General features: G+C 44.0%; 1 protein-coding gene across 1 annotated transcript; it reads right to left on the bottom strand.

Moving 5' to 3' along the window:
* Positions 1-11,515: 11,515 nt before the first annotated feature.
* On the bottom strand, positions 11,516-110,080 carry LOC144783905 (extracellular calcium-sensing receptor-like; the record flags this gene model as incomplete). Its single annotated transcript, XM_078662646.1, has 6 exons — positions 11,516-12,435; positions 39,917-40,040; positions 59,888-60,115; positions 60,289-61,125; positions 100,483-100,774; positions 109,839-110,080. Coding segments are annotated over 6 exons (2,643 nt in total), but the record flags the coding sequence as incomplete, so codon positions are not given.
* Positions 110,081-133,152: the final 23,072 nt, after the last annotated feature.

Genomic DNA, 133,152 nt, shown 5'->3' with positions numbered 1-133,152 from the left:
ATTGCATTGTATCATCGATATAGCCCCCTCACACGTGTTGTGTGCGCGAAGCGCTGTTTGACACTTCATTTGGTGTCTTTCGAAGGAATTGCTGACTGTGCATATATAGCATTTTTGGCGTTGTTTACACGTGGGTACCATTGGCCGCCTGTGTCATAGGAGCCAGGAAGGAAGGAAGGAGGAAGAGGTGTGGTGCCGCGGCCAGGGCGACTGACTCCGGAAGCTGGGGACCACGGCAGATTAGTCCAGCACCATGTGACTCTGGGTAATAGCTTGCTTAATCTTCCGGACGGCCCCCAGCGCCTAGAGACCCTAATGGGTTATTGCGCACTTTACAAATGTGTCAGGTTGGTCATGTGTGGGTGCCCTTGTGGATGCGCTGTGACCCCCAGCAGGGTGTCTGTGTGGTGATTGGACCCTGTGTCGGCCTGTGTGTTGTATTTGTGTAGTTGCGTACCTGCGGCGGCGTCCGCGGCGGCTCATCTGACGGTAGTGTTGTAGGAGGTATATCACCGGATGCATATGGAGGGCTGGGTCCATGGCGTTCATGACCGGGTCTCGGCTATCTTGCTCCACTGTTGAGTTTCCGCCTGCTCAGGAAATGACCTATGTTTTGCTATCCTAATGTGGCGGACGTGAGTACTGCTGCTCGGGGGCGGAAAAAACAGTTTTTCAGCCCCGCCACCACCGCAGTGGTGCCACCGCCTGACATCCTAATGGGCCCCTTAATGTAGAAGGATTTCGACAAACTATTATGCTTATCAGCACATCGCACTTTCCTGAATATGAACGCGAATGTGTGAACGCAGTCTCAGCAAATATGGAGAAATAAATCCTGAAATGCCCTCTTTTGCAGGGTCATCAACTTCACTATACTATAGATTTGCATCAATCTTTCATAATATGCATACAGTGACTCATCTGGATTAGGCATTACTCTCATGATTTATGACCAATTGACTTGTTTCTGGGGAATGTTTGTTTTCAAATGCTCAATAATCAAATTATATTTCTGCTTAAAAATTGAGGCAGACTTATTGAGAGGGGCTTTTCGCTGTGGTTCTTCTTCTGACCACTGTAATATAGTCTTGTCTTTAGCCCACAAATGTAGGGCGACAATTGAAAAACATCCAAATCCACCTCTGTGAACCACTTCTCAGGCCCCTCTCTGAGCTTTATAAAATTCTTTGTACATGGAAAAAGATAACTTCTCAACCAAGGTTCACGCACATATGCTCCTCCCTGAATTTGACTTGACATGATTTTGACAATGCTTTATGATTTTGTTCACCACACAGCAAACCCCTGAGCAGAATGCAGTGAACTGGGTGCCCTAAAGCCTAGTCTGGAACCAAGAAAACTGGAAAGTACAGCACAAGACGAAGCCCCCAGGCAAGTGGAATTGTGGCACTGTAACAAAAGCAATCCTGAATGGGGTCACAATGAAGGAAAAATGTACAATAGTCAGTATGAAGAGAACATGAACAGCGACAAAGGTCTGTATTCAGTCTAGAAAAGAATATACAGGCATTGGAAGCAATGTTCATATCATAAATGCTTCGAAGAAAATGTGCTCCACTGGAAATACTTGAACCAGACACCCTTTCCAGATCAGATCAAGTCTATCATGGTAACAGTCCAACCAAGCTGTACCATAGTGCCGCTGAAGTATTGACTCCGCAAGTTCACAATACAAAGCTGCCTTTTCTTAAGAATGCTGCTTTGTCCTTGGCCATGGCCGAGTCACCATCTGCCTCAACATATGGAATGGGGATGAAGGAGAACAAAATACTAAGTGAGGGAAGCAGGCTGCTTTGTGTGATACAGAGCAAACACACACCACCCAGTTCCAGGTCACCACAATGATTTAGCAATGGGTTTTGCTACTAATGTCAGTTCAGCTTGTTGTATGATCAGAAACAGCATTAATAAGCTCAATTGCCTTAATAAAAACATGAGCAATACACTTTTGGAATTCAAGAGTAGATACAATGTGAAATGCAAACAAGAACAAAGGTATTTCTCAGGCTGGTAGGCCAGTGTCCATTTTTACGGGTCGTATCTTTCACCCGGTGGTGAGGATATGCCCTGCTCCCACTGGGGACGATGTGAGTTTTAATATTTTGATATAGAGAAAATTTACCCAAAGGTATTGGAGTACTTTACATAAGCATTAGGTCACCTTCATGGTCTTTTGGGCACAGGTAGATTACGTAATTTGCCTAAAATTGAGGATGTTTAACTGACACTGCGTGGGTGTGTTTTACATGTCCTGATAGTTAAATACTGCCAATTTTGTTTTTCACAATTGAAAGGCTATCTCTCCCATAGGTTATCATTGGAGCTGCCTTGTAAATCTTTCAAGTGTAATTTTCAATTAGGAAGAGATTGAGATTTGGAGTTTGGGCTCCCTGAACCCAGACTTTAAAGATACATCTTGTAGTGAAGTTGGTTTATAAATTGTGTGTTTGAAAATGCCACTTTTAGAAAATGGGCATTTTCTTCTTTAGCCATCCTGTACCTACCGGTGGAATCAATGTTTGCTTTAGACTGACAGTGGGCCTGTTTGTGCATTCACAATAGACAGTCACACAAAGGGTGCCGAGGTGTAACCTGCATATACTCATGGCCCATCACCAGGCTGATGGGTTTTCCTGAGCTAGAGTGGTGGGAGGAGTTGTCACTGACACCCATATAGGGCTGTGCATGTCCTCTCACAATGCTGTCCCCACCCCCATGGAGTGTGCCTGGACCGAAGGCAGGGCAAGGCAGTATTGTGTAAACTACAAAGACTTCTCTTTGATGAATGCCTACTTCTAAGACCAAAGGGGTATAAGTATGGGACCTAAAACCACAGACTTTTAGAACACTTCTGGATAAAGAGGAACCTCTGTCAAGGAGAAGAGATGAAGAGCTGTGAGGAGGAGTATGCCCCCTGTGTGTTGTTTTTCTGGGTTGACCTGCAGTTGCTGCTTCTACTTTGGAGAGGGAAAGGACAGGACTTTGCTTTTTATCCTGCTTATAAAGTTCCTCCAATGGGTTGTGTGTGCTTGCATCCTGTTAAGAAATCTCAGGGCCATTAAATACTTCATCAGCAGCATCCCTAATCTCCACGGCTGTAAGTTTTGACCTGCCTTGTGGTGCCAATTCCAGTTCTGGTCCCTCTGAGGTTGATTTGCTGTTTCTACTGTTGAACATCCATGCACCACCCTTCCAGCACCTGTTTTTCTGATGCAGCACCATGGTGCAGGAGAGGTTTCCACACACAGTAGCCATACGGCCGAAGAAATCGGCGCAGCGCCTGCCCATGGCAAAAAAAACATTGCAGCCCGAGTTCAGCGCGCCTTGTCTCTGAAGTCCGAGATCACTCCCCTGACTCTGATGCAGGTTCTGCAGTGCATCTGAAGCAATCGGCCATGTGTCCGGAGAGTCGACGCATCACCTCTCCGTGCAGAATGAAACATGCATCACCTCCGCTACATAGCAGTAGGGAACCGATGTATCACCTCCCCTGGAGCAAGGAACTGGCACATTATCTTCTCTGCAAGTAAGGAAACTATACATTACCTTTCCTGCGTAAAAGGAACTGACAAATTGCTGGGTTTTCCGTCCCCTCACCTCCCATGCACCTGTTTCTGCTTTGTGATTTTGACGCATCCCAGGTACTGAGTTCAAAAAGTGACCCATCTATAGCTTTAGATGGACTGAACTGTTTTTACATTTTAAAAATGATATTTTTATATGTATGTTGGATTTTTGTCAATATGGTCTTCTTTGGTTTAGTAAAGATACTTTGTTCTTCTAAACTGTTTTGGTGTCCATTTGCAGTGTTTTCACTGTGTTATTCTGTGTGCTATGTACAAATACTTTACACATTGCATCTGAGATAAGCCTGACTGCTTGTGCCAAGCTACCAAGGGGGCGAGCAGGGGTTATCTTGGGTGCATAATCACCTTACCCTGACCAGAAGGAACGGTCCAAACTTGTACAGGGTGCAAGTCACTGCTAACTAGAGACCCCCATTTCTAACAGAAGGGCAAACCATTAGCTAGGTGGAATAGGATTTTCTATCATCATTTGCGACGGAGTACCTTTACCACCTAGATATAAATCCTCCCCTCAGTCCTTTAAGTAAAGCCACCTTAGGATTATACTTCTAAACCACCTAAGACCTCTGGGGAGGTAGTAAGAAACTAACTGAGTGTCAGGCAGAGGCCAGTAGCAGAGTCCATTCCAGGTCCACTTGACACTGGTAATGCATTGTTGCTGACGTCAGACGCTAAGCAGAATCAGAATTGCAGAATCGCGAAGGGACAAGCAGGGCACAATGCATCTCAGAGGACGCTGTGGTCGATGCTGGGCTCACGGCAGGACAGGAGTGCTGGCATGGGTTAAGGCATTGGGGATGCCGACAGCCTGGCACGCAGTTTGCGTGGCTACTGAGAAATAAGGGAGCAGAACTGTTTGTTCACCAGCTGCTGGCACACCATCTTCTTAAGAACTGCCTACTACAACGTCAGCCCCCCAGCCCGCTGCTGCTAACTCCTCTGGGAGCTGCACGCTTGATGCCACGAGTTAAAGAATAACAAAGCGGTCAGCTGCATAAGGGCGGAGCTGACCCGCTTCATCAAAGAGACATTGCAGGTGGTACTGAGGTTGGACCCAAATTGCAAGGGCAAACAAGTTTTCTTGGGGACAGGAATTATCCATGGTGCTTCTGAGGAGAGTGGCAAGGCGAGGCATGGCTGCAGTGCTAATGCTGCAGCCAGAGGGTTGAGCCAGAGAAGTGCAGAAATGGTAAGACTAGGTTTCGAAACAGTTTATTTCTCTCTGCGTGCTCAACCGCCTTCACTATCTGTTCTAAGAGCAAAGCCGTCACCACCGCTCTCCACTTTCACTACAGATGCAGGGGGGCCTAGTTCACTGCCCGATTGCCAGACCTCACTTCTCCTACTGTGCCTCCAATAACCCACAGAACCCGCAACTATCCATAGTAACAAGCTAACAGTCACCTTGAGGCCAGAACACGCTTGTGAGACAACATACACCCCCAGCACAACCAACAGGGGGCACACAAGCAGAAGAAGGTCTAGCAGAATGCCAAAAAGGAAACAATTGACTCAATTAATGTCGGCCATTGAGGGGAAAGTCTCTTCGCCTTCAGCAATCACCCAAAACACCGATGGACCCCAGAAACATTAGAAGGAGTTGGGCACTCACTCTGCAGATGTACCTCACTTCTAAAACACCCCCAACTTCATACCAACAGGTTTAATCACCCATTACTTTCAGGCCTCACACACCATCATACATGCCTCCTCAGGCAACTCAAGCTCCTCAAGTACATTAAGTAACACAGGCAGACAAAATACAGCAATGCTAAACATAATTTTGTGCAATCCCTTGGCACTGAGCAACCACAAAGCTCCAACAGGGAAATGTAAGTCCTGATCCTGCCTAAGGCCATGTGGGAACCGGAGCAGGGGCACATGGGGAAATCAATCACCCTCTCCAACAGTCCTTCAATATCTGAGGCAAACCCAATGATCCCGAACCCTCAGGCCAAGAGCAAACTCCAAGAGAGAAATAAGACAAATAACACCTGATAAGGCGTCCACTTGTGAAGTCCTTTGTTAGAGTTATTGCCACACATATCTACACGCCCAGCCCAGCTGCCTTCTGGCTACCTTACCCGACCCAACGAGTCCAGACATGAACTGCAAGATGGAACACAACTAGGATCTGGGCAACCTGTCAGCATATTTTTACTATAATCTTGAGTCAAAAATTGAAAAAATGCTGAAGCTGCTTAGAGCACTGGGAGCAGCACAATAAGTTTCTCCCAACATTCTGGCAAAGACGAACTTGCGAATGACCTCCATCTGTGCCTCTCAAGATGCAAGGACCAGAGCACTGCTCTGCCATTCTTATAAATGGAACTACAGGTCGATCATTTACAGTCCATATCTGTCTAGCAGAGCTGAGCACCAAGATTGACCTTATTGAAGTCAAAATCCAAAGCAGATCAGAAGGCGGGATGTGCTTGTGTACACACATCAACGAAAAATTGGCTACAGTTCTCGAGGTTTTAATGGAGCTTGTTGCCTCAGTTAGATGTATGGTTAACACCCCTGCAGACAAAAGGCACCCTGTACATGCCCACATAAGCAGGGAAGCCATGAAACAGATGGGATAAGCCATAGCACACTAGGAACACATATGATAACCCATAATGGCACTCTTGGGAGCACAACCCAAAGTCCCTGCTAAATCAATCATCCTCTAACACCAGTAGCAGTCCCTGCAATCTTGGTCAGTGGTCCAAAGTTGATACCAAGGAGACAGCAACTCCTTCAACCCAGCTAATCAAACCACTTTCGAGGAAGTGAATAAAAAGCTAAGGAAACAGCTTAAAAAGACTGCAAAAACCAAAATAGCTGCATTATCGACAACTACCTGTTAAACTCGCAATCCTCAAACTAAACGGGTCCCATTACAGTTGTACCTGATATTCACTTCAAGGGAAGGCACGGAGAATACGAAAGACCAGCTTACACGACAAATTGCCCCCTCCTAGACAAGCAAGGAATGGGTAGACGCAAGTACCCAAGTTGCACTAAACAGCAAACCATGCACAGAATCCATTGGACCTTCAGGTAATGTCTTTAATATCCCTTCTTCGCTTCTAAACGGTCAGTTCAATGACCCCTCCACTACTGGACTCATTCAAAATGAGCCCTCAACTTTGGTATTTGATGTGCTAAGCGCCTCACTCACATCCCACACCAGAAGACCATAAGCAAACTATTCCAAGGCAACAACATCCATCTATGAGATTGTGTTTACTCCCCACTGTCATATAAAAGCCTAAGACCTTGCAGAGGCTATGCTAAAAAAAAAATTAACAGTGACACTCACAGGAAGTCAACAATAGTAGGCATAAACCAACAATCATATGAGGTCGCTATGGTGAAGAAAGTGCATCTTCTTGCTAAAAGGGGAATAGACATCAAACAAAACCACCTAGAGAAAGATCCATATGTGCTCTAGGCCTAGCTGGACTCAGGGGAATGAACAGAATCAATTACACTCACACTAACCAATTGGAACTCAACAAGTGTATAACCCTCAAAATATCACACACAAATGAGCAAAGGGTAGCGCACTCTATGGCCGCCAGAACAGTTACGGCTGGCTTTGCCCACATCAACTTTCCCTTAACAGTACTCTTAACATGATTCAAAGCAATAAATTAGAGGAGAACACTCCCAGATCACCACTAATAATACTATCATGGAATGTGGCAGGCCCTCAAGAAAAACTTAGAGGATAACTCAGCCTGTCATTACAAGGAGACATTCTATGCCTGCAAGAGACCTGTGCTACAAGTACAACTACACTGCTTGGAAATTACGTTCTTCAATCCCCAGTGATAAAAATCAACATCTTCTACTGTAAATTTCGTCACAAGGAGCCAACAGTTATGAGGGGACTGATATGATCCTTATTACAAGATGACAATAACTAGCCACTACTTGCAACATTGCACATATTGGTTCCTAGATAACAGATTATAGCCTAATCCTTATACGCCAGGCATAAAGCAAATATCTCGTTATTACGAATACAAGCCATTTAGTTGTATCAGATTCGAACACACATAAGGCATCAGTTTAGAGGACAGAAGGTGACAAGCCAGAAATAACCACCATCTTCTGATGTGTGCATAGTAAAGATAGACAAACATAGGGTGTTTGATTGATTCTGTGCTTAAGCTACACACTGAACACGATGGCGAAACGGTTGTATTCTTCCATTTGCTTTTGGTGGCATTAAGTGGCAGAACCCAACACTAAACTTTATGTAAATTGTGCGTGCTTGAGGGTGTTCAATGTCATCCATAAAAACTTCAAAATGAAAACAGTTTATAAAATCTAAGAATCTCTGCCAACGCTTACAGACAATTACACTGCAGTGCACAACCACCACCGATGGGTCTCCAACTGCGCCGACACCCTGGCACCCTCAAGAACTGCACTGCGTCATTACGTTACGCTTGCATGATGGCAGGCGTAAGGGTGACGCAGTACCACAGGGATAGGCTGGCCCCTTGCATTGCTGGAATTGCGTCATGGTTATAACACGACTGCAGAAATGGGTGACTTTAGCGCAGACAGATACGTCAGGATTCCAGACGTATCTGTCATTACTTGCGTCATGGAGTTCTGTCCAGTATATACAGCGCATCCGTGGTGTCGCAAGAAGGGGGTACTAAAAAGTGTTTCAGCGCTGTCTTGTCGCAGCGATGCAACACTTTTCATGGCTGACTCCTAGGAATGCGCACTATCTTATTGATGGTGCGCAGTCCTGCCCTGTAGTTTTGTCGCAGGGCTGTTCAGCAACATTGCTTGCAGTGCAGTCCAGCAACAAAACTTGCTGAAATGTGGCCCCAAGGGTAATCTCCATTTTTAAGACCAACTATTTCCTGGTCTCAACAAACTGCCTCTAACTGAAGTTAGAGGCAGTTTTTTTGGTCCTCCAAACTTAAGGAATCCCCTTGTACATATTGTGAAGTGTGGTCAGCGGCCGTTTTTGCAGGGGAATGCCTCCCTTGCATGTCATTATCGCTAACAGAAGTGGCGATCTTTAGAATGGATGTTTTTGCCGGAAAACTGCAGCTAACAGAGGTTAGCAGCAGCTTGTACATATGGCAATTAAAATATTGCCGCAAGACCGTGGGAAAAGTGCCTCTTACGCAGCGTTAACTCCTTGTACATATGCCCCTGTATTGTTTTTGTCCCAGAGTGCGACCAATGCCCCTGCAATGGCAGGTATCAAAACTCCAATATGATTATTTGCGGATGATACCCTCCTAATTTCTAAGACACCATGAGGCCTACAGCATTTGCTACATCTTTTTGAGGAATTCTGCAAGTGGGGCCTCAAGATCAATACTTTAAAAATGAAACATAAGTCATTCCCTCTCGTTTCTTTTCTCTTGACTCCCTTAAAATTATTATTTCTGCTCTCATCACTTCCCGCCTCGATTATGGCAATAGCTTGTTCGCTGGCATTCCTGCCTATGAAACCCGCCGCCTACAAGCTATCCAGAATCAGGCTGCCCGTCTTATCTTTCACTTGCCCAAATCCCATCACATCACTCCCGTCCTCAAATCCCTTCACTGGTTGCCCATCTTGCAGAGATCCCTGTTCAAATTGGGGTGCCTTGTTTATCGGGCCCTTGATCACTCTGGACCGGCTTTCATCAATTCTCTGATTTCCCTTCACACCCCTGCCCGCACTCTCCGTTCATCATCTTCTGCCCTCCTCACTGTTCCCCGCTTCCGCAAATCCCGCACTGGTGGAACCCGCTTTTCTGTTCTTGCTCCCCGGTTCTGGAACTCCCTTCCTCTCTCTATGCGTTCGATTCCTATCTTTTCTCATTTTCGTAAAGCGCTCAAAACTTTCCTTTTTGTCCAGGCCTACCCCCGCTAATCCTCCTGGCCCTGTCTGTCCGGTTCTTTAGAGCTCCCAGCGCCAGGAAGCCGTTTGGCCATCGCGCGCTTTACAAATATTTTCATTCATTCATTCATTCATTCAATCAACCCAGAAGTTATAGGGGAATAGTAACGTTGGGAGGTATGTCACTTAAGCACACACATTTTCAATTATCTAGGCATCACTTTGTTGTCTGATATGGTCTGGATACCTCAAGTGGATGCCACGTCCATGAAGTTTAGGCATATTTGCGGGGTCATTTTTAAGGAACACAGCTGCTCTCACAGTTAACCAATAGGCCTGGCCATACAAATTTATGATACCAAGGCTTTGAGCTCTGTCCTGTATTGCGCTGAACTATAGGGGTTTTCTGGCATTGCAGCATTAACTATAGCTGAGAAAAAGTTTTTAAGAAGTCTAACTCGCCTCCCTACTAGTACTCTGTTGAAACCTTTAATGCTAGACCTGGGCAGAAAAGAAATTGCTCTTAAAGTTAGATTGTGCCCACTTTTATATTGGAGAAAGGTATTGTCCACCCCCAAATTCTAACACTATGTCATGGCTTTGAGAGATGTGTTAGTGGCATACCAGTTTCTTAAGGTAACATGGTTACAACAGTTTAAAGCACTGCTAATAGACATAGACCTGAGGGGTATTTAATGGAAGGGTTCATATAGTTCAAATGCTACAACCTCCTAGAACCATACTGCAATACAGTCATAGTACCATTAGACAGGATTATTTACTTTTAATTCAGGGTTGATACATTGCCCCTGAGAGCTTTTAGACGTTCTTGGGCTGCTGGTAGGGATGCATTGTGCCATGGTCATGACGCTTACTCAGACACAGTTGCCCATGTCCCTTTTGTTTGCCCCAGCTATGTTTCCTCAGCGGAAATGGCTCCATCCACTCTGCAAAAATCTGGAGACCAGAAGTAGTGCTAATATACTCAGAAATTTGAGAACTGATCCCAGTTTCACAATAGCTGTTGCAGTTGCCAAGTTCCTGAGCTCGCTGTGGATATCGAGGTTAAAGGTCCTCCCCAAAAACTGAAATCACGGTCCATTGAACACATTAAAGATCTTTTCAATTTTGTATAGTCAATACTGATATGCATTAGAGAGGTTCCACTTTTCATCAGGTTATTCCTGCTGCTAATACATAATATTCAGCTGAAATCTATACAGCTCAGCCAAGGGTAGACATGCTGTGATGCTCCTGCTACTTTCATGTCTTATCAACACAAAATATGAAAAGCATACCATATCAGACATAGCTATGTACATGTAAGTTGGCATGGACTTCTTTTTAATTGTGACATGTTTTAAGTATTTTATAGATTTTATTGTTTCGAACAACGATATGAATCTTATATGCATTTGGATTGTATAGTTGATATTTATGAGAAGTATAAGATGGCTGACTATAAGACATCTAGGCAATTATAATTCGTTTGATTATGCATATAATGTTTAATAGTGATTCTGGTTTGCAATACGCGTTACCTCCTTCCTGAAATGCTTTTATGTTTTTACCCGAAATAAAGCTAAATGAAATTTAATAATTTTAATAATTTTATTGCAAAAAATGTGATTGTACCTTTGTTCAACCTTAGATATCACAAGACTGAGAAGATAATAAACCAGCCCAAGATTGTAAATATTTCTCTATGCCTAAAGACAGAAAATTGATTTGAAGTGGAGTAGGGACCTCAAGCCTATATCAAAGGGTATATGTCTGAGCTGAAGGTAGATGGTTTAGATGATAAATGTATTCATTAATTGCATCTGCCTCGTGTTTTACTTTCATCACATTTGAAATTCTAACAATATATAGATAGAGGGCATTTTTATAATTTACACATTTAGATGCTTAACGCTTTATTTTCCAGAACAGCAGCAGAACAATGATACGAATGCACATACAGGGAATTTGAGGAATCACAGTTTAAGTTCAAGATCTATCAATCCAAATAATTTTAACTGCTAAATGCATTTAGTTAATTTCAACAATGTTTTTAATTTGTTTTGAAGTGCATTGCTGATGTTTTCATTAAAAATTCCCTTGAGTTCCTTTCTGGTCTTACAAGCATGATGTAAATCTTGGGTGCAAATATACAAAACAGAAGACCTGCACCAGAAGACAAAATTGCAAAAATCTCTACTGCAACCAGGTACTTTCCTTTTGTGCTGAGATAAGCTGGGATGAAAGAGAGCCAGACACTGACAAACACCAGCATGCTGAAGGTGATGAACTTGGCTTCATTGAAATTGTCTGGTAAATTTCGAGCCAGAAAAGCAATCCAAAAACTTATACATGCCAATAATCCCAAAAATACCAACATGCAATAGAACATCAAGATGGAACCCTCATTGCATGCAGCTTCGATCTTCACATTGACAGCACTGTTGTTTAGTTCTGGGAAAGGAGGTGATGTTGTCAGCCAGATAATTGCAAGGCTCAGTTCTATGGTGGTGCAGCTCAGTATGATTGTGTAAGAAGTTCTTGAGCTAAGCCATCTTCTGAAATTGCTGTTGGGTTTGGTAGCCCTAAAGGCGATGACCACCATGATTGTTTTAGCCATCACACAAGAAACAGCAAGTGAGAAGGATACAGCAAATATCACTTGACGGAGCATGCATGTCACTCTGTTGGGTCGGCCAATGAAAACCAAGGAACAAAGGAAGCATGGCATGAGGGCTACTAGAAGAATATAACTGAGATGAAGGTTGTTAGCTCGCACCACTGGTGTATGCCGATACCTTATAAAAATACACACAATTCCCAGAGTGTTGAGAAAGAAGAAGATGGAGATCAAAGCCAATATGTAACCAAGTGGTTCCATGTAGGACAAGAAATCTGTAATCTTTGCTATGCATTGGACCTTGTCACCGGATGACCATTGATCTTCTGGGCACTTCAAGCATTCCAAGGCATCTGAGGATGACAAAGGCAGTTTTTAGGAAGCAATGTGATGCTGAGGTATGAAATGCCACCCAACAACTGGTTTGCAAAGAATGCTTTTACCATATGCTATGAATATATAGGAAAAATACATTTACGCTTGTCTAAGACTATATGTATCACCATGGACTACTCTTATATCAGACAATACAAAAGTGAAATGTCTTTCCACCTCAATCCTGCACATCCACACCCCAATTTCCTAACACTCTGCGCTGGGTTTATGCTACTTTTGTAGTATACTATGCACTGATTTGAGTTACGTTGCACACCAAGGAGGTGTTCCATTCTTGGTACATGGGCAATCCTATGCAAATACCCATGGGTTTTGATGAAAATTTCTATCTTCAAACATTCAAAGTAAGGGAATTGCGCTAAAACGTTATGCCCCTTCGAGACAGGTGTAACAAATAAAAATGTTTTTCCATAATTTGCATTTATGCAGCATAGTACACCATACATACCACACAGGAATCGAATTGAAGGATAGTTTTGGTACTTGAGTGTTCACCTTCCAGTACCAAAAGTATTCCTTACAGGACACACATCCTTGCACTATAGCACATATCTTTGTCTTTTGGAACTTGGCAGATTAAAGGGCAGCAGCGTAAGGAGAGAGATAAACAGTGCCATATCTTTGTAGGAAGAGTGCTCTTCTCCTCTCTTCCTTTCTTCCTTTCTTCCAAAGCAGCACAGCAACTGTGAATGTGTCATAATGCTGGACCCAATGCATTTATAGGTGCAGTGGAGGTCTGAAATTTGGCAAAATTGTTACAGATTTCATGGTCCACCAGGCTCTTCTTTATGTCAGGAATGGACAGCACTACCCATGTTTTACATTGATGATGAAAGTGATATCCATTGTAAAGTGCACTTCTATCCTAGGTGGGCCCTTGGCAGACATTGGAGGTAAGATGGTGAGAATGGTAGTGGGCCTAGCCAGTTCAGTACTAGGTATAGCCAAGCTTTTTTACCTCTTTCTTGGACTCAGGGTTATACCGTGAAAGTCAGAAAATTAATAGAATCGAACAAAGGAGGGGCTTCCGTAGACTCAGAAAGGAGACAAAGGGCCCTGTGACGTAGAACCTAAGCACTCCCTTAGTTTGATCTACCCCGGCTGCACAGGCTGCTCCAGGAATGCATGCATTTTCTCTATGCCTAGGACATGGTAGCCAAACATTCTGCCTTATCAAAGGGGTCATTGAATGGAGTGAGAAACAGGGTATTAATTAAGCCTGGGAGTAGTATGCGGAGATCCGCGTAACTATGCTGCACTACACCGAGCTCCATGAGGGGCAAAGTTTCCTTAGATAAATGTAGTTTGCAGTGATTTTCAGTGCCAGGTGCTTGTCCGTACTCTGCAATCATCGAGAATGGCATCACGCACAGCGCAAGCGGGCGCTGCTTCCTTTCTGCTGCTCGAGTAGATTTTTACTCGAGTGGCAGCTTTCTCAATGCGAGCAGGTGGTTTCTCAACGCGAGCGGACGCAAGCATTATGCAACCACTCGCAATGAGAAATCTGACCGCCGCGTTGGGAAATCTCGCCGAGAGGTTGATTTTCCATACTCGCACTCACCAACTTGATGTTGATGAATGCGAGCGAGGGGAACAACTCGGAACTCCGCGAGCTCTGCGTAATGTGGAGTGCAGAAAACTCTGCATACTCCGCGAGCGGAGCAGACTTCACCACCCTGACTTAGTATTAATGTTTTTATTTCATTTCTCCACTCTTCCATGCATGCTGGAGCATGTTTGCAAATTCAGGAGAAATCCTAGAAATGTCTTAGGCCTGAAAGTGGCCTACCACAGAGACGTTTTGAGCATGGGCAAAGTGGGATATGGCCCAGGGACCCAGCCTTTCAGCGGGGTCCCTGATAGTGCCAGCTCTGTTCTGCAGAGTCTTGCCAAGATTTCCTTTGATAGTAAAATAATAGTAAATAGTAAATGCTGTGATCATATTTCAGGCAACATCCATTAAAAAAAGATACTTTTAGATCGAAACAGGACCTCATATATTAGAAATGGGCCGGTGTCACAGAGATTATTTGCAAATATTAGTGAGGTGCTGCTGTGTTACAATATTTGAAAACAAGTCACTAATCGTGAATATTAGATGGAAACACATTAAAAATGTTAATGAGTGTGCCTGGGCACTGTTGATGACTTGGTCAAAGAGGGCATAGAAGATCTGAAATTGAAGCTCATAAAATCAAGGCTGTTCTGAACAGGTGCCCCCGAAATTCGTTTGGTCCAGGGACCCAAAATCCTTAGGATGCCTCTGACTAGCTAGTCCTCTTGTGGTGTGCCATATTTCCATGTTCCAGTAGGTTGCTCTCTAGAGCCCTTCGACAGGTCATGACATCAGTATGCTGTGGCACCACATCCATGCTGGCTTTCACCCCCATACCATCAAGTCGGAGCAACATCTTGAATTAGAAGGCCTGGCCACAGCGGACAGCAACATTATAAAGGACAGGGCAATGGCTGGTAAGTACTTGGGGGCAGATTTACAAGCCCATGCGCCACTTTTGCGTCACTTTTCCCATGTTAAAAGTGACGCAAAAGTGGCTCAAGGGGCTTGTAAATCTGCCCCTTGATTGCAAGTTGTGCCTCCACTATAAAGCTAATTAACCAGAGGCTACATCTAGCGATGTGTGACTTTATGCCATGTTCACAGAGTCACGCCTAATAGGTTTATGTTTCTTAGGCCATACGTCTTCACAAATATGCCAGAGTTTAGAAGTGTAGAGAAGTTAGAACCTCCTAAACGACATGGAAATGAGGAAAAATGAGAAATTATTTCCTACAATCCCTGTAATACAATTCAAAGTCCCTGGCTGACAGCACCTATCTGAATATTCCATTGATATTGTTCTGAACCTCGTTTTAAGTGATTCATATTCACAAATCAATTTAGACATCAGGAAATCAATCTGATGGAAGAAATGACCTCGAACAGTGCCCTGGGCATTTTGAAATAGGCATTTATGCCCAGAATAAAACCAACAACTATTGCAAGGGACACTCTCATATTGTTCCCGATTGATGCAGATCTCTGATACTGAAGATGTATTTTTGCTCTAACAGGATAACACATGAGCATGGTTAGTAATAAGGACAATATCATGAACAGATAAATTGGACAAGCAGCCAAGAACGAGGTACATCTGTCCAAACATAATGGAATCAGGATGTGTGTACCTAAGTTTTGTGCATTTAAGATTTACCAATGAGATGGAGAGTATTCACATTAAATGATAAACCGCACTCCAAAAGATTAACCCACGGTACCAGCATACCTAGTATTTGTATAGCTGTGTTTACTGGATAACAGATAAGTGTTGTTACCCAACTGAACGATAGGAATTTTGTTATCCTGGGGATGATCAAAGACCTTCCTAAAGACCTCATAACAAGTGGCAAAGTGCCAGTGGAAAATCCAGGTGTAATTCCACCATTCTCGATTCTGAGTGAAATAATGTCTCTTGATATGGAATTCCAGGGTGATCACAATTTAGACCTGGTAATTCCTGGTTTGCAAACTCTGGAGTCAGGAAGTCTAGGTTCAGAGATTTCTGATCCAGTTTAACAGGGTACAGACATGCAACAGGTAAAACCACTGCAGTGGGCTGGGGCTGTGAGCGAGGACATGTCCACTACCACCGGACCCTTGCAGTGCTATGTGGAAGCGTACAATGCCTCCCCCACGGCTTGCATTATGGGCCCAATCCCCTTACCCCACCAGAATCAAGGCCTAGTGAAATGACATGTATGGCCATATATAGAGCCTCGGACAGCAGGCAGTTGCCACGGGTAGACAGGACTTCCACCTCCCCCCACCACACTTTCCACTTTGAACACAGAGCCCCAGGCCACTGGCCACCAGGGAGGAATGTCCCCTTCCCCTCTCCCTGGCTCTGAAAACAGAGCCCCAAACCACTGTCATTAGCTCTGGATATATGCTCTCTGCTTTTACACCCACTACAGCTGAGATAGTAATGGGCTAATGAGAAAGCCTAGGGATAACAGATACCTTCCTCATTACCCTTTCCCACAGATCAATATGGAAGGAGCATGCACTGATCTCCTAGTTAGGCCTTACACCACACTCACGGACCCCACTTCCAAAGCCCTCACAAAAAGACATGTCATCCTCAGGCACTTTCATAGCTCTGGGCTGTAAGTACATTTCTCCCCCGTTGCTGGGAATACATCATGGGGGGAGCAAAAGTCCTAGAAGTTGCCCTGGCTCTCTCCCCAACACTCCAACGCTCCCCCACACCTCAAATACCCCTCACACACCCCAAATCCCCCTCACACACCTGCTGATATTTTTCACGTTATTTACAACAAGGGGTGGTGATGGACAGAGTCTCTGAATTAAGCAGAGTACTCTCACCCAGTCAAGAGATCAGGGCTAGATCCAACACCGTTTTTTAGCTCATTGCACCATCCCAGTTTCAGAACCTGGCTGTATGCAAATTAGTCTGTCCCTGGCCCAGTGCATCATGGGAACAGGGCAGACCAGACTACAAAAGCCAATTCTTACACTGGGAAGGAAACAAGCTTCCGGGGACCGGTTTCTGGCATTACAGCCGTCTTCGGCCCGGCTTGCTTGAATCCTGATGGTGCAATGAGCAAGGGACTCACATCTGAGTATACCCTTCCACGCTTAGGGTGGACAAAATTATTTACAACAAGGGGTGGTGATGGACAGAGTCTCTGAATTAAGCAGAGTACTCTCACCCAGTCAAGAGATCAGGGCTAGATCCAACACCGTAAGCGAAAAACATAAAGTAAAGGATTTGGTATACTAAGGTCTATGCTGTCAGTCCCCATTCCAGTGACAATAGAATAGTCCTAATCTGGCACAGGGAAACAGGCCACAATAATAGATTTTGCTCTTCCCTCCATTTTGTTAATCCAAAACCAGCTTCTTGCTAACCATGTTGGTAGAGCCTAAAATAGTTTGATGGCCACTCACCAATTCCAAATTCATTGCCAAAGTTGTAAAGTGGCAACCACTGATGGGCGTGACACAGTGCAATGGGTGAAAGTGCTTAAAATCACGTAGGGATCATTAGTTTTGGTGGAGTTCTGAATCAGTGCTAATAATATGTTATACCAAAGGGGGATGATGGACGGAGTGTTTGGGCAAATCAAATACTCACCCCCAGTCAACTGATCTGGGTTTAATCCATCATCATTCTTTAGCTCACTCCACCACCCCAGTTCAGATATGGCCATGTGCAAATCAGTCTAACCCTGTGCCTCGTGTGAACAGTCCAGCCCGAACAGCCAACCCATGATTTCCCTGGACCTGAAACAAACATCCTGGGACCAGTATAGGATTCAAGTAACCAGTAACTCCATAGCTGCCACAATTCCTTGATTTTGAGCTAGCTCCATTTATTCATGTGGATTATTACTATTAATGTTACTAGTTCAAGAGTAGTCAGAAGCATCCTATGGATGTCAACCTTGTTGTGTTTCTCTACTGTCATCATCCTAGATCATAGTAAAGCTGTTAAACTATCTGTCCATTGAGTAGTAAAGTAAGCTTACGACTGATATGCCAATGTTTCATTTTGTTAGAGGGTTCATTTCTTAGCCAGCAAGATACTTTGGGGCTTCATTTGGACTATTTGTAAGTTCAGATGTGACATTTTCCATCCCTTTTACTCAGAGTATGTCCCAGCTATAACAATTGCTCATGCATAACCTTCTGGGGCCCACTGACACATGGACAGTATGGCTAGCAGAATTAGCATTTGCAGAAGTGGGTATACTATGGGGATGTTTCATCTGCACTAGGTTTGATGGCATCCTTCTGCACAACGGTTATGGGCTTGTTTCTGTCCATCTTTTCACCAAACTGAACTGAGAAAACCAAGTGCTCAGAACTGTGAGTTGCACTAAGCATTGAGCTGAGGCCTGCTTAAACATGAGAAAACAGGTTGCTCTGTATGTCCAGATTCTGGTATCCCCTTCAACGCATACATGATCCCTCTAGTCAGCATGCTCCCCTCTCACAACATCAATGTTCTCTCCTACAACATGCAACTCATTCTCTCCCTCGTGGACAAGATGCCAGATCAAGTTCAGTCCCTGCATGACTGAAATCTTCCGCTGAATGACCACATTTCTAAAGCTGAACACCCACATGACCAAAATTGTGATCTTCAGGAAGAGCACATCTCTGTGGGACTCCTACTGGTGGCAACCAGAGCTAGGACTGAAAATCTCCCCCACCACCCATACCAAGACCCAATCGTCATCAACAGCCAACTAAACATGATGGCCCAAGTCAACACCATCACTGCCTCATGCTTCCAAACCCTGAAGATGCTGAGGAAGCTTTTCAAATGGTTCCCAATCAGCAACCGGAAAACCATCATGCACATATTGGTCACAAGTAAGCAGGACTACAAGAACACTGTCTATGCTGGACTCAGCAAAAAAACGTCCGGAAAGCTGCAGACCATTCAGACCTACCCAGTAGCCACAATCAGTATTACCCTCCCAACCACACTTACATCACACCACATCTGAAGGAGATTCACTGGCTCCCCATATACAAACAAGCACAATTCTTATTCCTCACTCATACTTGCACAGCATTAGATAACATTGGCCCGGCATATCTCAACAATTGCATCTGCTTTCACAACCTTGCAGACACCTCCTCTTGTCTGGATTCTGCGGCAGATGAACTTCGTGCTCCCAGCGGAGTTGACAAAACTCTGCAAACTCCGCTGTCGGAGCAGAGATTGCTACCCACCCTTAATCAGGACAAGAAATATGCCAATCAGGTACACCAATGTATTCATTTTTATGGGAGAACCACTTGCACTTTGACATTGGTTAGTAGTGGTAAAGTGCTCAGAGTTCTTAGGTCAACACAAATATTCTATAAAACATAGAGGCAAAAGGCAAAGTGTCTGGGGCTAGACGACCCTAAGAATCCCAGGTTTAACACATTTCATTATGCACCCATGGGGAAGGCTGCGCAAGAGTGCAGATTTTCTTAGGTCTACAGAGACCAATGACATTAGTTTGTAAACTATTGTGTTTTTTATTGAGTAGTGTGTGTGTAATAAATGTACTTTTCCTTTTGTACAAGAAAAGCACAGACTGGACAATTATTTATTGTGTGATATTAATGCGTGTCAGAGAATGGTGATTACTAGCCCACACCACTTCCCTTGAGTAGGCCGTGGACTGGTCTGCTACCCTGAGCGAGTCAAGCGCTAGAATGGGGTGTTTGGGTCCCAGTGGTGGACGAATGTGGACCCATAATTTGTGTAGGCTACACAATGAATTGCCAGTTTCCTCACATTTACTATATAAAATGTTAAATGACAAAATGTATTATTGATGAATTCATGCTCTCAGATATTGTCACAAAATAACTGCATTTTCACGTTTGGAAACAACGAGAAGTTGAATTGCTGTTTTCAGCTGGTCTGATATTATGTGATTATTTTTTCCTGTGTGAGTTAAGGCTGATTCTTTTCGCACTCGACCAACCAGATGATGTGTGGCATCAGTGTGAAGTTAAAATCTGTGGTGAAAGAATTTTTAAATGTGAGAGACATGGAATGAAATGTCTTAACATTGAATAAGTTGCTAGTATAGGGTATGGTTTTTTAGTGGAGTAGATGTGACAGATCCACTAGGAAGAATTATTAGAACATGAGGAAGTTTCCTTACTTCCATTTTTATGTCTGTCAAGGTAAATGCAAAGAGTGGAATGTTCTCAGTTGTCTAAGTTTTTACATAGATTTGTATGTTGCCCCTGTTTTGATGTATGGAGAAACTGATATCCTCAAGGATCTGATTCAGTAGTTCCATGTCTAAACTTAATATGGACCAAGACCTGGATGAAACTGCAAGATATTTCTGTTCTTTCCTAGATATTTCCCAATCTTTTAGTGAAAAATTAAGAAAACCCACTCCGAAAGTGACTGTGAAAGCCAATGTAGTATTCATGAGTTTGGATTCTTCCACTAAATTTAGTGTTAAAAGTATGAGAAAACAGGTATTTTTAAGTTCTGCATGGTAATGCAAATCATATTGCATTTTCAATATGGATTGTTCTGCACTGAAACCAGGACAAATTCCAAATGTCCTTGGTCTGGTATGCAATTGACAGATCTTTCCATGGCTTTTCAGAACTAACATAGAGTGGATGCTGGTCATAGGCTTAGAAGAAGTTCTAGCTCAAGAGTGGATTTTGTCATCATGTGTTTATTTGTACATCCTTTAAATACTTAGGAAAATTCCTTTAGTGAGGACACCAGCTAGATTCCAAATATGAAAGCTTTTTTGCTGGTATTAGCGGACAACTGTTTTAGAAGTTACCTTTTTTTGAGCATTTTCAAATTGTGGCTAGATCTGTATTGTGGATGGAAGTAAAGAGTCAAAGGTATTTGTAGGTTTTGGTTGGAGAATGTCCATCATTCCACCAGGATCTCCCATCAATCCACCAGGATATAAATTAGTTTCTGATGGAAAATATCTTGTCAGGAAAACAGGAGAGGAATTTCCAACATTTACTGAGTAAGGAAAACGTCTGGATTCCATGGAAATGATGGCATTCAATTGAATGTGCCCAAAGAGGCATTTGAAAGGGGTAAATGGGGTGTTCTATTGTTCTTGGATGATATGTAAAAATAGCGCCAAAAAGTACAGGTCGCTAGAGGGGATATATGGTTGCACCAGACCAGGACAAAGTCACAAGTTCAGGCCGACCACAATAGAGCATGGGCCAGCTAGTTAGGCCCGCTGAACAGAGTACCTTAAATCCTAGTTGTGGAGCTTTGCATGGATCAGGGTCAAATATGCCCTATATAGCCGTAGCGATGGTAGGTCTTGGGATACAGCGATGCAGCTGTTCTGCTAGAGTGAGTGACACTCTGCTGAGGATGAGGTGCAGTTCAGGACTGGTTGGCACCACTTGGCATGGCAGACTCAAAGATCTCAGAGTCCTGGGGCATGGGCAGGATCGTTGGACGCCTGCTATGTCCCTGAGGCTTCAGATCATTAGACCAATGAACTACCCCTGGGAGTCAAAGTCAATCAATCAATCAATCAGGATTTCTGTAAATAGTGACTAGTTACCCGTTAGGGTCTCAACGTTCTGAGGGAGGGGGAATCCGTGTTTCAGTCAAAGAGCCAGGTCTTGAAGTTCTTCCTTAATTGTTGAAATGGTGATTGCCTGAGATGCAGAGGCAGGGAGTTTTACTCAGGGTTCTTGATTCAAGTGATGCAGGTCCAGTCCTTCTCACCCAGGCAAGAGGACAGCAGACAGGAGGTTAGTGCAGCAAAGCAGGAGTCCAGCAGAGTCCAGCAGAGTGGCAGTCTTTAAGCAGCACAGCAGAGTATCCACAGGTTCAGAAGTTTACTGAAGTGGTGGTGTCTGATGTCTTTCTTTTTTACAAATTTGTGTCTTTGAAGTGGGGAGAAACCTTTAGAAGCATGCCTTTAAAGTGCACAGATGGCCTGCCTTCCTTGCCCTGTCAGCAGACTAACTATAGAGGGAATACAGCCCTTTGTGTGGAGAGAGGACACAGAATATTCAGGTGCAAGTTTGACTGGCTCCAGCTCCTCTCTCCCATCCTGCCAGTAATGGTCCATTCAGTCACACCTAAGCTGTCATCAAGGGAAGCTGTCTAGCAGGAATACACAAAGCCCAACTGCAAATACACCCAGCCAGGTACAAAAATATTCTCATATACAAGAATGACAGAGGTTGAGAATCATTCAGGAAAGTATCTACATGTCACTCATATAGATTACCCATTTCTCATATCTATTTAAAAAAGATAAAGCACCTGTCCATCATTTCTATCAATTGTGACATTCTCAAGTGTCAGTTCGTCTTTCTCTTTTTGAAAATGGAGGGGTTTGGCCCATAGGGAAGGAGGGCAGGTAGGGCCTACTATACTGAAGAAAATGCAAATTTACCTGTCCCTCCGATTAATTAGGTCAATTAATTATACAGACAAATAAACTGAAGTTAATCTGTTTACCTGGGCAATCAATTTTGCCTGTTTCAATTTTAATTGTTACTCTTTTAAATTTCAGACAAAGAAGAACGCATCATCTACTAAACAGATAATCTCCTTTTTACAAAAACATCAAACATGATACATCAAAGACTACACATGAATGTGTCACAAATACAACCATACAAATACAAAAAAAGAAAATGTAACAATAAAAAGACAATTAGTCTGTCAAAAAACAGTTGATATATACAGGAAAAATACACATTTGGTTGTAAACAAATTCAACAACTCGAAGGTCTCCTAAACTTAGAGAACAATTTTGTTACTATCAGTGTCCCAGAGTTTTTTGAACTACCACTTATATCAAAAGTCTGTATCAAAGCCCTCGCTTTTCGAGTCCTGGTTTTTTGAATTGCCGGACTCTCATCAGGGCAGGATAAATCCTTTCTAAATGATCGACTGTTTGTGACAAAAACATAAAACAAAAATGAATTTTAGTGTGTTTCCCACAGTTTCTTAAAAGCTCTTTTTTCTCTATTAAGCTAAGGGTCTGCCCACATACCTGCAATGTGCCAAACTTGGTTTGTAGGCTTTGCTTCAAAACTTTATACTCGGTCAGTAGATGCCACTCTGCAACAGAATATCAAGTTCTAAGTACTAGTCTATATGAGATATAATTCTCCCATTGTATATAGATATTGCATGGAACAAGGGGTTACCTTTATTTCTGTTATTATATGGCACAGCTTTACAGTCCACTGGTGCTCGCTACTTGTCTGGTCAGGGTGCAAGGGTCTTTACAGTCTGAAAAACGGAATGAATTCGACGATTTTTAACCATACTGCTATATATTTCAGAAGGACTTATTTTGCATCCACCACATGCTCAAGCTACTTACGCGTGAATCAGTCACGAATCAGCTGCCGGTCATACGTATCGCCATTGCCAATCTGTTCTATTCTTAATCTGAAAAACAACCGGGGCGGAATATTACTTCATATGAGGGCGGATTAGTACTTGACGCGAACACGGCGAGACCTCGTGTGTCACGCACTGGAGGATTTGATTCAGCGCACGGCTCACCTTTTAGGAGATGTAATGAATTACAAATTTCACCACTACCGCGAAGGAAGACAAACCCTCAACGACGTCTTCCTCCTGGGGTACCGGATTGTATGAAAACGTGGCGCCACAAGGGGTGGAGCATGAAGGAACGACCTGGCTACTTGCAACCATGGTGCCTTATGGATGTTGTATTTTCAATCGGAAAGCGACCGAACGAAAAAAGAAATTAAATTTGCCTAAAATCAAGAAATTTATGAACATTTTGGAAAATCAGCATGAACAGTTTATTGTAAGGATGCAGATTAATTAATTAGACCAAGTCCTTAAGCAATTTCCACAACATTATACTCTATTCAGTTCACTCATACAGTTAAGTCCTTTGTTAATGCTGTCAAATTTCATGATCAGATACGCCTCTTTCAATACAGGGAGAGTGATGCCTAGGGTCAATCGCAGACAGGATGGTCCATTTGAAGTCATTCTCGCTATGATTTACAGACAGGAAGTGTTCAACCATAGGGGCGGACAGGACCTTTCTCCTGATCCTAGATCAGTGTTGCGTTATTCTCATATTTACTTGTTGGCATGTTTTGCCAATATATATTCTGTTGCATGGGCATAGAACTGCGTAAACAACATTTTTTGTTTTACAATTTGTAAAATTGTTGTGTCTCCACGTGACTCCATTATGGTTAAAAACATCCCCCTCCAACGTCGAAGGACAGGTAACACAATTGCCACATTTGTGGTGCCCTACAATGGGTTTTAAATTCCATTGTGTTATAAGGTCACTCTTAGGTTTTGGGATGTAGCTATCAGCTCTGATTAGCTGTTGGCCAAGACTTAAGTTCTTTTTCATTGCAAAAATCGGTTCGTCTTTCTCGGCATAAAGATTACTAAATTGACACACCCAGATGGCTGAGTCCACATGGTGCTCCGTGTAGGAGACAAGGTCTTTATTTTCATGAGCTAATATTTTCCAGAATAAGGCGGAGTCCCTCGATTTAACTGCTTGTAATAGGTCAGACTAATTTTAGTCCTCCCATGATTTTTGTGAATTCAGTAATACGTTTTTTGTAATTAGCCCTTGCTTCTCTTACCAATGAGGCCTTCCCACTCCATAAACTATAAAAGAGAAGTTTGTTGGCTTCTTTGCATTTATCCAAGTACCATGGATTAAGTGAGTCGACTCTCCTTCGTTCTCGATGCATTTTAATAGCTTTTGCTAAAAATGGTCTTAGTGCTATGGTGTGAGGTTATTGGGTGGTAATAGTCAAGGCTGTTATAGGACAACATTTAAGGTGTCCCTCAAGTACCTCAGAGAAGGTATTGTATATATTAGTCATAGTATCTCTGTCATTCATAACACAAGGCCATTGCAGTGGTCTACGGTTATCTATTATTGGTTGGTTGGTACCGATCGCGTGTACACCGCTCTTGTATCCTTTTAATTCCACACACAAGGGGTAGTGATCGTTGTCTACCCTTTGGCTATCTATTTGAAAACTAATGATTTTTTCCCATGTTATTATGCTGTGCAGGATAAAATCGATTCTTGAGCGGGCTGTTCCCCTTTTAAATGTGTATAATAGTATTATATTTGTGGTGTCATTCTTGATCCTGCCATTACATGCACATAGAGTAGCCCATGTTCTGTTGTAAAATGGGTCAATTCCATGGTTGCAGTTGTGCATAGTACATAGTTGTCTACCTCAAGTAGAGGGATTCCCCTCACTGGATCCTCTTCCTCAGTGATTACATCCAATCCCATAAGGGGTTCTTAGGTACAATTAAAATCTCCATCTACAACTGTTGTTGCACCGGGATTTATGCTTTTTAGAATATTGTCCAAGGATCTAACAGTCTCCGATCCAGTACTTGCTTTCTTTGGTATGTTGTAGATATTAAAAAGATGTAACCATTTCCTCTCGCGCTTAGATATTCTAATACCTAGTATATCCTGGGAGTCAATTTTATGAGAATATGTAGTTGTATCTGGGGTGATTTTTATCCATACGGCCAATTCTCCTGATGGTCTCCAAAGCCATGAGACATTTGCATAAAAAAAAAGGTTTTATATCATTGTTTATATGGTGGTTCTAATAACCATGTCTCTTGGAAATGCAGTAATCAAATTGTTCTATATAGTAATGCCAGTCTAGGTTCAATAACCTCTTTTTTAATCCTGCTACATTCCAGGAAATCAGTGCTACATTACCACTGTTTGCAATTCTATTAATGGTGGAAGTGATGGGGATATTTACTGTTCCCTCTCTTTCTTCCCATATATTTATAGGTTAAATAAGTAAGGCACAACACACAATGAAAATTTAATTCCAATTTATAAAAATATAATATATTTTTATGAATAATTAGACACCAAAACAACCAAAATCCAATGAAGGAAATCGAAGATATTAATTTTGAAAGAATAAACAATTTATAGTGATTAAAAACATGAAATGCCACTTTGGGACATCTGGTCATGCTTGACTGGGACAAAGTCAAAGTTTGAGGCCAACCATGATGGAGCCCTGGCTGTATACATTAAGTGGGAGGCCTGTAACCTAAAATCCAGGCCGGGTCACGTTTGAAGGTATCCAGCTTGATTCTCGACATCAAGTAGGTCACCTTATAGAGCTTTTTACAAAAGTTGCTGCAAACGTCTGGAACTTCTTCCCATCATTTATCTTGAGGGTTCAAAGTGTTGAAAACACAAATCCAGTGGTATGGAATCTCTGAGATAGTCCTTTGGATGTTGGGACTACAATTCCCACAATGCACCAGGCCAAATCCTTAAAAGTCCACTGGACGCACTCCCGGATGGGGACTCTTGGTGGAGATGATGCAGGTGGACTATTTTAACATGTAGCCTGCAGGGAGTTCACTCCTTAGACATACAGATCTGAAGAGCTATACAGCTCTCCCAATGTATTCACAGTTTCTGTGCGTCAAGCAAGGGCACATCCCTGACCAATAAGATGCAGGGTGCCAGGTGTGGTATATTTTTGGCCCAAAAAGCATCATTCTCTCAAAATCCAAAATGGACAAAGTATCTATAGAGGAGCTGGATCATCCTAACCCAACCTACTGATGCGGCTAATTTCCTAAACACTCCCCTTCCGACCCTCTCCCTAATCTAATTATAGGTGTGGCTGAGGGTGATAGGATATGGGGGTCAACCTGTGATGTCCTAAAGTGTCATTCTTCCTTTGAAGACCAGTTTGGCTACTCCTCACCCCATTTCCTGCCATCTGCTCTGCAGCTTGTACTTCTACACCCACAGGAAACCCACCGCCTCTCTAGCAGGGCTATTTGCACCTGATTAAAGTAGCTCTAGCTCAGCCGGGGAAAGGCTGGCCTATCAGGAGAGAGCAGTTAAAAGGCCGGATATTGGTTCATGGAAAAGAAAGTTTAATAACTTCCTTTCTGTCATAGTTATTATAAATCTAACTGTGGCAAGTAGTTGGATTTATCTTAACTACTTATTTGATACCTTGAAGTATATTTTATGTGTCTCCTATCAATATTGATACTTAAACAAAATCTTACACTATTAGCCTATGGAGCCATTCACTACAATGTGGAAAATGAAATTGTCAGCTTTTCCCTCACCAGGTCTTATAAAACATCCTTTATAATGTCCCTGCTTTTAGTTACAAGGCACGCTACCCCGGGGGCACCTAGGGGAGACATTAGAAGTGACTTATATGTAAAAATAAGGTAGATTAGAACTTTGGAAGTACCTTTAAATCCAAAGTATAATTTCTGTATACTTTCAATTTAAATTCAGGCAGGTCTGGCTTTTATAATGACAGAAGGCACTACAGTAGTGCACACTCCAGTGCAGGAAATCTACTGGGCCTCTAAGCCTCCCTGCCCTATTGTATACTAGGAACTTATAGGTAGTTGAATCCCCCTTGCCTTATTGTCTGCATCGGGATTTACAGGGAGCTGTAACTATACCAAATTACTGTGCACTATTAACATAGAGCACAGGTCCTGGGACTGGATAGCAGAGCCCAGGGCACAGTCAGAGTCAGAATAGCAGCATCTAGTGCACTGAAGTGGTAGTGTCTGAGGTTAAGTATATATAAACCCAGTTGTGCTTTGGAAGTTTGGAAAAGCTTATAGAGATAGGCGTTTTTTTAGGTGCATGAAGGTCCTGCCTGCCTGGCCCTTACCCCAGGCTAACTACAGAGGGTATGCAACCCTTTGTGTGGAGACAGGACAAGCATATTCCTTTGTCCCATCCTGCCAGTGATGGGCCATCCAGTCACACCTAAGATCACCAGTGTGTGTTTGTGTCTAGGAGTAATAAACAAAGCCCAAATTTCATCTACACCCAGTCATGTCATCAGAGACAGGCTGGCGGCACGAATGGCAAAAAATGCCAACTTTCTAAAAGTGGTATTTTCAAAATTGTACATTAAAATATCACTTCACCATACGTTAGAAGTTCATTACAATTCCAATAACACCAAAATGAACTTGCTACCTGTTCCTATTAGGAATTTGTACTTAAAAAATATAAAAGTGTAACTCTAATCTTATCCTAAGGGGGAGAGGGAGGCCTTGCGGTAGTGAAAAATGAATGTAAGAGTTTTTCAGTACCAGGACATGTACATTATAAACTTATATGTCCTTCGTTGAATACATTGAACCCTGCCCTCTGGGCTGTCCATAGCCTACATTGGGGGTGTCTTATATGTATTAAAAAGGAAGTTTTGGTCCTGGCAAAAAGTTAAGTTTGTGATGGCTGAAATGGCAGTTTAGAACTTCACACACATAGGCTGCAATGACAAACCTGAGACATGTTTGAAGTGCTACTTAAGTGGGTGGCACAATCAGAGCTGAAGGGGCATTAGTAGCATTTGATTTACAGCCCCTGGGCATGAGGGATGCTACTGTTTTCCTAAAGGTTTTCTACGAGCATTAATCAAGGAACATATTACAGAATTTATATTAAGGAGTTGTAAAAAGACCATCAGAATGCATTATTAGACATGTAGTAAAACATATACTCATTATAGTGAGAGTGAGAAATGTATTAAACCAATGATAGCAAAATATAATAAGTCATTTTCCCTCATACAAAAATTATTTGCAAGTACATTTTTTAAACAGATCACCCTGGGGAAACAAACCAATGATGGCACTAATATGGAGGGACATCATGACCCACACATGATGGATACTCTAGCAGTGCTTCATACTCCCCACAGGCCCCTTCAGTGGGGGAGGATGATGTCCAATAGCTTCACAGTCCAATTAAGTAGCCAGTTGTGAGGCCACAACACCAGCGTGTCCCAGTGTGTGCTCTTAGTCGTTGCCATGAGAAGTCTCATGGCAACCAATCATCATTTTCTGAAGTTACAGCAGGAAATGCCCAGTTGTTTGGTGGTCCTCCAAAGTCATCATCGGCAACTTAAGAAGATGAAAATAGTGTAAAAATAACTACAGAACCTGACGCAATACATTTCATTTGGGTTCAATAATGTGGCCAACCAATTGGACTAAAACCAAGCAATGATGGACAATAAAATAGAGAGCCTCACCAATGCCCTTGAAAAATTATGCCAACACATGGCTGAGGATAGCACCAATCAGAGGCATAGCGAGAGAAGCTCTGCAACCAGAATGAATGGTGTAACTCATTCAATTAGGAGATTGGCACATGTCACTTCACCCTTATACAGATGGACAATTACTCTGCAGGTAGAAATTGCCACTTTATTGGTGCCATCTCAATGGGCTTAGAGCAGATTAACTCTGTAGTCGAGCCACTATAATCATCCTAAATAGCTAGTAGAGTTGGTGATGAACCTCAAGATAGTGAAGAAATCTCCAGCGTCAGCAGCATTTCTGCCACAGGGACACCCTCCTTGAGATACACCATCAGTTGTACTCATGCTGCTAAAAAAAATGGACACAACCCATTTGAAGTGCAGCCACACGAAGAAGTAAAGGACACAGTACACAAAGTACCACTAGTACAGTATATCTGCATTTTTGGTAACCAACATTGTATGTACACATTATGTATCATTTGCATGTGACAGGCCTTTTTTACGTCGTCGCTAATTATGCAAATCCTGAGCATACAGTTTGCAAATTGCAATTATGGACTCTATAATTGCAAGTCACAAACTTGTGTCCAAAAAATGTACAATTTTATAAACAGATGCATCACCCCAAAAAATTAGGAATGCCTTTCATGCATTGCAAATATCCACTTGTTTTGTTGCAAAGACATTTGTGACTAATTTGCAAACCGTGAATGCTTCGTACATCAAGCCCTGTATTCCAAAAACCTGCATGAAAACTGACTTTGACTTAAAACTTCTGATTTTCACCTCTCCTTTTGCGTTCAATAACACTTTCCTACATTCCATCCCTGCACACATTCTTTCTCTTAAGACAGCCTACCCTGCCACATGTTTGTCTTATTTTCTATTGCAGAATTCCTGCAAATTGCCCACTCTTCCTTCTATTCTTCCTTCCAAAGATCATAACAAACCCCTTTATCAATGCTCCTGAACCTCCTCTTACTCATTTATCAATCCCAAAAACCATCTGCATACTTCAAACACAACCTATTAAAATCTCACTTGGAAACCCCTATATCTGACCCGTACTACTCAATGAACAATGGGCTCATTAAGAGCGACATCATATTCTATACTAAAAGAAGAGCTCAATGTAGAAAAGCCTTTCTCGCTCTCTTTAAGATCTCTAATATGAAGAAAACAGCCCACTGCTTCGCCTTATCTATCTTCCCCTCCCTATTCTTCAACGCAGCTGCCACAGTGAATATCTATCATAATGGTATCATCCTAATCCAATCCAACAACAAAAATCTCAACTTGATTGATCACATTTTCCCACTCATTAAAGAGAGAGTCACGCTTACACGCCCCCCTCTCCTTCCACACATGCTGATACCCGCAACTCCCATCCCGATTGAGTAGTCAATCTGTACTCCCAGACCCCTTCCCCCCCAACAACATGTCCAGACCTCAGTGGGAATCCTACCATCTACCCTCTCCACCTCTCAACCCTCTCACGCAGTCATACTACCAATCCACCCACTTTCCCTCCCTACCCGGCACACTCACCACCCTCATCCCCCATCTCCTCTTCTCTTAGATCCTCCCTCCTACCCATCAGCCCCGCGAATCCCATACTAGACCTCACCTCCCCTCCTCAACATACACTTTCACCCCCTCCTTCTCTCCTTACCTTTACCCTCCCTCCTCAACATACACTTTATCTATCTCCTTCTCTCCTTACCTCCCCCTTCTCCTCCATCTCCTCCCATCAGCTTCACTCCCCCTCTAACTCCTCTCTGGTTCCCAACATGGTCACCACCCGAACAATTCACCCCTCTCCTCATTTATCACCCTCCCGCATCCCCTCCACTCTCAGCTCCTCCCGCGGCACCCCCACTGCCCTAGACACTCCTGTATATACAGATACCTCTACTCAGTCTACTCCCCCTGTCCACCCTCCCAACATTGAAACTCTCACGCCTCTCTTCAAACTTGACCAGACCCCCAATCTGGACATTCAAGCATCCATAGAAGTCATTACTCAGTCTTCTCCTTCCGTCCACCCTGCTCATAATGAAACTATCACGTCCGACTCCAAACTTGACCTGATACTATCAGCCCTTCAACAAGTCAAATCAGACATCCAATCCCTTCACAACCTTATCTTACAACAAACCAAGGGGTATATTATCAACAACTAGCGATAATTTTTGTCTCTAACTTGTTTAGAGACAAAAATTATCGCCGCACATCGGCGATTTTTATCGCAGATAAACCTTGCTATTAGCAAGGTTTATCGCAAATGCGATAAAAAACGCCCGCAATGCATGAATATCGCTGAAAAGTCAGCGATATTCATGCATTATCGAGCAAATGCTCTTAGCCATGTTATCCACCTCCCATTGGATAACATGGCTAAGAACTGCTCAGGGCAGGTGTTAGCTTTTGGAGATATTCGCCCTTAGCGCAAATATCTCCAAAAGTTGGTAATAGGAGATAGCGATGTTAGCGACTGTTTCCAGTCGCTAACATCTTGGCACGCCCACTTTGCATATCATTAGTGATAAATATCACTGACATGCAAAGTGGGGCCCATGATGGTCGCTATCTCCTATTAGCTGTCGCTAACTGGTGTTAGCGACAGCTTGGTAATAGGGAGATAATTTTATCTCCGCTTTCTTGGCTTTTAAAGCCAAAAAAGCGGAGATAAAACCCCTTGATAATATACCCCCAAGTCCTCCTGCATTAAACATGAACTCAATCCGCTCCCTTCCCCCAAGATCTATAGACGCTTCTTTCGTCTTCCTACAATATACCAAGCCCACGGCTCTCCACGCTGGAGCACTATCCCTCTCCCGAATGCCACTTCCCGTCATATCAGGGGGTCTAACCCTTTATCTGAATTAGACCTAGGGGCCCTCCTCTGATCTTACGAGCAGCCTCAACCTCCTCAGAACACGGGACTGTTAGTCAGTCCAGATAGCCCACCGACAGACCACAGAATACCTACCATTTTGCTCAACACGCATAGAGCCTCCAGACTCATTCCCAGAGGCATTGTAGAGAATAACCTCACCAGAATCCCCATCACTGCCGAACCCACCACTATCATCTCCCATTCACAGATAAACTGTATCCTCCTAAACTGCAGTTCCGCCTCTAAACATGCAGCCGATATTGCTGACCTACTTATCTCAAACAAACCAGACATTATGATCCTTACTGAAACCTGGCTCAAGGAAACTTCTACTCCCATTATGGACATCTTGCTACCCCCCAACTACAACATGACCAGACTTGACAGAGCTGGCAGGATAGGTGGTGGGATAGCCTGCATACACCAGATTGGCTTAACTGCGACCAATTCCATGCCCCTGCTATTTCATCCTGCGAATACCTTTGCCTAAACATTGCCAACAACAACAAACAAATCTGCTCCCTTCACGCCTTCTACCATCCTCCGGGAGTTAACCTCACTTTCATAGAACACTTCATGGACATTCTAGCTTCAAATGACAACCAAAAATCGAAGCAAATTTTCTTAGGGGATTTCAACCTTAACTGTGACGACCACAACCACCCAGGGGTAAACAGCCTCAAAGCCTTCCTCTCAGACCTCAATCTTACCCAACTATGCAACAGCCCAACACATGACAAGGGTGCAACTCTCGACCTACTAATATCCAAAGTGGGTTCCTTGCTACTAGACTCGATACTCCCTTGCGACTGGACTGACCATCACATCATTACTTTCCAAATCTCGGAAACCATTACTCGACTTCCTACTGAACCCATGAGAACCAAAATCTGGAAGAGAAACCTCAAAAACTTAAGATCTGACCTCACAGCCCTAGATAACTCAAACCCTCTTAGTCCTCCGGAAGACCTAGCTGATGTTCAGGAGCTGACTAATCACTACTTTCACTCCATGAACAAACTTCTAAACAAAATTGCCCCACTACAACAGAAGAAAACCTCCTCTAAAAATTCCCAACCATGGTACGATGGGAGGCTAAATGATGTCAGACGCTCTCTTAGAATAATCGAACGATGCTGGAGAGCTACTCCCTCAACCGACCTCCTCAAACTTCTCAGAACCACCAGGAACTCTTACTTTAGAAAATTCAGAAAATCTAAAACCGATTTCTTCAGATCTCAACTAGACCTAGCCAAGAAGCGTCCCCAAAAACTTTTCGATCTTATCAAAGCTCAAACCAAGAGCCTACCTAAGGTCCTTAACATCAACCCTCTCGCTACTCCCTCATGTGACGAATTTGCCTCCTTCTTCGCCTCTAAGACAGAATCCATCAAATCAGACCTCCTCAAGGAGCTTATATCCATCTCGGACCTGAAAGAGAGCCCATTACTGTCCCTTGCTGATGCCCCAGCCAATGATCTCCCACTTGTTAAACTAAAAAACAATGCATCATGGTCCCACTTCAACACTTACAATGAAGATACCATTCTAAAAACGCTTAACGCGCTGAAACCATTGAATCACTTCACTGACCCGCTCCCGGATAACTACTTAAAAGACTTCACTCCTCTCTTACTTCCCCTCTGGACCAAGATCATTAATTCTTCCCTTCTGCAAGGTTCCATTCCAGACACTTTGAAAATGGGGCAGGTCTCGCCTATCCTAAAGAAACTCATAGCGGATCCCACCGACCCTAATAGCTATCGCCCGATCTCCAACATCCCCATGTTAGCTAAACTCCTGGAAAAATGAGTTAACGTACAACTGAACTGTCACATTGATCGTTTCAACCTGCTGAACCAATTTCAATCTGGTTTTAGAGCAGGACACAGCACAGAATCAGCCATGACTCATATAGTAGATACAAACAACCGGGGAGGAAAGGGCCCAAGGGTATGTTTAGAGACCTAACACTGCTACAGCCCCTAAATCAAACTATACACAAACACAGAGTAGCAGTTGGTCAGTGAATATCTATATCAAACAATATATATGTGTCTAGAACTAGTAGCGCTCACCTAGGGAGACTTAACCTCAAGATTACATATAGATACACTATCTAAGTGTAAGGTATCTTTCCTATGTGGAAAAATACCCATCAGTTGCCGATCCTTGATGCCCTGTTCATCATCTGGGTTCTTCCATATTGGGAAGATAAGGTTTTTCTTATGACCACCACTGAAGACAAAACGTTGTCATTACAGTGGAACCTAGGGAACATTAACTGGTGTCAGGGTGTAACTGGACAACTGTAGAGCAGTGCAAGTGAAAAGTGAAAGAGAGTGAACTGTGCAAGTGGACAGATAAAATTGGGTAGTAGTAAGGGTGAGAATTTTATTGAAACCTTAATACTCCCAAATCATTAAAATGCGTGCAATGATAGTGATTTCAACAAATAATCACTAGTACTAGAGTGTGGTCAGATGATGAACAGGGCGTCAAGGATCGGCAACTGATGGGTATTTTTCCACATAGGAAAGATACCTTACGCTTAGATAGTGTATCTATATGTAATCTTGAGGTTAAGTCTCCCTAGGTGAGCTCTACTAGTTCTAGACACATATATATTGTTTGAGATAGATATTCACTGACCAACTGCTACTCTGTGTTTGTGTGTCATATAGTAGATGACGCTTTGAAAACCCTCGACCAAAATGATGCCTGTCTGTTAATCCTACTCGACCTGTCATCAGCTTTTGACACCGTCAAACACAACAACCTGCTGAATCTCTTGAAACACAGAATGGGTTTATCTGGAAGTGTATTTAACTGGTTCGCCTCCTTCCTCCAAAACAGATCCCAAAGATTCAAGGTCAACCAATCCTTTTCCTTCCCATCGTCTGTCACTGTAAATGTAAATGTAAATGTACAGGAATTTATATAGCGCAAATCACCGAGCGGTTTCTAAGCTCTCGCTTAGGGAACCCGTCCTGGTATTCCCCTGTGAGATACCCCGACAGGGTATCCGCAAGGTGAAAGCCAGGCATCCCGCCGCGAGGGGCCGTTGTGGAGATTAAGCAAGCTATTGCCCAGAGTCGCAGAGTGTGAACCCGTGAATCGAGTAGGCACCGGAGCGAGAATTGTCGAGTCCATGGACATTTTAGGACTCAAGACCCCGCCGAGCCGGGAATTGAACCCTGGTCCCGGGCTGACCTCTGCTTCCAGGTCTGCCTCCTCTAACCAGTGAGCCACACTTCTCCACACTCTGGGCGTTCCTCAAGGCTCCTCCCTCTCCCCCACCATTTTCAACCTTTTCATGGAACCCCTCACTGATCTTCTCAGCCTCTCCAAAATCCAATTCCACATGTACGCTGACGATACCCAAATCTATATCAAAATTCTCTCTCTGGAAGACATCGAATCACTCAACTCCACATTACAAAAAACCCAAATCTGGCTGGCGGAAAACCACCTGAAACTTAACTCCTTCAAAACGGAATTCCTTATAATCGCCCCCCCCCAAACAAAGTTCAAACTATCACAGACTGGATGAAGCACCTAACAGCTCTAAATGGTCAACCACTCGTGGTCGACTCAGCAAAAACTCTGGGGGTAACGCTGGACAATAACCTCAACATGCAGAAACACATCAGCGCCTCAACAAAGGGAGCCAACTTCCACCTAAGGACCCTACGAAAATTGAAACCCTATCTACCCGCATACGATTTCAAACAAGCTGTTCAAGCCATAGTTATACCTCGCTTGGAATACGGAGCAATAACCCTTTGCGGACTCCCGAGGTCATCGACAGCCCTGCTAAGAGCCACGATCAACTCTGCTGCGAGACTCATCACAGGCTCTAAGAGAAATGCCCACATATCCCTAGACGTGAGAACCCTCAACTGGCTACCGTTTGAAGCCAGAATTCATTTAAAAATCGCTTGCATGACACACAAGGCTCTCTACCACAACACTCCACTTTATCTAGCTCAGAAACTGGTGCCCTCAGCGGGCAGCAGAGCTTCCAGGAGTGCCAAGACTCTTCTCCTACAAAGGCAACGATTTGCCAAGAAAAAAACGTATAACCGGTCCTTCTCCGGTATGCCTCCAAGGATATGGAATGCGCTGCCCAGTGAAACTAGAATGAACCCTACCTCGGCTTCCTTCAAAAGAGAAGTCAAAGCTATCCTCATGGCTCAATCCACGTGAACTCTATCTATCCTCTGTACTTTATTACTTGATTTTCACTTATATGCGTCCTTTGTTTATATTTGCCATTTTACACTAGCATCGCACTGCCTTTTTACTGTTCTTGAATTTTCTAGCACTTCCTTATTACGTGATTCACTATAGCGTGTTATATTCTGTATATATTTCTACTTGTCATGTAAAGCGCTCTGATACTCGCAAGAGTCTGGTTCGCGCTATATAAAACCTAAAAAAAAAAAACAACAAAAAAACCTCACAAGCCCCTGCACATGATCACACCTAAGTCCTATTAATTTCATCTACCACAAGAAAACTTAAGTAAATGCATGCAATGGTTTCCTTGAGAGCATAATATACATTCCAATAACCAACAATAATCAATAAACTGGACTAACACTAACACTTGATACCTAAAGGTGGTTGCTCCCCAGTGTAAAGCGCTTCAATGCCTTGTCAGGGATAATCAGTGCGATATAAATGCAATTATAATGAAACACGTGTGAACTAAAAAAAAACACGTTCAACCTTGTGTGAAGTTTAACTTTCGTACTTTGAGATCCACAAAGTTGGATAGCTCTGAGGAGGAGAAATTCCAACTTTCCTAAGCAAGGAACGTTCCTTTGTCAGGCAACAGGTTTGGCACCTTTGCAAGGTGAAGATTTCTATGTTTGCACGTCACTCTTTGGGAGCTAAGGTTCTTCCAACATGGAAAGGCTGCAGGATGTACCTGAAGAGGGATTCAGATTTGTTGAAGAGGGATTTGCATTTTCTGCTGTGGAAAACCTAAGAGTGGGGCAGACCTGTACCTTCAGCCCAGTGCAAACCACCTTTTGTGTATTGGCTTAGCAGGTTGGTCACGGTCATCTGGAGGCCTTTGGAGCCCAAATGTTCTAGGCCCCAGATTTCTCAGTATATTAGGACTACACTGTGATATAACCAAGTGTTAATGGACCTCAGGAACAGCTCTTTGTGGTTAATGATTACTCAGGCAGAGGACAATAGCAGGGTCCAGGACAGGCCCAGTGGACAGTTGCAGGAAAACCCTCTTGCAGTTTGGACACGAGGGAGAGCCGATCGGGGGCCATATTATCAAGAAAGGGCAATACATTATTGCTGCTTTTATCAGCAGGAAATGCTGCTAATGCGGCGCTAATGGGCTTGATAATATGGCCTTGTGAATTCCCATAGAAGCCCATGTTCTGGTGCTAACCTAGGCTTCTATGTGAATTCACAAGGCCATATTATCAAGCCCATTATCACTGCTTTAGCGGCAGTTTCCTGACGATAAAAGTGGCGATAATGTATCGCCCTTTCTTGATAATATGGCCCCTAGTCCTTCTGGGCTCTTCTCAGGTGTTAAAAATAAGGTTCAGTCCTCTTCTGATTTTCCTCAAGTTCAGTAGTATTCCGAGGAGTGCACTGTGGGTGCCACATTTATCCCTGGCATTAACTTCTGGTTGTTGGTGACTCCAGGGCCCTCCCTAACCAATAAGGAAAAGTTCCTTGTGTAAACCTACCCACGTTTGTTGTATTCTTTGTGTGCCCTTCTAAAGACAATCTCACAGCGCCCCTCTCTGCTTAAAATCAAGATGATGAAACCCTTCTCCCATTGTGCAGGGCATGTGTGCCAATCCCTAAGATGTGGAAGAGAAATGAGCAGCCCCTAATCTGTGGCCACCTAAACCAGTTCTGGGTGCAGGTCCTGCCCAGGTATGAATGGAGCTTGACCGACTGGGAAAAACAAGGAAGGGGCCAAGACAGGTGTCATCTGACATCTGCCTATGACCAGGGATTCACTTTTGAAGAAATGTATGTTCCTGAGCACTGTTCAAAGGTTCTTCCTGCCAGCGGAACAGAGGCACCTCCTGCAACCTAGTCCTTTATATTCTGCACAGACAGCAGTTTTCACATCTCATTTCAGATTGTGGGGCCTTTTCACTGCAAGAACATGTTTAGCATTACATATCTGCATGTCCTACTTTTAAACACCATATACAATACCTTATGGGCAGTATGGCCTAAATAACAGTGACTGATTAATTTTAAATGGAAGGTTGTGAGCGGCAAAAATTGTTTATTTCTACAGGTTGGATAGTGGTATTTAAACTGCCACATTTAAGCTTTAGTGATAGCCCTAAAGCCACGTTTTACACTGTCACTGTAGTGGATAGCACAATAGGTGCTACTGTTCTCTAGTGATATTTTCTATACAGGTCCTGGGTACATTTTGTACCATATACTAGGGGCATACAGGTAAGTTAACTAAACCAATTAACAGTATACCAATTCCAGCATCTTGAAAGGAGAAATACAGGCACTTTTCCATTGATTGTTAGGGTAACATACTTAAATGAAGACGGTTTCCTATGTGTGTCCATCCAACGATCCATTTGTGCAACAGTTGCCCATCCATGCACTCAACACTGATCCATTCACAGTCTCCATCCCATACATTGAACCTTCTTCCACACTGATCCCTTCTCTAGTATCATCCCAGTGTGTGATCTATACTACTATTATAAAGGAAGAACTTTGAGGCTTTGAGGCGGGTAAACTCGGGAACCACAGAGCCAATCCACACACCCGATACATAGTTGGAATCCTCAGGGTGTGCAGATGGACATAGGCTATATAAATTTTAAAAATAAATTATATTTAAAATATTTACATTTAAAAAAAGTAGTCCCCTCGAAGTATCGCCGGCCGCAACCTGCATGCTGACGTCGTCCAGGAGCGCAAGGAGGAGCGGCATCCAGGAACGCGAGGAGGAGCGGCGGACATGGCACGGGGGAAGAGCACTGACGAGCGGCACACAGGCGGTGAGCAGCAGCAGACCGGCGGAGCGGCGAGGAGCACTGAACTGAGGAGTGGCAGCTGAGCGGCGGACATGGCGCGGGGGAGGAGTACTGACGAGCAGCACACAGGCGGTGAGCAGCAGCGGAGCGGCGGAGCGGCGGAGCGGCGAGGAGCACTGAACTGAGGAGCGGCGGCTGAGGTAAGGCTCCGGGGGACAATATCGGGGCAGGAGGGGGACGGGGTACGCGGGGGACGGGGAGTTACGACAAAAAGGCTCTGGGGGACACTGTCGGGGCAGGCGGGGGTCGGGACAGGTGGGGGACCCTCTGGCATAATTGTGCTCAAGCTCCTGACTCCCGCCGGCCGCTCCATACTCTGTGAACTCCTACTCTTATCCCTGCAACCTCTGCTCATCCTCGCCTCCCTGCAAACAGAGCGCCAGAGCCCCACTTACCCAGAAAGCTCCCCAATGCCTCAGGCGCTGCTGCTGGCCACCACTGCAACACTGGACCTCTGGCATAATTGTGTGAGGTAAGCCTCCGGAGGACAATGTCAGGGCAGGCGGGGGTTGGGGCAGCCGGGGGACGGGGCGGACGGGGGCCCGGGCTGCTGGCCAATGTCTGGGCAGGCGGGGGTCGGGGAAGCCTGATTGCTCACGGACAAGGTCGGGACGGGCTGCTTGTAGATAATATAATGCTGCATTTTACTTATTGTCAGTGTCTTGTTGTTACATGTTGTTACATGTCTTACACCTGATGATGGGGAGATCCATTTTTTTCTGTGGAAAAAATTAACTGAATTCTGTGAAGCAAAGTAGTAAACATTTCAAATGTATCTTTCTATTCAGCTATGATTGAAAGCCTTTGTACAATCTGATATTTTTCTATAACACTGAACCCACCTGTTTGATTGATGATACTCCCATCTGGACAGGGCACACAGAAGAAGCAGCACACTGGATGCCCTGTCATTGCAGATTTTCTGTATCCTGGAGCACAGCTTTCACTGCAGACTGACAGAGGAACCTGGAGGGGCAACAGTAGGTAAAATGTGAAAGAATCTATAAAATGAATAATCATGTTGAACCATGTAATCAAATTAGATCACCGCTGCTGAAGTAGAAATAATTGGGACATACCAGAATATGCCACAACAGAAAAGCTATGTTATTAGGATAATGATATGAAAGGGATTTATATAGCGCACGGCCACTCCAAGGAGCATCATGGCACTTTGACTCCATATCTGAAAGGATGGTAGAATTTACTGTTCTCAGGCATTAAGAGGGAGGGATTAAACAAGTGTTTTGCAAACTGAATCCGTCAGGCTATAAAGCCAGGTTTGAGGGATTTTCTGAAATTCTGTTCGGAGGTGATTGCTCGAAGTTGGTAAGGCAATTTGTTCCATGCCTTGGCTCCTATGACTGCCAATGTTTTTCCTCCTTTTGTTGCCAGTCTAAATTTTGGGACCGTCATCAGATTGGCAATAATTAGAGTGGTACCCAAGAATACGAGACTGTGGGGCTCCTCTACTCCTGCCTCATACTTTAGTTAGAGACCCATCTTCCTATACTTAAATATTCCATACACTCATTTTCTCTCCTTCTCCAAGTATTGTTTTCTTACTTTCATGGCCATGTCTCAGTGTCCCACTCTACTTCTTCCTTTTCAAGTTGGACTTCCTGAATATCCCTTATTTTATCAGTTGTGCAACCAATCAAAACTTTGCCAACTCCTTCCTCCACCAATATTCACATTAAATACTTTGTCCCTTCAAGGAAGCCCTAGAGCCCCCTACAACACTACAGTAGCTCCATGTTCATCTTTAAATCAAATCATATGTTTTACCCTGTGACACGCCCACTACTGCTGTCCCCTTCCTATTGAACTTTTGACTTTTGACTTTTGACACATAGCCCAAAACAGTAGATTTTTCTTATCTTCTTCCACTGAGGCTATCTGCTGCTTTTCTCTAGTCTACACAAGTCATGGTTCATTAGAACCAAACATTCCAGTTGTGGACGTAAGCCCGTAAGCCCGAGGCTTCCAAAGATGTGGGGGAATTAACAGAGTGATGTCTTAGAAGGGATCGGACAGATGGTCGAGAGGCAAGAGATGATGCATTTGGGCGTCAATAAAAATACATATGAAACGAGAATAAAACAATAATGACATCTCAAGTAAAAACAGATAAAGTGACAAATCAGAGTAGGGAATGAAGAAGTAAAGTATGGAGAAAGAGAACCAGAAGAGGATACAAGAAGATACCACCAGGAATACTTATAACTCTTTCACAGCGTGAACCCTGACAGTCACTAAATGAACCTTGGAAGTACCCTCTGGTAGCTATGGTACAGAGTACACAGGCTCAAACTAGGGCAACATGTAAAGTATGTATGCAGTACCAAAACAGTAATAAAGTAAAAACACCAAAAACAAAATTAGACAAATAGTGCTAAACTTAATAAACAAAATGACATAAAAATAACAGAAATCCAATATGTAGAACCAGAATGAATTTTTTAAGTTTTATATAGAAATAGCAGCACAACCAAGGTGCAATTTCGGGCTGACCGTGATGGAGCAACAAGTGTATTGGTCCTGAGAAACATCTGGAAGTCAAAAAGATTGAAAATGTTTCTAAGTCCGACTAATCTGGAGGAAACCTTTTCAAAAGTTTCCAGACTTTTTCTGGTGCAGAATCAATCAAAAGAGTCAGTTTCTAAAGCCCGAGGACCTAAGGAGAGGCATTTAGAGTGCAAAGGGTTACAGGCAGAAGCCAACAGTAGAGTTCAGTCCAGGTCCTGTTGCCAGCGGTCAGTTGGATACTTTCAGGAGAAGACTTCTTGCAGCTTGTTGAGTCCCTGTAGCCACACAGGCGGTCAGCCAACTGACCGTTGAAGTTCAGGGTTTTGTCCTGGGTTCTGGGAGAGTGCGGCCCCTCACCTGAAAAGCAGGGAGTCTGCATGGGCGGCCCTAGGCATCTGGAAACGGTGCACCAGCACAGAGCCACCAAACCCCAGGGGCCACCACGCCAATATATATCCTTAATATAATAATCCTCTGAGGATGAATACATATTTGCGTGGCGGCCCCTGGCAGGGATTTGGCGGCCACTTCCAAACACCCTGACCCCCCCTCTTCACTGGACTCCGTGCTCCACCCCGCCCGCACCCTCTCTTCCGGGCCCCCTACCTACGCTCCCTGCCCAGGGCCGCCATGAGCCTAGAGCCGCCCCTGACGTCTGTAGGGGTGATGAGTGCTCAAAAATTGCCAACAGGTGGCAGAATGCTGAAAGAATAGGTAACAAAAAGGAACATAAAAGGAATGGCTCTCATGCATATCGTAGCTGTAAGCATTAACATGAACAAACCAGAGTCTGTCTATATTTGAAACGTGATGCCAAAGAGATTCAAATCAAGAGGACACGGATCAATTAGTTCAACATATCGACCATAAACACTCATTGTAGTCTGTTCAATAATTCATTTTTGAAGTGTTCATAATCACACAAAGTTTCTGTTTTCAATGTTACAGCGCGGTTTGCATTGTCCACATTATGCAATCTAAAAACACATGCAGAGTCTCTCCAAGAAGCGTGCTCCACTTAGCTAAATAATAGTACTGCTGTCGATGAATCCGAAGGGTGCTGGAGTCAAAAACAAGCCAGAGGGCTCCAAAGAAGCTGAAGTGAGGAGCTGAGAGACAACCAAGAACCCGCGTTGCAACAGGAAACAAAGCCAAGCACTGACAGGTGCGAAGCAATGGCTTTTATAGCCAATCAAGTTCAAGTTCAAAAATTTGTATAGCGCACTACTCACCCAGAGGGTCTCAAGGCGCTTGGGGAGGGGGGGGGTACATTACTTATCGAATATCCAGAATATCTGAAGGAGAGGTGGTTCTGTGTAAGGCGGAGGTGGGTGGGGAGAGAATTCCAGGTTTTGGCCGCTAAGTAGGAGAAGGATCTTCCCTCCATGGTGGATCTGTGGATGCGCGGAATTGCGGCGAGGGCTTGATTGGACGATCGTAGTTGGCGGGTGGGGGTGTAGAAGGACAGTCGTGCGTTGAGGCATTCTGGTCCTAGGTCGTAGAGGGCTTTGTGTGCGTGGGTGAGGAGACGGAACGTTATTCTCTTGTTGACGGGGAGCCAGTAGAGATCTTTCAGGTGGCCGGAAATGTGAGCTTGGCGGGGGATGTCTAGGATGAGTCTGGCTGATGCATTTTGGATGCGTTGGAGTTTTTTCTGTAGTTTGGCTGTGGTTCCGGCCTAAAGGGTGTTTCCGTAATCCAGTCGGCTTGTGACCAGTGCGTGGGTGATCGTTTTTCTTGTTTCAGTGGGGATCCAGCGAAAGATTTTTTTCAGTATGCGTAGGGTGTTGAAGCATGATGAAGAGACGGCCTTGACTTGTCTGGTCATCGAGAGGGAGGAGTCCAGGATGAAGCCCAGGTTACGTGCATGGTCCGTAGGTATGGGTGCGGTTCCCAGGGCCGGTGGCCACCATGAGTCGTCCCAGGCAGCGGGTGATGAACCTAAGATGAGGACTTCCGTTTTGTCCGAGTTCAGTTTTAAACAGCTATTCTTCATCCACTCGGCTACTTCTTTCATTCCTTTGTGTAAGTTGGTTTTGGCGGTGTTTGGGTCTTTGGTGAGGGAGAGGATCAGCTGGGTGTCGTCTGCGTAGGAGATGATGTTGAGGTTGTGTTGGTGGCGTGCGATGGATGCGAGGGGACTCATGTATACGTTGAAGAGGGTGGGACTGAGTGATGATCCTTGTGGTACACCGCAGATGACTTCGGTAGCCTCTGATCTGAAAGGGGGGAGGCGGACTCTCCGGGTTCTTCCGGCGAGTAATGCTTTTCCTTGTATTCCGACGTTGCTGAGGCGTTGTATGAGGGTGCTATGACAGATTGTGTCGAATGCTGCACAGAGGTCCAGTAGGATGAGGGCCGCTGTTTCTCCGTTGTCCAGTAGAGTTCGGATGTCGTCTGTTGCTGCGATGAGGGCGGTTTCGGTGCTGTGTTTGGCTCGGAAGCCAGACTGTGAGGGGTCGAGGGATTTGTTGGATTCGAGGAAGGCAGCAAGCTGACGGTTGACGGCTTTTTCAATGACTTTGGCAGGGAATGGGAGGAGCGAGATGGGGCGGTAGTTCTTAAGTTCAGTGGGGTCTGCTGTGGGTTTCTTCAGAAGGGCGCTGAGTTCGGCATGTTTCCAGCCTTCCGGGAAGGTAGCGGAGTTGAGGGAGCAGTTGATGACGTCACGGAGATGGGGTGCGATAATGGAATCTGCTTTGTTGAAAATGTGATGGGGACATGGGTCGGTTGGCGATCCCGAGTGAATGGAGTTCATCAAGCGGACGGTGTCTTCAGTGGTGATTGGGTTCCAGGCGCAAAGGTTGTTAGAGGGCGGTTTTGGTTTGGAGGTGGGTGGAGAGGATTGGTCTTCGGACTGGATTCCAAAGCTGTTATGTATGTCGGCGATTTTGTTGTGGAAGAATGAGGCCAGGGAGTCGCAAAGGTCTTGGGAGGGAGTGATGTCGTTGGAGCCGGCGGTGGGGTTGGTAAATTCTTTGACGATGTTGAATAGTTCCTTGCTGTTTTGGGCGTTGTTGTCAAGGCGATCCTTGATTGCTGATTTCTTGGTGGATCGGATCAGTTGGTGGTGTTTGCGGATGGCGTTCTTGAAGGTGGTCAGGTTGTCAGTGGTTGGGTTTTTTCTCCAGGTTTTCTCGAGGGTGCGACAGAGCTTCTTGGATTTCTTAAGGTCATCGTTGAACCAGGGGGCTTTTTTGCTGCCTTGCTTGATTTGATGGTTTTTCAAGGGTGCTAGTTTGTCAGCGCTGTGGGTGATCCATTGTGTGAGGTTGGTGGCTGCTTGGTTTGGGTCCGATGATTTGGCGGGAGGGTTTTGGAGAAGCGATGTGAAGAGCTGGTCGGTAGTAATTTTGTTCCAGTTTCTTCGGGGAATAGGTTGTGGGGGGTTGTGGGTCGTGATCTTTTTGTAGTTGAAGTGAACGCAGCTGTGGTCCGTCCAGTGGAGAGCTGTGGTGTGATTGAAGGAGACGTGCTTGCTGGAGGTGAAGATTGGGTCGAGCGTGTGTCCGGCATTGTGGGTGGGGGTATTGACAAGTTGTTCGAGTCCGAGGTTGGCCAGGTTGTCCAGAACAGTGGTGGAGTTGCTATCGTTTTTCTTTTCCAGGTGGAAGTTGAGGTCTCCCAGTAGAATGTAGTCCTCGGAGGGGAGGGCGTGTGGGCTGATGAAGTCAGTGATGTCTTCGCTGAATTGTGTGCGTGGTCCTGGTGGTCTGTAGATGAGGGTGCCTCTGAGTGTGGTCTTGGGGTCGGTGTGGATCTGGAAGTGAAGGTGTTCGGCGGTAGCAAGGTAATCGTCGGAACTGGTCGTGATGCGGATGGTGTTCTAATGGATGATGGCGATGCCTCCGCCTGTTTGGTTGGTGCGGTCCTTTCGGATGATCTTGTAGCCGTCCGGGATGGCAATGGCGATGTCGGGAGCTGATGAGGCGTTCATACAGGTTTCTGTAAGGAAGGCGACGTCCGGCGATGTAGTGTTGAGTAGGTTCCAGAGTTCAATGGCGTGTCTGTGGACCGAGCGGGTCTTGAGCAGGATGCACTTTAGGTGGTTAGTGTCTGACCTCTGTTTGGAGTTTGTGGATTTGGTGTGGGTCCTGATGCAGTCAAATTTGCAGGAGTGGCAGGTGAAGGGTCCATGTGTGTGTCCTGGGGTGGCTTGGTAGCAGTTAGGGAGTCGGCCGGGGTTAAGTGCTGAGAGGGTAGCTGCGTCGTATGTTAGGCGGGCAGAATGGGTCTTGCGGGGGCCAGGGGGTCTGGCTCTGGGCGCGGTCCAGGCGCGGACGGGCGTCAATTTTCTCACTTTCTACATACGACAGCTAGGTCTGACACATTAAATTTGGCTTTCTAGAGCCTTGTCACTGTAGGGACGTGGTAATATTAGTTTTTCATCAGTGCTGTTTTAAAATAGCAAGTATTCTGACTTGTGGACCCCATTTAACTTCCAGACCCTGGGTTCACTTCAACACCATATACTAGGGACGTGCATGCATGTCAAATGTGGGAATCAGGTATAAGCCAATATAACCATGTTTAAAGGCGTAGCACAGGCAGTTTGCTCCTGGTTAACAGGGGTAAAGTATACACAGTTTCAAAACTAGCAAAAACAGGGTTCAGAAAAAGGTGAAAAATCTGAGGTAACCACACAGAAAAAGAGGATTGCCTACACAGAGACTACATTCTGAGACTTTCGATAAATACAGGATACAGAGAGGATAAAATGTAGCAAGGGACACAGACAAAAATGAAAGGGGAGACAGAAATGATAGCATTATATGTAATGGTGTTGAAATTGAGGGTGGGCGTAGTTCGTGTAGTCGTGCTACGCGAAGCTACGCGAAGTGCACTTTGCACTACGCGAACTTCACGTAGCACTACGCGAGCTGCGTAGTAGCATGTTCGCACTGTGCAAGATGCGTTTTCAATGATTGCACAGTGCGGACAAGCATCTGGCACTGCAATCATTGAAAACGGCATTTTGCACAGTGCAAGCTGTAGTTTTCTGCCGCTCGAGTAGATTTTTACTCGAGCTGCAGCTTTCTCAATGCGGCCTGGTAGTTTCTCATCACGAGCGGTCGTGAGCATGCGCGACCACTCGCAATGAGAAACCTGACCTCCCCGCGTTGATAATCTCGCCGGGATGACATTTTGCTTGCTCGCGGTCGCGAACATGACGTTGAGGACCGCGAACAAGCAAAAAATTACCGCTGCACTACGCTATGCTGTGCTACACGTGTTTGAACTGTGCTACGTGCAGATCGCGTAGTTCAAAGTTGCGCAAACTTCGCAAACTAGGCGAGCGCAGCTTAGTGCTTTGCCCAGGGTTAGTTGAAACGGTAAAAACATCCTCTCAGAGCACCACAAGATGAAAAAGAGGAAGATGCTGAGCAACAAATCTATACTACTATTATAAAGGAAGAACTTTACACCTTTGAGGCGGGTAAACTCGGGAACCACAGCGCCATTCCACACACCCGATACATCATTGTAATCGTCAGGGTGTGCAGATGGACATAGGCTATATAAAGTATAAAAATATTTGTTATTTAAAAAGTTAACATTTAAAAAAAAAGTAGTCCCTTGGAAGTAGAGCCGGCTGTGACCTGCGTGTTGACGTTAGGAGCGTGGGAAGGAGCGGCGTCCTGGAAGGTGAGTGACCTGCAGTTGGGGTTCCAGAAGCGGCAGGTATGTGCCCCTGCCAGCATGTCTAAATTTCCGCCAGCTGCTGCCTAAAAGCCACCTCATGCTTTCACTGAGTCTGCCCACCAGACTCGAGTCTCTCTCTCATGGCGCAAAACACTAAGTGCAGTCTGCTCAGTCAAGCTGGCCAGAGGGAGCAGGGCCGGACCGCCGGGACGAGAGTGCCAACAGAGCCTGGATGAAGAACAGGCTGCAGAGTGCACCATCGATGTAGCAGCAGTCACGGACAGGCATAGTCTCCGACAGTCACAAGTAAGTGATTTAGTCGGTGACGGGGCACTAAGGTTAGCACGTGCATACATGCAAAATTGGTAGCGGGAGTGGCAACTAAGGGCCAGATGTAGGTCGGTCGGTAATGGTCGAAAATCGGTATTTTCGGCCGTTACCGACCGGTATCGAGGTTTCGGGATGTAGGAGTCCCAAAAAAGGCCGAATCGGTAAAAATTCCAAATCGGAAAAGTTACCGTGTCGGAACTATACCGAATCGGAAATTAAACCGAATCAGAAAATATACCGATTCGGTAACCAAACAGATTCGGTAAAAATTACGGAATCGGAAAAATCACCGATTCGGTACAATACCGAATCGGAAAAAACAGAATCGGGAAATTTTCCGAATCGGTATCGTTATCGAATCGGTAACATTACCGATTCGGTAGAATACCGATTCAACTCAACATTGAGATGTAGGAAAGCTCTGAAATACCGATTTATCGTCAAAATCGGTATTTAAGATTCGGTATTTAACATAGATTTGAATCAGGTGGTAACCAGGTGCAACCTATAAAAAAGGACCCAAAATGCATTTCTGCTTGCACCATGGCAGCTTTCTATGTCATAGCAAGACGGCTACGGTTACAGCAGGATGGAGAGAGGGAATGGCAGAGAGAGGAGCAGGTGTATAGAGAGCGCCTCACCCTGTCCATGCAGACAGATGCAGAGATCCTACAGAGGTACAGGCTGGACCCAGAGACCATCTTAGAGCTCATTAGGGACCTCCAACCCCTGTTGCAGCACCCCACCCCAAGGGCACACGCAATCCCAGTGCACATGCAGGTGCTATGCAGCCTACACCTGCTTGCGTCTGGCAGCTTTCAAAGTGCAGTAGCTGCGGTCGGAGGGGTGAGCCAGAGCTGCCTGTCCCGGTTCTTCCACAAGTTCCTAGACACCATGATTGAAAGGATGTACCAATACATTTCCTTCCCTGCAACCCATGCAGAACTGGTACAGACAAAAGCAGACTTCTACCAGATGGCAGGATTACCCCACATCATTGGCTGCATAGATGGCACACACATTCCGATTTGTCCCCCTGCTGACACTAATGTTGGCACAAAGTTACTGCACTGATGTGCAACACATTTAACAAAAACAGAATATGTGGGGATTGTAAATAGTCTGTTTGCATCACCCACCCTGGCAGTCTTACTTCTTGCTGCGCTTAGCTGACCCACTTGGATGTGGCTCACCCCCTTCTGTGTGTCCTGCTGCCTCAGCGGAGCGCCTGCTGCTCCGGCGCGGCTCAGATACAGCGCTGGCCGGGCTGCTGCGGCTGCTGCTGTCCCTAGCCTCACCCACATCCAGGGCAGGGTTCACCACCGTATTTGAAATTATTAGTGCCTCCATGGCAGTGGTGATGCAGGACATGCCCCTGGTCACCTCAGCAGTGTTCTTGGTGAGGCAGTCCTCCATGTTAGCCCCTCGACGGCATAGCTTGGCGGTAGCTACAGCAAGGCGGTTGAGTGACCTGTTTTGCAGCCGGGCATCCCTGCGCCTACAGTGCTCGTGCTCCTCCATCTTACTGCATAGCTGGGTAATGGCAGTAGTCATGCGCCCCAGTCCATTAGCAATTTCCTTGTTGCTGTCAACTAAACTATTGAACCCTTTTCTCATCTCCCCCATGTGCAGGTTGTGCTCCCGCAATTGGCGATGGCAAGCCAGGATCAACTTGGCCTGCATCCTTCGGATCCGGACCATACTCCCCTCCAGCCCTTGAAATAAACTGCCCTCACGTGCTGGTAAAGCAGGGCTGGATGTGCGTGGCCTGCGCCGATTGCTGCTGTCCTGCTGTGTGGGCTGGTGTGCCACGGGTGTTGCAGGGGTGGGTGCTGGAGCCTGAGCCGCTGCTCCCTCCATGATGTTCAATGGTGCAACGGTGATCCTCCTGGCAGGAGATGTGGCAGGTGGTGGGTCGGTCTGTGTTGGTGATTTTTCAGGTGAGAACTGCAATGGGGGCGTAAGTGACAGTAGGGGGGAGTGTGGAAATGAGAGGGTATGTCCTGTGTCTTCCTCATAGCCCACGGCACTGCTGTTCTCCTCCTCCTCCTCCTGTGATGGTACAATGCTGCTTTGCCCTGCCACCGCACTGTCTGATGCTGCTGGAGCTGGAGCTTGTGTAGCTGCTGCTCCACTTCCTGATGGTGCCCCTAGGTGTAAAGAAGCATATGTGAACTGAGTGCAAATGTCTAACAGTCACTACAATAAAAACATTGCACATATCATTTTCAATACTCTGATTCATTTTCTAGGTGCATTTCATTTGAATGTGCACTGGCATTTGTTACTACATACAGCTGACTACATTTTCCATGATGCATTGCTCATGTATGTTGCAAGCAGTACTGGGCTGGGGTTTGGCTGTGCATTGGGGCTAAAGGGGAGGTGTCTGGTAGGGTGTTTCATGCTGCGCATGCTTCTTACCTTTTGCTGTGGCTCTGGATGAGCTGTCGAGGTCCCCGACTCCCACCACACTCTCTCTCTCAATTGTCGTGGACACAAGTTCCTCAAGGTCAGTGAGGGGTGGCGCCGGGTTCCTGCCTCCACCTGTTAGTCCTGCCTGCTTGTGCAGCTCGGCCAGTTTCCTCTTTGTGAGGCTGCGAATGTCGTAAAACCTCTTCTTGAGGTCGTCCAGGCTCCTGTGGGTGACACCAACTGCATTCACCCTCCCAGCAATTGCAATCCACAGGTTTCTCTTGGTGCTCTCTGGGACTGTGAGGGACTGCCTCCCAAACAGCTGCCTGTGTACCCTCAACACCTCCTCCACCAACATTTGCAGCTCCTTGGTGCTGAACTTGGCCTTGCGCTTGCGCTCAGCCTTCTGGCTCTCAGAGCTGCTTGCCATTTCCACACAGTTCAGGATACTGCTACCACTGCTGCTCACTCAAAATGCTCAGCTCAGACTGCCTCTCCAGAAAGTTCTGATGAGTTGCACCTGCCTGGGTAGCCACTCCCTGCTAGGGTGGGAGAGGGTGCTTCCACCTCATTGGCTGTTGTCATTAGTTTCACTTTTACTCTCTCGCCGATTCCGTGTTTGCCGATTCGGTATTTACCGATTCGGTAATTGCCGAATCGGCTAATTCCGAATCGGTAAATACCGAATCGGTATTTACAATGCATTCCTATGGGCCTTTTGGCCCATGGGGGTGTATAGCATTTACCGAATCGATAGTTGCCGAGTCGGTATTCGCCGATTCGGTACTTACCGATTCGGCAACTATCGAATCGGTAATTATCGAACCCCGATACCGATTGTTACCGATTCGGTAATTTACCGATTTTTTTTACCTACATTTCATTTACCGATTTCAAAATACCGATTCGGTATGATTCAGTATTTTAAAATCGGTATATGCATTTTACCTACATCGGGCCCTAAATGTGGAAAGTTAGTAACCCTGAGTGCTGAGCAAGGCTGTGTACACGGTACAAAATAATACATCTCTCTGAAACATTTTTAAAACTATCCCGCCCGTCGGATCAGCTGAACTCCCCACGGACTGTTTCCCACAAGCATACACCAGCGGGGGCCCCCTCCTATGCAACTACTGCTGAGCTACACAATTTAATCATGCCCGGGCCAGTTCTTTCTGCGGTGGAAGTCGTTGCGGCGAGGTGCTGCCAGTGCCTGCACAATTGACATTACTCAAATCTACTCATTAAATATGTTGTGCTTCAGTGAGGTATCTCTTTTCAGTGCACTCTACATTTTATTAATAGCACTAGCGCGCCAACAGTGCTGCCCCCTACTTAATGTGGTCAGCGCCTGCCAGTGTGTGCCGGTGTAGTTGCTCTGTGACAGCCCATAACTGGAAACAAATATATGAAGGAGCCCCTCTGTTCATCTGGGAAGTGTCCTGCTCTGTATTCGCATTTCATTACGCCAATGCAACTTAGTCTTGTTGTAGAGGGCGGCCTGCTTTGAAATTGTTTAGGACACTAGCAAATTTAAATTGATTCGAACCCCCTTTGTTATGCACATGCACTGACTGCATCTGATCTCCATGACCGCGTTTTTGTACAAACGTTTACATTTTATTTCCAACAGGTTGTTTTCTTTAGTGCGTTATGGCATCTAGAGGTCACCTAAAAGCGCTGGGAATTCTGGAGTCAGTTTTCATCTTTCAGAGTGTTGTCATCCTAACGTGGTGTCCTGCTCTCCACAAGCGGCCTTAGCAGCATATTGTTTGTAAGACCTGAACGCTTCTCTTTAGACAAAACATTTTTTTGAAAAGCAATATGAAAACGGAAAAGGCAGAAATAGTCCAATCTTAGAAAGTGGCTTAAAAGTCTTTCCAGCGCTTATTTTTGTTTTAAAGGGCATTATTTCTGATATTTAGCTTTTTCCATGGACATAAGTGCTTGGTTTTATTGTGCCTGTACGAGTGCAGGGTGAGTGGTGTTCCAGTGGGAGTGCAGGGTGAGTGGTGTTCCTGTAGGAGTGTAGGTTGTGCAGTGTTCCTGTATGAGTGCAGGGTAAGCAAATGTGCCTGTATGAGTGCAGGGTGAGCAGTGTTCCTGTATGACTGCAGGATGAGCAGTGTTCCTGTATGAGTGCAGGGTGAGCTGTGTGCCTGTATGACTGCAGGGTGAGCTGTGTGCCTGTATGAGTGCAGGGTGAGCGGTGTGCCTGTATGAGTGCAGGGTGAGCGGTGTGCCTGTATGAGTGCAGGTTGAGTGGTGTTCCGGTGTTAGTGCAGGGTGAGTGGTGTTCCTGTATGAGTGCAGGTTGCGCAGTGTTCCTGTATGAGTGCAGGGTGAGCAAGTGTGCCTGTATGAGTGCAGGGTGAGCAGTGTTCCTGTATGAGTGCAGGGTGAGCAGTGTTCCTGTATGAGTGCAGGGTGAGCAGTGTTCCTGTATGAGTGTAGGGTGAGTGGTGTTCCTGTGTGAGTGCAGAGTGAGTGGTGTTCCTGTGTGAGTGCAGAGTGAGTGGTGTTCCTGTGTGAGTGCAGAGTGGTGTTCCTGTATGAGTGCAGGGTGAGTGGTGTTCCAGTGTGAGTTGTGTTCCTGTATGAGTGTAGGTTGCGCAGTGTTCCTGTATGAGTGTAGGGTGAGTGGTGTTCCTATATGAGTGCAGTGTGAGCAGTGTTCCTGTATGAGTGTAGGGTGAGTGGTGTTCCTGTCTGAGTGCAGAGTGAGTGGTGTTCCTGTATGGGTGCAGGGTGAGTGGTGTTCCAGTGTGAGTAGTGTTCCTGTATGAGTGTAGGTTGCGCAGTGTTCCTGTATGAGTGTAGGGTGAGTGGTGTTCCTATATGAGTGCAGGGTGAGCAGTGTTCCTGTATGAGTGTAGGGTCAGTGGTGTTCCTGTGTGAGTGCTGGGTGAGTGGTGTTCCTGTATGAGTGCAGGATGAGTGGTGTTCCAGTGTGAGTAGTGTTCCTGTATGAGTGTAGGTGGTGCAGTGTTCCTGTATGAGTGCAGGGGGAGCGGTGTGCCTGTATGAGTGCAGGGTGAGTGGTGTTCCAGTGTGAGTGCAGGGTGAGTGGTGTTCCTGTATGAGTGCAGGGTGAGTGGTGTTCCTGTGTGAGTGCAGGGTGAGTGGTGTTCCTGTGTGATGCAGGGGGAGTGGTGTTCCTGTATGAGTGCAGGGTGAGCAATGTGCCTGTATGCGTGCAGGGTGAGTGGTGTTCCTGTGTGAGTGCAGAGTGAGTGGTGTTCCTGTATGAGTGCAGGGTGAGTGGTGTTCCTGTATGAGTGTAGGGTGAGTGGTGTTCCTGTGCCAGTGCAGAGTGAGAGGTGTTCCTGTATGAGTGTAGGGTGAGCAGTGTTTCTGTTTGAGTGCAGGGTGAGCCGTGTGCCTGTATGAGTGCAGGGTCAGCGGTGTTCCTGTATGAGTGCAGGGTGAGCAGTGTTCCTGTATGAGTGCAGGGTGGAGCCAATAGAGTAAGTGAGTGGTGCCAGTGAGGAAGTGGGTGGAGCTGGGGGCAGTGGGTGTGGCCTCCTACAAAATGTGAGCACCTGCACTTAATATTTTACAAATTAAGCACTGGGTGGCAGAAAGATAACCCCTCCGTGGCTCTGCTGGGATGTACAGGGAGGGTCAAGGACATGCCAGCTGGATACCGCTGTGAATTGCTTTTTACCGGTAAAAGGGATGCGTCACTGGAAGCATGCAATTGTTTTCTCTCACAAACAGACAACATTCATCTCCAGGCACCCAGAGTAGTGTGCGCACATTTATCAGAAGCATGCTACAGTGCAGGTAGTTGCAATCTGCAAAGCAGTGTGGAGATTCAAGGTGGCCTCGCTCTCTGGGAATCTTGGTCACTGAGCAGTCCCCTTCTTACACCCCTTTGCCTTTCATGAATTATAGGAAGGCCCACTGGAGTTATGTGACTGTGGGGCTGCAGGGCTTTTCGCATAATTGTACATTTGCCGCATTTGCCACATAATCCATCCATCATCTGCCTCATTTTCTGCAGAGTTTAACAAAAAAAGTTTCTAGCCCAGTTGAAAAGTTAGAAAAAACACAGCGACATGTTGCCGTGCTGTGGAAAGACCTTCACAAAGATTAACTGGTCACCTTTCTATAACTTATTGCTATATTTGGGTGTTAAACTGGTAGTAATGAGGTACAACTAATGAACAGACACTGCTATCAAGTTAAAAATTTCAAAATCTATACTACTATTATAAAAGAAGAACTTTGCACCTTTGAGGCGGGTAGACTCAGAAACCACAAGGCCAATCCACACACCCGATGCATCATTGTAATCGTCAGGGTGTGCAGATGGACATAGGCTATATAAAGTATAACAAATATGCATTATTTAAAAAATTAACATAAAAAAAATAGTCCCTTCGAAGTAGCGCCGGCCGCGACCTGCGTGCTGAGGTCAGGAGCACGGGGAGGAGCGGCGTCCAGGAACGCGAGGAGGAGCGGCGGACATGGCGCGGGGGAGGAGCGGTGACTAACGGCAGAATGGCGGTGAGGACCGGCGGACAGGTGGGAGGAGCAGTAAGCGGCGAGGAGCGGCGGAGCGGTGAAATGAGGAGCGCGGGGGAGGAGAGGCAGCTGAGGTAAGGTTCTGGGCAGGCGGGGGTCGGGGCAGGCGGGGGACGGGGTGGGCGGGGGCACAGGCTGCTTGACAATGTCGGGGCGGGCGGGGGGCCGGGCTGCTGCACAATGTGCAGTGAAATGAGGAGCACGGGGGAGGAGCGGGGGCTGAGGTAAGGCTTCGGGCAGGCGGGAGTCGGGGCAGGCGAGGGACGGGGCGGGTGGGGGCCCGGTCTGCTTGACAATGTCGGGCGTGTGGGGGGGTCGGGCTGCTGCACAATGTCGGGGCGGGCGGGGGTCGGGGGTCGGGGAAGCCTGATTGCTCCCGGACAAGGTCGGGACGGGCTGCTAGTAACTAAATAAGCTAATAAAAGAGACTCAAATGATGCTTGGCAAAAAAGATATATGAGGGTGTAGACAGACATTACCTTAGAAGCAACATAAACAAAATGGTTTCACATGATTGGAGCAAAACAAATACATTTGTTGGAGGGTTTATGGATTCATTTAAGATGTTGCATTGAAAAATAAGGCGAAAAGAAGGTTCATAGGAAGTAACGAGGGAATTGGTAGGGAGGCTGTGAGTTCCGGCTAAGATGGAGAATAAAAGTTTGGCATTTTACAAAAGCGTTATTTGTAAGAAATATAAAAAAAAATTAAACAAATTGTCTATCAATATCTAAATACATGTAAGTAATTAGACACACACATTTTGGTGGAACAACCTGAATATGATATCATGAGGAGTATAGGGTGCAAGGGCGAGGACAAATAAATGCAGTGGGTGGATCTGGACATGGATATTTTACTACAAATAATTTCGCTGACTGCCTACTGTCATTCCTAAGCAAGGTAATGTTCAAAAGTGTGTGGATTTCACGAAAGGTAATTTGTTGGAGTCTTATAAATAGAAGTTTCATGGGAGGTAGCAATATTCTGTGGGAAAAGGATATTATGGATGTGGGAAATGGAGATGTGTCTTATTTAGGTTTTTACATATGGTGGGTGTTGTACTTGGTCCTTTCTACAGGGTCATCTCTAAACTTTTTTGCCCTCAACTCCTGTTTTCTGAACCCGTGCTAATTCTCTATCCTCAAAACATGGTAAGACCGGCTTATACCCTATGGTAAGTTCAGGTGTGACTGGAAGAGCCATCACTGGCAGGATAGGAGGGAGGAGATGGGACCAGGCCCACTTACACTTGAATAGGCTGTGCCCCCTTCATACAAAGGGCTACATACCCCCTGTAGTTAGTCTGAAGCCAGGGTCAGGAAGGCATGGCATCTGTGCACTTCAAATGCCTGCCTCTAGAAGCTTCTCCGCACTTTAAAGGTACAGCTGGGTATAAATACTGGACCTCAGACACCAACTCCTCAGTACACTTCTGGACCCGTGGATACTCTGCCTGGGAATAAGGACTACTGGGCTGCAGAAAAAACTGCCACTCTGCTGGATGGCTGCTCTGAAGGACTGCTGCCCTGTTGTGCTGACTTACTGCATCCTGACCTCTTGCCTGGGTGAGAAGGACTTGACATGCATCTCTTGAACTGAGAGCCCAGACTGACTCCAAGGATAGTTGGCTGACCTTGTGATCTGAAGCCTCAGGGACGCAACAAGCTTCCAACAACCTGGCACCTGCCCTGGACTCTGCCATATGTTAGTCTACCCTGCCAAGATGTGCCACCACAGTCCTGGATCCTGGCCAGCCTCTGTGAATCCAGTAGAACCGGTGCATCTCTCTGCTGCATGGTGCCAACCTGAGCTGAACTAATGCATCACAGCTGCTGCATGGATGGAACCCAAAGCAAAGACCTGCATTGCCCTCACATCCCCATCAGCACTGTTGCTGTGTGATGCAACTTAAGCATAGGCCCTCACATCCTCATCAATGGCAGTCTCAACAACGAAGTTGGACTCTGCTCTACAGTCTTTCACCTCCTTGGAACTGACACATCACCCTGACTGCACGCTGCAGCCTTGACGCCAGCCCTGTTGACGCAATTCCCTATGATGAGGCAGGTCCTCGAATCGCAGCCTCACTGCATCTTGGAACCGATGCATCGCTTCAACTGCACACCACATTTTTTATAGGAATCTTCTCAATATTCTGCAAACCAGGATTTAAGGTACTTTGGTCAGCAGGTGTAATTGGGTCTCAGTAGCTATTCCGTGCTCAATTGCTGTTGGCCTGAACTTGTGACTTTGTCCTGGTCTGGTGCAACCAAATATCTACTGTTGGCGCTTTGCACTTTTTGGTGCTATTTTCACAAAAATTGCATATATCTGATTCTATTGATTCACTTTATGTCATATTAGTCTTGTTTTATTTATGAAATAAAGTTATTTTTTTCTTACTTGGTGTGGGGTCATTTTTGTGTGGTGTTTTCACATTTGTGTGGTATTTTCATTGTATTACTATTTGAAGTGTTGTACAAATACTTTACTCATTGCCTCTAAGTTATGCCTGACTGCTCTGTGCCAAGCTACCAGATGGTTGAGGACAGGTTCATGCATGGTTGGCTTGGGCCTCACCCTGACAAAAACTGTGGTTGATGCTTGCCTATAGTTCACACCCCAGTCAAACCACAACCCACATGTTTTACAATGGGCTGTTTGGGAGAGAGAAGTGAGACATGGATGTTGAACACTCTGTGGTGTATATCACCTTTTTGTAAATTCAAAGGGTTTAAAGAGATCTGAGGAACAAATCTGGGAATCAGAATTTGGGTCACTTTGTTGTTGTCATGTCCCACACCAATAGCAATAGTAGGGAAAAGAGTGGAGGTTGTTAATGTGAAGATATTAACAACCTTATGTTGGTAAAAGGAGATTCAAGGTTGCCACAGTTATTGCTGATGTTCCTGAATTTGTGAAGCTGAAAGAAAAGATTTAAATGCTAATAATTCATTCAGGCGTGCATAACTTTATGCCAGACTACAGTTGTAGACCTGAGAAAGATGATTTAAAATCATTTCGTGATTTCAAGTTGTTAATGGCTCACATTGCAAATGATAACACAATTGCTACCAACCAGGGCATGTAAGGGTTCCAGGAAACTGGCAGATGTAGGCAAGGACAGAAGGGAAGGGAATATTTTGTTAGCTGGCTGCTGAAAGAAGAAGAGTATTAGATGGTTTAAACATCAAGACTTGATAGGGAAGTAAATGTATATAATTATATATTACAATACTATTTAACATAATTTTTTTTGTTCAAGTTACATATTATTTTTTTACTTATACTTAACCACGGAGTGACTCCTTAGTCGGGAAAGGGGGGTAGATTTTCCTATAGTAAAATATAGGGAAAATTACAGACATTTATTAAATGTCTCAATAGTTTCTTTTTAGTAACTATTACTGTAAAATACAAAAGAAAAAATGCCTCAGATTCATTACCTTATATTTTAATTCATTCATTAAATACTGAAAATGAAATTAAAGTAAATGTTCCTGGAGCTGAAATTAAAAAGTAAATTCACATGCATATTATTATGCATTAGTGAGTATGGAATTAATTAAAGTAGTTTAAATATATTTTGATACAAACTAATTGTTATACATTTTTTAGAAATAGTTAAATATTTTTTAATTTAATAGTAATTGTGTTTTCATTTCATGTATTTTTTTAGCAATAGATTATATATATTTTTTATTTAAACTATTTACATCATTTATTTTAATTTAACATTATTTCAAGTTCCTGCATCCATTATTTTCTATTTTCTATGGCAGGGTGTTACTCGTATACATGGCCCTCCGCAACATTGGACCATCGGACCTAAAAACTGCCTCTACTTCCACGGACCCAAGAGACACCTCTGATCAGCTGACCTCTCCCTAGCTACCGTCTGACACATCTACAAGACCAGAACGGCAATGAAAGTCTTTCTCCTACCTAGCAGCCAAGGCCTGGAACAACTTCCTCCTCCACCCCGACAAACACCTACACTGCTCAAGTTCAGGAAGGACCTCAAGACCTGGATTTTTGTATCCCCGGCACTCAACGTAGCCCCCCCCCCTCCCCCCAACCCTAGTGCCTTGAGACCCTTGCGGGTGTGTAGCTGCACTTCACCAACCACTGATTGATTGATTGATTGATTGATCTCAGTGTCAGTGGTTGGCCATGCGTGGTGTTGGATTTAGTACTGTCTCTTTTTGGAAACAGTAGCTTACATTCTAAATTTGGCTTTCACAAGTAGAGATGTGTACACTGCTGGGCACCTTTACATACAGATTTTGTGTATAGACCAAAGGTTTCCAAATTTATCAAAAGTGTAAGAGTAAATGAAATGTGTAAATTACTGCAAATTACTGCGACACAGAGTCAACTTTGCGAATATCCCTGTGAGTGTATATCTCTGACTATATTAGAGGTTTAAGGGCTGATATGTTGATAGCCTAGACAGCAAAATGACCAAGGATGCATCTTGTATTCTGTAAAGTCTTGTTCTTCTTTGAATAAAATAACCTTTCAAAGATGAACAAGTGTTGTTAGGTCCTTTATGCCTTGTATGAATCATCTACAACGATCACTTAGCAGTACCAGGAGAAAAAGAAGCGGCATCTAGAGGTTCAAAGTAATGTTGCTTTATTTTTATGATTTGATAATATCAATATTATGCGATCATGTGTTAGTTTTACCCAGCTTAAGCTTCTTCTTAGAAAAAAATTGACTGCTGACAGGACTGACCAAGATTTGAACATCGAATCTTCAGATTAAGCCAGATAGCAGTAAATGTGTAAATGCACAGATTTTGCTGACAAAATATTTCCTTATACTAATAATTGGCTGACGATAAATAATCAGAGAAAAGTTTCAGTTCTTTACCTTATTTCTTAAAGTGCCGATGACTCAATGGGCCTGATTCACAAGGCAAGTTACACTTTTAAAGAAGTTTACACTTTACTGCATTTGATACATACTCCGAGTGTAAATTTACTACAACAATGCAGTTACATGTCTTGACCCCCATAGTAATGCAACTGGCTTACTTTTGTGTGAATGGATGATGTCTCTCTCTAACCCCCTCCCTAACTCTTCCTAAATCCCTCTTTTTTTCCCTTATACCATTCCTTTTAGTAGTAATCCCGCTCCTTTTCCCGCGCACAGCAGTGTGCTCCGCACACATTGACTATTAAAATCTATACTTACATGCATGGAGACTGCAGTTTTGATAGAGAACTCGGCACATATAAGTTTAGGCAAAACGTACATTTTATAGTACATTTTGTAATACAAATGTCACCATTCATCAAATTGTTTATCTTCTCAGGTACAGTTTTGGATGTGAAGAACATCTAAATCATACTCACTCCAGTATGTTTTCCACCCCATAAAATGCTGCTTTCATTAATGACCAACTTTGAGCCTTTTGATGCTCTGCCATTGTAGATTCCCACTTTTATAAAACTGCTGGTGTCACTGGATGTCATGTGCCAATAAAACACCTCCATTAGTGATGGCGGATCTCCACTTGAATCAAAAAGGAATTCACTTCCAGCAGAGCTGCTCATGCGAACATGTTTGACATAGTGGAGCATCTGTATATAAACCAGAAAATATGACTTGAAAAGGGATGAAGAAGAATTTTGTAAGACCATGTCCTAGATGCAGTGTTTCTGTAAGGAACATTCTGAGAATGTGATATGGCATAGAAGAAATCTCCACTTTTAATTAAGAAACCAGTAGAGCATCAATACAAAGGTGCACTCACCTGCCATGGTTGAAAATCCTTAGGATCAGCACAAGACCTGTTGGGGAATGGACCTTGCTGATGACTGCAATGAAGTAGATCATGCAATGCCATTGCCAAGGCATACGTGGCTTTGTATGCATAGTAGGGTGTAGTGATATCTTTCACCCCAAACACTGAAGCATCAAGTGATTCCAACTTCTCTGTCCCAGTGCAGAATCCATTCACAAATGTCATGTTATTGAAATTTGTTTCATTGAATACATCCTTCCATTTGCAATAAAAAACCTGTTCCCAGAATTTCTTCATGAAGATGTCATTAGTATCTTTTAGTGGGTCAATGCTGTAAAGGAATTCTTTAAACCCAAGGAGTTCTCCCTTCAACACTGTCATTCCTAGCGTGCCATTCAATGTTTTCCAGAGATCCCTCTGTGAAAAAACTGGTGAAGGAATCCAACTAGATGTTCCAAGCCATATTTTTCTGGTGATCCCTTGCAGAGATATCTCGTTTAGAACTAATGAAATATCCACTGGAAATGCAAAACACACAATTACATTTGAAGAGGATTTTTGAATAATGTTTGTGACATGGGCTAAGTTCGACCTTTTAGTTTGTGTAGGGAGAATCTCAAGGAATTCAGTGCAAATCCCATTCTTTGCTGCCTCTTCCTTAAACATACGGCTGCCCTGGAGACTGAGGTCATTATCTGAGGTCAGAATTCCAATCCATGTCCATCTATAGTGAAGAAGTAACTCTACAAAAGGCTCTGTTTGTAAAGAAGCACTTCCCACAGTCCGAAAGAAAGAAGGGAACTGAATTTTGTCACTTAAGATAGGGAGTCCTGCAGCATAACTGATCTATAATGTATAAAACATGTTTGTTGTATTGCTTTATAATGCATAGAACAGTCTCTATGTAAATTCACTCTATTACGTTTGCGTTGGTAAAGTAAAAATTTTTACATGCTGCTAACGAATGGGTATTCCATCATAAATGAAAACAATTGTTTTTTGCTTTTCTTATTAGTCCTAATCACTAGCTCATGCGATTCTCATTCCACTCCAACTATTGTGAATCCTCAAGGGTCAACCCACATACGGCAATAGCAACGCTGAATAAGTCTTTTCCAGACCACAGGACAAGAGTGCCTCACAAAATAAGGGACCTTTCACCCATACAATCCCCCAGTTCTTAGACAGAAAATTGGACAATCATGGGAATACGTTTGCTGATCTTAACCTTTCTATGATAGTTTGCAAGAACAGGGTTCTCTTTTCACCAAAGCACAAACAGTCTGGTGTGCTAATTCTTATGATCATATAAACCCAGTCTTCCAAAGTAGAGGGTTTGGGTCTACCCATTTCTTATAAATCAAGTGTCTCGCCAGCAGGGCAATGTAAAGTATTTATTTGCTTCCATTCTGAACCAACCATTCGCGCGAGTACGAGTAGAGACCTCACATAAACTGATGGAGGGACTTAGCTTGACATGTGGACATTGTCTGCCTTAGGCATACCACATTTCAAACAAATTGCCAGTTTGATCCATCAATTTTACCCTCTTTTAAGGGGTCTGATATGCCCTGTATAAGATGAAAAGGTAAGTTCTATTCAGAGTGGCCGGTACAACAACATATTATAGCATAGTAAAAGATACTTGCCATTAATTAGACATGTATTCTTCCTGAAAACACCCATTCCATGTTTGGTATGGTGGTGTCCTTGTCTTGTTGTCAACCTCACATAAGTAGTCATACCATTTGGCAATCTCCTTCATTTTTTCCTGTTGCGAGTTTACCTCCCCATCAAATTTGCACATGTTACTTTTTTCACATTTGTTCACCCCATACTATGACGTGAACTGATGGCCTTAAAGTTCAGGTTGACCAATTACTCCAGGCCCTCTCACTTGTGAAGGTCTCCTATTTGCATTCCTTAACAGCTGACTCATCACATCTTTCAGATACTCAGAAGGGCCAGGTGAGTCCCAAATTGGAACAATAACATTATAATGTGGGATCCAGAACACCGAACAGCTTATGCCTGATTTAAGAAAAACAACTAAGATGATACAAATTTATGAAGAAAACCTTCCTTGCACTGTAGTGTATTCATCATGTTTCTTTAACAAAATACCCCTATCTGATGAGTCTGGTGCAACCAAGAACATCCTAAATGTTATAACCTGGAAAGCCTAACAATGGAGTTGTACATCAGGTAGTTGTAGGCCTCCCTTTTTTTAGCGTATTGCACTACCGCTTCCAAGTAATCCTGTCCCCCTAGAGGCCCATATTAAAACTAATTAAATCACTCTGAACCCCCTGAATGGTGACTGCATCGAACCTAAGGGAATATTTTAAATCAGAATGTGCTTTTTAGAAGAACCCACATATTTACTTGGCTGACCCTTCCATATATTGTAACAGTAAAATTGCATTTCTTTAATAGCTTTCTAATTTCAGATGCTACTCTAGTCAAAATATTCCCTGAGATCTGGTCAAAATGATGAAATATGTCTATCTCAAGATAACTTATATGTTCATACTCACCTTCAGGCCTAATCTCAATGGTCCCCCTCATTATCTTGCTTTTCTATTATCATGATTGACAGTTTACCATGGTAATTCACCAAATTCTTTAGCCAGTTTTTTTTTAACCTTTTTTAACCTTGTCAGAGAGATATCAGGGCAACTTGTATATACAATTAAATCATCATCATACAATGACATTTTTGTCTTGTACCCTTCCACCTGGAAAGCAGCTCATTCTCTGTGGTTCTCAATTGTTGTGCAAAGGGCTCAATAAATAAATCAAATAAAATGGGTGAAAGGAGACAGCTGTGGTACGTACCTCTTGCTATGGTAACTTTATATGTTAGCTGAATTTTTTCTAAAATTCTAGCAGAGGGATTTAGATACCATGAAATTAGGTGAAAGCAAAGCCCTTGAGACATGTCCATAGCATTGAAAGCTTTGGAGGCATCCACAGCTAGCATTCCAAGAGGGACACAGGTAAAAGTAGCAAGGTCAATTATGCCAAACAGTTGATGAACCCATTCCACAATTTGTCTCCCAGGCAAAAAGCAATTCTTATCCCTGCTATGAGAAATTGAGTTGCTGGTTGACTGGAATGTGAGCCCAGGTCAAGTAACAACTATAATCCCTGTCAGGGTGAACCACAAAAAGTTACTAAATTTGTCTCTGCTTAACCCTGGATAGCTTTGCACAAAAAAGCATTCAGGTTTAACTTAGAGGCAATATGTAAGTATTTATGCAACAAGCAAGCAATAATAAAGTCATAACACTAGAAAGATCCAACACCAATTTGAGAAATAGAGCAACGTTTATTAAATTATTTGATACCAAAGCAACAAAAATGCAATCAGTAGAAACGGAGTTATGAATTTTAAACCTTTTTAGTACTAGTACCTAAAAGGTCAAAACACCAACAGTGGACATCTAGTCACGCGAGACTAAGTCAAAGTCGAAAAATATGGCCAACTGCTATGGACCACAGGTTGGATATAAAAAGTAGATTAGGCCCAGTTGACACTTCTCTTCAGACATAGACAACTTTTAGGAAAAAAGGTTCTGAGAAGGTAAAGTTCAGCAAGGCCTGGCTGCAGGCGATGGCCGAGGTGGGAGCATCATTGTCGGGGAGCTGCTGTATGAAGTTGCGTGAAGATTTCTGCTTGCGGACTTAGTCACTCTTACGGAAGTCGAAAATCTCCAGCTGGATGGGGTAGAAGGCTGTAGACGAAAACAGTTTCAGGTGGGCAAATTCCCATTTCTCAAAGGACCACTAAACAGGAGTTGCTGTTGTGAAGAAAAATTTAGCGGGAGCAGTGAGGCTGAATGGTGATGTACCTTTGACACATTGGTGAGTAGGTTGGTCGAAGTCTTCCCTCAGTTCTCAGAGCAGTTCTTAGCTCAAAAAATGTTAAGTTCAAAATTTTGGATTTTGACTAGCTGGGCCAAGATTCTAGGACTGATTGGACACCACTTGGGGATTGGTTCCTCACTCAGGCTGGGTCTAGTTGTGGTTCAGGATGGTGAGAGCCTTTCTATGTCCCTGTGGCTATGGACAGGAGGCCAGCAAATGTATAGCCCTGGATGTATGTGAAGATGCAGGGCTCCAACAGCAGGGCTAGCCTCTGAGGCTTAAAGTCTGGCTTTAGGCAACAGAGCAGTCCATCTTGGTGCAGCACAGTAGTCTTGTGGTGTACAAAGCAAGCCACAGCAGCAGGCAGTCCTCTAGGAGACCTTCTGCAGGTCCAGAAAGTGAAGAGTGGGATTGAAGGCCCTATTTTTATTCCTGGTGCCTCCTTTGAAGTTGGAAGACATTTCTAGAGTCTTCATTTTGAACAGCTTGGAATGTCCTGACTCCCCTGACTTCAAGATGGCTGCAGCGACAATGTGGAGGTGACAAGCCCTTTGTGTGAACATGGTGCACAGCACATTCAGATGCAATTGGGGCTGTACCCAGCACTGCCACCGATCCTGTCAGCAAAGAGCTCACTGAGTCACACGTAATCCCTCTATTGTATGACTGTCTGTAAGGAATTCACAAAGTTTTACTGACAGTTACACTTAGTCATGTGACCCAGGGGACGTTGCAGGAACCAAATGACTAAGGACAGAAAAATGCTAACTTTTCCAAAAATGCCATTTTCTAAATTGTAATTTAAAATCTGACTTTACGATTGAAGAGGATTTTTAATTGCAATTTCATAGATCTTTTCCTGGTCCCCATCAAATGTTAGCACTTATTCAAAGTAATAAGGCAGCCCAAAGTTATCCTATGGGACAGGTAGGCCTCACAGGAGTGATAAACTAATGTAGGAGTTGTTCACTACCAGAACATGTAAAAAGTAAATGTACATGCCCAACCATTTAATTACAATGCAACCTGACCTATGGGCTACCTAGGGCCTATGTTTGGTGTGATTTATATGCAACAGCCGAGGAGTTGAAGGCTTGGCAATGGGATTTATATTGCAAAGTTGAATTGGCAGCTTAAATCTGACCTTTCCAACTGTAATGACAAACCTGGGACATGTTTTTAGTGGCTACTTAAGTGGGTGGCACAACATGTGTTGCAGGCCCACGAGAAGCATTTACTTTACAGGCCTTGGGTCTGTGGTATACTACTCTACATGGGACGTATAAGTTAATAAATGTTCCCAATCCGGTGTAAACCAATTTAACCATGTTTGGAGAGGGCGCACAAGCAAATATCAGCAGTGGTAAAGTGCACAGAATACAAAAGTCAACATTATTATTATTATTATTATTATTATATTTGGGTTTGTAAAGCGCACAGATACCCTGGGGTTTCCCGGCGCTGGCAGCGAGAAAGAAGCAGAGAAGACAAAAGAGGGGGGGAAGGATTAGGCGGAGAACAACCAAGTTTTCACACCTTTCCTGAATTTGAGATAACATGTTTCAAAACGCAAAGGGATGGGAAGGGTGTTCCAGAGTGACGGCGCCAGATAAGAGAAAGAACGGCCACCGACTCTAGTGCGTTTGAACCGGGGAACTGAAAAGGTACCTAGGGAGGAAGATCTAAGAGTGCGTGATGGGCAGTATGGCTGAACCAAGGTGGAAAGGTAGGGGGGCGAATTGCCAATTTTAATCTTATGCATATAACATAAGGCTTTGAATTTAGCCCTAGATTCTATACGCAACCAATGTAGGCTGCGCAGAGAGGCGGTGGCCGAGGCAGTTCTGGGCAAGTTGCATAGTAAACGCGCAGCCATATTTTGCACCACTTGCAGTTTACGTGTCACCTCCTTACAGGCACCTAGGAGGAGTACGTTGCCGTAATCCAGTCTGGATGTCACTAGGGCCTGCACCACTGTTCTTTGAGTGTCAAGAGGAAGCATCCATGTGATTTTCCTCAGCCACCTGATGATGTTTGTACAGGTGGCTGAGACTTTCACCACATGTTGCCTCATGGACAGTTGGTCATCGAAGGTGACCCCAAGATTGCGGGCTGTGGTAGATGGAATAGGCACGGAACCCATTTGCTGCGGCCAGTGCTGTGGACCCCAGAGAGTGGTACCAGGGCCAAACAGAAGGAGCTCGGTCTTATCGCCGTTGAGCTTCAGTCTGTTGGTCTGCATCCAGTTGGCGATGTTAGTGAGCCCAGTACGAAGGGATGAGGTGGGGGAATGTTTATTAGAGGAAAGAGAAAAAATAATTTGGGTATCGTCAGCATACGAAAAAATGGATAGACCAGATTGCTCTGCAAGAGAGGCAAGGGGGCTGACGTAAAGATTAAAGAAAAGGGGACTAAGAATGGAACCTTGGGGCACACCGTGGGGGGAGGAGTGGGCCAGGGAGGAAGAAGTGGGGGAAAAGACCTGAAATGTGCGTGCTGAAAGAAAACTGGCGATCCAGGCAAGGGCTGAGCCGCGAATGCCCGCCAACTTTAGGGTGGAGAGAAGGATGTCATGGGAGACGGTGTCGAATGCGGCGCTCAAATCCAGTAGGATGAGCGCCACCGTCTCCCCTCTGTCCACCTGCTGTCTAATAGTCTCCGTGACTCCTAAGAGGGTGGATTCAGTGGAGAATCCTGCCCTGAAGCCAGACTGGGAAGGGTGAAGGAAATTAGTGGCTTCAATATGAGAGGTGAGGCAGAGGTTGATGTGTTTTTCTAACACTTTGGCAAAGCAGGGGAGCAGGGATATGGGTCTAAAGTTGGCGGGGTTGTTAATATCCGCATTGACCTTTTTCAGGAGGGGAACCACCATAGCGTGCTTCCAAGCTGTTGGTACAGTTGATTCAGAAAGAGAGGCATTCAAAAGGGCTAAAATAGGAAGAAATGAGGGAATGGCTAAGGTACTGAGGATTTGAGGAGGCATCGCATCCAGTGGGGAGCCGGACTTGATCCCGGCCAGAAGTTTCAGAAAGTGTGAAGAGGAAATAGGATCCCATTTATCAATTAAGGGATAAGGGGACAAGGTAGTAACCTGGGAGAGAGATATATCAGAATCTTCTTGCTGGAGAGGGCTGTATTGGACCTGTGGAGAGGCATTAAAGCCAGCATAGATATGGTCTATTTTCTCCGTGAAAAAATTGGCAAGTGCGTTGCATTGAGTATTATCCAGACAGGGGGCTTTAGGCGCGCATGACTGTCCAGAGAGCTCTTGAACTGCTCTGAATAGAGCCTTTGGGCGGTTTTGGGCTAATAATATGGAAGTGTTAACATAGTTAGCCCTGGCTGATTTGCATAGGGAGTGGTATTTGCGAAGTTCCGTCTTGTACTTTTCCTTATCAGAGAGGGAGTAATTGGATCTCCAGATGCGCTCCAATTTTTTGCACATGGACTTAGCACATTTTAACTGCTCATTAAACCAGGGGGCGGGGGGGTGGGTAAAGTTATGTTTACCTTTACGGACTGGAAGACAGGTATCAATGGCAGAAGACAGCCAGGTATGGATTAGACTTTCATCTTTAGAAGTGATGATATTGGGGAGGGAAGGTAATGTCTTAGCAAGCTGGCCGTTAAGTTGTGAAAGATTGAGTTTTTTCCAGTTCCTACTGGGTCTAGAAGTCTGAGCATTAGAAGATTGGTGAGGGATAGCGCTAGTCTTAATGTGGAATTCTACTATGTGGTGATCTGACCAAGTGATGGGTCTGGAAGGGAGGCAGGTAATTGTGTCAAGATTGGAGAAGACGGGGTCAAGTAAATTACCTGCCTTGTGAGTGGGACCAGAATTATGTAAATGTAAGTTGAGGGCAGCTAGATCTTGAAGAAGGTGAGTGCTAGTGGGGCACAGCATATTGTTAAAATGTATGTTCAGGTCACCAAGTAAAATGAAATTCGGAGATTCCATCAGCAGAGGAGCTATGTTGTCCGAAAGAGTAGTTGCCCATCCACCAGCTGCACCCGGCGGACGGTAGAGTAGGGCACCTGACAGGGCGTAGTTAGGGTTCAGTAAAAGTTTAAAACAGCATGCCTCGCAATGTGGGATGTCTAAATCCTCCCATTTACATGCGTAGATCCTTTTGTAAATGATGGCAATGCCACCTCCCTCCTTGCCAGGTCTGTTGCGACCCACGTAGGTGTAATTATCAGGGAGGGCTGTCGCAATATCAGGTCCGGAACAGTTGTTCAGCCAGGTCTCCGTAAGAAACAGGGCAGAAGGACTGTCGGAAACAAGGAGGTCAAATATGTCCCTCTTGTGCTTAGGCAAGGACCTGCAGTTCAGGCTCAGGAAGTTAAGATCAAGGGAAGGATAGACTGAAGGACGTATCACCTGTCGAAAGGACGAGCTCCAAAAGGTAGAATTAGAAATACAGGTAATTGATGGTTCAGAGATCAGGGCCAGTGTGCATGCTTGACAGGATGTAGGAGCATCCATCCCCCGTAAGCGAGGACATATATTATTGGGAGGGGGGCGGAGGTTCCATAGTGTGGAGCTGGAATAGGTGAGCCTGGAAGTTGTCAACTCAGGAGCAGGGGGGGTGGCCCCTGGTCCCGGTCGGCCGCGGACGGGCGCAGACGGGCTTAACTTAGTCGTAACTTCGGCGCGAAGTCGGCGCCCCCGCTGCGCCCGTCCGCTGCGCCTCCGCCACTCCCCCATGTTAAATAGTCCCACCGTAGAGGGCGGTTAGTCCAATCACCTGCACCGTAGCACTAAGGGCGCAAGTGCATAAACAAATTTCAGCAGAAAAACTTAGGTAAGCAGGCAAAAGGTTTGGGGGAAGACCACCCTATAGCTGACAGTACCTGCCTAATAACTTTCCTATAACCACTGAACGCCTTCGAGTTAATATATAAAAAAAAAAACTTTTTAATCACCATTTAGCAGAGAGATTGGTCAATACGATTCACACATGGTTGGATTTTTTTATTAGGTTTTAGTATAGCTGGTATTGCCTCCACAATTGTGGCAACTTTTGCCCTTTAAGCAATATATCATTAAACTTGTAGTCCAAGACATCAACGGGTATCCAAGGCATCTTGGATGGCTTCACCGATTTTGCGCATTAAGAGGCCTGGAGATAAATTTATCAAAAACTAAATTTATGTTTTTCAACCCTCCAAGGCAGACCCGCCTAAACCCAGTACTGAATGGTGTACCTCTGGAGAGAGTACAGACCTTTGAATATCTGGGCATTACCCTCGAATAACATCTGGTATGGAACGCCTAAGAAGCTAAGGCAGATTTAAAGCTGACTCAGATGGTGGGCGGGATATCGAAAATGCTCAGAGTATCGGTGTATAAGCCTGCTGCTCCGGGTATATAAAAATATAAAGTACAGGCTAGAGCGGCTTCCATGTACGGGGTGGAGCTATGGGGGCACTATAGGCCCTGGAGTCTTTCAAGGGTAGAGCACTCATTTATGAGGAACTTGCTGGGATTGCCAGCTAGCACCTTGCTAGTACCTCTTCGGTTGGACCTAGGGCTACTCCCCATTGAGGAGGAAGTGGCCTTAAGGCCACTTACTTACTGGAGAAGACTATGGTCAGTACCTGAACTGGCTCCATATCGAAATGCGCTCAGGGATGTGTGGGATGAAAACAGAAATAAGAAAATCCCGTAGTTAAATCACATCAAAGAACTTTGTAGTAGGATTGGTGTACCCGAGCTTTGGGGAACACCAGAAGTATTGTGCCCGATATTATCTAGGGCCGATCTGGTACAACGCTATAGGGACCACAATCTACTAACTCTGCTGGTGAGTTCTAGCCCGTAGCCTGTAGACTGACAGCCCAGTTCCTCCTAATAAAAGAGGATTACAAAAAGGAGGACTTCCTTGACCTGATCTATCCAGCATCGGCAAGGAAGTTGTATATGCAATTTAGGATGGGCAGTCTGCTGCTTATGTCATTTACCAGTAAATGGGACTTAAGTAAAAACACTGAGTGCCCAGCGTGCAAATACCATCTTGAAAATGAGATCCATGTTCTCTTCTTTTGTCCCCATTATCAGGCTGCATGTAAATGCTGGGTGAAACCTATCTGTAGGAACCTTGGCTTCAGAGAATGTTATAAGGCCTTTAGAGCATTAAAATATGATACGCACCCACCTATCGTTTTTGCCGTCTCTCGCTTTTTAAACAGGATGTGGCAAAAACGCAGACATTTTTTAATGAATTAAGTTTCAAATTGATGTACTTATATGAAATCCAAAGTATACTTCTGATAACTATTTTCCATGGTTTAATTCGATTTTAACATGTGATGGTTTTACTTGTGTAATGTAGGTGTATATATATGATTGTGTTTGTCCTTGATATGTTTTTATGTTATTTATCTCTTGTAATATAGTGTTGTATGTATTTTATCCTGTACTTTTATCGTTGGTTGTGACCGAAATAAAGTTATCAAAAGTAAAGTATTAAACAAGTGCCTCCAAACCTGGATTATTTTGAGCACCTATGACCCAATAGACCAAATAGACTTCCCAGGAACCCTGCCTGGGCCTGATGCCTTTCCTTTTTTTTTGCTCGTAATAGCTATATAGAGAGTTAATGACACAACGCAACAAAATGCGACACAGCTGTAAGAGGCAATCATATGACACAGGAGACAAGTTGTTGCAGATTAGATAAACATGGCATGGATCCAACAATGAGCTAAAGAGCCAAGACAAGCATTAGAGATACATGTAAAAGGATTTCCTACAGCATAACATGTTGCAAACCAAGGAATGAGAAACATATTGGTACAACAAATTCAGTTCAACAAGAATTCCACAGTATGGGCAGTGTCGTGCCATAGAGCATGTATGGGTATCGCTTATGGCGGTATGGAGAAAAAGTGCTTGCTAAGTGCAGTGCAGTGCAGTGCTGAAAAAAAGTTCAGAAAGCTGCAATGCTGTAAGCTTCAGTGGGTTGGAGCAGGTGAACTACTAGTGAGTCAAATAGTGGATCAGAGGGTGCCAAACATTGAAATATAGCCTCTGTCCGAGCTAAGTTGTGGGAAAGTTCGTCCAGTGCCATCGCGTGCCACAAGCATGTGAACCATTGAGTAACGGAGGGAGCAGTAATATTTTTCCCACTCCAATGCCACAAGCCACTGTGCAGCTTTCAGCATGTGGCTAATAAGATTTCAATCAGTAAAGGTCATCGCTTCCAAGGCAATGGGTCGAACACCAAGTATAACTGTGAGGTAAGAGATGGGGAGTGCCTTTATGTGCACCAGGATCCCTATCCAATATGTGGTAATGAGGGTGCAGGACCATCAGTTGTGACCAGAGTCCCCCACTATCACATTCCCTTTTTTTTAATAAGCAACAGCTAGTCTTGTTTCTTCTTCAGATACAATTCCTGTAAAGTCGCTCTAATCCTGTTACTATCAGATGTCATAGAAGCATGATCAGACAGTTATGACATATTATATCCAGGCTACACTACGTGCTCCTTAACCCACTGTTCTGTGAGTGAATAGACTATCTGGGGACTATTTCTATGCCATAAAATAAATAAGCCCTTTGATGACCCTCACTTATTCTCGATATGTCAACTAACCCTAAATCCTCCATAGTACTCTTTGAACATGCCCCCATCTTGGGAGATTTACAATGTGGCCCAATAGTTGAGCAGTTCAATCTACTATTTAATAGTGTGTTGATATATTGAAATATCTCTGCACCCCCAGAAAGTAGGATCATTATGTTTAGGGAGCTTACTAATATGCTGATGCAATATAGATGGGTCATCATGGTTAGGCCCATCATTGATTGGACACTGTTCTTGGTTTTACAAAACCTCTTGTTGCACATGATAGGGATACCCACTATTCCCATTATTATTTCCCATTTATTTGGAGCCTTACCTTCAGCCTCCTAACCACAGTCCAGAATAGCTCCTGTATTTTTTAATGGAACTGAGATTAAGATCAGTGCTTACTCCGATGATGTTACCGCATATTCTTCTGAACTAGCCTTGACTATGCAATCTATCACTGAGGAGACTGAGAGATTTGGGGAACTCTCAGGGTACAGCTTGAATATTCAAAAAATCAAATTTATTAATATTTGTCATCTTCCTTTATCTGTTGCCACGAATTCAGGTGTCAAGAATATTTCGACTGTCAAATTTATGAGCAATTACTATCTCAGTCTATCTATATATAGTTGTATCATTGGTTGTCATAATTAAAATGATTATACCTTTTTTGTGCCATTCAGCTCTGAGTGCCAAGTTCATTTTTAGAAGGTATTAAAGAGAAATAAGCATCTTTGTATGGGGTTTTAAAAGGCTAGACAGTTAGTCCGGTTCTTGAAACTACTACACCCCCACCCCCCATTGAGGTCGGAGGGTCTCTTCCAGATTTTAATATCTACTTTTGGCCCACCATTGTCTTTCTTATAAGGTGTCTTTTTATTGATTGCCAACAAGATTGTAATTCATTTGTATAACAAATGGGTGGGTCTTGGGCCTGTGCTGGTATGCAGACCCTTAATATTTCAAATGAGTATGATTTAAGGTGATTATAGATCAATACAAGTAAATGGGGTGATATTTGTTCTCCTTTCCAAATTCCTTCACTACACTGTTATGAACCTCTCTGGGGGAATCAATCCATGCTGTCTATTTTTTTAAATGCAATCGCCAGGTCATGGCACACCTGTGGGATTAAAGCTGCTGGCGAGCTGTTTAACCAGAAGGGCCTTTCTTTATTCCCTGCCCTTCAGTGGGAATTTGGTCTTGCTAATAATGATTTTGTCAAAGATCTTCAAGTCAGGACTATTTTATATGTAAAGATGTTAGTGAGATTATTACTAATGACTTTGAGTTAGTATTATATATACATTAAGGTGACAATACATGTACTATTAGGACGCTGCATCACTTGATGACTGTCAGTGAGGAGGATGACCTAGAAATTCTAGAGGTGTAAAAAGGGACGTGGCCTCAGATCACCACTCTGCAACAGAGCCCTCTGGTGCTTACTGGAGGTTCCTGGTGGGCTCAATTTCAACGCCCCTGAAACCTGTGTTTTTTCCAGTGAATTTCTAAGGTTTTTTAAATGCTAATTTCTAACTATAACGTGCCTGAAGCCTATGGTTTTTAGTGAATTTCAAAGGTTTTTTAAATGCTAATTTCTAACTATAACGTGCAGAAACCTATGGTTTTTTAAGTGAATTTCTGAGGTTTTTTAAATGCTAATTTCTAACTATGCCTACAGAGGTAAGTCATGTGAAGAAAGAAGAAGAAACGCACAGAAAGAAGCAAAAGAAATGCAGAAACAAGCAACAGAAGCCCACAATGACGAATAAAAGTGCAGGAAGAAGCAAGACATGTGCAGAAAGAACCAACAGAGCAGCAGAAAGAGGCGTTGTTGCAGAATCATCCGGTGCCCAAAACTTTTTCAGACGGGTACTGGTGGTAACAGACTCTGACTAACCAGGCCTAGAGCCTGTTCTATGCTAAAATACACTTAGAATACAGTGAAAACACCTACATACACTAGGGAACACTATGCATTGGGGTACCCCTGTGATTAGCATGATCTCCTCTGTAAGGCCCTAGTACATAATAGGGCAGGGGGATTAAAACTACCTCTAAGTCAGAGCTGCAGACATATGCTACTTTAACTATTAGTAGCGTTTGCAGAGTGTTGGAGAAAGGGTGCTGGGCGTCCAACCAATGCTCAGGAATTCTGCTGCGTAGGACTTACAGGAGGTGGCAGGAGGGATTCTTGGCCCACAAAACTCCCTCAGGACTAAATTGGACTTCATCCCCCATCCCGTAGTCTGCCACGAGGCACGTTTGCAGAGTGGTAGAGAAAGGGGGCCATGGCCTCTGAAGACGGCTTAGCAATCCCACTGTGTGGGACTTACTGGAGGTAACAAGAGGGGTAGTTGCCCCCAAGGATATCCTTGGGGGCCAACTTCGCAAACTATTACCTCCAGTCAGTCCCACACAGCAGCATTGGTAAGTACTCGTACCAGGCCACGCCCACTTTGCCCACCACTCTACAAATGCGCTCCCTGACACGCTCTTGGATGGGGATTGAAGTCCCCTTCACTGCTGGGGGTCCTTTAGAAGCCAACTAGCATACCTTTTACCTCAAGTAAGCCCCACGCAGTGGGATTGGTGAGAGGTAGACAAAGGCCATGCCCCCTTTCTCCACCACTCTGCAAACGCATCCCCTGGTGCGTTATGAGCTGGAGGGTTACGTCCCCTTGAATCCTGAGGGTCCCTGGGGTCGAACTAGCCCGCCAGGTACCTCCAGTAAGGGCCACAGAGCTGTGTTGCAGAGAGGTGTAAACAGGGGCGTGGCCTGGACCACCTCTCTGCAATGCAGACCTTTGGCGCTTACTGGAGGTACCTGGTGGGCTTGTTGGCCCCCAGGGGCCCTCAGGATTGAAGGGGAATTAATTCCCCAACTTACAATGCGCCACAGGGCTTGTTCGCACACATGTCACCTCAGGCCCTGCCCCCTTCCTTCACCACTGTGCAAACACCCCCGTGGCACGTTTTAAGTTGGGGGATTAAGTCTCCTTGAATCCTGAGGGTCCCTGGCGCCAAACTAGCCCACCCGGTGCCTCTGGTAAGCGCCACAGAGCTGGGTTGCAGAGAGGTGTAAAAAGGGGCGTGGCCTGGACCACCTCTCTGCAACGCAGCGCAGTGACGCTTACTGGAGGTTCCTGGTGGGCTAGTTGGCCCACAGGGACCCTCAGGATTGAGTTGGGATCAATTCCCCAACTTAAAACACACCACAGGGCATGTTTGCACACACACATGTCACCTCAGGCCCACCCCCTCCCTTCACCACTGTGCAAACATGCCCTGTGGCGTGCTTTAAGTTGGGGGATTAAGTCTGCTTGAATCCTTAGGGTCCCTGGTGTCCAACTAACCCACCAGGTACCTCCAGTAAGCGCCACAGAGCTGCGTTGCAAAGAGGTGTAAAGAGGGGCGTGGCCTGGACCACCTCTCTGCAACGCAGCCCTGTGGCGCTTACTGGAGGTACCTGGTGCGCTAGTTGCCCCCCCAGGGACCCCCAGTATTGAAGGGGAATTAATACCCCAATTTAAAACGTGCCACAGGGCGCGTTAGCAGAGTGCTGCTGGGAGGGGGCGGGGCCTCCAGCACCATCGCAGTGTCTTTTTTACATTATTTTTTTAGAAGGGGGGCTGTGTGGCCTCCCTTCTTTTTACTTTTTTGGGCCCTGGGAACCTCATCCCCCAGGTCCTCACCTACATTTGAAAATATATATATATGAATAGGAAGGGAGCAGTGTGGGCACCCCTCCTGTGGGCAATTCCGACCCAGGGATCCCATCCCCCATGGCATGGCCACATATATTCTTTTTTATGGAGGGGGCTGTGTGGCCCACGCCCACACTAGTGGCACCAGGGATCCCATCCCCCGAGCCGGTCTTTATTTATTTATTTTTTATTTTTGGGCAGGCCCTATCTGTTGGGGACCGTGGGGGGGGGGGGCGCCCCAATGCCTCCAAGGCCCTGCTGGTTCCCTGCGTCATGCAGGAGCTGGTATTGCCTTTCCGCATGGGGAGCAGCTGACTGGAAGCACTGCTTTGCTTCATTGAAGCAAGAGCAGGTTTCCCTGCTCTCGCTTCAATCAGCCAACACTTCCTGGTTTGGAGTGTTGACAGCCAATTAGAATAAAGCTTGTGGTCGGGAGGGTCCGAGGATCCACCGCGCCTCTAGATATCAAAACTTTTATTGTTTTATTTTCTCAGCAACTAATGAACGGATTTACACGATTTAAAAAAGGGCGCTTTCTGAACCAAGCACTACATTTTTGCCAAATTTGGTGTAATTCCGTTCAGCAGTTCGGGCTGTAGCCATGCTAAGGCTTCCTATGGAAAATAACATGTAGAAAACACGTTTTGTGACCCCCTTTTACTCGGCCCCCACTTACTGAATCACTTTCAGAAAGACTTTCAGGATAGGAGCTAACCGGAACGCCCCACGAGTTCTGAAAATTTCGCGAAGATTCATCAACCGGCTGCAAATTGTGTAAATCCGTTCAGTAGTTCCTGAGAAAATCAAAAGTAAAATCATAGCGATATCTAGGCACAGATTTCAGAAGTCTGTACAGTAAGCGTACCTTCCCGAGCACGAGCTGCATGCTGATTGGCTGTCAACTGTCTGTCAACACTCCAAACCAGGAAGTGTTGGCAGCCATCTTGGGCCTCGGTAGAACCGAGGCAAAGAGAAAACAGAAAAAGAAAAGCAAAAAGGGGGCAGGGTAGAAACACCCTGACCCCCTAGGCCTGCTTAGGGGGTCTCACAAACAACGCAGGGTACGCGTACCTTGCCGATCCCCCCCAAAAAATTAAGGCACCACTCTGCAAACGCGCCCCCTGGCGCATTTGCAGAGGGGGAAATGATTCCCCTTGAATACTGGGGGTCCGTGTGTTCCAAGAAGCCCACCAGGAACCTCCAGTATGTGCCAGGGGGCTGCCTTGCAGAGACGTGTAAAGAGGCCATGCCCCTTTTTACACCTCTCTGCAATGCAGACCCGTGGTGCGTTTCCAGAGGGGGAACTAATTCCCCTTGCATACTGGTGGTCCCTGGGGGACAACTAGCCCACCATGAACCTCCAGTACGCGCCAGGGGGCTGCGTTGCAGAGAGGTGTAATGAGGTCACGCCCCTTTTTTATTCAAATAGTGAATCATAAAGGATGCACAATATAACAATATAAAAATGTTAAAATCAATAAAAAACAAAAAGAAGAATAAAATGCAGACTAAGAACAACCGTGAATAAAAACCTGCGTCCTCCTCATAATTAATAACGTTTATACAGCTTAGTGGTGGTATAATTAGCTACAGTTATTCCATACTGAAACCAAAGCAGATTCTGTGCTGGGCAATGAACAGTCTAAAACATAACTGCATGTGACAGAGTAGGAATCATGCTACAACCCATTTTGCAAGCTCCATAGATATGTACTGCTCTAAATGTGTTGCAGGATCGGAGCTAGATATGGACGTGAGAGAGTCTGGAGATGGCTTTGAGTGGTGGCTTCACCTATGTTCTACTGAACTTGTACAGTGATCGTTTGATGTGCACAGATGAACAGAGTTCGGAACTGGTCTATCTTACAATGTATAATGTAATGTATAATGTAATTACAATGTAATTTAAAAAATAAAATATCTAGAAATAAATAGTTTAAAGAATACAGTAAATCAGTATAAAAAAATATAACAATTAATACATTTAAAAATTTTCATTTACAAAACCTTCGAAATTCACTGAAAAAACCCAAATTTTTCAGGCCTGATATAGTTAGGAATTAGCATTTAAAAAATGTTTGAAATTTACTGAAAAAAACATAGGTTTCAGGCCTGACATTGTTAGGAATTAGCATTTAAAAAACGTTTGAAATTCTCTGAAAAAAACGTAGGTTTCAGGCCTGATATAGTTAGGAATTAGCATTTAAAAAACCTTAGAAATTCACTGAAAAAACTGTAGGTTTTAGGGGTGTTATAGTTAGCTGGACATTTCACTTGTCCAAAACCATTGAAATTCCTCCGATATAGTTCTCATGCGCCCGCAATCTACTGCTGATGATGTCACATATTACATAATTCTCTCAGTTAATAAATACAGGTGTTCTCTACTCATGTTTGCTGTTCTTTCTTGCTGGGTGGCTTGTGAACAAGGATGCAAATCTGAAACGCGTAAAGCCTGCAGCCTGATATGTGTGAGGAAGTGGTATGCGGATGTCTCTGCTGTCTTCACCGCAAGAGGTATTTCTCCGTGTGCGCGTCCTCACTCAGGGCAACCTTTCAGTTTGATATATATATATATATATATATATATATATATTCACTGAAAAAACCATAGGTTATAGACCATATATAGTTAGGAATTAGCATTTACAAAACCTTATTTTACTCACACAAAACCATTGAAATTCTATATATAGTTAGTTGCACTAACTATATATCGCGCACCCGCAATCCACTGCTGATGATGTCACATATTACATCATTCATGACATGGTCAGTGACATCACTGATGACATCACTGATGACATCTCAAATGACATCACTCATGACATCACTGATGACATCATCCAGTGACTGTGTGTTTCTGTAAAGTTTAAATATGTTTTACATATTGAAGAATGAGTAGATGTATAAGTGTCTGGATGAAGGATTTAGTAGGTGCGTGACTGACTGTATGAGTGAGTGATTAAATGTGTCTCGCTGAGTGCATGGGTTAGTGACTAAACTGTCTTAATTTGTGCATCATTATGCCTGTTGTTCTGTAAAGTGCTGCATGTGTTGATCAGTAGCTATATGAGTAACTATATGGGTTATTGATTGATTGTCCAAGTATTTGTATGGGAGACTGAGTGTGTGTGTGGCTGGCTGGGAGATGTGTGACTCTGTGCATATCAATGTGTACTTGTATCAATAATTGTATAAGAGAGTAAGTATGTGTTAGTATATGTTTGAAAATGTAAGGTACTCTATGTTTAAGTGTATAGATTAGAAAATGGAAGTGTGATTGATTCTTTACAGGACTGACTAGGTGTGTGAGTAACTCCATGGATGAGTGGCAGAGTGTGAGTGTCTGTATAGGTGTATGAGTGCATATGATAGTGTTGTAAAGATGAGTGATTGTATGTATGAATGATTGTATGGGTGAATGAGTGAATGTGTGTGTAGACATAGGAATCAGTGAGTGCGTATGTAGTAACTAGTATTGGTGTGTCAATGGATTAAAAAATTATATTCTGTATTTAACACTGGGTGTAACAGAGGTTATATTAAAGTGTGAGGAGATGCATTGTATTGTCACATGAATGATATCATCAGTGATGTTACCATTGATGTCAAATGAGATGTCATCAGTGATGTCATCAGTGATGTCACTTGAGATGTCATCAGTGATGGCATCAGTGATGTCACTGACCATTGTTAACAATCAAGAGGGACAAATAAGGACAATGTTTACCGGGGTCCAATGTACGTGTCCTACAACTAGGTATCAAGAGCGTGTACAGAATGATGTAATATGTGACATCATCAGCAGTGGATTGCGGGTGCGCGATATATAGTTAGTGTAACTAACTATATATGGAATTTCAATGGTTTTTTGTGAGTAAAATAAGGTTTTGTAAATGCTAATTCCTAACTATATATGGTCTATAACCTATGGTTTGTTCAGTGAATTTTCAAGGTTTTGTAAATGCTAATTCCTAACTATATATGGTCTATAACCTATGGTTTTTTCAGTGAATTTGAATGGTTTTTTAATAGCAAATATCAAAAGCTTTTTTGTGGAAAATGACTAAAATTAGGTATACATAAGCGGCGTTCATTTATGTTCACCACATCCACTGTTGAAAGTAAAGTGAAAGTCGCGAAACAGTGGCCACGCCATCTTGTCCCTTTTAGGCCCCATCATGCACGTAAGTGACAGCCATTTTGTGTGTCATGGCCTCTCTGCCCACTGCCAATAGCCTGCACGTCTCTCTCCCCCTCACTCCCCGGCCTCGCAAGCATTCCCCCGCGCCCCGACAGCCCCCGGTCTCTCCTGCTTGGGCCATGAATGCACCTCTAACGCGACCCTGTCTCCGAGCCACATCCCGTGCTGAACCCCCTCGCTCTTTCATCTCATTCATAGAACAGGCCCTTTTTGATAACCTCATCCTCCCTGCCCGATTGTCCGGCCTGATCCCAGGCCATCACCTAGCCCAACAGATGCAGTTTATTGCCCCCTATAGTAGCAAACTATAACATAAAAATCGTTAGAAAAAACAAAAGGAATCGAGCAAAATCATTAAGCCACTGATGGGATCTCTTTTTGACCTCGCTAAAATAGAAACATTAGGAACAACCCCTCATGAGAAATATGAAACTAGTGAGAGGAACTGAGCTCGACGCCATGATGGCTGCAAGACAGCTCGTCTCCGCCGCCCACCCCGCCCAAAATAACGACAAACCCTATGCAAATATTATAAATATATACAACACACCAGCAAAGTAACAGGGTAAAACGTTTTATTAAATAACTATTTACATGGCAGCCTGCTGCAACATCGATCCAAATGCATGACGCTGTTCCTGTCCCTCCTTCCTTAAAGTAGCAATGTTGGGCTACTTTGGGCTACTTCTTAGTAGGATTTGGGCTTTAGAAAGTCTACAAAGGCCATCAGCCGGCGAGGTATCATAGGTGGCGGCCTAGTGGTGGAGGACCGTTGTGCAAATAGCCCGGGGGCGACACCACGCGCCAAGGCCCGTCCCCAGGACATCCCGAGGTGATGTCCGGCAAGTTGTGTGGGGGGATGCCTTGCTGATGCCGCCACCCCCCCCACCTTCTTGATCCGGCCAGCTCAATCGATCGAGCATGAGACTCTTAAACCCAGGGTCGTAGGCCCGGCCATCTTAGTGATGTGTAATGCATGCCGCCGTTCCCGGGATTTCACCCCGACTACTCTGCGGCCTACGAGATGGAGAGGCCGGGGCATTGACTAGGCGGGGCCTCCGGCCGCAACCACTGCGCCAACAATCGCCGCTGACGGAGGGGAGCCTTGCCGGTGAGAGCCACTGATCTGAAGAACCGCTGCCTGCGGTGCCTCCCTGAGCTGCTTGACGGAGGCCCCCGAGGGGGGGTGTGGTGGTGCGGACTCGGAGGGGGCGCTTGGCTCCTGCCCCCTCCCCAAGTCTTGTTGCCCTGGTGTGGCCTGAGATCGCCCCCGACATAGGCGGCCGGCTCCCGGGGTCCGGCGGGACTTTTAGCCTTTTGGTGACTCTTCCATTCAGGACCTTGTCCCACAATCCGTTTGACCTGAAGACACGTCCTGCGGTGCCCTCGCAATGCGGCCTGGCCCCCGAATGTGTGCGGGGGGACGGTATTGATTGGATCAAGATGGCGGCTGGTGCCCTTCTTCATGGCTCACGTCCGGACCCTTAGCGTTTCACCTGCCGGACAACTGCACCAGGACTGCCATTGGCGTTCCACTCAGTTGGATGGCCGGGGACCCGCTCCGGTGGCCGGGGTGAAGAGCGGCTGTTGCTGCGGAATGCTCAAAATGGCGGCCGACTCCCCGGATTTGGGCCTGGTCCACTAGAACAGCTCTGGACTACCCTGGAACTCGAATGATTGCCTGCTCGGGCATGAGCCCCACTCTTCAAGACGTCCTCTTAGTTTTAAAGGTTCTACGAGAGTCGTTGGCCCTCGACTCCCGCGGGCTTCCGATGGGGGCAGCCGCCACTGTTGCTCGACTATCCTCCATGGATATACCGCTGCCACGGGTGTCCGCCGCCTTATCCACATCTGGTGCCGTGAGGGAGGCTGATTCAGTGCATCGGCGGAGGGATACGCCTGCTGTCCCGCTCTCCGGAAGTGTCCACAACATTGTCACAGGATGGTAGTGCTCTCATGCTGACGCCAGTTTTTGTCGGAATTACTAAGAGACAATGTAGACTGCCAACTTGATCAGCTCCGGTGGGACCTCAGCGTGACCCGGTAGGGAAGATTTTGCCTCCCTCGCCTTTGAGTCATGGTTCATGCTGCCTGTTCTTTCTGTTGGCGCTAACAAACTTTTTGAACTGCCGAAAGGGATTCTGGTCCTGTCGTTAGACATTGGAGACATTGAACTATACTCTGGACTGTAGAAGTTACAAGAAATTAAGAATATAAATAGGGAAATTGCTATAGTTTGAAGACATTTCTGAGGATTTTGTGATTATCAAACAATTTCAGGAATTAATGTAATTTATTGCTTTCCAGGATTAGTGGTATGCATCACATTTCGGAAAGCAGAATTTCAATCTGGCGGGAATTTCTACATTCCCACTGTGACACAAATGTGCTTTTCACATGTAACTATTGTCAATGAAACACATCTGGGCTCAGGCTCACCCAGGTAAAAGGAACGGATACGCCCAAGCGTGAGATCGTCTTGACACAAAGCTGACTCAAGTGTTGCTGCTGATGCTATGCAGACAAAAACTGGTTTTCAGTTTGTACATTCTTCAGGATTTTTCCATCCAAGGCTGGTTGAGAGTTTGTAGAACGATGGCTTCAGATTTTCAACATACTACTCTTCAACATTCTTCATAAATGTAAGAATGTGAGACTCACTAGGAGAACGGCCGTTTATCTTTCCTTTCAAAATGCTGCCAACAATATTTTCTGAATGGAAGACACCATCTTGTAGCAAAAAGGGCTGCGTCAAGGGTGGTATTGCCCAGAATGTCTTGTTTTCAAGTGCTCGTAATGACGAAGCCAGGACTGTGGCAGAGCGTCCAAAATCTACAAAAAACACCACTGCCAACTCTTCAATAACTTCCATCACCCAGCACCGCATTTCCAAAGAAACAGCATAGCAAGCTTTCGTGGCCTTTAGAGTTTTCGGAAGCAGTTTCCCAAGACCATCACTGCAGCCATTACAATCCAACAGAGGAACTTTTTCCAAGATGGGCATATTAACAGGGCTGCTGGTGTAATCGGGGCTCTTGCAGCCATTCAACTTAATTGAGGCTTTCACAATGACAGACCGCCCACTGAACTTCGTGCCATGACATTTACTTATAACATTCTGCTGGGTCTTTGCCGAACTGAAGTCTACAAATGCAAAGCATTTCATTCCGCTTTGACATTTCTTGACATGTAGTGGGTTGAAGTCTTTAAAGAGGTCCACAATTTGCTCCTCAGTCACATCACTTGAAAGATTCCCCAAGCCAGGCAGGTCCCACACCACTTGAAAGGACCTGCCTGGCCTCGACCAAAATGGCGCCAGTATGGGAGCGACTTGCAACTCCTTATGACGTTCTAGTTACTTAGCCTTGACGTTATGGGGGATGTATGCGGTCTTTGTGCACATGGCGGGGGGGGAAGGGTACTGACTGGGCATACGGACAACCCTATTGATGTCGGTTTTTCATTATTGATTATTGTATTATTAAAGCTTCGAAGTAATGTTACCCATGATACTCGCCCATGGTGTGCGTATGGACGATTTTATTGTAACTGATCCTGTTATACTTTCAATTATAAAATCAACCTTCACTGATCCTGCAACCGTTTGTCACGTTTATTTTCTTCAATTAAATGGCTCGCTTGTTACATACTCCTATACCCCTGGCTTTTGACCCTTTCCTACACGCGGTCTGTACTACCGCCCTCGGGCGATCTATGTAATGAACAGACTACCATTGCCGAGACACAAGGGACTGCATCTCAGAGAGATAAGTCAAGTACATGGTAGATAAAAACATTTTCGTGTTTATGCACGCTGATGTGCTTTGAACGCTGCCCCCCCCCCCCTCTTTTCTTTTTCTGCAGGTTACATTGGAATTTCAGCTGAAGTATGGAGAAGACCTAAACCGCACCGTGTTCTACGCGAGGAAAAATAGGCTAGCTCTGTGAGACGGTACATTATATGTAGGAGCTATCTCTGGGAGCGTGAAAGATTGTATGGTATGAATGTGCGCATGGGCCCTGATTTGTACGGTAATGAATGCGTATGTGTGGCGCACGACTGGGTCAATAAAAGAATGCATTTTTGTATGACTGAGGAGTTGATCGAACGGTTAATGGAATGAGAAAAATAAGCCCGAACATGGTATCCGCATGTGAAGGACAAAAAAGAATATAGCACTTTCCTTACTTAGGAACGACTCTCTCTGGAGCTAGTGAATGGGAGAGTAGCCTACACCAGAAACTTGAAGGGTTATTTCAGTACGACGAACCCGACCCCAACCGATATCCCAAATGTACACCCAAAATAATGCGCACCAGTAAATCAATTTATGTGCTGACTAAATAAGAGAAGTTAGCTCGGCTCCGCCGCCCACCCCGCACAAAATAATGACAAACCCTATGCAAATATTATAAATATATACAACACACCAGCAAAGTAACAGGGTAAAACATTTTATTAAATAACTATTTACATGGCAGCCTGCTGCAACATCGATCCAAATGCATGACGCTGTTCCTGTCGAGGTAGCATAGGTGGCGGCCTAGGGGTGGAGGACCGTTGTGCAAATAGCCCGGGGGCGACACCACGCGCCAAGGCCCGTCCCCGCGGTCAGCTGCAGCAGGGCGACGCTTAGCGTTTCACCTGCCGGACGGCTGCACCAGGACTGTCATTGGCGTTCCACTCAGTTGGATGGCCGGGGACCCGCTCCGGTGGCCGGGGTGAAGAGCGGCTGTTGCTGCGGAACGCTCAAAATGGCGGCCGACTCCCCGGATTTGGGCCTGGTCCACTAGAACTGCTCTGGACTACCCTGGAACTCGAATGCTTGCCTGCTCCGGCATGAGCCCCACTCTTGAAGACGTCCTCTCAGTTTTAAAGGTTCTACGAGAGTCAATGGCCCTCGACTCCCGCGAGCTTCCAATGGGGGCAACCGCCACTGTTGCTCGACTATCCCCCATGGATATACCGCTGCCACGGGTGTCCGCCGCCTTATCCACATCTGGTGCCGTGAGGGAGGCTGATTCATTGCATTGGCGGAGGGATACGCCTGCTGTCCCGCTCTCCGGAAGTGGCCACAACATTGTCACAGGATGGTAGTGCTCTCATGCTGACGCCAGTTTTTGTCCGAATTACTAAGAGACACTGTAGACTGCCAACTTGATCAGCTCCGGTGGGACCTCAGCATGACCCGGTAGGGAAGATTTTGCCTCCCTCGCCTTTGAGTCATGGTTCATGCTGCCTGTTCTTTCTGTTGGCGCTAACAAACTTTTTGAACTGCCGAAAGGGATTCTGGTCCTGCCGCTAGTTATTGGAGACATTGAACTATACTCTGGACCTGCCTTGCCTCGACCAAAATGGCGCCAGTATGGGAGCGACTTGCAACTCCTTATGACGTTCTAGTTACTTAGCCTTGACGTTATGGGGGATGTATGCGGTCTTTGTGCACATGGCGGGCGGGGAAGGGTACTGACTGGGCATACGGACAACCCTATTGATGTCGGTTTTTCATTATTGATTATTGTATTATTAAAGCTTCAAAGTAATGTTACCCATGATACTCGCCCATGGTGTGCGTATGGATGATTTTATTGTAACTGATCCTGTTATACTTTCAATTATAAAATCAACCTTCACTGATCCTGCAACCGTTTGTCACCTTTATTTTTTTCAATTAAATGGCTTGCTTGTTACATACTCCTATACCCCTGGCTTTTGACCCTTTCCTACGCGCGGTCTGTACTACCGCCCTCGGGCGATCTATGTAATGAACAGACTACCATTGCCGAGACACAAGGGACTGCATCTCAGAGAGATAAGTCAAGTACGTGGTAGGTAAAAACATTTTCGTGTTTATGCACGCTGATGTGCTTTGAACGCTGCCCCCCCCCTCTTTTCTTTTTCTGCAGGTTACATTGGAATTTCAGCTGAAGTATGGAGAAGACCTAAACCGCACCGTGTTCCACGCGAGGAAAAATAGGCTAGCTCTGTGAGACGGTACATTATATGTAGGAGCTATCTCTGGGAGCGTGAAAGATTGTATGGTATGAATGTGCGCATGGGCCCTGATTTGTACGGTATGAATGCGTATGTGTGGCGCACGACTGGGTCAATAAAAGAATGCTTTTTGTATGACTGAGGCGTTGATCGAACGGTTAATGGAATGAGAAAAATAAGCCCGAACATGGTATCCGCATGTGAAGGACGAAAAAGAATATAGCACTTTCCTTACTTAGGAACGACTCTCTCTGGAGCTAGTGAATGGGAGAGTAGCCTACACCAGAAACTTGAAGGGTTATTTCAGTACGACGAACCCGACCCCAACCGATATCCCAAATGTACACCCAAAATAATGCGCACCAGTAAGTCAATTTATGTGCTGACTAAATAAGAGAAGTTAGCTCGGCTCCGCCGCCCACCCCGCCCAAAATAACGACAAACCCTATGCAAATAAAAGAATGCTTTTTGTATGACTGAGGCGTTAATCGAACGGTTAATGGAATGAGAAAAATAAGCCCGAACATGGTATCCGCATGTGAAGGACGAAAAAGAATATAGCACTTTCCTTACTTAGGAACGACTCTCTCTGGTACAGGTATAATTGTCTTTAGACACGACAGTGTTTGAACAAATTGATAGAAACAAAACGTTCATATTTTGCCATATTACTACCGCTCCTTTCTGTAAAATGTTGGAACTTAATTGGCTGAGAAAGAAAGGACAGGTAAAACGACTGATGTCCCCTAATCTGACCCTTAAAAGGGAACATATGTCAGTGGTTTTTTGTTTTAATGCCTTAGTAACACCACCCTCATCCTTTAGATTACCACCGCCCATTGCACAAAAGTAGAATGTCCGAAACGTCCCCGTTTAAATATAAAAATAAATAAATAAAAAAAACAAAAAAAAACAACAAAACGAACAATCAATAAACATACAATATTTGAAAAGTCTATCATTCTTTTTCCCTCATAGTACGCTTCCCACACCGCTTCCCGGTGCGCGTACCGGGCACTCCCCACGCAAAGGGGCCAGGGAGGATCTACTATGCCCCCTTATGCTCATTTCCCCCTTTGTTTTGGCCTCCTCTTGTCTCTCGATCCTCCCGAGAGACAAGATGGCGGCCGCTCCGGACTGTTTAGAATGTTGACAGACACCAGTGGTCTGACAACTGCCGTGATTAAGAACGTTTGTTCGAAACGCGTAGGCGACCACAGTTTGAAATAAAACTTTGAAAAGTTACTGAGTGGAGTGCCATCATCATTTTTTGAAATATTGCGGCTAATATTTAATGGGACACTGCCCTGGTCCCGACGGTGGCACGAGCTAATAAGAGTTCCCCCTGCGACAGGACAAGTTGTGGAGAAATATATATATATATATATATATATATATATATATATATATATATATATATATATATCTATATATCCAGGTAACAGCGTTTTACTCCACACGCCCAGGAATCCTCCAAGTCAGGGATCACGCAGACACGGACCAGTTAAAGTGCTAAACTGCTAAACTTCTTTATTTAGTGCAAGTTAGCCACATGACGTTTCGGCTCCAAGGAGCCTTGTTCACATGACAGTGATCACAATTATGACAAGTTATTTTAAAGCGCCAGTAATTGGTTCTTGCCTAGTCACATGTGAGGGCTAAGTGTAGAAATGGTAGATATACTAGGGTCTCTATAACATGAAAATAGTGTCTTTCTTTCTTCCAGTAAAATTCAATCAAGATTGCATTCACTGTTTAGATGACATTACAACCCATATATCAGTGTTTGGGCTAATTATCATTTGTACAAATCACGGTAAAATACCTATGAATTATGTATATACATATATGTGTTTTCGGTTCATACAGTATGACATAGAAAATGAATATAGTTAATAATAGTTTGCCTATTTATACTTCATATTAAATAGAACTAAAGTGCTAGTGCCTAATTTACATGTGCATAATACGCATTAGTGCAAATTTCAAACTTTCAGGAATTATTATTCCTGCAATATTGTTTGTGCAAACAACGCCTATGTGCAAAGATAGCAATATGAAGTGTCAAACCTTTGATTACCGATTCTCTAATATTCTTAAAAATGAGATTAGTTTGTTCATGTCCATTTTGTACATACATCATCAATCATCTCAGGTTAAATTAGCCCTTAATCATGAAATTACTGGAAATGTATACTGTGCAATTTTAATGACCACTAATTGGCAGACCATGTAGTGTTTGAATAAATAAAATAAAGTGTACTTAAATTTGCATCATACAATCTGAGTGTCAACTATTAGGGATTAAGGACCCTCCTAGTTTAAACAGATGTAATGTGCCCTTGCAATGTGCATAAGTTATCAAATCAGATAGCAGCAGCTATAGCACAGATACGCACTATTCATGTAATAATCTTGTTAGCATTCCCAATCGTTATGTATCCCAGCCGGTTACAATTTCACGATCGGGAGCTATACCCATTCGGTGTAATCCAAATTCATAATTAAGTGTTACATAATTGCTGACTGGCTTATGGGAGACAAGTGTACATGTCTTCAGTAACGTTCAATCCACCTGGTGCCTTAGTGTCAAGTAAGAGGATGTAGCGGGTTTCCAATTTTCTTAGCCTTGCCTCCCTGTCACCACCCCGTCTACTGGCATTTTTTCAATAGTTTGAATAGAATAGCCTCTTTCAAGGAAACGCTCTCTACTTTCCAATTGGGCTTTTTCCAGGTCTGTAGGATTGCTGCACACTCGTCTCATACTAAGCATCTCCCCATAGGGGTTGCTTGATATGAGATGCATAGGATGTGCACTAGCTGCATTTAAACTGCTGTTTCCCGCTGTAGCTTTGCGGAAAATTCTGGATTCCAGTCGATTATTATCAATATGAAACAACACACCGGGGTACTAGTGGTCTATAAGGGTTTATGAGATTAATGCTTACTCAAAAAATGTTGTGTGCGTGTATGAGGACTACTAGGTGAAGAAAACCCATCAGCCCACCCATTGGCGGAGCTTCATCATTTGGGATTTTTTGTATAGACTGGTATTCACCAGGTACCTTGCTTTCAGAAATTGCAAGGGAACTACTGGTCACGGATCCACCAGTGATGAGCAGCCAGAGAGATGTTGTGGTAGGGGGCTGTGGGGAGACAAAGTGTTGCAGTGCTCAAAAAAGGTGTATGGTGATAATGTGATGTTAAAATTGACTATCAAGGTGCCGAACAAGAAACTTTATTAAGAGGGCCAACAAGATGGCAAAATTAAAAGCAGAGTGTGGATAGCATTACAAACAAATATTACTATCCGATGGTCAATGTACTGGACCAGTATATTGACCATCGGATAGTAATATTTGTTTGTCCAGTGTAGATGTTATCAAATATTTGTCTAAGGAGTTGACATACAAAGTAAAAAGGAGAGGGGCCAGAAGGCACCCTTGTCTGACCCCTCTACCTGATTTAAAAGGCTGTGAGCAAGCTCCTTCCTGGGTCAGCCTTACACTTGCCATTAAATCCACATGTAGGTCGACCAAAAAATATACCAGCCCAAAAACCCAGGTCCAGTAACATCCTCCACAGCTTTGATCTGTTAACTAGATCAAACGCTGTGGAGAGGTCCATAAAACCAAGGTAAATCGACCCTTTGGCAGCTCTTGTGTACTTCTGTGACAACAAATAAAGATTCAGGCACTGATCCTCAGTGCTTCGGCCTGCTCTGAAGCCATACTGGCAATCCGACAAGATGTTATTATCAGTGGACCATTTTGTTAATTTATTCAGTATGACTCTACCCATCATTTTCACTGATGAATCAATCAACGAAATGGGTTGATAGCAGCGCGGGTCCCCCCTTTGTCCCTTCTGAAACACCGGTATTATAATAGACTTAGCCCATGTATCAGGAAAACCTGCTTTAACAGTTGGGTTAAAAACATTTGTCAGGATGTTTGCCCACTCATTAGGGTTACTCTTAAATAGATCGGCAGGCACTCCGTCTGGGCCAGGCACCTTGTTACTTTTGGTATCATTTATGGCCCGCTCCACCTCCCTCCTACTAAAAACGACATCCCTCTTTTCATCAACTCCCGTGTCTGACAGAAATGGGGGAAAATGTATCTTACTAGCATAAATCATTTCAAAATGGGAGATCCAGTCCTGCTCTGGAATGTTAATGTACAGCGACCCGTTCTCATCCCCTGTAAAAAGAGGACTGTTAACTATATCCCAACATTTAGCACTGTCCTTCAATACTGCAGAGTCCATTAGACTTTCCCAGGCCCTTTGTTTAATATCCTTTTTTCGGGTTAACTGAGCATTTTTATAATCTTTCCTAAGACCCGTAATTAAAACATTATCTCTGGGTTTGTTTTTCAGTGCTTTCATCAAGGATTGATGCGCCCTAGAGCAGTGAGAATCAAACCATCGTTTCAGTTTACCCGGTTTTTGTTTAACTGGGCGTGTAAGTTCCAGGGCCACCTGTTTACAAACTTTTTCAAAGGCAATACTTTTTTCCATCCACTGTGGTAACTGATTATTACATATTTCCAGTTCTTCCTTAGCTCTAATATGTAAACTATTTAACAGGTCTTCAGGTATAATTTTAGACCATTTTAGCCTCCTCCCTAGCTCTTTTGTTTTAACATGTGTTGTCCCTCTAACCCCCGACCCTATTTCAAGGTGTTCAAATCCACAATCTAGTTTAATAATCACTGGATTATGATCACTAAATTGGGACAAAATTGCATTGTACACAATTACATGTTTTAACATGGCCGGTGAGATAAAAATGTAGTCAATAATCGAATGATTCTCCCGACCCTTAAATGTAAAAACCCTCTCTTGGTTGTCATGAAAACTCAGTTCATATAGATCACAGGATGCCAGAAAGTATTCCAGAGCCTCCCCCTTCGTTGAATGTTCAAAATGGGGGACTGATGCAAACGCAGGTCCATGGTCCTCCCTTATCCGACAATTATGTTTACACAAATGAATATTAAAATCCCCCAAAATAATAATATACACAAAAGTGGTTTGTTGACTTTTATAATCTTCTACAAAATGGGTCAAAAAAAGAAGGTGTTCGTTGCGTTGCCCCCCCTCCTCTGCATTATAAAAGTTTATCACAAGTGTTTTGCCGTAACTTGAGTCCATAAGTTCTATGGCAAGTACATTTGGGGATTGGACATCCAACATTCTTACTGTCCATTTTAATTTAATGGAGACTAAAAGCATTAGCCCCCCCTTTGATGTCCCTGTTAAAGAAGGCCGCGCCAGCACTGAATAAGTCTTATAGCCATCCACCCAGAAATCTCCCTTCCTATCCCATGTTTCTTGGAATGCTACAATGTCTGTGGAAGTCAGAGATGACAACCAATGAGAATCATCCCTTTTGGACCGTAGTCCCGTAATATTCCACGACATAATGTTATATGTATCTGACTCTGTGGTTAGAATGCCAATATCTGTTTCTGTTTCAGGTATACCACTATCAGTCATATGTTTACACGGCGATGTAATGGATGAGGCTAGTCAATCAATTTCTATATTGTCGAACAAATTTGAGAACCTATAAGTTAATACAATAGGATCATGTCTCATTTCTATCTGGGTCACCTGATCTGTAGAGTGGCTTGAGTGTCTTCTACCCGCTACAGCTAAGGTCCATTCCGTCCCCACATTTTCAGGAGGCCGTACTGCTACTAGGTTTTGCACAACCGCCACCCTTTGTACTGTTGCCTGCGATGCCCTCTCACTAATCATTGGGGGACAAAAGTATCCTAAAGGGACCGCCCTCACCCTCCCTTCCTCAAACTTCAGTTCAGAGGCATCCCAAAGCAGTTGCGGTGGGTGGCTTGCGCTGTTAAAATTAACTACAACGCAGTCACCTTTAGTCTCCTTTCTAGTGTTCCCTAACCATCCAACCCTTCTCGCCATAGAGATATTTGAAGAGATTCCAGTGCTTCCCGTGCAGTTTTGGTCACACCATCTCTTTGTCAGATAAAGTAACCCTTCTGTAGACTCCCTTTCCCCCTCTTTCAAAGGTGGAACTCCCACTAAGATGGCCACAAATGGCGCTGCAGCCGGAGGGAGATTTATCCGTGGCTGTACAACCATTGGCCTCTTGCACTGGAACTCGGCCTTTTCCCCTTGTTTCCTTAATAGGCGCACTTTATTTAAATCAGTGTTGTTCCCTGTTTCACTGGGGGGTGTCATCATCTCTTTTGCTGCAACCTCAGTACCCACGTTCTTTTTTACGCATGTTTGTGCATTATCTATTACCAACAAGCCAGAGTCCCTCCTCCTGTAAACATTTGCTCCTGACTTCTCTGACCCTATCTTGTCTCTACTGTTTGTTGACCCCTTATTATGTGTCGTTACTGAGGAGCTACTATGCCCATTAACAGCTGCCGCTATTTTCTCGCATTTCTTACTTAAATCAGAAACACAGCTATTCAAAGAGTCGACAATGTCTTTAGCTATAGTGGTCAAGACAAGCTCCAACCGCTCAGCAAAAAAGTTCTCCAGGATGTCCTGAATCCTAGTTTTCAGATTGATTATATCTTTATCATCGTCCAGCACATCAATTTTATTGTTCCCCGCCTTGCGCTTCCTGCTCCCCCTTTGAACTTGTTTCGGAGAGAGACTGGAACCTTTAGGGGGGTCTTTGCGTCCAGCCATCATTGCCAAAGGGGATTCAGGGGTATTTCTTATTGGGGTATCGTCTACTACCAAAGCTGGGGTAATAGGGCCAGTAATCGCCTTGGTATTATCTATTATTACAGTGGGCTCCAATGGGACGTGGTTTACCCGATTGGTTACATCGGAGGGAGAACCTGACGGGTCGGTATCATTATTCACTAACCCAAGTTCCTTCTCTGCTGTAGCAATTTCAGAGGTCAATACTCCCACTGCTGAGGTAAGGTAGGAAATAATAGTGGATGTTTTCCTGGGTATTTTGGGTTTAGTTCCTCCCTGGTCCAAAGAGATGTGTAACTTTCTCTTACCCATGGTAGAAAAATCACCCCGGATCAGCCAAGAGACAGAGCCCGGCCCGGCCTCTTCTGGCCCCGGCCTCTTCTGGCCCCGGATGGCCACAGATGGCCCGCCCTCTGGCCGGGCTCCGCCCGGTGCCGCCCGCGCGCGTCCCGCGGCGCGGGAGGTGCTGCTGTTGTTTAAGCGCCTCCGGGCGGAAGCGGCAGGCGTGAGGAGGCGGCGTCCCGGTCAGACAGGGGACGCTGGAAGTGTAGTCCCGCAAGGCTCGTCCTCACTCGGCGGCCGGAAAAATCAACGGCGGCGGGGGAGAGCGATGGCAACTGTGAGCCCCCTGTGCTGCGTGCTGTGGTGAGTGATTCTCCATCCAACAATGCCCCCAAAACAAGCAGGAGCCCCCCCTGTTGTTTCATTAGCTAGACTAGGGGATAGGGTGCTTGCAGGTCTTTAAACTTTGTTCCCCTGGGACCCTTTTGCAAATTTTGTGTTTCTGCGATTATTATCAATATACAGCTCAGTATCTAAAAATGTGACTGTACTTTGGCTAAGTTTGGCAGTGAATTTAAGATTTAAATCATTCTGATTGATGTAATCTATAAAGTTTAACGCTGCTTCCTCACTGCCTCTCCATATGACCAATAAATCGTCAATAAAACGATAACAAGCGATCACATTATTTTTGAGAGTGTGTTGGTGTGTAGTCCTGAGTACCAGCTCCTCCCAAGCTCCCATGTGCAAACATGCGAAGCTCGGGGAGAAGCTGGCATCCATCGCCACCCCTTGTAGCTGCCGGTACATTAGGTTGTTGAACATAAAAATGTTACTTGTTAAACAAAATTCCAACATTTCTAACAGCATTTTGTTATGCTCTTCAAATACAGAGGTTCGTCTTGATAGATAATATTGTACCGCTGACAGTCCATGTGTGCGTGCTATACTGGTATATAGCGAGGTAACATCCAACGCTATTAACCAATCGCCAGGTACCCAATCAATGTGTTTTGCTTTCATTAAAAAATCACCCGTGTCTTGCACATAAGAGTCAAGTTTTTGTACATAGCCCTGTAAAAAATAGTCTATGTAAAAAATTGTCTTCGACACGGTGGACCACAACATCCTCTTCCACCGTGTCGAGCAAGCTGGCATCCAGGGCCTGGCGCTGGCATGGGTCAAATCCTTCCTGACAGGGAGGTCTCAGACCCTCAGCCTGGGCACTCTTAGAGCTCCTAGGGAACACTTGCCCTGTGGGGTCCCTCAGGGCTCCTCCCTATCCCCTCTTCTCTTCAAACTCTATCTTCGACCCCTCCTTTTCTCTCTGAGGCAGTGGGACGTCACCGTTTTTAACTACGCGGACGACCTACAACTCATCTTTCCCCTCGATTCCCCCTCTGCTATCCCTAACTTCCAGGCAGCCATGTCCCACATCCTACAGTGGATGTGTCAAAACCAGCTCAAACTGAATCCTGGAAAGACGGAGCTCCTTCTTCCTGGCAGGAGCTCTACCTACTGGGGCCCGCACTTTTGGCCGAAAGAACTTGGCCCCCCCCACCCCTGTGGCCTCGGTAAAAAGTCTTGGGGTCACTATTGACTCCGGTCTCTCCCTCAGGCCCCAAGTGGGGTTAGTAGTCTCCTCCTGCATGTTCCAGCTGCGCAGGATCAGGAAGGTGGCCTATCTCCTCACTCCTGAAGCCCTTCTGCAAGTGTTCATGGCCCTTGTCCTCTCCCGCTTAGATTTTTCGAACGCTATTTACCACGGTCTGCCCAAAACATCTCTTTCCAGACTACAATCTGTTCAAAACCAAGCGGCGAGATTGGCCCTTGGGATCCCGAAATGGCAATCCGCCAAACCCCTTCTTTCTAAACTGCACTGGCTCCCTGTCATCTCGAGGGCAGCCTTCAAGATCTGCTGCCTCACTTTTAAATCTTTATCTGGCTCCTGTCCCGCCTTTCTGAAATCCCTTATCAGGACCTATTGTCCTTCACGGAACCTGAGATCTTCCCACCTCCACCTTTTACTCATCCCCCCTGTCAAACTTTGCAGATCTGGAGGCCGGAGATTCGCATTCCTGGCCCCTAAACTTTGGAACTCCTTTCCCCTCTCTCTCAAAATTTCTAATTCTCTCACCCTCTTCCGTAAATCCCTAAAAACATGGCTCTTTCCTCAATCCGGCTAAATCTCTCTGGTCCCTCAGTACTCAACCAGCGCCTGGAAACCCACGGTGTCAGCGCGCTCTACAAGCTCCCCTTACAATACAATACAATACAATATGTATATTGATGTTCGCTCAAGTAGGCTACCTCTTGCAGAGATGATCGGTCTGCCAGGCGGATATCATGGATCTTTGTGCACTTTGGGGATAAAATACATGATGGGTGTCACTGGATTATCGACTTTGAGGTATTTGTATTCAGCATCACTGATTAGATTTGTTGATTTCCAACTCGTTAATTTTTGATGGTATTCCATTTTCATGGCTGTCAAAGTCTAAGCCTTGATACGTTCATAACAATCTCTGTTGTTTAGTTGAGAAAAAGCCTCCTTGTCATAGTTTACTTTAGTCATTAAAACTATGTTGCCGCCTTTATCACTTGCTCTTATAATGATTTCTTTTTCCTTAGATAGGCGGGTTGTGAGTGCTTTGTATCCTTGCGATATTCTGTCATATTTCCTTTTGGTTTTAGAAATTTTACTTTGTAGTTCTTTCAACTGTCCAACCACATTCTCGTGAAAGATGTCAATAGCATCTCTTGGAAGAACCGGGGTGAATGTTGAGGGGGGTCTAAATGGAGTTGTAACTGATACCCTGTTACCAAATTCATCCAATTCACAAGTTCCTCCTGTAGTTTGTGGAATTCCTTCATAACCTGCCCCCTCCGTTTCCCATAATTCCGTGATAGTTCGGGTACCTTGGGATACATTATTCATGCTATCAACATTTCCACTGAGGGGCAGCACATCTTTAGGTTTGGCTTTCAAAGCATATAGTTTACGCAGCTTGAGTTTTCTCACTGCCTTATAAATGTCACATCTAGTAGCGGGATAATTGAAGTTGCACTGTGGAGCAAAAGATAACCCCAGATTAAGTATTTCTTCTTCCTTTGATGTCAAACTAAAAGGGGTTAGATTAATAATCGTTTGATTCTTACCTCCAATTAGTTTTGCTGGGCTGCAGATCCCTGCCCCCGCCTCTCTTCCTTTTCTGATATCCTCCTCTTGTTCGCCCAGTGATGTCATTTGCGATGTCATCAGTGATGTCACTGACCATGTCATGAATGATCTAATATGTGACAGCATCAGCAGTGGATTGCGGGTGCGCGAAATATAGTTAGTACAACTAACTATATAGGAGCACTTTCATTGGTTTTGTATGAGTAAAATGTCCAGCTAACTATAACACCACTAAAACTTATCGTTTTTTGAGTGAATTTCAAAGGTTTTTTAAAAACTAATTCCTAACTATATAACTCCTGAAACCTATGGTTTTTTCAGTGAATTTCAAAGGTTTTTTAAATGCTGATTCCTAACTATATAAGGCCTGAAACCTATGGTTTTTTCAGTGAATTTCAAAGGTTTTTTAAATGCGAATTCCTAACTATATAAGGCCTGAAACCTATGTTTTTTCAGTGAATTTCAAAGGTTTTTTAAATGCTAATTCCTAACTATATAAGGCCTGAAACCTATGGTTTTTTCAGTGTTTTTAAAAAAAAAATTGATTGGTTAACTGGCTTATTAGGTGTATCTTGGTGAATACATATATTAGCGAGTAATGTTTAAATATTTAAATATATGCATGAGTGATGTAATATGTGATGTCATCAGCAGTGCATTGCAGACGTGCAAGTTATAGTGAGTCCAACTAACTATAATGTGGGAATTTCAATGGTTTTATGCGAGTAAAATTTCCAGCTAACTATAACTGGTGTGAAACCTATGGCTTTTTCAGTGAATTTCAAAGGTTTTTTAAATGCTAATTCCTAACTATAACTGGTGTGTAACCTATGGTTTTTTCAGTGAATACATATATATATATATAACATTTCTATGGCAAAATGAAACCCCTCATTTTGTTCCTTTTCAAATTAAATGTATTAAGTGTTACCACTTTATTCCAATCAAGATGACTTCAGGTGTGCCATACTTTTGTCATAAGTAAGACTGTTAGCGTTCTAGTTGTTCTTTAGAACACTCTGGGACATTCTGTTATTGGGCTATAGTTGGGCTACATCTGGCTGATATTTGGGCTACATTTAGGCTCTTTTGTCTCTGGTGGCCATCTTGGGAGACTGCATATCAGAATTTTTTTAATGAAATATAAGAGGATTTGAGAAGTCACTCAAAATGTGCCCTAATTTTTCTTTCTTCAGCACTAATCATAATTTCTATGGCAAAATGAACCCCCCTCATTTTGTTTCTTTGCAAATTAAATGTTTTAAGTGCTAACACTTTATTCCAATCAAGATGACTTCAGGTGTGCCATACTTTTGTCATAAGTAAGACTGTTAGCGCTCTAGTTGTTCTTTAGAACACTCTGGGACATTCTGTCATTGGGCTATAGTTGGGCTACATCTGGCTGATATTTGGGCTACATTTGTTTTTTTTGGTCTCTGGTGGCCATCTTTGGGCTACATTGGGCTACATTGGGCTACATTTGGACGCTAACATATATATAGCCCAATGTAGCCCAATATATATTTTTTCAAAGTTAATTTTCGTAAAAACCACTGGAGCACATATCTTGAGACATAGCAAAGGCACACCGGGCTACCAGTCCCTACAATTTTGCCAAGTTTGGTGGAAAACCATTCAGCCGTTCGGGCTAAAAGTGAGTCCAAACGCCCTATGGAGATTAACATGGGGAAACATGTTTTGGGACCCCCCTTTTATCTCGGCCCCCGCTTGACAAATATCCCCCAGACTTTCAGGGAAGGAGCGGAGCGCCGCAAGGCAAAGTTAAGGAAAATTTCAGGAAGATTCCTCAACCGGCGCCAAAGTTATTCTCAATAGAATGTTGCGATTTCCCTATGGAAAACAATCCTAACTATATATACCTACTGGCTATCGCCAGTAGGTAATATATACATATATACATATACACACACGTTTATACTCACCAGTAAAATAGAAACAATAATGGGGTAAAGGCAAGCAAGGTAAAGGCATAGTAGTTGTAAAAGATAGTTGTTGTTAAAACTGTAGTGGTTTAGACTAAGTAGTGGTTAAGAAGTAGTTGTTTAGACTGTAATTGTTCAAGTGGTAGTTGTTCCATCATACAACCCCTGCCAACATAAGCCTTTGGAGGGGGCAGTGCTGGCCTCCTAACCATTAATAAAAATGGGCTGAAGGCCTGTCCCGGGGATTGGGTCCCCAGGACCAAAATAGGCCTAAGTAGTGGGGCCACATGGCCCCCTCCTAATTAATATTTTTTAAATGTAAAATTGAGCATGCCCCGGGGATCGGGGTCCCCAGGGCCTAAAATTGCCCAGAAGGAGGGCTCCTTGGTCTTTATAAGAAATAAAAATAAAGGCCGGGCCCTGGGAGATGGGGTACCCAGGGCAAAATCAGTTAGAGGGGGCATGCGGCCCCCCTCTCATTTTTGACATAAAAAATGTCCAAAAGTTTCAGGCCCCTGGAGATAGGATCCCTGGGCTCAAAATGGTCCATGGATGGGGGAGGGCACATGGCCCCATTTCCTAATAAAAAATAAATGTGCAACTTGCGGGCCCCACCCTCTTTCTCCTCTGCATATTGCACCTCCTGGCATGCTCCTGGTTGGGGCTTGAATTCCCCTAGGCTGCTGAGGGTACTTAGGGGCAAGAAGACCTCCTGTTACCTCGTGTAAGACCCACACAGTGGGATTGCTGAGAGGTAGTCAGAGGCCATTCCCTTTCTCCACTACTCTGCAAACGTGCCTCTTGGTGCAATGCTGGTGGGGGGATGAAGTCCCTCAGTACTAAAGTGGCCTCATCCACCAAATAGTAGTGCACCTGGAGACGCGTTTTCAGAGTGGAGGAGAAAGAAGGCAGGGCCACCGAAAACCTCTCAGAAAACCCACTGGGTGGGACTTGCTGAAGGCAACTTGGGGATAGCTGGCCCCTTGGACTCTTAATGTCAAGTGGACTTCATTCCTCTACTAGCAGTGCACCAGGATGCGCGTTGGCAGACTGGTGGAGAAAGGGGGTGTGGCCTGCTATCAGATCTCAGCAATCCTGCTCTTTGGGACTTACTGGAGGTAAGGGGAGGGGTAGTTGGCCCAGAAGGACATATTTGGCGTCCAACTACCACTCTTGTTACCTCCAGTAAGTCCCACACAACAGCATTGCTGAGAGCTGGTCGGATGCCCATACACCTTTATCCACCACTCTGCAAACATGACTACTACTTTAAAAACCATTCCCCCACATGCATCAATCTAGGGTTTTGCATTTCTTAAATAGCGAAAATTAAGGAATCGCTATTTAGGAAATGCAAAATCCTATGCATCAAGAAATCCTAAAAGTTTTTAGGATTTCTTAATTTTCTGAAAATGCGATTCCTTAATTGCGAACCGCAATTAAGGAATGGCATTACATTGATTCCTATGGGCCTAGAGGCCCATAGGAATCAATGCCGTTTTGCATTTCTTTTTTTTTGCACTCGCAATTTGTTGATGCATTCCATGGGTGCAGGGGGGGGGTCCAAAGGACCCCCCCCTGCACCCCTGAAATGTATTTTCAAGTGCATGTTTCACAAACACATGTCCTAAGGACATGTGTGTGTGTAACATGCAAGTTTAAAAAATTCATTTTTTTGCTTTTTTTAACCCTTTAGGTGCTGCCGTCGGCCAACGGTCGTCACGGGCACTACCTCCCCAGTGCTGCGTGCGACCGCTGGACGTCCAGTTCAGCACTGGATAATGGACAGCGCAGCACTGGGGAGGTTTGTTTACGAGCTCCTAAGGTGTTAAAATTTTCGCAAATTACCATGAGGGTCAACCTCGTGGTAATTTGCACTTCCAATTTCAAAATTCGCTATTTTTTACAAATTGATGCATTGCATTTAAGGAATCGCACAAATGCGATTCCTTAATTGCATGTGCATTTTTAAGAAATGCAAAAAATAGCGAATTGTTTCATGCATCCCAAAAACGTATTTAGGAAGTGCAAACGGCCGAATTTACCGATTCGCACCGTTTGCACTTCCTAATTAGGTTGATGCATGTGGGGGATTGAACTTAACTGAAAAAAAACAAAGGTTACAGGGGCGTTATAGTTAGGAAATGGAATATAAAAAACTTAGAAATTCACTGAAAAAACAAAGGTTACAGAGATGTTATATTTAGGCTCAGGTTTCACTTGTACACAACCAGAAAAATTCAATAGTCATAGTTAGTTGAGGTAACTATAACTCACGCCCCTGCAAGGTACTGCTTATGACCTCACATATTACATCACTCATAACATGGGATGTAACTTTCAAGTATATATCAATTTGTCTTTGACTGTTAAAAATTGGTAGAAGAATGAGTGAAAACCCCATCTTTTCTTTTATACATAGATAGCAGTGTATGCTGATTGAATACCTATTGCTATGGTGAAACTGACTGTTTAATTAGAGTATGAAAACAAAAGTAATTGTTATAATGGCTAATGTTCCTGTATATTTCTATGGAATGTTTTGCATCAATATAATGTAATCTTTGTAAGGTTTATTGTTAACCAGAGAAGCAAAACCAATGTCTGTAGAAGAATAGACGAGGCAGTGGATTTTAGAGGAAGCAGACCAAACAGATCATATTAAATGTGCCCACTCCCTGGAATGTGTTATGCAATGAATAGTATTTTATATGTAAGAGGCTCATATCATACCTGAGGGAACCTGCTGAGCCCAAGAATTCTGGCCATGGGAAGAGCTTCTGCTGATGGGCCATCTCCAATAAAGCCAGCCAGTTTTGGACTGATATGACAGCAATAGTTAGGGATTGTCTTCTTCCCTCCTGAAAGTTGCTGCAAGGTGCCTCCGATAGCACCAACCTCAGATGAACATGAGTCATAAATCTCAAATCCCAAGGTGGTGTTAGGTAGGAGGTAAGGGCTTTTATTGATTTCATTGATGGCAAACACCATACCAAGGACACTCTGATAGTATTTTGGATTGATCCTGGAATTAGAAAGGAAATACTTAACTGCAAAATCTGGTCTACAACTCTGGCAAGTTTCAAACTTTTAGACAGACAATTTTGAAAACGTGTACACATCTGAGTGAAACACATCTAAGTTGCATATTTAATGATAGTTTTCAAACAGTGTCTTTCTAAGGTTGAGACGAAATCCAAGTAATTCATTTCCTCTGAGCAAATGTATAATGAACATTCACGATCACTCAACTATGAACACAACAGCATACAGCAGAAGGCACGCCAAAATAAAGGGGAAAGCGGGTGTAATTTGCAAGGTAGTGGAAGTGTGGGACTTTTGATATATGTAGAAGAACAGGGGGTGTTGTAGGTAGGTGGTATCCAGGCTGTTTTATCTCTCAGATGTGATGGTCATGGTGTGCATGCTTCCTTGTTTGATATTGTCTGAGTCACAAGTGCTTCAGGCCAACTTCTTACCATTTCATCCTGTACCTAGCTTTTATATACAGAACACTTATGCCGCACATTTGTTCTGAGGTAGGAAATGAAAATCAACAATATTCCACAATCTCAGATTCCACTGGTCCTCAGAATACTACTGATAAGGTTCGTGTGAAAGCAGCATGACACTGCTGCCAATAATCTAATGATGCCATGTGAATGGAATAGCAAGGGCAGCCCAGACACACTGATCCACATGGATTGGACTCTGTGAGCTAATGTCCCATCTTGTAATTTGTTTATTTACATATTTTCTCCAGACTCTGGAATGCATGTCTGACAATTGGGAAACCAAATAATTCAAGAGATTGGAAGGGGGGTCCAGTTGCTGTGGCTTATTTTAGTTACCGTTTCTGAGGGTTTATTATGTGGCATATGTCTGTACCTGTCTTATTGTTTGTAATTTAATTATAAAGATATTGCTGATGGACAGATCTTTGTGAATCTATCCTCCCAAAAACATTAAATGAATCACAAAATAATTAAAAAAAATTGTAACACAATGCTTACAAAGAGCAAAGAAGAATTCCTATGGACAGAAAAGGATCTGATGAAGCAAGAATAGAATCTCATAAATTCCATGAACACTAGTGCCTTTTATCACTCCTACCCAATGCAGAGTATGCTGTGGAAGGACTAGGAACATATGCTACCAATTAATATTTTCTATTTTTTTAAATAATGAGCAGCAACATTTTTGGCCTCATTTACGAGGTTTTGGCACAGGGCAGCACAGCAAGGAATCGTGCTGCCAAGCGTCACAACAAAAGGGTAGGAATACACCGTATTTATGTAATATGGCATATTCCTGTACTTTTTCCTGCGGCTGGTGAACAATGACCTGCCATGTGCCAACGCAGGCACACTTGCGCCATGATGCAAGGGTGTCTGCTCAATTGTGTTTTTTGTTTGACACCTTTCTGCACAAAATTAATCAATTGAGTCAATTTCCTCTTCGAGAAATGAAAACATTTTCCTGGTTGCATCTCCCAAATGCCACCTTTCGGGTTGCGTTAGAATCTGATGCATTCCCAGATTTTGATTCCTCGTAAATCTGGGAATGCTTCGGATTCACCCATAGCAACACCATAGCAACACCCATCGAACTGCAATTTCACTCAGTGTTCCGCGTGAAAGGGGCACATATTTACAAGGCCATGAAAAGCCACATAAAATGGCTATTAGTGGCCTTCTAAATATGCTGCGGCACATTGCGCCACCGGAGCTTCAGAAACACGTAAAAGTACCACAAGTGGCCTCGTAAATTAAGCCCTTTGTGTTGAACTTCTTTTTTTATTTTTTTATTAGACAGTTTCTAATAAAAACAAATAATCAACAGTCCAAGCTAGAACTACAATCCACATTGAATTATAATCAGTACAAGCCATTTTGTAAATGAAACATAGTACATCAGTTCAATGTGGAACAGTCTCCTGCATATAAAATCTGAAACAGGAGTGCAATAATAACATTATAGAATCCTAACTCCCTTTCCCTATTCCGACCCCACCCAAATGAATCAGTCCCACCCCACCCACCTCAACTACGTGGACTGCAGTACATTGTACATTGATGACACGGTGGTAAGGAGATATGAATGTGATTAGGTGGCTGGTAAACTCTTACGACATGGTCTACATCATGAGAAGTAACCTCCTAGTAAATGTTATGAGTACAGGGAAAATTATTAACATTAAGTTTGACTGAGTGCATAGATAGGCCGTAAGGGGCACCCAGAAATCTTTGGAACGTGAGGTTTCAGGTAGCCCCTCAGCATATACCTCTAATTTGTCCCTGCAAAAAATCAAGTCTCGAATCCAGTTTTTTACAGTGGGTACCGGTATTGCCCCACAGCAAAGTGCAACAGACGTCTTCGCAAAAAGAGTAGAAACAGCAATTATCCACCTATTACAAACTGTTTCACAAATCCCAGCAGGCAGAGTTCCGGTGTACAATTTATAGGTTCCAACACAACCTCTGTGAGGATATGTACAATCCTAGACCAGAAAGCAGATATTCCAGGACAGGTCCAGGACATATGTAAAAAATCAGCATCAGCATGTTCACATCTCACACAATTAGCATGTTCACGCAAACCATATTTGTGAAGTTGCAATGGGGTATAATAAAATTGGTGAAAGTATTTAAAATGGATCAACCGCAGATTGCAGTTCGCCGTGAGGCGACTTATTAGTGTACAGCAGTCTTGCCACATATCCAGTGTAAGTACCAATCCCAGTACATGTATTTGTATTTGTATTTGTAATTGAATTTATAGGGCGTGAAGCTACCCACAGGGGGTCTCCCGGCGCCAGTTGAAATAGTGCTTACCAATAGCAGTTGTTATTGAGGAAAGAGCCAGGTTTTAAGGTCTCTGCAAAATTTCATCAAAGATGGTTCAAGTTTCAATGTTGCCACCTACAAAAAGAAGGGTGCTCTTCGATATCCCGTTCACTCAATGAGGCATTGTATAACCTGGTGATAAGGACTTTTCGTTCCTTCCCCCCTAGCATAATCTGCAATCCCTGCAGAGCAACCGGTACTGCCGGATAGTCTGGATAAACGGTTTTGATAGCTTTCCTCATCCTAACATATGTGAAGATTAGCATGAACCCCCGCTCGCTGGAACCCTGTATTTCCTCGAAGGACTTATATCGTCCATGTATGTATAGATCTCCGATATGGGTTATACAAACTGATCCCAATTTCTTCAGGGCCGATGGTTCCATTGCCGCAGAAATGTCTGGGTGAGAAACCAGAGGTAACCGCTGGGCATAAATATATGGAAGTCCTGCCCATTTAGCGAGCATTTTCCAGGCCCAAGCAGTGCATAACACTGGGTTGATATCAGTTCTGGGACCCCCCACCCCCTTGAACTTCTGAATGTATAAACTAGCACAGTAATTTTTTCTTGTTTCACTAATTTAAAATAATAGTAGCTCTTGATAAAGAGATTAAGGTATGAGGAAACCCTAAAACACGTAGATACAATGTTGAAATGTATATTTTAGAATCATTTATATACATAGTAACAGAAAAGATTGCGTTGAACCCATTGAGGGCCTGAGTTAGCATTTGGTGTCCCGGTATTGCGTCACAAACGTGACAGATGTCTCATCAACCTTATTGTAAGTGCAATAAAGAGTCAATTAATGAAAAATGTATAAAGTGTTCCGCTGTCAAACAGACATCCCAGGACTAAATTAGGGCTGAAATAGGAGGATTAAGAATAGCCAGATGTTCAATTGTTTCAATATTATAATGTACTTGTAATAAGGCACATGGAATATCCATCCGCCATTGCTTTTATTAATGTGTGATTTGTTTACTTGAAGCTTGAGTAAATGCAATCGAGGTTGTTGTTCCTATTGTAATCTGTGACACAGTGTATGAAGCCATGTGCAGTGGTCTGATAGCTACAGGCACTGTTGCATAATTCACCATTGTTCCCCCAGGATGTAATCTTTCAATAGTTTTTAGGTTTTACAATGAGACCAACATTTTTTTTTAAATGTAGTCTTATATCTCAATTTTTTGTGTTCTTTCGTTTACTTGATTGGTACATAGACATAACATTAGTTTTTTTAACAAATTAACCGTGACTGTGGGTTTGTAAATATATAGTTGTATTCAAAACTGTCGGCCTTGCATGACCTCTGAGGTAAAAATATATTGGGACTTTTAAAATGGGAAAAAGTGACGCACCGGTGGCGCAAGGCCTTCATAAATAAGGGCCATGGTTTTCAGACATGTGTTGTGGGCTCTGGCTCTTCATGCGCCAGGAGCCTACATTGTAAAGCCCATCATAGACGAGCTTTGGTTGAAGCTGTAGGCCATATATATTCAAAGCTTTATCCAGAATTCCAGAAGTAGACTATTAATATCCAGCAAAGGGAGTAGCTGCGGGGGCGTCATACTAATTGGTCAACAAGAGCTGTCATACACCTAAACATTTCCAGTCTTTAGGTTCCTATAGACTGCTGGGACTTTTTACAACAATATCCAGAAGACCCTCAGTTCAGTGGGAAGCCATCATCAACACTGTATACCTGGCAACCGTGCACCAGAGTCCTCAGCACACTGGTGCTTGACATGTACATTCAGAACTGGCTGCAGAATGTGGGCTCTCTCCTGTACACGGACTGTATTCACTGCAAATCTTACTGAACAGAGCATTAGTCCATGCCCATCATTGCCTGGCACAAAGAGAGGCCTTTGGACACTCTGTGCTTTGTTTGCCTTCCCAATGAGCTTGCATTTCTTTGCAGTTGGTGGGATCCAGCAAAATCTGTGTGTAGGGTTGCTTAAATCCTATGCTGCGTATCCCTGACTCCAGTTATGTTTAAAAGACTCTCTACAAAGGGCCTTAATTGCAGCCATTACAAGAATCAAGTGACCAAGTCATCCAACTGCAGATGTCTTCTTGTCTCAAAATGTGGCCTTGCACTGCCATTTCATGATGCAGTGGCTGGTATTTGCTTACTGAATAGATGCAGCGCCATGCTCCCAGAATGCACTGGGAATTACTATTGGCCTTGGTCCCTGTGCCACAAGACTCACGCTGCACCCCAGTGACGAGTACCAAACAGACCAAAACTGGTTGCATTGCTTGTGTCTCTGCTCAGAGGGGACCAGGCCTGGCAGTTAGGGATTGATTGTTCCTTTTGGAGAAGGAGTAAGACTTGTTTGCATATGGCTAGTACTTGTCTGAGGAGACATGGTGGGCAAAAAAAATAATGGACTGCATGGTGACCCTGAGTAATTTACAATGAATGAGAATAATTCAACCAATTTGCCCATCACGTTTTTGTTTTCATCACTGTAGGATCCGGAAGCAGGTTCTGAACACTAAGCCCAAGGTACAGTCCATCTTTACAGCATAGCAGAAATTTTCCTCTCTCGTGGCTCACCAACATTACGTTGGCGAGGGCAAGCAAGAAAAATCCAATGCTAGACCACCTCCCAGTGAGATTTCTCAATGTGGGCAGTTGCGGCAGGTCACTACCTCTCACTTTCAGAAATCTGCTGCTCACGTTCAGGAAGCCGCTGTTTGAGTAGAACATCTACTCAAGCGGCACAATGAAGCTGCACTCTCTTGCACTGTGCATGGTGCTGTTTGTGCTGATTTTAGAGCACAGGACAAATGCCTGGCGATAAAAATCCGCTGTTTATTTTTGTACGCGGAAGTATTTCTAGCTTGTATCTTCTACCCGTATTGTGCGGCGTGTTCACCGGCAAGAGGAGTAGATGGCGGTTTTCTATTGTTATTCAAGGTACAGGAATAAAGAATTGTGTGAGCAATTGTCGATTATTGAGTCTTTAGTCTACAGAACTCAAGGACGCTGGTTTGTCCACAGGACAGTGTGTCAGCGGATAGCGGCTAGCATAATTGTGAAGACCTTATGAACGGCATCCTCACTCCAGGTATTGGACTTAGGCTGCTTTGATTAGCACATAACATGCTACTAAATACTATTTCTGGGTTCGGAAAACATAAGTTTTTTCAGATTGCATCGTAGAATATTTGATTGGCCACAGAATAGCTTACCTTAACGGAGGGCATCCAGTTTTTGAAGGTAACATAGATATCATAGCAGATTTTTGCTATTGTGCGACTACTGCATATTATAGGTTTTTTGCATAATTTCCTAGGTATTGTCAGCCATTCTCGTTGGATTATAATCGCATTGCAGCAGGATAGTTACTGATTGCAGGTAATGAAGTTCATTCTCAACACCACCAACCTACTTTACTCATGCCTTGAGTATCAGCACACAAGAACTTACATTGACTCATGTTTGTGTTCATAGGTTGTGTATATCGTGTTTTTAACAGCGTTACTTAAATATTCTTAGTCACTTGACAGGATTAGATTGTTGGTAAGCCTTTTTTTATGTTTTAGGTGTCTTATTTCCTATACGTTCACGTTCACAACTCATATTGGTGGAGGTTTCTTCTTCTTTCAACTTTACAATATTGAAGATTACGCCATCATGGTTGTAATAAAACGTGTCAGTGCTAGTTGCTTGAACCACTTTGTATATTTTGAGAAACATTGACAAAAAATCTGGCATTTATTCTTTTCAGTTCCCCTGAAGAAGGGATCCTTTGATCCCATAAATGCATTGGGAGTCTCAACAAACTGAATGTATAAAATATTTGTATTTTATGTTTTGTATACATATGCTTTTGAATTGATAATTGATGTATTTATGTTCTCATGATAAATCAAATGAGCACAAAAAAAGACATTATAATTAGTATAACTAATTTCAAAAAATATAAACTTCATTGATTAAGAACAATTTGAATATCGTTTATTTTTTGTTTAAATTCAGTAACAATTGTTGCAAAATAAACTGAGCAAACCAAGAGTTGCAATTGCTGTGCAGGAAGGGTCAGGTGACCAACTTGGCACTTGTTCTAACCACTGGCGATACAAATCAGCACGAACAGAGCAAATTACCTCACTCCGCCACTTGCGGAACTCCGACAAGTGCAGTAGTTTGTTTGTCACTTCACAGAACTCCATGAACTAGGCCCAGGCTTAATTTAGACATGTTTGGTGTTTGTAAAGTGGAAAAAATGGCACTTGTGCCATTAAAAATTCACAGAAATTGTGTTTTATATAGTTTTATTTTCATTTAAACAAGCTTTTAGCTGGTTTAACCACAAGCACAAAATAGGCGAAACGTGGCAATAGTACATGAAAAGGTCTCCGTAACATATATCAGTATATAGTATAAATGCACTACCTCTCTGACTACAGTGATGGCATCAGTAGGTGTAACACTACTTGGTAAGGAATTAAAAGGAGTATGCAATCATCTTTCAGGTATTTTAAACTATACTCACCTGAAGGATGTAATAAGTGCATATCATCCATAAAAAGTACGTACACCTATTTGGTTGCACGGGAATGTATGTATTCATGCATGTATGTATGTATGAATGTATGTATGTATGCATGTATGTATGTATATGGTACTTTTAGAGCACAACCTCATAGTTATGTTATCTGAAACAGTCTTGTAGAGCGCAGCAGCTACCCAACAATGGGCTTCCTGGCACTGACATAAAGAGTTAAACTGAAAAACAGGGTTATCTAAAAGAAGGTAATCCAAAAAGTATCAAAAGAGTTGGGTTTTTAGTTGCTTACTAAAATGTAACAAATTATTGTTTGACCTAAGCTGAAGAGGAAAAGTGTTCCATAATTTGGAGGTAAGATAGGCAAATAAGCGACCTCCTTCTCTTGCTCTCTTGATTCTGGTGAAGTCAGAAAGGGAAAGGTCATTTGACCATACTGCTCTTGTGGCTGTGTGTGGAGTAATGAGGCACAGACAAATGTGTGTGCCTGGTGAGTATTTAAGCCTATGAGCAATGCATAGGGATTGAATTATTTTCTATTTTTGATCTTCAACCAGTGAAGTTGCACGAGCGCCGGGTGTGCATAGTTAATTTTTGGTACACCTAGTGAGGCTTGTGCTGCTGCACTTTGAGTAACCTGCTAATTTTTAAGACATATGCTGGGCGAGCGAGATACAAGGAGTTGCCGTAGTCCAGGCATAAAATAATTTGGCCTTGGATCACAGTCCTCCGACACTCCAGAAGAAGCCATTTAAGCATTTTGCTGAGGGATCTTAGCAGCCCAAAGCACATGCCTGCCACCTTCTTCACTTGGGAAACCATGGTCAGATCTTTCTCCAAAGTGATGCGAAGGCTCTTAACTTCAGGCTTAGGAATAAGGGTCTATCCCAAACAAGAGGGCCTTAGGAGTTGGTCCCAGAGCGAAGGGTTGTTTCCAACCACCAACACCTCAGTTTTGTCTCCATTCAACTTTAGACGACTTGCCGCCATCCAACTAGCCCCCTGTTTCATGCATGTAGCAAGCTTCTTAGAGGTGGAATTGGTATCGGGTGACAAGGAGCAGGCAATCTGCTTGTTGTCAGCATAGGATACCATTGAGAAGCCATAACCGCAGATGATGCCAGAGGTAGGACGCACACAGAGCATCTGGCTGCCTCCCCTCACCTCTTCACCCAAAGATATCATATCGGGTGTATCACAAGTAACCATCAGCCCCACCCTGTTAAACATCTACATTACCCCATCAGACATGTCATCACACCCCATGGACTCAACATAATATCCTAAGCAGATGCCCTTCAACTGATTCTCTCACTCACCAAGGACAACTGCTACCAACTCAACTCTGAAAAAACTGAAGTTCAGATTTTTGGGAAAAACACCTGCACTTGGGACCACAGCTCGTGGCTTGCAGAATCAGACCTACACCCATACCGACCGGACATACACGCAACCTCAGTATCATCCTTGACAGCCAACTGACTATGAAATGACAGTCAATGCAGTCGCCTCCTCATGCTTCCACACCTTGCAGAAGAATGGACCTTGCTATTAACATTAGAAATAGCATTCTACTGTTTAGGAAAAACAATTGTTGAGCTCTGTTAGGGAAGTACATAAATATGCAACTACACAAATATGCAAAGTTATGATAACCTCCATGTTACCATTCTGCACTGTTTATCAAGGAAAGGATAGTGATAGAAGAGGTTGATTTACCTTTGACAGCGCCTGGGAGCAGGAGGTTCAGCGAATATGTATTTTGCTGAAGAAATAACAGTCTCCAAGTGAACTGCAGCCAGAATCCCAAAGATAACATCACCCTCCTTGGAGTAAGACTTTATGTTTGGTGTGAAAAGCCCACAGCGAGTCAACAGGTCTTCAGCTGCACCAGCAGATATAGTTTTCCACATGTACATTATGACTAGCAGATGTGTTTGGACCATCCTGAAGCGCAGAACCCGTTGGAGATGTTATCCTTTTCAGTGGCCTGAAGGTGAAGCTGTACTTACAACAAATGTTAACTTATTAGGTGAGAGTGAACCTGTATCTTAAATGCAAATACTTTTTCATCCTTGTAACCTACTGACGTTCTATTTTAGTGCTAGATTTCTCAGATTAATGCATAGATTTTGCATAGGAGGAGCTTGAACCTGCTGCTGCTCTTAGATCACTTTCTTGTCTTTCCACATCTGTTAAGCTCCAAGAGGGTAATTTAAAAAAATGTTATGCAATGCAACGCAGCAAGACAACTAGCTAAGCTGTGTTGAGTAAAAGGGAGAGAGCAGGAATGAGCCATATTCACAAAGACATGGAGCATTTCCGCTATCTCCTAGCGCTGGCGTACTTGTGGCTGCCTAGCCCCAAGACAGGCATCCTAACAACATGGTACAAAGATGCCTGCCTTATGGCTAGGATTGTTTTTGTGCCAGAAGGGACACCTTCTACCACACAAAAACAATTCTTAATGGCATTTTCCCCATTTGTACGTATGCTGCAGAATGCAGCATGCACACAAAGAGGAAGTGACATGGAGAAATAAAGATATTTCTCCTTGTTACACCTAGGTCGGGTGAACTATTTTGGTTCAATCCCAGGTTCACCGAACTTTGCATATCTGGGATTGTGTCAAAAACCATGGGTGGGTGCATGGGAACACTCATACTCTACAAAACCATTTAAATTACAGGCATGACAAACACTTAGATACCTACTTTTTGCTTCCCCTTCCTGATTCACATTGTACCTGTTCAAATGCAGAGACAATCAAATGTTGTTGCTGTCGCTTGTGCACCTCCCATAATAAACCAGTGTACCATGGGCCAGTGTACCGTTTGATTTATAAATGCCAGTAATAATCCGAGCTCCAAGGCCCCTGGACCCCGGTCCCACTCCACCTGCTGCACCAATGGAAGTTAGTGGTCTGATTAAGAGTCTGGTGGTCTTGTGACTGCCAGACTCACGCAGGCGGTCCACCATCTGCAGTATTATGACTTTTAAAGTTGTAGGAGTGAGGGACCACCTGCTGCACCAGGCGGTGGTGCAGGAGCACCACATTGCAATATGAGGAGTGGGCATTGTTGCAGTCCTGCACAGCATATTATGAGTTCCTTGACTGCCAGCCTTTTCATGGTGGAGCCCCGCCATGAACAAAGGGGGGCCTACAGGGCAACCATGCCCCCCCTGCCTGGGGGATGTGGCACCACATGTCCCCCCCTGTCTGTATTCCCACAAAGTTCCAGCAAAGCATCAACTTCACCATCCATGCCATGCTGCAACATTTTTGCTGTTCCAAATGGACCATTCCCTTATAATTTCACTCTTCTATTGCATATATTACCAGAGAGCAGTGAATTTTGGGGGATAATAAATAAAACAAAAGGAATAGGAACGCTCCAAAATGCGAGAATAACAGAGTCAGCATGGACACAACACATCAACAAATTGTATAATAACACACAAAATAGTACATACCCGCGGGCAGAAACAGGCTTGCATATAAAGAAGGATGCAAAGCAAAACGGAATTTCAATTAGCCCCCCAAATAGAAAAAAACCAAATTGGAACTCAAGACCCAAAACATAAATACCCTAATACCAACTAAACAACAAAAAACAGTGATAAAAAAATTAAAAACTGAAGGTGCAGAAGGGCCAAACGGCCTCCCAAATGCACTTTTTAACTAAGAACCTGAATGTTGGGCCAATTACCGCATGCCTTTTTTTAACCATCTATATCGCTAAAATAAGACACCAAATTTCTGGAGAGGTAACCCATTTCATCCAATTTATAAAAATGGAAGTCGTACCGAGCCTGGAAATTACAGGCTCATTGCCTTGCTTGACGTTGAGGCAAAACATTTTGCATCATGTATTTTACAACAACTACAGGCATGGACGGGGGAAATGGGCATAATCCCGAAATATCAAACACGTTTTAAGCATGGTATGGGCGCCATCATGAACTTGGCAGTATTGACGATCCTAACAGAAAAAGCTATTAGCAAATAAAAAAGGACTTATTGCATGTTATATCAACCTAAAATAAGCCTTCGACAGAGTGCCACAAGATCGCCTTTGGGTGAAATTGAAAGCATGAAGATTACCACAAAAACGAATTGACATCACAATAGCAGTATATAGTGAAACCTGGGCTAGGGTGAAGCTTGGAGACAGCAGCAGAATATCTTCTAAGATGAACACAAACAACAGACTGAAACAGGTCTGCATCCTAACACCGGGTTTATTTAATCTATATCTCACCGATCTAAACAACCACCTGTTAAAAGTAAATGGCCACCCACCCAAATTTGCAAATGAGCCAATTCAGTTTCTGAAATACGTGGTTGATAGAGTGGCCGTGAGTCAAATTTCAGTCGGGTTACAAAGAGTTATCAATAACCTGATAGATTACTTCGATCGGCTAGGGTTGGAATTCAATAAAAAGAAAACAAAGGTGGTGCGTCTAGCAGGCTCCAGGCCTGTTAAATATAAATGGCATGCAAAGGGTGAACAAATAGAGGAAATCAGCTCTTATAAATACCTGTGCATCAAATTGAGCCGATGCATGTCCTTTACGAATCAGAAAACTGATATAAAAGCAAAAGCTAATTCATTATTTTTCGCTTACAAACAGCTGCAAAAGAAACTGCGCTGCCCTACCTACAGCCACCTCCTGAAAGTAATGGAAGCACAGCTACTTCCAACACTTGCATATGGCCTAGAAATATGGCACAGTCAGGAAATTGATATTCTAAGGGAGCTGCAGACAAAAGTATACACAGCAGTTTTTAATCTCCCCAAAGCCGCGTCACCAGCTCAGATACGTTTGGAATTCGGCCTTCAGAATCAGGAATACGAAAGAAAAGCTACCTTCATGAAATGTGATCCTCTGAATCCGGATCTCTGAACAATTTATGCTGGGCAGAAATAAAGCCCAGTTCGATCAGAAATCACCAAATACATGGGGTGAATATTTGAGTGCAGCCCTGGCAGCATTAGATATTCAAGAGGTTTGGGACAATAAGATGGAAAGAACAGCATTCAGCAGAGTGTGCAATGCCACTGCAAGGAAACTGTCTTTTCTGGACAAGATTGATTAAACTTTGACATGCCTGGTCAGTAATACATTCATATACAAAGCCCAAACTGCAAGCTCATTTAGCAGCACATTTTCGACTTTCATTAATAAAGAGGTTTATGCTGTAATGACAAGGAGTTTGGTCTTGACTGTTCTCATGGGGCACAGGGTCAAGACTGATTTGCATATAGCTGGGTCCAAACTGGGGTGGCATAGTGGGCAAAAGAAGAATGGATTTAACTCAGATCTTTTGACTGGGGGAAAATGTTTGCATTGTCAGCATTCCGTCCATCATTTGTTTGCTGTACCGACTAGGAGATCATAACTCAAAGGACTTGTTACCATCCTGGAAAGGCAAACATCAAGATGAAAACTGTCACTTATGTGGATACCACACAGAATCGATATACCATCTGATGTGCGCCTGCCCCACAGTAAAAGACGAAAGAAGGAAGCTCTTAAAAGTGATGTTAAATTAATTAAACAACCGCACCTGTAACTTGCTGGATGGCAGGCTCTTCAAACATTTTAATTTTTCGCGGGGTAAAGTTCTTCACATTGATCGACAACCTTCTCCTAAAAGTGGACCCGAAATAAATAAACGAGGTCGAAAACAAGACTGAATTTTAAAAATTTAAATAATGAATTACACTCCAGGAAATAACATTTTTTTGAATGTGATTGTTTTTAAATTATTTATTGTATGCTTTATCATTGTGAAATACCAAATAAAGGTATTTTTTTACTGACTGACTGACTATTGCATATATTATATTTCCCTCATTTGTGCTTTTCCAAACCAACTACAGTTTTGATGTATGGTGGTCAAAATTGAACATACTATTTTAAATAAGATCTCTTTAAAGCCTAACATATTGAGAGTATTGAGAGAACGAGTTTCAAGTACTAGCATAACATAACCCTTTTTAAGAATAATAATAATGTATTTAACTCAAAGAACAATAGTATGAACAATTTGAGTCCAAAACACACTTACTGAAACATCAGAGAGGGGTAGATACAATATCATGTGCACAAACACGGCGTTGTGTGTCTGCAGTACTGTAGTCATTCTCTAGGATGCCCGCTTATATATAATATTTTGTCCATCAGTGGTATACCAAAAAGGAAAAGGCTGCTCATTAATCACCTGTCGCAGTCCCTTGATGTTTCATGTCAGTCAATCCTTACTCCAGCCTGTAATCAGTGGCTATTGCCAGCAGAGGATTGGCACCTTTCATGGGTAGCAATCATCACCTGTCCCAAGGGGAGTCTGACCTGGCAGATGTGTAGGGATGAGAATCTATTACTAGTCAGAAGATAAAAATCCCTCCCTGTCAATCACTTCTCTAAATGGTAAATTACACACCAATATGTGGAAAGCTTGCCCAATTTACAAGCAGATATAATCTCATCCTGTGATCCATCAGTATGCCATCCTTCCAACCCAAATATTGACCAATTGAAATATGCAACCTTGCACAAAGTAATCTGGAACTGACACAATGTATAATGCAGAGGTAAAAACGTGCAATATTGTACAAGCAGTAGAGGAATTACTTCACACACACAGTCAATAACTAAAACCCTGTACCTACCCACCCAGCACAGGTAAACCTTGAAACAGAACCCAACATAATCCAGTGCCATGTCTTCCTGGCAAATCAATAATAGATACATGCTGGACTTTGAAAACTATATATTCTCTCTCAACAACCCACTCAAGAAATCTACTGACTCTATCACTGGGGATGAGTGAAATTAACACAATCAACTTCCTGACCACTTGGCACAGAGAATACACTGACTACAAAGAACAGAATATTCCAACCCCTTAAACACAGCAACTTCCTAGTTGCCTGCCCTCTTTGCACTGCGACTCAAATTGCCCACACATGCATATAGGTATAGCAAAACAGACAATGAAATGATTGGCAAGTGAGTTAATAGAAGGAGTTTGAAATATATAATTGGGACATTACATTGTACAATTGTGTTTTACATTATTTACTGATACCATTTTTACAGTGAACATATTTACAATTGTGCACATATTTTCTTCACATAGTTTAGAGAAGACAGGGTGTTGTACCAACATGCAACTTTGCTTTACCCATCTTGATATGTCAAAGTTCCCCATTAGGTTTCCCGTGTGTCTGCTCTAAATTCTTCCCTGGAACGAGACTCAGGTTAGCTATATACTCATCCAACTGCCCTTGCCATGATGCCCTTCAATGCTGAGAAATCCTCCATAAAGTTTAGGGGACCAGATTCCTCAACTCAAGGTTACTGCTCTGCTAGTTTTGAGCAACACCAACTCTAAAATCTCGAGTATCCTGAGGGCAGAGATGAAGAAGGCCTCTCCAGTGGCACATACACTATAAAGGAACTCCAATTAGGGTTGCTAAGTGGTGGAACATGCAGATAGAAAACCAAGTTACTTTTGGAATGTTCTTAGATACAACCTCATTCTAAAACGGATGTGCCAAGACCAAACATGTTACATATTGTGATAGTCGTTTTCAAAGGATCAAACTGTTGATAATGTGTGACCTGCTGCATATCCTATGGTTCTGCCTGAGTTTGACTCAGGAATGAGCGAATGTTTGTTGTACACTACATAACACCAACCTTTATGATTTTTATGAATTGGCTAAAAAAGCCATTTTACATGATGTTTCAGATGTAAACGACGGTACCACTCATTGGAGGTTATGGAAAAGAAGGACCTTGTTTGTCTACTAAGGCATTGGCACTCTCCAAATGTACCTACACAACAAAAGTGGTCGACTGAATTCTTCAGACTGGCTATTTATGGAAGGAGAATTTATAAAGTTCAGAATGGACTCTCTCAGTTTTATTATGCGTGGGGTCCATTCCTAAGATTGGTTGATGCCTGAGAGCCTTATCATTGATATCACAAGGTAGCTGTACGATATGACATCAAGTATAGATTATTCACACACAGAACAATACATGTTGGGTGAGCCTAACCGGACAGGTCTAGTTAAACACTACAGCAATTGCATAATAGGATATTGTTAGCCCTGATCACATGATATGCATACTTGAAGTAGACTAAACTAGGAGATGAGGAAGGGTCCTGGATACTGGTGAGTATAGATTACTGGCAAGTTGGAGGTTGGGACAGGTGTGGAGGAGTATTTTCTGATGTGAACTTTTGTGACATAGCTCATATATGTTAGTGTGTTAATGTATGTGTTAATATGCTGCTTTATTCTTTCATACTGTGATAAGACTTGATATGATTTGTATTTTCAAACCTGTCAAATGTCCACCTAGATTTCTCAGATAGGAGTGATAAGTCTGTCCTGTTATATAATAAGAATGATGATCAAAAAAGATAATTTGCTGAAAAGACCTACATTGGAGAGGTTAACACAAAACACTCTCCAGATTGAATTTAAAATCACTGTCTACTTCATACATGCATTCAACTAGCACCCTTTGGTTCTGGTGGCCACCTTGTAGCCTATATCTATGAGACATCACAGGTGCATTCCTTTAAGTTTGAGGAAACCATAGCACTTTTGATCTTCACAATTGTAAATACATAATTGTGTGACAAAATCCAGGAAATATTATTTACATATTCTTCTGCTAACTGTTTGAATGGATCTGGGAGAATCATAGTCAGCCCACTACCTTTTATTTTTGTCAGAACGAGAATATCATGTTTTAAGTTGGTCTTTGATGGAAACCTTTCAGTCTTTTGTTTGCTCGGTAGGCCTGTTTCACCTTCTATACATCTGTATGTTAGCCACTCATGTCCATTGAATTTTTTTTTAAAGTCTTCTGTCAATAAAGCCTGTTGGAAGATTACCATGTAGTAAATTCCTAAGGATCTGCTGCTTTCTATGCTTCCTGGTAAACAGACTGCATGAACATGTTCTTCCCTTAATTACAATGGGCTAAAAACAGAGTTTCAGCTCCTTTATTCAGTTGCTCAATATCTCCATCACCTGCACTTGCTTCCAATAACTAAATGTATTACATTTATGTTATGTTTTAAAAGCTTTGCACCAAGCCAGGGCAGCATGCATTTTCTCTCTGATTTCCCCTCCTATTGCTAAGCGGACACTAAATTCTAGTGAACTGAATTTCATCTTCATTCCTAAAGTCAGACTCTCTAGACAGTGTTAGGTTTGAAAAACCCCATTATTATAATACGCTTATTCGGTTATCATTGTGCGGCTAAATGACATGTCATATGCATTCATGTTATGAAACCAACTGAGTTATCCTTGCAAAGCACAAGCCTCAGTTAGCAAGTGTGATTCCATTTTGTATTTCACAATCCCCATTAGGCTGTGTCTGAACTAGGCCTTATTATTTGTATTGCTTGCCTCAGCAGAACACTGTATTCAGCTATTATTCCCTCCCCTGCTCAAGGTTGGATTCTGACAAACAAATGAATAGGCCATTCTGCCTTGCATTCCTATCGCTGAGGCTCAGCACGGTAACCTTGAATTGTAGACAGTATGTACCCATCTGGCAGGTGGTAGTTCATCCCTCTCTGCCTTCTTTGTTCATGTTCGGCTCCGGCCGGTAACTTTCCACTGTGGGCGTGGCTGGAGGCTCTTGGGAAAAATTATGTGTTACCAGCTGTTGGGGGGCCAGTCCCTCGGAAGACATCTTAGGGCGCAGGTCAGACTTGGACTCCTCTGCAGAGTATTGCTAATAAACAGCTATTTGTGTGCTCTACTGTCTGACCTACTCTTCATTCTTGAGAAGGCAGTGCAGGTGGTTGTAAGTAACCCGGGTGGCCCCTAAGGGCCACTTCCTTCAACAGTAGGGAAGGTCCTTTAGGCTGGTAACTCCCAATAATTGGAAAGCTCTACCCCTACATCTTCATCTCTGTACCTCTTTTGAAAAATTCAGGAAGATGGTTAAGACCCGGCATGTCTAGGCATTTGAGGTTTGATTCTCCGCTTGCACTTGGGAACCACGTTGAGGAAGCTATGCACTCTATAAATTGGTTGATTCATTAATTAACTGGTTGATGCAAGAGAACTCCCCTCAAGTACAGTCTTATCCTCATATACTATCTCCTCTCTAGATCTGCCCTCCCATTAGTCCCTTCCATGAAATCATTAGGATTTAAAATTACCCAGAAAATAATGATGAAATCCTATACATTGAAGCTCGCCAAAACGTCTTCTTTTGAACGTTTCCTCCTCAGAAAATGTTTGACCGCCAATCTAACAGGCTAGCAGGTCTGATTAAATTCTCTGCGATCTCTCTTTGAGCCATCTTACGCTCCTCTTCATGGCTGGTTAAAGAGGGAAAAAACAGACACTATTATTCCTATTTTAGGAGACCCCAAACTATTGCTTACAAAACCACATATGGCTTCATAATCACCTGCCTAATGTATCAGAGTATTCATCTCAGTCTGCCATCCAATCTAAGAAGCAAAGTTTACATCACAGGAAGGCAGAGAAATACCAGAGGTTATGAACCCTAATTCTCAAAATCATCATTAAAAGAAACAAAATCTGCCAAATTCCCAGAACTTGGAAAATCCTCTCTAAATAGCTCAGATAAAAGTGCTAGCCTTCCATATGGTTCCAGCATCTCACATATGTTATCTCTGATTGAAACCAGAACATTGATGGACTCCTCTTTGCTACTGCAGAATCTGTTTAATTTCAGAACACTCATAGATGGGCATTAGTCACTAAGAGACCTATAGACTATTGGGCCCATTCACAAGCTTCATGGTGTGGTATGTTTAGTATTAATACATTGGTAATACTAAAGGAATACAACATGCTACCAATAGACTTGTGAGTGTACATTTCCACCTCACTCTTCCTATCTGTTTTATGAGGTGATCCTCACAAATGTAAGTTTACTTCTTAGTAGAAACTGTTGGAGGGACCAGTTGGAGTGATTGGATAAAGGGAAATACTTACTACTAAATGGAAGGGGTTTAAGGAAAGGTAAAGATTGGTTTAGGGACGGCTATGGAGAGCTTTAGGGAGGGACATTCACTCACCCACAAAATAGTAAAGCTATTGCCATTCACATACTGCACTCCTAAAGTTACTACAGCAAAAAAGGGACCCAATAATGTTACATTAAATACAATTATTTAAAATAGATAAAAATATAAATAAATACAATGTATTAAAAAAGAGATATGTACACATAGTACATATTTATTTGTTAATTTTTTTAAAAATGTTTTTTAATTTGAACCTCAAGGGGGTATATTGCAGTATCAGTGGTTGGCAAAATGTTTTTCTGGACTAACTGGTGTGTCATTGTTTTCCAGCAGTAGTCACATACATTTGTAAATCAAGCCATGCACCTTTCTTCAGGGTCTGGAGACTTGCAAGTGTACACTTTTTAGCAACTTTACACTCAATTTTCTGATAGCCAAAAGTATCCAAGTTACTTAGAAGTGTTCGAGCGAGAAAATTACATGTGTAAACCATTCATAGTCTAATATTCCTGTGTGAATAATCCAGACTGTGGTTATTACATGCCGCAAGTGACTGCTCACAGAATGGCATGCTGGGAATCCTACAAAATGTATAAAAATCTCTATAGCAACTCTTAAGCATATTATGAAAGCCAAACCAAACATTCATATACAGCCAGCTTTAACCTGAGAAAGCCTGAAAGTCATACAAACCCCACTCTAAAAGTCCCTGGTGAAACTAATCGTATTCAAAATCATTTGTGCAGTGCACAAGGGCTATTGGAGTTATCTGAGACTCATATGAAGATTGGAGCCATTCTGGGAGTGCACACCATTTTGCCTCTAATTTGCTTCAGTATAGTTCCATGAGGTACATCCCAAAGGCTCAAACATTGGTTTCCACCTCCAGGGCAGACCCTTTTCAATATTTTACATTGGAATGAAATGTGCCTGCAAGGTGACATGCTGTTAGCCATACAGAACAAAACAAAGCTGCATTACAGTACTATTATTGACAATTTCATCATGCCCCTGATTGTGAACATTCACAGCTTCCAATATGTCCCAATGCACAGCTATCCAGAGCTCCATGATGCATCAGTATGCGTAAATTACCAGTTCATCTAATGTTCTAGTATGACCACCTGATCGGTGTGCATAATGATGTCATAATTCCCATATACATGCAGATGATCCATGATTTTCACCAAACACCACCAAGCACAATTAGCCAGTTTCCAGAATGACCCATTACTTGCTGATTTCAGGTATTTTAAAACAGCTCGAAGGCCACTTCACTAGTTTCGATTTTGCATCCATGTCTATATTTCGATTTCCATATTGCTTTGGGGTACTATATTATTAGTAGTTTCATTAATGTTGTTCCGGTGTTTCATAAAGGCTGATACTCTTCAGTTTATGTCCAGTATATCAATTGCAATAATGCCAAAGCATTTCCCCATAGTAACAGTAGAAGTGTACACGTAAGAGCATGTATAAAGAACACATAATTAACTGCAGGTACTAAACAGGGGTTTTTGTTATATCCAAACCTCACTTGTTTTATCTACCTAAAAAGGATAAGAAACTGAGATTCAAATCAGTGATCTTTATGTCACACACACATTTTGAGAATAGATGAATTAAACAATTGGAGATTCTTAACTTAAATATCTGGTCATGTTGGACTTGGTCTTCTCTGTAGGTCCATGCCCAAATGTGTTTCTTCATAGTCCACTTTTTTGCTGAATTCGTTTTTGTTGCCCTTAGGACTAAACAGTGCTAAAGTGCTTTTGCCCTCTCCTCTCAACATGGTAGACACAGCTTACTGGAATATTTCATTTGCTTGTAAGTCCATAGTCAAGTGGTACTATATGCACCCATTGTAGTAAGTTTTCTAGCTCTATTACTAGCCCATATGGACGTAACTTTAATGTTAAGGGAAGCACTATAAAATGTCTATTCTGGTTCCGGTGAGTCATGTGATCAAGGCTGTGGCAACACGGCCGAAACATGTCACGCTGAGATGGCAATAAAGCACTCTATTTGGTTCAGCACATTGGGGGTTCGTACCTGTTTTTTGCATTACCAGAAGAAGAGGTAATTCAGGATTTTGTGTTTACATTCCGATTTGGTGGAAAAAAGCTGTTTCCGCCTTTATGGACCCTCCTTTCAACGTGTGGCTGGCTATTTGTGCGGCCGACATCGCCGATGCGATTTCAGTCTAACTCGGAACGAGTAATCTGGAGCCATCACCCCACAGTTGAGAATTGACGAGTGAGGAACGCAGCAGACTCAAGGCAGCCTTGGCGACTCAACCGAGTCGGAGGACCTCAGCGGGACAACCTAGGTACTTTGGGGTAAGCCGTGTCACACTCAAAAACAGGGTGACTGGTGCGGGTGGAAGGATCATGCATTGTTGTAATAGACTGTTTACACTGTGCGATAGCAGTGTTTGCATAGGTGCATTAATTGACAATGCCAAACAATATGGCTACATCGGCTGGAACACTACGAAACCGGGAGGCGATGGCTGATGCTTTCTTTTGAAACTTGCCTAACTTAGATGAAGTGCTACAAGAAAATAACACAGAAACTACAAATACTAATGATATAAAATCCACAATGAAGAAACTGGAGAAATTACTCCGTATGTAGATCACCAAATGGTGGGAAAAACGTTCCCTAGAAAAATACAGAGAAGTGGGTAGAGTGCCGCGGGGATTGAGGGTTCTCATAGCTCCATCATTTGAGAAGCCCAATCCCCTAATGCTCAAAGAGTGCGCCTGACCAAACATGAGGAATCAATAAACTCTTGCAAGATATTCAAATTTGCACTGGACAAAAGTGATTACAAGATGAGGACAATATTCACATTTGCCGGAAAATTGGATATCGTCAAAAGGCAAGCACTTGGGTCTAAAAATCCAGAAATCCCCATTCCAACTGCATCTAACTTGGTGGTCTCAGATACAGACGTGAGTTCAGCTGCGAGTAGTACTGACTCTGACGACAGTGGGCCTAACACTATGCAGACCCAGGTACCTACAAAATATACACCATCAGAAGAACTTGGTTTTTTAATAGAAGGAAGCCGTCAAACGTTACTGCCACGACCACAGTCAAAGAAAGGCGTAGAAGAAACAACAGGCGCAAGCAATAAAGGAGGAAATGCAGGTGCACGTGGCTTCAACAAGAGGGGCAGAGGGAAAAAATGTATATTACATCCACACAATCAATCGCTCCTGACAACACTGTGGTGAACTTATCTGATATTATTTGTACCAAGTCAGAGATACAACTGTTGTCTTTGGGACTTTCTTTTTGCCCTCAAAATTCTTTCAATTATGTCCAATCCCGCAGACGTTTTAAAGTTTATTCGCAAGCTTAAACTTAACCTTTTCCATGCTAATGACAAGGTGAACTCGTCATGAGGCACACTGGAGCTGTGCTCATGACAAGGTCAACTCGTCATGTATAATGGGAAACCCTCTAGCAGCCAAGGTGTTAAGAAGCATTTCAATTTGAATAAAGCACAAGAACAGGCAGTCAACATCACAAGTGCCAATCTTTTTCAAGTCTCTGATACAAGCATTCTACGAACTGTGTACGAACTAAACAGCATGAATACTGACAATGTAGGGTCTACTCAAGAAGATCTACAAGAAATGGGCATCAGAAATAATCTTCCATGTAGTAGTCCTTTTCAGCCACCTTCCACATTAATCCCCTTAATGCCGAAAGATGGAATCAACACTTTTAATGATGTTGTGATTGAAGATCTTAAATCCCTCAATTACACCACTTTACGCAAACGTAAAAAACGCAAATACGGGGGCGTGGCTAGCTACCAGCCAAGATGGCCGCAATCTGAGAGAGCTCTGTGACTGAGGGACCCTCCTCTAACGATCCGACCATTAATCCGTACCCATCGCAGCTGCTAAACTGCATGACCAGAAGAGGCGGACCTTCCGGTGCACATCGATCTTACCCGTGTCCCTATCCGTGGTCTGCTTGAGGAGCTACGCCGTGGAGAAGACTGTGACCTATTTCGGCACCAGAAGCCGGGGACTCTTGTACAAGGCAAGCCCAGCGGGACCTGCACGCTGCAGCAACCATCAACCCGTGCCCATCGCAGTTTCCAAACTGCATGATTAGAAGCAGCGGACCTTCCGGTGCACATCAATCCCACCCATATCCCTGTCTGTGGTGGCGTGGGGAGCTACGCTGTGGAGAAGACTGCGGCCTAATTTGGCGCCAGGAGCCGGGGCCTCTGGTACAAGGCAAGCCCAGCTGGACCTGCACGCTGCAGTGGCCGCCGTCTCCCGCGAGCGTGCTACACCCGGGAGGACAAGGACGGCGGCGCCTGCAGCATAACAGGGGGCAGTGAGAGCTATCCAGCCTAATCTCGGCTGTCCACCCAGGATGAAAGGGACACGAAACGGACTCCACATAGGTGACGGGGCAACCCCAGGGACCAAGGAGACCGCAAAGGTGAGGAGGGAAAGCGCGCTCCCAGCACTGACCGGTAGAGTCCGACCCATCACAGAGCCGTGGGATCCTCCCGGCGTTCCACCATCCTGCCCACCCATCGGCCACTCTTCTACTCAGACTCTGCACTAAGGGACCCTTACAACGCCATTGCTACCGCTGTCGCACTATCGGCCATAAACGCAAAGACCTAGACAGCACTAGTCAGGGAGCACAAGCCGCATTTGGGCACAGACCACGACCTACTCGCATGACTCTCCCGGCGACTGGGGGGACTGACGCTATACAGGTGTGTTTTGGGGACACTGCGCTGGGCGCCCCAACCTGTACTCTACGCCCTGTAACCTACGACCTCCATAATGAGTGGCAGGGGGCCCAGGGGCCAGCAGACCTCGAAATTGGACAAGTTTGTCTATCACAAAGACCCGCCAGACGCTGCGGTAGGGGAAGCACTGCGGACGCCGCCCCAGCCCACGGGCGACACAAGTAACGCTGGTAAGATCACACTACAGTACATCATGGTGACCCTAAAGACGATACAATCCTCCATGTGTACCATATCTACTGATGTCTCCCTGATTAGGGCGGATTTTGCGAAAATGACAGATCGTCTCGTGGAAGTTGAGTAGACAACTACCGAGCTTGTGGGAGACACATCAGACCTACAGCGTAGAGTCCAAAGGCTAGAAAACAACAACGCCACGCTGAGGGGTAAGCAGGACGATCAAGAAGGCCGCTCGAGGTGTAATAATGTGCGCCTGATTGGTTTGCCAGAATCCGAAGGCGGCCCGGCCCTGGACCTGTTCGTTGAAGACATCATACATAATCAACTCCAACCCAAAGGACTGTCGAAATATTTCTCTGTGGAACGAGCCCACAGAGTACCCGGAGGGAAGCTGAAACCAGGGGTTCCACCTCGGCCCATCTTAGCCCGAATTTTCAACTTCAGAGACCGGGACGCCATTTTACAAGCAGCGCGCATGCACCCATCGATCAAAATTGATAATTCTGAAGTCAACTTCTACCCAGATTACACGGGGCTATGGCTAAACAACGAAGAGGCTTCACGGAGGTAAAAGAGGAACTGTGAGCTCGGGAGCTCAAGTACTCTATGATTTTTCCAGCAAAACTATGCGTCGAATCTGAAGGGAACACATGGTTCTTTGACTCACCGCGGGATGCCCAGGACTGGCCAGAGGGATGGAGACCGGCGAGAGGGCCGCGGAATCACGACCAGCAGCGGAACAACAGCAATCAAAGCCCTCAGGCAACCAACGGAACTCGCTAAACACGGGACGTCGCACGGTGGACACTGACACTGGTACCCATCACCTTGGTGTTTGTATATTGAACTACAACACATGCCTCCTCTCCTTCAAGAAGACGAGATTCGTCAGGCACCAAGGTAGACGGTGAGACTACTGACCGACAGTCGCAGATGGTTGAACATGGTGAGACTCTGATCACGCAAGAAGAGATACAAGCAGGTAGGACTCCTAGTCATAAACGGCACTGCGAGGTCACTCTCAGAAGGGAGGGTTCAACATCGGACACAGAAGTCTCACCCCCTTGAACAATATTCATGAGATGGGACTATAAGCACTCTGCTCAGTTGGGGTGGAGGACGGTTTCTTGTCCTCCGGGCAGGGAGGCAGGGTGGGGGGTAAGGGGTTTACAAGTATTAAGTTTGTTTTGTTTCTGTTTCTGTTACATGTTCCTAACTTTGCTGGCTTTTCACATGAGAACACGACATTCACTCTCGTTCCTATCCACACAATCAGGCACATTGGCCCGACTGAGGCGAGTCCTAGCGAGCTCCCTGTCACTTTCTGTGCGACACTGCACCCACCCTATGGGGCGATTGGTAGATGCCCTGGGGTACACTCCAGGCATGCGCATGTACCGGGCCTCGGTCCGAGTGCTGAACTTAGTGATAATGATACAATGGCACACTGGATGCTATGGCTGATCACGATCTCCCTGCGCTTAGCCACCAATCACAACCGTTGACCTCTCCTCCATTAACTATTATTTCATGGAATGTAAACGGGCTGGGCCATAAAATTAAACGGGGACTGGTCCTCCAATATTTAAAAAGGAAGGCGCCCACATTGGTTCTGCTACAAAAAACACAACTGGTGGGAGTGGCCTGCAAGACTCTGAACCGTTGGGGTTTTAAAATGATCACACACGCGGAGTTCTCCTCCAGCTCCCGCGGGTTGGGTATCCTCATCCAAAAAAGTGCTCCACTACTGATCAAACAAACATGGACTGATGACCAAGGGTGCTTTGCTGCGATCAGTTGTCAATGGGAGGGACAACCCTACTATATAATCTCGGTATACATCCCCCCGGCACTACATCAAGGGGCCTTCCAAGACCTGGGGAAACTACTACTCGAATTCCCGGAGGGGAAACTAATCATTGGGGGAGACTTCAATGCAGTACTGAACGCCTCGAGATGCTACCAGGTCAACCCAAATATTTAACGACTTCCTAGATGCTTTAGGGCTGGTGGATATGTGGAGACTTAAACATCCAAATGACCGCCAATACACATTTCACTCGGGAACCCATAACAGTCTCTCCCGGATAGACTATATATGGACTATATGCTGACACTGGCGATTCCCCCTGAAAAGATAACAACCTTGGAACACCTGCCGAGGGGGATATCAGACCACTCCCCAGTCCAACTCACCTACACAGTACAACCCACTAGACAGCAACGAATATACCCAATCTATCCGGGATATTTAAAAATTCACACGATTGCGAAAGCATTGAAATCCTCCACCACGCACTACTTTGACGAAAACCTGGAATCGGTGGACTCACCATCAATCCTATGGGAGGCATACAAGACCGTGGTTAGGGGACAAGCTATCTCCACTATCACTAGACACAAAAAAGAGCAGAGGGCAACCATAGAGTCGCTGGAAACAGCGGTCCAGACAGCAGAATTAGCCCATACCACAGATCCCACGGAGGACATGGTGCAAACACTAACACTAGCGTCTCAAGAATACAGGGCCTATGCAGAGGACATGGCAAAAACTAGACTGACTGACACACTACATTGGATCTACTAATTAAGGGATAAGACACGGAAAATGCTTGCATGGCTTGAAAGAAAGGACAGAGCGAATCAGTGGATTGCCACGTTAGCGCTCCCAGATGGCACGCACACAACTTCTCCCCCAAGAATACTAGAGGAACTGGCCACCTATTACGAAACCGTATACACCACACGAGGCGGGGTGACAGAAGAGGATAGTATGCAATTCCTCCAGGACATACCCCTTACCACGCTATTGCAGGAGGATGCACAAGCTCTGGAGGGAGACCTAACAGGTGAGGAATTGGGGAAGACCCTAGCAGCCCTGCGCACTGGCAAGGCAATGGGCCTGAACGGATTACCTGTAGAACTATAGAAAGCGATGGCAAGACAGATCATCCCATATATGCTTCCCATGTATAATAATTGCTTACAACAGGGCATACTCGCGACTGACCAAAGATTAGCCACCATTGTCACGGTGCACAAGCCTGGCAAGCCACCTGACCAGACGTCCTCATATCGACCGATCATACTGATGAACGTCGATGCGAGAGTATTGGCGAAACTCCTAGCACTGCGACAGCAGCCCCATCTCACAACATTGGTACACCCAGACCAATCGGGCTTTATCCCCGGGCGAAACACATCTCTTAATCTGAGGCGCCTGAATGGAGTCCTGCACCGCATCCCCATGCTGCGGGAAGACGTGGCCATTCTGTCCCTAGACGCGACAATGGCATTCGATCTTGTGGAGTGGCCATTCCTTTTCGCAGTACTCAGAAAGATGGGCTTCGGCCCTAAATTTTGTGGCTGGATTAAACTCCTTTATACAGCACCCCTGGCGCAAGTGGTTGCCAACGGACATACATCGCATACTATCACACTGGGCTGCGGAACGAGGCAGGGGTGACCTTTATCCCCGCTACTGTTCGCACTCATATTGGAGCCATTGGCGGTGAAAATTCACTTGGATCCTATGATCCGGGGGATCACGTGGGAGGCGGGATGGGAGGATCGTATCTCCCTCTACGCCGATGACGTATTACTATATCTCATGTCACCTGCCTCGTCCCTGGCAGCCCTGATGGCCGTACTCAAGACCTACGGGGAAGTGTCGGGTTATACAGTTAACTGGGCCAAATCGCTCCTTTATGTTTTACGCGGTCAAACGCCAACGCTACCCCCGGCCTGCACCCTACAAACTGTGACCAGAGGGTTTAAATACCTGGGGATATTCGTTACTCCACAGGAATCGATTTTTGTGGATGAAAACTTACTGAAACATCTACAGAGGCTAAAATCTGACACTGTTGGGAAGGGCTGCGCTATTCAAGATGCTTTCACTCCCAAGGTTCCTCTATGCGTTGCAAAACACCCCATTTCCGGTCCCTCTCACCTATTTCAAGTCAATAGACGCAGAAATCTCCGCACTATTATGGGACGGAAAACCAGCCTGCATAGCACGTTCCAAATTGATCCGCAGCTGGTACGACGGGGGGATCGCCCTGCCAAGTGTTAAACTGTACTACTGGGCTGCACAACTAATGGTGGTCAATCCGTGGCTACATGCTCCACAACAGTATCCAGCTTTCAGTCTTGATAGGACTGTCCTTCCCCCAGATCAGCTTATGAGGGCTCTTTATACTAACAAACAACGTCACACAGACACACATTCACAGGCCCTACGGCCCACACAATTAAGATCTGGCACACGGCCCAGAGGGCCTTGGGTTGGGAGGGAGTGCTCACACTAGCCACACCACTCTGGGACACACGTCGTCTGGGTACCTTGGCGAATACTAAGGGATTTAGACAATGGGACCTCATTGGGATCTCCAAAATAGGTGACTTGTGGATAAGGGGGGAGATCATCACCTTTCCAGCCCTGCAAGAGAAGTACGGTATGGCGGATACTGAGCAGTATCGCTATGCACAAATCAAGCATGCGTTGCAAGGGGCCATTCCACCAGGTACGACACTGGCCGAATCCTCCCCCCTGGAGGATAGACTTCTCACCGACCACATACCGCAAGCTCATTAACAATCTCCCTGACCCTACGGTAGTTCTCCGTAGCAAATGGGAGATAGAACTAGGAGACATAGATGATGAAGACTGGTTGTATGCACTAGCATCGGCAAGAGAGGCCTCCATACCGTCACGGCTTAAACTCGTACAGTTAAAGATACTCCACAGAATATACTATTTCCGCACGCTCCTGCACAAGCTAGGTCGCATCCCAGACTCGAACTGCCTACGGGGTTGCGGATCCCCCGGTACATACTTTCACATCCTATGGGATTGTCCTCGAATACAATCATACTGGGCCGAAGTTCTGTCCGAAATCTCTGAAGCGTGTGGGGTGGAACTACAGAGCGAACCTAGGTGTTGTTTATTAAGTATTTGGTCACCAACGGATCTGAATCGAGGATTACAAACCTGGGCGATGCTGGGTCTGGCCCTTGCAAAGCGGAACATTGCTAGGAGGTGGGGTTCCGGACTGACACCCTCATGTACACAATGGGGGAATGATATGGATGCAGCTATGGTAGCGGAAAAGGCAGTTTATGCGCATAGGGGCTGTCCCAAATAATGGTCCAGAGTCTGGGGAAAATGGAACGAATATCGGGGAAACTTATGTGAACCTCCACAAGATCTGTCTGAACTTGAGGCAAGCCCATGATGGGGTAAACTTGAAATATTAACGTCACAGGGGATATATGATATTATGTGAAGTGAGAAGATAAAGATCTATCATTGTTACTTATATCAGTGGTTACTGGAAGGATGGGTGTCAGACCACATGAAGCCTTGAGCACACCCATGGGGGATGGGACCTCCCAGTTTCAATTTCTCTCATATAACAAACAAATTGTACGAATAAATGGCAGGCACTGTTCGCTCTATGATATGCTGTAATGTGTAATAAGAAGGAATTGATGTATGTATATGCAGACTGAAAATGATTAATACCTGTATTGTGTAACATAATGAAAAGCCAATAAAATTGTTTTACAAAAAAAAACGCAAATACATGAAAGTACAGTATTCCAAACTTATGCGTAAATTAACACATAATTCCAATTTCATTATCAATAAAGCGGACAAATGGGGAAAATATCATGATCTGGCCACGAACTTTACATATGGAGGAAGCAGATTGGCATCTCAATGACAATACCTGTTACAGAAAAGCCACATTCAAGGACATAAGATGCATAAAGGAGACAGTGGTGAAGGAATTGGGCCAATGGAAAAGGGATGGATTACTGAGCAAACATGAATACAACTTTTTAAGGAATGAATTTCCAGTCACTCCAACTCTGTACTCCATCCCAAAGATACACAAAAAAATAACGCCAATACCAGGGCGTCCAATAATTTCAGCCCAGCGTAGCCTCCTTGAACCTTTGGCGAAATATCTGGAACATTTCTTACATGAATTTGTGGAAGAGCTTCCTTCATTTGCTAAAGATACTGTCATTTCCTGTCGAAATTGCACACCATCAGGTGGGAAGAAGATTATGTACTTATTGTAATGGATATTTGTACCATTTACACTAGCATCCATCATGTGGATGGTCTAAAGCAGTAACATACTTCCTGGAAAAACGTAACATCAATTTTCGCCAACATAATTAAATCATTCTAAGGATGATAGAATTATGTTTAGTGAACAATTATTTTATGTTCAACAGTGAAGTTTTTCAGCAGCTTTGGGGGCATGTTTCTCTCCCAGCTACGCGTGCTTGCACCTGGGGTGGTGGGAGGAACATGCTCTCAGAGGCACCCACGGATAGCTATTTGACTCCCATGTGGTGGAATTTTGGCGATTCATAGATGATGTGTGCATGGTCCGGAATGGATCAATTGAATCAGCTAATGAATTTGTGAAAATAATCAATACTAATGAATTAAATCTACAGTTCACTGCTGATATCAGTAAACAATGTGTCCAATTTCTTGATGTAGAAATATATGTAGAGAACAATACCTTTCACAGAAAGTCAACCGCTGGAAATGCGGTACTACATGCGAGCAGTTCCCACTCAGGTCATTTGATCAAAATTATTACGTAAGGGGAATTTTCAAGAATGAGGAGAATTTGCAGCTCGGTGAAAGACCTCGTTGATTGCCAAACTCAGGCACAGAACAGGTTTATTGCCCGTGGATATGACCTCAAAGAGTTAGACGTGGCAAAATTGAGGGCAAATAGCCATACTAGAGAGCAATGTTTAGGCACCACCGTCAAGGAAAGGAATAGAGAGGCAGACAGGGAGAGTAATGACCCCCTCTATTCAATGATCCAGTAAGATTAATAACGACATTTAGTTGTCAGAAGAGAAAATTCAGGGACATTATTAACAAGCAGTGGCCTATTCTTAAAACAGATATAACCTTATCTCAGCTCTTACCTGATCACCCTCTCATCACCTTCAGACGGGCACCCTCTATGAGGGATGCCCTGGTTAAATCCAGCCCGGAGGTTGGGGCCTCTAACAATTGGCTATCTAAATGAACAGGCTTTCATAAGTGCATTTCATGTTGGGCATGTAAGTTTAACCAACAAAATAGAGATGCCAGTACTGATATACATGATTTAAGAACCAATAACCACCTGAAACCTGAGCAAGAGATCAGAGATGGGGCTTACTATTTAATAGTATTTTATTCAAAATATTTACAACATATATCTCAATTTTTTAAAATAAATCTTGATGCACAAGAGATTTTACAAAAAACACGTGTGACAAAGAATGTAAGTTTGGCATCAACAAAATTGAATATCAGCGATGGTTTGACCCAATTCCAATCAGAATTAAGGGGTTGTTCACTTGTCGATTTTGCAGTATATGTACTTGAATGCACTTTTAAAATACATTGGCAGCACTAAGCTGCAGGTATTCAACCGTATACTGCAACATCTACGCGCCATAGTGAACTCAGATCAAAGTTATCCTCTAGCTCATCATTTCAAACAAGTACATGAAAATAATTTAAATGATTTGAGCTATTTTGTGATTGATTCAGTACCCAAAGATCTTAGAGGTGGAAAAAGGGAGAGAAAACTAAGACAATTAGAATCCAAGTATATTGTATTACTTGACACTATGATTCCGAAGGGCTTTAACACAGGGGAGGACCTCCACAACTTTCTATAATTTGTGTAGGGTTCAGTAACACTTGTTTCTACCTGCGTGTACTCTGCATTCTAATATTTGGGTATGGCTTGCTGAGAGACAGACCTTTTGGGCCTCTCTTGGGGCTGGTTTTGGGTCTTATTTTTACTTGGATTTTAACCTTTGGTTTGGTCTAGGTGATGGCGGGTACTTTTACTAGTTTTGAGATGGGTTTTTAAGCTGTTTTTTATCAACCGTATTCATTTCAGTTTCATATTTGGTGCTTTTAACTGGGATTTGTGTAATAATATAGTGTGTTTTTCTCCCATAATGTCATTATAATGAGTTTCCATGATTCAGATGGATGACTCAGGTTAATTCACTTGTTAGCATTTCTTGGAGGATGTTGCATAAGGGAATTATCCTAATTTTGAGTATGACAACTTCGTATGAGTTTTTGGGAAATTTGCACTTGCACTTTATTGTGAGAGAAATCAGCTGCATTGGGCACATGCCTTCCATTTGTTTTTAATTATTTTTCTAGTGAATGATATGATAGTAATATCTGCCACATAGAGATAATATTGCACTGATTATTTTAAAAAAAAATTGCACTTGCACTTTATCTAGTCATTTTGGACTACACGATGACTTCGGCTTTTTATGAGCTATTGTTCCCGTACAGGTCAAGAGGCAGAGTTCTAACCACTTGGTTTTACATCATTCAGCATACATGGCTTTTATGATACTTTTACTCAATGTGACCTGTTTTGTTTTGCTTTATTATTGTATTTATACTGTGAGTTTTAAATACACTACGTACGAATGAGGGAACCCAGTTACATCATATAACATTGTAGTATGTTTTCTAGATCTTTTACTAGCCCATGTGAACGTAACCCTAATGTTAAGGGAAGCACTACAAAATGTCTATTCTGGTTCCAGTATGTCATGTGATCAAGCGGTGGCAAGACGGCCGAAACGCGTAATGCTGAGATGGCAATAAAGCACTCTATTTGATTCAGCACATTGGTGGTCCATACCTGTTTTGTGCATTACCAGAAGAAGAGGTAATTCAGGATTTTGTGTTTGCGTACATATATCTATATATATATATATAGAGGCAATGTATGGTCTGCAATAAATAACATCTTAAAACAGCCAAGAGGTGTGCCGTGGCAATCATTCGTGTGGAAAGATATATATCCGGCGCGGGTGGAGCGAGGTATTTTACCTCCGACAGGACGCTATGCTTAATGGTTGTCCCTGCCCTAATGCTTACCTGGACTTGGAGGTAGCAGCAGACCGAGGGGACCCAAGGAGGGGTCGGCGGA

The sequence above is a fragment of the Lissotriton helveticus genome, chromosome 10, assembly GCF_964261635.1.
Source record: "Lissotriton helveticus chromosome 10, aLisHel1.1, whole genome shotgun sequence".
In the NCBI taxonomy this organism is placed as follows: domain Eukaryota; kingdom Metazoa; phylum Chordata; class Amphibia; order Caudata; family Salamandridae; genus Lissotriton; species Lissotriton helveticus.
The sequence above is the reverse complement of the archived record's forward strand: the minus strand, read 5'-3'. Positions and strand labels throughout refer to the sequence as shown.